The sequence below is a fragment of the Anguilla anguilla genome, chromosome 11 (assembly GCF_013347855.1).
Source record: "Anguilla anguilla isolate fAngAng1 chromosome 11, fAngAng1.pri, whole genome shotgun sequence".
In the NCBI taxonomy this organism is placed as follows: domain Eukaryota; kingdom Metazoa; phylum Chordata; class Actinopteri; order Anguilliformes; family Anguillidae; genus Anguilla; species Anguilla anguilla.
The window spans coordinates 20,288,604-20,430,280 of NC_049211.1; the positions used below are offsets into that span (position 1 = coordinate 20,288,604).

General features: G+C 42.1%; 7 protein-coding genes across 16 annotated transcripts; 6 read left to right on the forward strand and 1 right to left on the reverse strand.

Moving 5' to 3' along the window:
- The first annotated feature begins 1,916 nt into the window (after nt 1–1,916).
- ncoa6 (nuclear receptor coactivator 6) lies at nt 1,917–15,766 on the forward strand. Of its 3 annotated transcripts, none has more exons than XM_035381832.1 (15): nt 1,917–2,154; nt 3,683–3,986; nt 4,325–4,480; nt 5,070–5,192; nt 6,483–6,611; nt 6,725–7,561; nt 7,679–7,825; nt 8,487–9,762; nt 9,854–9,975; nt 10,110–13,370; nt 13,592–13,648; nt 13,949–13,979; nt 14,562–14,603; nt 14,893–15,056; nt 15,399–15,766. In XM_035381832.1, exons 2-15 carry the CDS (start codon nt 3,731–3,733, stop codon nt 15,446–15,448), a joined length of 6,651 nt encoding a protein of 2,216 aa, XP_035237723.1. In that variant the 5' UTR covers nt 1,917–2,154; nt 3,683–3,730; the 3' UTR covers nt 15,449–15,766. The 3 variants fall into 3 exon arrangements, with proteins under 3 accessions (XP_035237723.1, XP_035237724.1, XP_035237722.1); XM_035381833.1 differs by having other exon boundaries at nt 3,686–3,986; nt 7,679–7,720; XM_035381831.1 differs by having other exon boundaries at nt 1,918–2,154; nt 3,686–3,986.
- Nucleotides 15,767–16,855: 1,089 nt separating this feature from the next.
- Nucleotides 16,856–24,545, forward strand: zgc:114123 (uncharacterized protein LOC569174 homolog). Of its 2 annotated transcripts, XM_035381029.1 has the most exons (16): nt 16,861–17,643; nt 17,816–17,844; nt 17,969–18,148; nt 18,604–18,729; nt 19,039–19,101; nt 19,186–19,347; nt 19,661–19,741; nt 19,904–20,033; nt 20,155–20,273; nt 20,486–20,531; nt 20,787–20,908; nt 22,751–22,867; nt 22,958–23,025; nt 23,463–23,490; nt 23,607–23,734; nt 24,005–24,545. In XM_035381029.1, the coding sequence occupies exons 1-16, from the start codon at nt 17,388–17,390 to the stop codon at nt 24,171–24,173; spliced, it is 1,824 nt and encodes a 607-aa protein (XP_035236920.1). In that variant the 5' UTR covers nt 16,861–17,387; the 3' UTR covers nt 24,174–24,545. The 2 variants fall into 2 exon arrangements, with proteins under 2 accessions (XP_035236922.1, XP_035236920.1); XM_035381031.1 differs by lacking the exon at nt 23,607–23,734 and having other exon boundaries at nt 16,856–17,643.
- A 1,948-nt stretch (nt 24,546–26,493) lies between these two features.
- top1 (DNA topoisomerase I) lies at nt 26,494–53,202 on the forward strand. 3 transcript variants are annotated; one of them, XM_035382674.1, is made up of 21 exons: nt 26,494–26,639; nt 27,000–27,024; nt 35,901–35,997; nt 37,459–37,573; nt 37,958–38,016; nt 38,505–38,597; nt 39,459–39,540; nt 39,661–39,755; nt 40,215–40,330; nt 40,632–40,753; nt 41,048–41,170; nt 41,308–41,495; nt 45,729–45,873; nt 47,353–47,496; nt 48,892–49,077; nt 49,733–49,801; nt 49,939–50,053; nt 50,461–50,588; nt 50,722–50,816; nt 50,912–51,061; nt 51,825–53,202. In XM_035382674.1, exons 1-21 carry the CDS (start codon nt 26,607–26,609, stop codon nt 51,925–51,927), a joined length of 2,283 nt encoding a protein of 760 aa, XP_035238565.1. In that variant the 5' UTR covers nt 26,494–26,606; the 3' UTR covers nt 51,928–53,202. The 3 variants fall into 3 exon arrangements, with proteins under 3 accessions (XP_035238565.1, XP_035238566.1, XP_035238567.1); XM_035382675.1 differs by lacking the exon at nt 51,825–53,202 and having other exon boundaries at nt 50,726–50,816; nt 50,912–51,009; XM_035382676.1 differs by lacking the exons at nt 26,494–26,639; nt 27,000–27,024; nt 35,901–35,997; ... (2 more) ...; nt 38,505–38,597; nt 39,459–39,540 and adding an exon at nt 39,890–39,927 and having other exon boundaries at nt 39,670–39,755.
- Nucleotides 53,203–55,620: 2,418 nt separating this feature from the next.
- On the forward strand, nt 55,621–94,341 carry plcg1 (phospholipase C, gamma 1). Of its 3 annotated transcripts, none has more exons than XM_035383355.1 (33): nt 55,621–55,735; nt 57,221–57,506; nt 69,369–69,521; nt 69,731–69,824; nt 70,092–70,139; nt 71,723–71,807; nt 73,138–73,221; nt 74,095–74,117; nt 74,227–74,299; nt 74,645–74,746; nt 76,957–77,075; nt 77,374–77,459; nt 77,791–77,911; nt 78,657–78,825; nt 79,041–79,163; nt 79,523–79,624; nt 80,020–80,207; nt 81,355–81,555; nt 81,873–81,992; nt 82,942–83,122; nt 83,612–83,689; nt 83,959–84,062; nt 84,313–84,406; nt 84,694–84,763; nt 85,263–85,426; nt 85,605–85,701; nt 85,887–86,111; nt 87,673–87,821; nt 88,587–88,701; nt 88,994–89,155; nt 89,482–89,570; nt 90,100–90,356; nt 90,685–94,341. In XM_035383355.1, exons 2-33 carry the CDS (start codon nt 57,284–57,286, stop codon nt 90,725–90,727), a joined length of 3,942 nt encoding a protein of 1,313 aa, XP_035239246.1. In that variant the 5' UTR covers nt 55,621–55,735; nt 57,221–57,283; the 3' UTR covers nt 90,728–94,341. The 3 variants fall into 3 exon arrangements, with proteins under 3 accessions (XP_035239246.1, XP_035239245.1, XP_035239244.1); XM_035383354.1 differs by lacking the exon at nt 55,621–55,735 and adding an exon at nt 56,205–56,401; XM_035383353.1 differs by lacking the exon at nt 55,621–55,735 and adding an exon at nt 56,205–56,491 and having other exon boundaries at nt 90,685–94,338.
- A 79-nt stretch (nt 94,342–94,420) lies between these two features.
- Nucleotides 94,421–106,113, reverse strand: zhx3 (zinc fingers and homeoboxes 3). 2 transcript variants are annotated; one of them, XM_035383357.1, is made up of 3 exons: nt 106,093–106,113; nt 95,637–98,944; nt 94,421–95,038 (listed from the first exon to the last, which is right to left on the reverse strand). In XM_035383357.1, exons 2-3 carry the CDS (start codon nt 98,755–98,757, stop codon nt 95,028–95,030), a joined length of 3,132 nt encoding a protein of 1,043 aa, XP_035239248.1. In that variant the 5' UTR covers nt 98,758–98,944; nt 106,093–106,113; the 3' UTR covers nt 94,421–95,027. The 2 variants fall into 2 exon arrangements, with proteins under 2 accessions (XP_035239248.1, XP_035239247.1); XM_035383356.1 differs by lacking the exon at nt 106,093–106,113 and adding an exon at nt 105,829–106,086.
- A 3,397-nt stretch (nt 106,114–109,510) lies between these two features.
- rab5if (RAB5 interacting factor) lies at nt 109,511–113,360 on the forward strand. The gene is made up of 4 exons (XM_035380532.1): nt 109,511–109,880; nt 110,648–110,751; nt 111,400–111,529; nt 112,696–113,360. The coding sequence occupies exons 1-4, from the start codon at nt 109,773–109,775 to the stop codon at nt 112,735–112,737; spliced, it is 384 nt and encodes a 127-aa protein (XP_035236423.1). The 5' UTR covers nt 109,511–109,772; the 3' UTR covers nt 112,738–113,360.
- A 1,711-nt stretch (nt 113,361–115,071) lies between these two features.
- Nucleotides 115,072–127,697, forward strand: zgc:158828 (probable ATP-dependent RNA helicase DHX35). 2 transcript variants are annotated; one of them, XM_035383412.1, is made up of 21 exons: nt 115,072–115,222; nt 118,227–118,354; nt 118,584–118,676; nt 118,900–118,977; nt 119,130–119,234; nt 119,343–119,404; nt 119,729–119,798; nt 119,930–119,989; nt 120,405–120,517; nt 120,804–120,900; nt 121,108–121,266; nt 121,492–121,702; nt 121,800–121,924; nt 122,338–122,392; nt 122,568–122,758; nt 124,775–124,852; nt 124,978–125,107; nt 125,205–125,286; nt 125,476–125,547; nt 125,915–126,026; nt 126,191–127,697. In XM_035383412.1, the coding sequence occupies exons 1-21, from the start codon at nt 115,147–115,149 to the stop codon at nt 126,230–126,232; spliced, it is 2,139 nt and encodes a 712-aa protein (XP_035239303.1). In that variant the 5' UTR covers nt 115,072–115,146; the 3' UTR covers nt 126,233–127,697. The 2 variants fall into 2 exon arrangements, with proteins under 2 accessions (XP_035239303.1, XP_035239304.1); XM_035383413.1 differs by lacking the exons at nt 124,775–124,852; nt 124,978–125,107; nt 125,205–125,286; ... (1 more) ...; nt 125,915–126,026; nt 126,191–127,697 and adding an exon at nt 124,039–124,768.
- The last annotated feature ends 13,980 nt before the right edge of the window (nt 127,698–141,677 follow it).

Below are 141,677 nucleotides of genomic sequence, written 5' to 3' on the forward strand. Positions count from 1 at the left end.
TAAAGACTGATAAAGCACTTGAGCAGTGATGTAGAGCAGACCTGCTTATAGGAGCTGCACAATCTGGAACAGGAAGACAACTTCCATTCTATCTTTGGACAGTTTTTCTGATGACAGTATAACTGCAGCAGCGGATATGAGCAGTGCGTCTCATCAATTTAAACTCAAACATATGGATATTATTACCCTCTGCCTGAGCTAATGAATTAATGAATTTGCTAATCTACCTAGAAGGATGGTGAACAAACGTATAGTTATTGACAAACACAAGAAAGAACACTAACAGCAAACCGAACAAATAATTAATGACTTTTTACAATAAAACATTTTCACTTTGAACGAATACCATTGTCTATCATGAAAATAGCATCACTGTGGAAAGTTAATTGCATTTTTCAGCACTGAAAAACTGTATTATTTCATACACCAGCAATGAAAGAAATCCAGTACATACAAGCTTGTCTTGTTTATTTTTCTCCAGCATAAAACAGAAATATGTCCCGGACCAATACAAATAAACAATCCAAATCATTTATTCATGACACTTCAAGGTTGGATGGTGACACAATTTTAAATAAATGGGAACTTATCACAACCTGTGATTTATTAGAAGAATATGCAGAGACTGGCTCTTAAAATCTCATCAGACCTCCTGCCATCAAACTGACATTTTAGGGTCCCTAGCTGCAAATTAAATAGGTACAAAAATAAATTTGTTCAATCCTCAGCTCAACAACTGAGTAATTAAAATTCTGTCTATAGCCCCAGTATACTCTGTTAAAGTATTAAACTTTTGTTTATTGACTGTTATGCACAAGAGCTTAAGGATTTTCAGGGTTGAATAAGAGCACCAGGTGCATACTTTTTAAAAATATATTTTTGGGTCAGTGGGTTAAACTGATTTTTTTAATAATATTTTTGATAGTAGGGGCAAGCCACTTTCAATTTTGAAGAAAACTGTATTTGCAGTAAGTTCCAGAGTATTTGCAGTTATCTGGAATGGCATTGCTTTTTTAAATGTATGTAAACTCTGCATCTTATACCTCATCATGAATTTTACATTGATCAGATTGACTTTATGTCTCCACAACATTCTCTTGAAGAATCATTTCACAGAATCGGTGCAATGACATGGACATGTCTTTTTTATACATGATTTCTTTAGCAGCATTAATGGAAGGACAGTCTGGACAATGGGAAATAAATACATTGTTATGTTGTGTTTTTGTGATTACCCCTGAAACATGAAAAAGCACAACTTGCAAGAACAATTTGTGAGGATTTCTGAGTTTTCGAGGGATATCCTCGCAAAACAACTGCAGCTAAATCTACCAATTGTACAAACAACCAGACTAAATTACTGTACCGGGGAAATATTTTATCCCAAAAGGTTAACGGTTTTATGCACGTCCCTCCTTTTTACGCTACCTTTTGGACGTCGGATGGTGGTTACTGGTTCACATCATGAAATCCTAAGGCAAATGAAACACTACTTTAAAAAATTCACTGTATTATCCATGTTGGCTTTTGTATACCGTTTTTCCTTTTCTTTCTTTGCAAACTAGGATTCAAGTCTTGTTATAAAAAAGTAAGCTGCTGAATTTTACCTGTATCCCTAACTGGTTATAAGTCTAAATACAAAAGGAATATAGCATAGAAGTGTCCTACTCAAACAAAATAGCACCCTGTGGAAACTGATCTTTCCTGCGCCGATAATTATTTCACTGCGTTGAAAATCATCTTAACGATTGGCCGAGTTGTCTTCGACAAGTTTCGTCTTACTCAATTTTTAGGCAGCTGCCAGCCAATAGAATTCACTTTTGTTGAAATGCTAGGCGTTTCCGCTTTAGGGTTACGCAAATTGAGCAGCATGTAGCGTAAAGTGGAGACTTTATATGATTATGAAAAAAAATCTATAAAAATGTAAAATAGTGCTATTTGGCTCCACCATTTCTCTTGCATACTTTCACGCTTGTCATGATAATGGATGTTGCCAAAGCTTTCTGAGAAATTGGAGAAAAAGAAAGGGGTTCAAATTTATTCCGACTGGAACCCTCCCTTCTTCCAACCCCCCGCCCCCCTCCGTGTTGTCACAGTTGCTTGATCCGTGTTTTGTTAATGAACAGGAGGGGTTATTTCCAATGGAGTGATCTGGTAAGGGTTAATTTATTTATTTGTAGGATCAATTTTATTCAAATAAATCAAAAAGATGCAACGTTACTAACGTTACTTAAACCCCGCTATCCATCCACCGGCAACTGTACTTTCGATGTTTTACTTGATCACTATTTAGCGATCTAGCCAGTTGAGGAGCCGGTGTGTAGGCTAGCAAGCAAGCTAACCCTGGGCCTGCGGTGGATGGCTACTTAGCTATACCTCGGAAGTCTGGCCAGTTTTGAGTTTTAAAATTAAGCTAGGAAGATATGCATTGCAGAGGCAAACATACGGGATAGTTGAGGAACTGTAGATATGTACATACCTAAGTTAACTATCTCCATACTCATAATACAGCTGGTTGAGTGGATTGTCAACGTTAGCTTACTGGCTAGCTAGCTACTCAGCTAAGGTTTAAGCGAGGAAATGCGCGTTCGCCATCCAAGTCGCTAAATGTCATTTAGGGGGTTTCGCTGCATCGCCTTCATCCGAAGTGCATCATGAAAAAGACACTGTAGTGGTCTTTTAATAGTCATTGTACTTAAATACATGTTCGTTCTTGATTTAGCCTTTAAGAATAGTATTATTCATTCGATTTCTCATAATTATAATACATTTCAGATGGTCTGTGCTTTTGAGATGGGTAGCTAACGTTAGCTACCTAGCTGTAACGTTGCTTCGAAATAACGTCACTTAGTTGACTATAAGCAAATTGAGAATGTGAGAAGGTATTTTTGTTGATAATATAAGGCTATAGATGTGGCTAGCTAGTTGACTAAATTCTGCAGTAATTTATTGGGAATTGAATTACAGCTGATCAGACAGCCAACAATCTGGTTTGGGACCATAGATCACGATTTGTTATCGTTGAGATCAGCAAGCTGTCTATCGACGTTAAGTAATCCATTTGCAGCAACTTCGCTATTATTGCATTGTAGTCAGCTTGGTAACTGATGCTGTAGACTGTACCGTTTACGTAACTTGACATTTACCGATTACAGCTTTTAAGTTCAAATGTAATTGGTAAACATTTTAGTTTCCCATGCTTGACCTTTGCCTGATATTGAATTGTGTGAATTGTGAAATACTCATGTCTAATGTTCATAATCCGAAGCTTTGTAATTTATAGTTAACTTTGAAAATTAGGCTACTTGGCTCAGGTTTGTTATTTTATGGATAGTTTGTTGCCTGCTGGTGTCTATTGCTGTGTGTTGCTTTTATGTAGAAAATGGGTTTAACCAAAAAAAGTACATCATAACCACTGGTCAGTGATGCCAGGCAAGGAATCAAACGGATAACAAAATACACTAGAACAGCCCAACGGTGTTTTATATGGTACAATAGCTAGTTACTGTGTAGTCGTGTCTTGCCCTAAAATGTTAAGTGTTGTTTATGATGGTTGGATTGCGTGTGCGCCCTGATTCAACCTGTGAAAATTATGCGTCCTGAAAGTGGTTCTTATTGGCCTATTGGATGTTTTATTTTTTCAGTCGTACACACATCTCTAGCTAACTGGTTTTGTGCCCAGCAGGGTCAACAGTGTCATACCATACTTCACTGCCCTTGACAAGGAGCCATGGTGCACCGACAGGGACTGGCTAAGACTGAGGCTTTGATGGGGAAAGTCGCCCTCACGGGTGATCCCAAAGCAGAGCAGGACTCTGGAGTGGAGGATGAGGATAGTAACCATGGCAACGACTTTCCATATGGATCCCTTGCCCGGATGAAAGACTCTACCGTGTTCATTGCCTTCCAGGGAAATATGGAGGATGATGATTTCAAAGAGAAATTGGACAACATTTTAAATAATGTGCCTGATATGTTGCAACTAGGTAAGGATGAATGGGTGGCCTTTTGAGAATTGAGGTTGAATGTTTGTCAGTAACTTATCCTTTTATGTGCACATTTAGTGGATTCAGAACCCCCCTTGTCACATGTTTTTACAGCAAAACTGTTTGGGGAATACTACATAATATGGTGATGTAGAGATTATACCAGTTGCATTTTTCAATTCCAGTAAAAGTAGCCAGCCATCAAGGATCTCAAATGGACATACTTACCCTACAACCAGTAATCAAGCTGGTCTGACCAGTAATTATGTAAACTCGTGCACTCGCACCGATTTGAATGTCCACGTATTCACACCTTCTGTCTGCGCACCGTCTCCCAGACTCAGAGAGGCTGCAGCCCGAACGCGTGGAGCCCTGGAACAGTGTGCGTGTCACTTTCAACATCCCACGAGATGCGGCAGACCGCTTGCGCCTCCTGGCACAGAACAACCACCAGCAACTGCGTGATCTGGGAATCCTGTCTGTCCAGATTGAGGGTACAAACCACATATGTGATCCATTAATACTGTACTCAAATTGGAAGGTTTAGCTCATACCAACCAACGTATAATTAGACATTGTATTGTGCTGAAGAAATTTTGTTTTTTATTATGGATGTTTGAACATTTTATGCTGTTTCAGGTATTCCTGTTACTACTAGACTGTCAAGAGTTGTACTCTACAATATATAAAATAAGCCATGATTTAAAAAATGTACTGTGCTGACTGCTCAGAAGCTGAAGATTTTATATATATTTTAAATAGTAAAGTGGTCATGCGGATAGTCAGGAGCTGACCATGTACTTTTATAGAATGGGAAAATGGCCACCCTGCCAACCTTAGTTGATGGAAACAAAAGACCAGAACAGGCGACATAATTAGATTTGATTGTTTCGTTTGATTTATCAAAGTGGTTGCATGGTAATGATTTTCAAAATAGTAGTAGTAATTAAACTATTATACAGGCTAATACCCGTTTTGTATGTTCAGATAGAAGTTAACAAAATGAGTAAATGCTACCAGAAAATCAACCGATTGACTAACAAAAAGAGACTAATCTCTCTCTGCATGCTCTTTTATGTTCAGGGGAAGGTGTTATAAATGTGGCCATGGGGCAAAACCGAGGTCAGGAGGTCAGGGTGAATGGACCACTTGCTGCAGCCAATCCGATGAGGATGGATGTGGGTTTCCCAATGCAACAAGGCCCTGGTAAGGAATTGTATTAAGATGGTGAAAATGTGCACTTCATATTATTCTTTATTAGAGGATTAGCCTTAATTTTGTATTTGGGTCAATTCAGTTTTATTTATATAGCTTGCTTTACAGAAAAAATCAAAACGGAAAAATTTGAAAATGCTGAGCCTGAACCCCCAAAAAACAGCGAGTGATGACATAACTCCCTATTGGGGGAGAAAAAAAAACACGCAAACAGTAGCAAGAAAAAAACCTTAGTGGGAGGAAATCTGTGGTGGTACTTGGCTATAGAAGGCAAGCCTTTCCTCCACTGGCTGGCCCTATATCAGGAGTTAAGGTAGACTTAACAGTTATAGGAAGCTAGTGAGAATCTGTTGAAGCAATTTATCAAAGCGGAAGGGCAGGCTGACTTAATACATTCGCTGGTAAATTAGACAGTCCAAATCTGGCAGAAGAACATTTAAGTAAATGGACATAGGACATATTAATATGGAAAATAAGACAGGTAGTCTGTGCTTATTATTGAAAAAGTCTCAGGCAAATTATTTATGTCTAGGACTAGTAAGTAAAAGCACTGTTTAAATGATCACCTTTTGAATGTGCAAGCACCATCTATCACTTAACTAATGCACAATGTTTCAAATATCTGCTTTGTGACATCTTGTGGTTGTATTCCATTAGTTGTATGCAGTGTGTTCTATTGAAACACAATATCATGTTGTGAAAAGGCATGCTAATTTTAAGAATAGTGTGTTCTTTGAAAACAGGTTGTATGTCATGGTGCTGTAGTTCTTTACCCTGCTATACTGGCAAGCTCATACATGCAAAGCTTTATTAAGCTATTTATTACAATGTGCTGTTTCGTTGTAATCTATAAGGAAGTTGCATCAATCCACCACCCTCTTGTGGTGCTTCCTTTATTTTTAGCAACACCTATTTTTTTATTTTATTGTTTGCCACTCTGCTGGTATTTTGCCTCCAGTTTTTTTAATGTAGAGTAATGCAAACTCCTCACCTTAACCTAGTGCAGTTACAAGTAAGCTTATTTTCTTATTTGGCAAGTGAATGCCAAAAGGTCGTAATTCCCAGTTGAGAGATGCAAGGTCTTTTTTGGCTTTATAACCACACATTTGAAAATAAGTGATCTCAGATTTTTTTATTATTTAAGAATTTCCCACGTGTTTCCATTTCTTGTGAGCAGTGACCTTTTTGAGATAAATTTTAGCCCAGTGAAATCATTGCAAACTGATGATACCCCTCCATTTTGGAAAATTGAAATTTTATGGAAGTTTTATTGACTCATAGGAGGCTTGCGGATGAACAACCCCTCAGTTCCAATGGGGCCCCAAGGGCCAGGCATGTCGGGTCAGGTTATGGTTGCGGGGGGCAGCGGGCAGATGCAGACGAGGGCTCCCCGACCTCCTTCCCAGACTGGTAAGAGGAAAGGAAGCAATGAGCACTTCTGAAACGCAGTACAGTATCAAATGTGTATTAGTACAGTTGCAGTGTGCAGTTCATTTTGTTTTCTCCCTGTGATTTGCACTCAGACTCATTGGACCCTATGCTGTCAGGCCTGGCCATGCAGCAACAGCAACAGCAAGTTCAACACCCACAGCCTCCCCATGGCCCAACCTCCATACCTCCACAGGGTCACCACATGCAAGCCATGCAGGCCAGCCGCCAGCTCAACCCAGCCACACTGCAGCAGCTCCAGCAACAGCACCAGCAGCAGCAGGCTCAGCTTGCGCAGTTAGGCGGTGCTCGCCCCCCATTCACCCAAAATCAGATGCCTGTCCCAACTGGCTGGAACCAGCTGCCATCTGGGGTCCTGCAGCCCCCTCCAGCCCAAGGCCCCATGGGTACAGCCTGGAGGAAGGGCCCCCCACATGGTCAGATGGGACCACGTCCTTCTCTCGCAACAGTCCAGACACCAAGCCATCCTCCACCTCCATACCCTTTTGGCAGCCAGCAAGCTGGCCAGGTCTTCAACACCATGGGGCAGCAGCAGCAGCAACAACAGCAGCAGCAGCAACCAGGAAATCCTCAGTTTGCCTCACCCCAGCCAAAGGCGCTCCAGGGACCACAAGGGTTAGGTGGGCCAAGGGGGCCACCTCCACCTTCGCCCCAGTCTGCAACTCCACAGGGCCACCTCACTGCTAAGTCCCCTGTTTCCTCCCCTTCTCCCTTCCAACAAGGCTCTCCTGGAACTCCCCCAATGATGGGTCAGAACCAAGGCCAACTGGGCCCTCGTTCCAGCACGCCTCAGGGTTTTCCTCAGGCTGTAAGCTCTCCAGGTAGGGCGGTGCTGGGACAGCAGGGGAATGTGCAATCTGGGTTCATGGTTATGTCCCAGCAGGGTCAAGTACCCCACCCTGGAATGGGAGGTAGGTGTTTCAGTACAGGATACAAAAAAAATATTACATTTGATTTATATAGTGCTTTCATATTCATCCCATTTTGGAATATGTAACACAGAAACTAAACCAGCTCTTTAATTGCAGGCATGTCCAAACGTCTCCCCTTGGGGTACCCAAATGCACAAGGTAATCAGAACTTCATACAAGGCCAGTTGACACCCAGCTCAGCAGGGACTCCTGTGTCAAGCACCAATTCCCAGTTGCAGAGTAGTCAGAACATTCAACATACAGGTACAGTAAGCAGTCCCTTACAAGTGTGAATGCAGTGGCTTTGTAAATTATTACAGACAAGATGGTCCTATTACAGCCCTGACACAGCTGCCTCAAAAGCCTATGGCCTTATTTACATTTAAAGCCTGCATTTATTAATCAGGAAGTTTTCATTTCTGTTGCTTGAGCAATGTGTCAGGTGTGTCTCCAGAAAAGAGCATTGTCAGCAAACGTAGTACAGCAGTGCAAGACCTTTCATGCTAATCTGATACCATAAATGCACCATGTAATACCATGGGTACTCACATCATGATGAGAAACTACACAATTTTCATGGTATTTCTAATACACAATCACTTGCTTGTCCGGAGAAAACATCTGGGTTAATCTGTCAAATGATTGGGCCATGCTGCTCATGCACAAGTTTAGCTGAAGATGAGGGTTTTATTGAAGTCTTCACATTCCAATAATTTTTCTGCAGATGTTTAGTTTAATTTATTAGTTTATTTAACAGGGACCTTGCACAAGATAGTAGTTGCATCAGAGTTAGCCAAGTAGCTAATTTGCATCAGTAGTCCCTGGGCAGGAACAGATGTGTTTATCCCTATAGTTTAGTTTACTTTACAGGGCTACCACCAATCAGTCCTTCTCAGTTTGTTGTTATACTGTAATTGTATTTCAGGTGTTCAAGCCACTACTTCAGGACCAAACCACATGCAGGGGTCCCATAGTCAGCCTAATGCTATTCAGAGCAACATGATGGGCATTCACAGTGGTGTGGCTAACCAACCTCCAGGAACCACTGCTGCAGGAAACATGGGGCCGTCCTCACAGGGTGTCCAGCCTCAGATGATGGGAATGCAGCACCAGCCCATCTCCTCTTCACCTAGTCAGATGGTACAAGGCCAAGGTGGGGGTCAGACAGTTCTATCCAGGCCACAGCTTGTCAACCAGGGACAAATGCTGATGGGTGGCCAGAACATGGGCCCGCAGCGAGGGATGACCCCTCCCAAGCAGATGATGCCCCAGCAGGGTCAGGCAATGATGCAGGGACATGGCCAGCTTGGTGGAACACAGGGGCACCAAGCAATGTTGCAGCAGCAGCAGAATGCTATGATGGAGCAGATGATGGCCAGTCAGATGCAAGGAAACAAGCAGTCCTTTGGGGCTAAAGGTCAGGCTGCTGTCATGCAGGGTCAGATGATGCGGGGCCCTTCGCCAAATGTGCAGGGTAATCTGTCCCAGTTCCAGACTCAGGTTACCCAGCAACAGCCACAGCAGCAGCAGCAACAACAGCAGCAGCAACCGCAGCATCTGCAACAGCAACATCAGCAACAGCAGCAACCCCAGCAAGTTCCAATGAATGGCAATCCTAACCAAGCCATGGGCCTCCATGGACAACAGATGAGGCTTCCAGGAGGCCACCATTTGGTTCAGCAGCAGCAGCAGCAACTTCAGCAGCAGCAGCAGCAGCAACAGCAGCAGCAGCAACAAAAACAACAGCAACAAGTTGTTCAGCAGCTGCAGCAACAACAGCAGCAGCACTCCCAGCAGCTTGGAGATGCCAGCGGAGGCACAGGAGAAATGGCCCTACAGCAAATGCTACCTGAAATACAGGCCCAGCAGCAACAGATGATGGTGGGTGGTCAGCACGTGCAGGTGGGCAACGGTCACTTCCCTGCCCACGGGATGCCCTTCAACCCCCAGTTTGGTGGACAGATGGGTATGGGAGGCCCATGTCCTCAAGGAGGCAATTTCCCAGGAAACAAAGATGTTACCCTCACAAGCCCCTTGCTGGTCAACCTGCTGCAGAGCGACATTTCGGCTAGTCAGTTTGGTCCTGGTGGAAAGCAGGGAGGTGCTAACCAGGCCAAGCCCAAGAAAAAGAAGCCCCCGCGTAAGAAGAAGGCCAAAGGAAATGGTGGACTGGTGGGAGAGCAACCCGACCACATTATGAGGTAAGAATAATATTTGTTTTGCATTTCGTCAGTAATTCTTGTTGTTGTTGATTGGACTGAAGGCATTCTGGGGTTTTGGCTTTTCCCACAGTGGTCTTGACGTGCAGCCACCTGGGATGGAGGATCCTGAAGCACAGGGCTTGAGTGGGGATCAGAGCACTGGAATGGACCCAATTGGCCAAAAACTCTCGGACTTCAACAACAGGCCATCAGGTGGTTATCAAGTTAAATAATAAAATAAAATTAATAATTTCCCTGCAGTTAGGGTGGAAAGTGGGTGTGGCTTTTATTCTCCTGGCTCATTTAGGGATGGAATTGTTCTTACCTTCAACTTTGCTGTCTTTTAGGGTTTCCAGGTCAACCAGGAGACCAAAGGACCCTGCAGCAAATGCCAGTTCAGTTCATACAGCAGCAGCAGCAGCAGCAACAACAACAGCAACAACAACAACAACAGCAGCAGCAGCAACAACAACAACAGCAGCAGCAGCAACTGCAGCAGCAACAGATGCAGACCATGCAGGTACCACCCGGTCAGGGAGGGATGATTCCCCAAGGTCAGCCCCAGATCCATCAACATCAATTACAGCTACAGCAGCAACAACAACAGCAACACCACCACCAGCAACAACAACCACTACAACATCAACAGCAGCAGCAGCAACAACAGCAGCAACAGCAGCAGCAGCAGCAACTGCAGCAGCAGCTGCAGCAGCAGCAGCAGCAGCAGCAACAGCAACAGCAACAGCAGCAGCATATGATGATGATGCTCATGATGCAGGAAGCTAAGAACAGGATGCCTGTGCCACAGGGTGGGCAAACACCCAGGGGCCTCTTAAATCCAACAGATGGGCAGAAAATGCCTGTTTCTCAGCAAGGCAGCATGCCAGTGATGATCAATCTCCAGGGGCATGGTGTCCCACCTTCCCCAGAAAAGGTCAGGGGAGGGTCCCTCATGGTCAACCCTCAGTTAGCTGGCAGTGCTCGGAGGATGCCAGTCCCTGAGGGACTCCAGGGAGGTCCACCACTCAGCTCAGAGGAAGTTGCTGGCATGCACGCCATGCAGGAAAGATCAGCCCATGAAATGGTTCAACAGACTGGCAGCAGTGCTCCTCAGATGGTCCTTAACCAAGGCCCTAACCCGCACCTGATAAAGTCGGGGCCTTCACCTGTCCCGCAACATCAGGGGGCGAGCCCTCAGCAGCAGCAGCAGATGCAGCCCCAGCAAGCAGGTCCTATGCCAGTCTCACATGGCCTCCATTTTCCTAGCGTGCCCACCACTTCACAAAGCTCCCGACCTAAGACCCCCAATCGAGCCAGCCCCAAGGCATACCACCACCCACTCACTCCCACGAATCGCCCTCCCAGTACAGAACCCTCTGAGATCAGCCTGTCCCCTGAGAGATTAAATGCATCCATTGCTGGGCTCTTTCCACCCAAGATAAACATCCCCCTACCTCCCAGGCAGCCTAATCTGAATCGTGGTTTTGACCAGCAGGGTCTCAATCCCACAACCCTGAAAGCTATTGGACAGGCACCACCTAATCTGACTTCTTTAACAAATAATAACAACAGTGGCCAGCAGACATTCTCTACAGGCAACAGCACAGCTGCTGTAAGTGGGAAAATTGATAAGCACCCCACTGGTGGCCCAACAAAAAGAACCAGTCCAGGCAACAGTCGGCGACCCAGTCCAGCCTTGAACCGTAAAACTACACCCAGTCCAGGGAGGCAGAAAGGACCCAAGATTGCCCTCACCTCTCCCCCACACCAGCAAACCATCGTTAACCCTCAAAACGTCATGGTTAATCCATCTCATGTCCTCTCTAGCCCAGCTGCTATTTCACCAGCTCAGCTGGACCTACAGCAGGCTCAGATACCTTTACAAGGTATCCATTGTAATACCCCTGAAATTAATCAAGTAACCTCCGTAGAGCAGCGTCAATTGGTCCAGCCTCAAAGAGATTCTCCGCTGTCAAAGCTGACTAGCTTGCATGTCTCCCAGGAGCTTAAAGTTGTGATGGAAGAACCAGCAAGGGATGCATCTGTGACAGAGAAGCTCCAGGCCCAGGTGCCAACCCAACAGGAACCTAAATGTAATTCTTCACTTGTACTCAGGGAGGCCCCAACCTCTCTGAATCAATTGCTGGATAGTTCCTGTGCCTCTACAACTCCCCTGAAGCATACCCAGGACAGTTTCCCTGAAGGAAATCAGAGCCAGGGAGAGAGCCCTCGTCTCTCCATGGACCCAGAGACTCAAAGAAATTCAAGCACTTCTCAGAGCTCTGAAATTGGTGCTCCCCCTATGCCAAACGACCCAAATGACCCGAAATCTAAGCTTAGTCCAATGCCAAGTCCCAAATTCAACCCAAATGCCAGTCCCAACATTAAGATTAACGTCAGTCCTAATACAACCTTTAGTTCTAGTCCCAACTCAAATGTCAGTTCCAGTCCCAATCCAAACCCCACCATGAACCCAAACTCTGGCCCTAACTCCTTGGCAAATGTTTCTGCTGTCTTGCAGAGGGCTTCTTCATCTGCCACCATCTCTCCCAACCAGATCACTGTCTTTGTTACTTCCAACGCTCTCAGTTCAGCCACCACAACCTCCCACGTAGCCCCTGCTTTGGTTTCAACTGTAGTTACTCTTCCTAATAAAAATATTAGGTCTCAGGAGGGGCGGCAAACATCGACTCCAGCTGGTGCTAACACTCGCCCCGCCCAGTTCCTCACCACCCCTGTGTTCATCAATTCCATCTTTCAAGTCCCTGCCTCTTCCATGCCTCCCAACACAAATGTAATGTCCCAGCCAGGAAACATGGTGGGACCAATTCAGATGTCAACAAACATACCAGTCGCACCAGCAGTGACTACAGCCCAGCCCTCCCCAGGTAACACGGCCAGCAGCCAAGCCGGTCGTGCAGTTGTTGGACAGGTTCAGAGACCCTCGAGCCAGACAACCACCATGAGTTCACTGCCCCAGCCTCCTCAACAGCTACTCTCTGGGACCATTAAGCAGGATAGCAGCTCTACCGAGACATCTGTGCTGAAGTCAAGCCCTGTCGGTCAGCCATCTCCCCGCCCCAACCCCCCCTTCTCCCAACCCCTAGCATCACCTCCTATCTGCTCCAGCCCAGGAACTGCTGTTAGTACCCGGGGGAGCCCTCTGTCTCCAACAGCTGCTTCTGCCAAGGGCAAACCAGGGCAAGATATTGTCTCTAAGAGAGGCACAACTGGGTCTGACCCTCTGCAGAAAGCTAGTGGCCCGCTGACTCAGCCCCTCGAGGCCAGAGCACAGCCAGAGCAAGCTTCCGGGAGCACAGCCCCTCTGGAGGCTGCGGATGGAAATGTGGCCACGGCCCCTGTAAAACCCCCCACTTCTTCCGTCTCCACCCCCACCCCTGTCCATGTCCCCACTCCTTCCGTTTACTCTCCAGCTGCCCCAACAAAACCTGGGCCTCCTAACGCATCAGATGGCTCTCCAGCAACAGCAACACCACCTGACCCCAAGGGGGGACAGAACCCTACCACAGTGATGGAGATCAGCCAGCCAGCTCCACAGAATGATGCACCTGAAGTCGTGGGACTGCCTGAGAGTAGCCAGAGTGCTGGTAAAGATGAATTCACATTGTTAACATAAATATCCTCAGGTTCCATACCATTGGATTAAGTCTTTGGCCAATGGACATGTTTCTCAATTAAATGCAGAGTTTGTGTACAGGTGATGGGTTGTTTAAGGTACAGTATAGCTGATGAGCATCATATGGTAATTTTATTTTTGCTAAACAACCTTGCTTCTGTAATGTTTTTTTTTAAACCATTTTCCATTCAGTGTCGGTTCAGTCTGAACCTCCACAGCAAGAAGGAGGACCTACTTGTGAGAAAACTGGTAAGTTATTGAGAGCAACTCAAAAGCATGATTCATATTCAAATAAAAAAGTGGCTAAAACAATGCTATGGATTTTTACAGCTGTGTTTACTGTGGAATAGCAGAGAAAAAATATTAAATATACTTTTATCACATTAAAATTATTTTTGATTCATTTTCATTCTATGTAAATATGATATGGAACAGAGTCTTGTTGCAAAGTGCTGGAAAACATAAACCTGGAGAGCTGTTAGTTTGAGGTCTGGATATAAATACTTTATTTAAAGTAGTGGTTCATATTATTTTATTTTTTCTACACAGGAGATGAAGCGGCTACTGTAACTGAGCAGGGGTAAGATGTCCTGAATTTATTTCAAAATGAATGAGCTTCAGCTTAAATTAATCAAAGTAATGTTGGTGTTGTGTACTGTTAACCTTTCCTCCTTGTTTTGTTGATTGTATCTGGTATGTATGCAGTTTTGTACATGGAGGGAGGAACATGGAAACATGGGGGACACAAGATTTTAGACAGGCTACACACAATAACAAAAGACATCACACATCAGAATGATATTATGCATCTTATACAACACATATAGTCATTTTAATTATATATTCCTTCAGAAGATTTAAGCTTTTGAGAAGTTGAAATGGATAAACTTAATTAATTCAAGCCGATTTAGTGAAATGTGGGACTTATTGAGCTTGTGTTTTACACTGCTTGTTTTAATCAAAACAGAAGTCAACAGAACTTCTAGAGAAATGGTCTTTCATAAAAGTTACTTCTCAACTATAACTTCGACTTTATTTTCAGTGGCATTTCCAGAGTCTAGGAGGCATTTTGGGAACTTTGATCAGACTGTCATCCTCTCACTTGAATCTGTCATTAAAAACATCACAGTATTTTACTGCTGTTTTTCCACTTCTATAACAGATTGGTAAAGAAAAGAAAGACGCCCGTCAGCCTTGTCTCAAGGTATGTATGTGTGTTGCTTGGACGTACACACATGATGTCAGCTATTTCCAATACTGTTGAGTGAAGACGGACGTAATCTGTGCTAGGCGGGGAAAAACAGCTAAAAGACGTCCCAGTCAGCACAAGCTGGAGAGCCATTGAAAAGCAGAATGACATTTCAAACTGATTCATAAAATGACTAAATAAATGCCTGGCAACACCAAGGAAGGCACAGGTAATGACTTCAAAATGCCCCTGAGATCACTGCACTCTTGCTGTTCTTAATGACCCTCCTGGCCCTGCTCTTCAGGGGAGCCCCAGAGAAGGTGAAGGGCCCAAGCCGGCGCAGTTCACGAGCGGAGAAGGAGTCCGAAGAAGGGGCCACGGTTGCACTGGAAGCATCTGACAATGGGCAGAGGAAAAGGACAGCAAGGCCAGGATCCGCCTCCTCCACCGTTGCCACCACTGTCAAAGGTACTTATGCACGGAGTCTCACTCTCACTAGCATATGCTCACTACTGGAGAAGGGCTTCAGAAATCTTAGAAACTCATCAGCTCATACAAGCCTTCATCTAAGACTAAGATGCTCAGATCAGTTTGTGCTATCAGTCTGTGAATCTTTTGCTTTGAGCCAAAGACTTAGTGCTTTGTATAAGGTGCTCTGTTAATGTATTGCTAATTTTATGATAAATTGCATTATGTATTGTTACACAGGCCTAGAAAAAAATGCGTATTTTGCTAAGGATATATGAAATGCAACAAATTGGATTTTATTGAACTGGTGCTTTGATACCTCTCTCTCTCTCTTTCTCTCAGATGCAAACACCCCCAGTCCTACACAGGCCAAGCGAAGGAAATCAAAATGACACCTGTACTATTAACCTGTGAATTGTAAATGTTTGTGAATTATTTTATTGCCTTTTCCATGTGTTTTTTAATGGATTAACCATGTACAGATAATTGTTTTAATAAGAATTATGATATTGGTGTTTGTCTCCCGCTGCAATGTGAGGTTTTATTTAGACAGTTTTTTTGATTTTTTGTTTATGTTTCAAATGCTGGATTAATTATGTTTAGGTGCCTGGTAATGAAAAATGTCACGTCTGTATTGTATAATTTTGTCGCAAAGCTGAATTAAATTTTCTACTACTTTACTCCTGTGAATAAATGGATGAAGCCGGTTATGATTTGTTCAACATCTTTACCATGATTCAGATTCTGGGGAAGAATTCAAGGGTTTGGCAGTGGAGGGATTAGAATGCACATCACAATAATCAATTCGGTGTCAACACATTTGCTGCAATTAATTGGAAAAGTAAAACTTGTCTTGTATTTATTAGCCTTGTTGCATTATAGTCTGAACAGTACTTTCTTGTACTGTCTTTCTGGTTAGGGCAACTTTTCAAAATCTGCTAGGCACAATGGGGTGGACGACTGAAAATGTCATTGCTCACTCTGGCCTCATGGTGTCAGTGAGGTTTAAGTTTTTTCACTTACATTCATTCAAACATACATATCCAGTTTAAGGGCACTTTCTATTCAATCAAAGCTCAACTAATGGAAATAATACTTGTTTCATCATAAATGTATTCAGAAACATCTTAATTTATATCGTCGTGGTTATCATTTTTCATTCATTTGAATGGAAAAACGACAATTTGAATATTTTTGCTTTAGTCTGATCTATTTTTCCACTGAAAATGATTTTACATCATAAATGTCTTCAAACATATTTTCATTCACTAATTTCAGTGATTGTTTTCCATTTTGTTGACATAAAACCCAAATCATAGCCTGTGTTTTGCTTTCCCCCCACTTGAACAGATCCGAAGGTTCTCACAGAAGAACTGCGTAGCGTTGGTTTTATTTCTCAACCACAAAGACGGCGACTATGTTTTTTTTAATGAAACCTACTTTTCTTTTCTACACAGGAAACAAGCAAACATGGTACAGGATGGAAACACATTTAGTGTTTAGTTAATGTGTTCTAATTAAGAGAAGTAATAGGTTTAAATGAGCCTAGTCATGATGGAATAGGCCTTCATGCATTTATTCTGATCGTTGTTTTCATTTCTAGAAAAATATTAAATAATTAGAATAAATAATTTAAAAAATAAATATCCTTAATGACCTTAACCTTAAATTCAAATAGTGAGTTTATTCAATAGTGTTATAATTGTCGTGTAGTTTAATCCAATACATTCTTTAACACAATATTTATCTCAATTGCTCGTAGTTTCAAATTCCCGGTAACATCTGAAACCGTTCGGACTGTAGCCCATGGGTTTCCATAGGATACAGCCTACTTCCCAGGAATTAGGCTGCGTGGACAATTGCAACTGAAAATACAAATATATGCACGCAAGAATTACTGGGCGTTGTTTCCACTTCACCCTTTTAAAGCCAATTTATTTATGTAGCTAGCTTTATTTCGATTTCCCTACGTTAATAAGAAATAAATGTAGCTGCATCGCCAAGAGATAGGCCTGTCTTTGATTGCCAGCTCCTTGACTCTTTCAGCCCTCGCTATGCTGAACAGGTGTTTGATATTCGGCTAATCAGAGGTTACTGGGCCCATCTGTATTCGCCGTAAATTTTAATTCACGTAAAAAAACGTTCCAGATCTACAGAAGCTTTAGCTGGTTACACGGAACTTGAAAAATTAATGTTCGAATAGGAGCGCTCTTAAGATCCTGATTGTATTTTAAAATTTGAAAGCAAGCTTGGCCTATCAAAGGCAATACTTGGAAAACAAGACAAAACAATTTCACCAAGATACATTCTAAAGAATCTACGCCATTGTTAATGGAATACCCCGTACATGTCACTGCTGCCGGTCAAATTTCTTTCAACAAAATATTGGAGCTGCAGGCCCAGCCTATAAGCGAAGAACAGGCCTGGGCACTCTGTTACCAGCTGTGTACCCTATTATCTGTAGATCAATATGGGAGAAGATGCGAGTACTACACGTCCGGTAGAATGTTGCAACTCCCTGGAATAAATAACATTTTACTGATGAATGACGGGAATGTTTGTCTCAGAATGGATGACAGCAGCACAGGTAAGATTACCTTTATTTCAGTATTTCAAATCAGAACTCATGGCCTTTGCACTTGCTGTGATAATTCACTGTAAAAATGAAATGTTGGCGGATATAATAAGCTTAAATTTGGACACTAACTCTTGTTTTCTAATTTAAAATTTTTGAAGTGATTGTGTTTTTCATCTTTTAGACTACTTTGCCTTTGAGACTGAAGATGAGGTAAATTATGTTCATATTTATTCCTGTTATATTGGAGAGAAATTCAACTGATTTATGTGGAACATTATTCCTTTTCTCATGTCCTCCTGTTCTTTCATGCCTGTGATTGCATTTTCCCCTGCAGATGGTGGATTACCTGGGAAGGCTGATCTACTCCTGCCTAGATTGGGGTCTGGATAGCAGTGTGGAGAGGGAGCTAAATGAGACCCTCGAGGTTCTACTGTGCCAGATGACCAAGGTGAAGCTCAGCCAGAGTATGCAGGAGTCCTTCCAGCCCTTGTGTACATTCTCTGAGGTCATCCAGGTATGTGCCCTTGAGTTTTTTTTATCTACCATGGGGTTGACCTGTCTTAGGTTGTGCCATGAAAGCAGTCTTCCTGACTACCTCTTTGTGAATCAACAGAGGGCATTTTCTTGCCATCCTTTTATTATAACGACAGTGTAACATACTGCCTTTTGAACGATTTCCTGACTGTGATTCCCTGACTGTGGGTAAAATTATCTTGATTTTATTAAATTTATACCCCTTGTGGTACTGCATGTTGTAGCACACATTGAAATCCATGAATACATATGGAATTACATTATGATAAAACACATGCCTAATGCATATATGGCCAGTGGAGAAGTGAATGTGTGAAGAGAAGCTCTTAAAGGGGATGAGTTAGAACTGTATTTACTACTGTAGTTACTGCTGTATTTACATTTTCCCATTACACAATGTTGCCTGTGAGATTCAAACCATGGTTTCTCCATCAGGTCTGTGAGAACCGTCTGTATGAACCGGCTCAAGCTGCACGTCACTACAGAGCCACCTGTTCAGCACTCTTCTCAGAGACTTTGGAACTGTGCCTGTACTTCCACAACGTTCAGCGTAACAAAGATGTAAGCTATAATGGGAGGGGTCTCCAGCAAGAAAGTGTATGGGGTGATCTGACTGTAGGGCAGTATGCTGTGGTTAGATTAATTGCACCAATCAGTGATGAAAGTTACATTGGCTGTGTTGTTGCTTGTCCATAATTTGTGGACCCAGCAGAACCCAAATGGACTCTATTGATTTATGGACTTATACTTGAAGCCAAACACTTGCTAATTGATGATATAAGGCCTGCATGAAGTAACTTTCAAACAGCTAAACCCTTTGCAAATGTATTCAGTTTTATCACTGGTTTATGTCATGTTAAATATTACTAGGTTTTGCAGAAGCTCATCATTGAACCAGAAACAAGAACTGTTTCTCAGGATGCAGCACGCTGGGTAAGCACAATACATGAGATGAGACAAAGCAGTAGATTACTTATTGCCTTGTGGGTGGTCAGTGCAGCTCCTTTCCTCCCCTAGGTGTTTTCATGGAAGCACTTGATAGAGGACTTAATCAGAGGGGTAGCACTCAGGCCAGTGGAATGGTTAAACATAACTGCTCCCCTTCCTGTTAAGCGCTCTCCTTTCCAGCAGCTCTTGGATGACATAAAGCTCAAGAGGTACACGCTCCGCAAAATCCAGGTGAGGCACCTATTGGCTTTCCTCATGTTTCAGGGCAGTGGATTCATTGTCTCACGTGGATCTCTGTTGGAATTTTGATTTACAAGGCCAGCTGTCTGAACACAAATTCAGACTGTCCCAAGTCCCCTTCACATAATATCCCTAATGGAGCATGTCAGTTTTCTCTTCATCCTGAGCTCATTATGCACATAAGGCTGTGCGTTAGTGTGATTTTTATTGACGAAAGGCACGACATTGCTAGCTTGATGCATATGTGCTTGAATGCTGCCTTCTTGTATCGCCTCATATTGCTCTCTCACTATTTTACACATAGAGAATTGGAAAAACATATATGGCGTCTGGACATCACGAGGCTCTCCTGATGGCCATCTCCTCAAGGCCAAAGTTGAAACCTGTGAGTTTTAAAGGATGTCAAAGTCTCCTCCTATGTGAGTAGGAGGGGACTTGTTCACTTCACCTGCCACCTTGTTGTGCAGGACGTTATACTGCGTGATAACTTGAAGTGATCCATGACTTGGTTAGAGATTGGTCGTGTTTGCTTGTTAATCTTCTGCAGGTTTCGGAACGGAAACTAAAGACACGGCCCAAAGCAGAATCCAGTCTCCATGAGCTGCTGATGGGGGAAATCCGAACAGCTAACCAACAGACACTCTTATCTTCACACAAAAAGCGGTTTTCTTATAAAGGTACCTTATGTGCTATATCTTTACCCCCATCATCTTTGTTTCATCCTATTCTACAGATGTTGATGCCAGGAGTGATATTGATTTTGGGTACCCCCCATCTTATGTTTGCTTATCAACGTAGATGATTGTTTCTCACCCCTGAGCTGTCCAATTCCCTATGGTGAGGACACCACAACTAAAGACAACTCCTACCTGTTAAGCCCCATTCCAACACTTGACCTTCAGGAGGCAGAGATTGAGGTGGAGTCTGGCATGAGTTCTACTGACTTCACTGTTCTTTGAGCCTGCTAAATGTGGACACTATATTGGAAAGGGAGTAGCAAGTTCTTTGAAGCTCCACTGAAACTGAAACTAAATATTGAGCTCTAACCCCCTTCTGTGATGACATCAAACTTTGAATTGAATATTTTTTTATGGAATTGTATGTAAAGGATGACCTCTCTTTATGGTAGGAGGAGGCATGCAAAGAGAGAGTATTCCAGCAAGTCAACACTAGAGGTATAAGGTTGCCAAAATGACCTCTGCCACACTTTGTTGTTTTACATTATTGCTTGATTTGTGAATGCCCTTTGCTGGTCTATGTAGTATAGATTTTATTCTCTAGAAATAATCATAGAAGGATATTTACTAACGCACTTCAAACTTTGAATGTGCAACCATCAGATTTCACACACTGTTCCCACTACAACATTATGTTGTTTCTAATGTCAAGGAACTGGGAAAATCACACCTGTCTTGGATTTTTTTCCACAGTGGATCCAGAGTTGAAATTCCTTCCTTCTCTCTCATCTTCGCCACTGGACCCCTTCTGTGGCTCATCAAGAAGAAAATCTAGATCCTGTTCACTTGGCAGCCACCTTGAAGTCTCCAAGCCAGTGTGTTACTTTTAATATCTATTTTTAGACATTAGGGTGTTTACAGGGCAACTAATCCTTTGTGGGTTTTTATGCCCCCAGCCTTCGTAGGAGGCAGGAGGGGCATTATGTCAAGGCCCCGTCTGCCCATCCGTCGTTTGTCAACAATTAGGTTTCTGCTCATTTAACAGAAAACACCTTTGCCGATCGGGCTGATTTTTTGGTGGTGAATTGGACTTGACCACACAAAGGCTGGCTTCGATCGGTGATGCCACCGCTCATTCAATATGGCTGCCACGGCCGCCATCTTGAATTTGGTTTCCGCTTATTTAACAGAAAACTCCTTTGTCGATCGGGCTGATTTTTTGGTGGTGAATCAGACTTGACCACACGAAGGCTGGTTTTGATCGGTGACGCCACCGCTCATTCAATATGGCCGCCACGGCCGCCATCTTGAATTTGGTTTTCATAATGGGACTGGAAATAGAATAACCACAAATGATCACAGGGATGTATCCACTGTACCATCCATCAAATATCTATTCAAAGTAATGTAAAGAACTATAACACCACACATTTCAATTCACACCTAAAATCTGCATTGAAAAAACACCTGAGGATTGTATGGGCGTGGTCGGGACTGCCCTGCCACCTCCTCCCTCAACTCTTCCCAGAACATACCACACACAAGTAAACAAACACATCTTAGCGTGGCTACATCTATCTATCGAGAATGGCAGAGGACGTCATGGCTGCAATTGCAATCGGTCAAATGTATGTATGAGAGGAGCCTCAACCGGGAACAGCCACAGCGAAAAGTTTTAGGAATTTGGCCACACTAAGAAGGCTGGTTATAATTTTGGAGTCTGTCCAGTTTTCTGAAATGGTCACTGCACAAGTGGATGCGTGCACTGGTCATGCTAGTGTAGCCATAGCTTTCCAAAAATGCCACCCATTTCTTTTGAATTGTGTCATTTTTAGGAAGTTGAAAAACATGACACCATAGTGTTACCCTTTTCCTCATCCTCTTTGTTTGTGCATCCAGGGAGGACACATTCATGGGGTAAAAAACAATGCTTGCAATGCAAAATGAGGCTTGATGACGAAATGAAAATAACGACACAAAAACTATAGTTCTAGGGGTAATACAACTAGCCTAACTAGCCAACCAGCTAGGTACCACCACCACAAAGGGATGGAGAAGGAGAAAGACTGGGAGAGCGATAAGGTTGGTAGAATGATTAAGAGTGGAAATGCAGTGAAATAACTACAGCTAACCATTACAAAGATCTATTGTTAATATAAACAACGATTCTCTATGGCAGGGGTCCCCAATCCTATCAAAAAAGGGCCGGTGTGAGTGCAAGTTTGTGATTTAACCTAGCTCTAAGACTCCTGATTCTACTCATAACAGTTTTCATTGAAGACCATGATTATGTAATTAGTTGAATAGGGTGTCTTGGTACTGAGCTGAAACAAAAACCTGCACCCACACTGGCCCTTTTTGGATAAGATTGGGGACCCCTGTTCTAAGGCAAAGAAGTATTTTTCTCAGACAGAATACATTTATTTGCCTCAAACTATGGGAGGAGATGTGCAATGAAATGAAGATGATGTCATGAAGGACCTGGACCCAATAAGTCAGACTTTGGTAATAAATTGAACTCCACCCATTTAATCTCAACCAAAGGAATAGATGGAAATGTTTAGACCAGTATAAGTTGACGTTTCAATAAAATTGGTTCCTTGTAATTCACAGATTCAAGGTTACTTAAGGAAATTATTTGCTGGCTCCATAAAGTTCAGAGATGCAAATGTTCCCATGCCAATGTATTTTAATGGAAGCCATTGTTTTTTTTTAAGGAAAGGAGCTGTGCCAAGGTTAATGTTCCCCTTACTATTTCTGATGTCATCAAGAGGCGCCAGACTGAAATGAAGACCTTGAAAACTGTATACTGTGACAGTCTCAGAAAATGGAGGGTGAGGAAGTATCTAAGTTGTCATTGTGGCTCCCTGACATCTCTGATAGTTAACATAAATTTAACTTATGTTTTCATTGTCATTCTGCAGGTATGTTCAAGTTGTTCAAAGAGAAGCCTTTATTTCACCTGGCATAACTGTTGTTTCCTTTGCAACCGGTAAAGTACTCCCTCCACAATGCACATTCCAGCTTATAGGGATACCTAGTTGTTTTTCAACACACATTATACTTTAATAATAATATTTAATATTGCACACACACATTACTTTAACATAATTGACAGTCCATTTAAAATATATTCTTGCCTTTTCACTGAAGTTTTTCCTTTATTAAAAAAAGGTATAATTTATTGACTGTAGACCACTGGAGAATAATTCTCTATTTTACGATTTACAATTTAGTCATTTTGCTTTTAGCCAAACAAGGAACAGGACATTTACATGGTAAGGCCTACAGATGAGCAAAAATTATATCATCCTTAATGTTGCAGCATCATCTGGTACAGTACACATTAGTATATGGGATGGGCTGTCTGAGAACCTTCTGTTTATGTGCCTTTTAATGAATTTGAGCTCAATTCTGATTGTCCCACAGGGTTGTGTGCCCTGAATGTTGCATGAAGGTAAGTGCAGTTCATTCTTCTTTCATACTGGGATGAGTTAAATGCTATTCTGTTCTCACACTGTTGCTTTCTGGAATGGCTGTCTTTACACAACCCAACCCCGGAACATGTCACAGATGAACCTGCCCTATAAGTGGTGTGTGAACTTGCCAGTGAGCTTTTTCAAGAAGATTGTGTTGAACAAGGACTGCGAACAGGATGTGTCTAACTTCTGGAGAGAGCGCTTGATTTGGGAACATACCAGGTTATTTCAGGTTATATTGTTTCACCTAACCTATTGGCATCAGACAGTACTTGTGCATTATTGCAGGGTAATGCTTGAATATTTGCAAGGCAACATTTAATAAAAATTATTGCCATTTAACAGGAAGGCCAATGTTGGAACACATTGCAGAATTTTGATGCTTATAGTGGGGACCTCACATTGTGCAGAAGAAAAATAGATCTTAATTTGTTTATATATCCATGTTGGATTCAGTCTTGATTTTGTGTCTCCGGGTTTTTGTTTTTGAAGGGTTCCTCTTGTCCTGGAGTCTCCTATCAGAAATGCATCCCCCCTGCCTGGTTTAGCCATGAGAGACTGGTACAGCCAAGACATATGTACAGAATGCAAGGGCTTTCTGCTGGAGGCCTGCGATTCTGTGTTCCGCCTGAGGCCTATACCTAGCTCCAAGGAAATTTGACCAACGCTCTCCCAGGATGTCTGAATGTTCCCCTCGACCGCTGCACCACCCAAACACCTTTTGCTTTGCCGTCAGGCTAGTTTTTCCCACTTTTGTGTAGACTTTTGTCACCACCTGCACCATCAGCACTGTTCCTAAACCAAAGCAATATTTCCATTCACCAAGGTGATCTAGGGTTTGTTTCCACCATTTGTTTAAGTATGTTGTTCAACTGTGTGTATTTATTTAAATGTGATTTGCACAACAAACTTAAAAGCCCAAAATCCTCCTCATTGTTCCACAAAGTTCTCAGTTCTATGTGTTTTGCATTTTATAACATTTAATGTGATTTTAAAGACATTTCTATAATCAAATAAATATTCCTAATATAAAGTTTTGGGAATTTGTCATTTTTCTGTTTTAATGAAGCACAGTGCCCATATAATTAGTGATTTAGTGTTGACCTGACATATTGGGGAAACACACACCATTCTGGTCCTTGGTTGTGAAAGTGAGTGATGCATGCATACCAACCTAACCTAGCCTATAATCTTCCAGAAGTCTTGAGGAAGGATTGTAGGCCAGAGATTTGAAATGGTAACATTAGTTGCTTAGCAATTCAGAAATGCAATAACACTTTATGTAACAGCCTTAAATGAAAATAAATTAGATCTAGTTTTTCCACCTTAATTTGCTCATGCTGAAAAAATAGTCAATTTCTAAGAACTGGAAATATAAATCTTTAATACCTGGGTTGTATAAATGTGTACATGCCTCTGAATCAGTACATGGCGGAAGCTCCTTTTGCTCAAATCAGTTTGGGTAGCTCTACCAACCTAGACTTAGTTTGGGCAATACTTGCCCATTCTGAGATCCTGGAACCACCATAGTATATGTATATCTTTTTGACTCAATCTTGGCATACTACAATTTGCTCTTTTATATCTGCTCTTTTATACATATCCAAAAAAAGATCTATACAGTAGCTATGCAAATCTTCCACATATTTTTGCTTTTTAAAGGAGAAATTGATGAGGATTTGTGTGTGAAAATTGTTATTCTTATCCTTGTTGAATCAGCCCCTCAGGAGCATACATAAGGATATGCACAAGCTTTCAGCTTTTGCTTGAACTGCAAAATGTTTGCACCTGGGACACATTCTACATTCAAAAGTACTCCTGTATACATGCTGTTCTTCAGTGAGCCTGCAGTGACCCGCTAGTTCAGAAGAATTTAATGGGATGTTGTTCAGATGGATGCATGACCCATGGGTGCACCTAATTATCTGATTGTCCGGAGCCTACTTGTATAGAATCTAACAACTTTGACTATGAAGGATGCAATGTCTGCCAAGCACCCATTACCTGTTATTTTGTCTTTACCTTTCAGGTTTATTTTGGGTATCAGATCAAATTAATCCTCATGCAGGTATTATGAATGCATGTGTGTGTAATCTCTTTGATGTCAATTTCCAATTAATTGAAAAAGCAAACTTCTAAAATACACTGCTGTGGAAGAGTAGGCATGATTTTTAGGTTTTAAGATTTCTGGAATAGGACCTTCAAATTACTTGATTTACCTTTTCACTGATGTCAAATTCAACATAAAGAAAACAAAGATACAATAACAAACAGTTATTACCAAACAAACATTGAAAAATGGTTTGTGCAAATCCTCCAGGAGCACAAATGAAATCAGCCTATAAATAAAGAAATCATACATAATTGTAGACAAATGTGAGCGCCTCACACCATAATGAACTGAAGCAATATAATAGCACGCATTCATTTTCTTCATATTCCTGTACAATATTTTCTGTGGAAAAAAAAACAAAAACAAAAAAAAAAAAAAACACACAGGCTTGTTCCTTTCCCTGGGACTGTTTCACACGTTAACGGCCACACAAATTTTTTAAATAATTTTTTGATATTTGATAATGATATTTTAATGATTGCCTTCAATCAGAATTTCCTCACAAAATTTGCTAAACCTATTGGTTACGCGAAATAAATTATTTAAGGAGACTAAATGATATCCGGTAATGCGCTACAGTTTAATTTTCATCCAACGATAATTCTCGTGGAAGCTGGTTGCAGTACTTCTGCCCTTGACATTGCAGCCAAACACTACCCACACAGGCATCCAGGTCGGATTCCAGATGAAATGCTGGTAGTTATAGTGTTTTTCATCGCCACATGACTAGCGGTTCCTACCTCAGTAAAATGTAGACTAGTAAAGTCACAGACTAGTAAAGACCCCTAGTGTCTTCGAAAGGGGAGGTTCTTACATGATCACTTTTTTTAAATTTAAACGAACTGGAGCATGCGCAGTTCATGAAAATTCGGACTTAGTCTGTTACACAACTATTTCAATCTCCATTCTGTGCACCGCTGCACGCCGGCATTTCCTCCCAGACATTTCTTATTTTATTTTTTTAAATAAATCAAACGGACAATGAGTGGGGATCATGGACACAAGGACTCCCAGGTATATATCTAATTTCAGAAATATTTCGTTGTGTCATGGTCGATAAAGCTTTGCTTAGTCGTATCACAACTGCAGACAATTATGCTAACTGACAACAGTGAAAAAATGTACACAGCAAAACAGACTGCCCAGTGGTCATGATGATAATTAGCTAACGAGCAAGCCACATGTAGTCAGTAATGCATAGCTATTATGTTCATAAGTTTAACAGTAATATTCAAATATTGTGTTTTTAAAAATACATTTTCTTACCTAATTGTACTTGGCATGCTATCCAGCTAGTTGAAACTTAGTCTAGTGTCCTTTGAACAATTAACGTTACTGCCTAGTGACTTGTATAAATATTCTTATTTTTTGCAGAGCGATTGTGGGTATCGGCTTAATGGTAAGTTTGATATACCACCCCAATAAGCTGTGAATGTTTCTTAATACTGACCCATTAGTTTAAAAAAAAAAAAAAAAAAAACGTTTTATCTATAGCTTGGTACGTTAGCTAGTCGCCAGCTAGCTAGTTTTAAGGACAGAAATGGCGTCCCAGAGACTAAGTCCCTTCTGCTCTGCTCACAAGCGCCTATTGTTCAAATGAAGGGCTTATAAATCGCACTTATTACATTTTATATTTACATCTGAACACGGATTCTGGTAGAGCCGTACATTGTTTTTAAAGAAATGACCTTATTTGTTCTCAGTGACTGCGTTAAAGGGTCGTATTATGGTGCCGAAAGTAGTGGTTTGGGGGTTGAGGACTTAGTCTCTGCGCCATTTTCTTTTCCTCTGCTCAGTCTGCTGAGCTGTCTGAGTACCGAGAACACGAAGAGCAGATCGCCGTGATATGGAGGCTGAGCATGGAGGGGCGAGGGGATGCTATGTGTTCAGTTGCAGGTTGTGCGCTACGCACCTTTTAATACAAGTTTAATTTGTGTCATTTTCAAGAAGAAAAATCACATTTGTTTATTTGAGTTTACGATTCAAACTTTTATCATTCCAAATGTTTACATCTGGCCAAGTCATCTTGGATTTGCAGGATAAATACCAGCAGGGTTTCTGGCAAGCCATCTTAATTATTATGATTGAATCCAACTTAACAAATAAAGGATTACTAATTAAGTGTTTAATTCAATTAGAATAGTTTTATGGAAACCATAGTGTACAGTTATTCTGATGCCAGTTTGTTTTGGAGAACTTTTTGGCATCAAATTATTATGGTAATTTGCATGGTAAATTGTATTTTTAAAAATATGATATGAAATGTTGCTCAAGCTTTGTTATGTACAGTAGCTCAATTTAACTGTTATGATGAATCTTACAGTACCACTAATTGCATTTAATTGCAAAGTTATTGAGGAACACAGTGGAATGAGTCAAAGGGGCAGAGAACCTCTGAGCTTTATTTTAGTGTCAGCACTTTATTTGGGTGAACAATTTACTTTGCCTTTAACACATTCAACTAGCATTCTAAAAAGACGTTTCAATAAGATTGTATCTGGTAGCCATATACTTGTTTTATTATTCATTTCAGAAATTCAGATGATATTTAAAGTGTACTTCAGTTTTATAAAACGGCCAAATCTATTGGTTATATGACAGTGGTTTTTGATTGCAATGAGCGAGGTACTTAATGTTGTCCATTTAAAAACATAATTAAAGCAGGCCTGGTATGCTTTTGGTTGACATTTATAAACTATATAGGCCTATTTAAAATTAAGCTTAGTCATATTTTTTGTTCATGTTGATTATTTGTACTTTTTTAAGTACAAAATTATCTCTGTTTCAAAAATTGCTATGTATATTTCCCTTTAGGCCGTATTTGAAGCTATTGACATCTTGCCATGGGCTAGTTTGCCCCAATACTAATTATTTTTATTACAATACATAACCGTGCAAGTTTAACAGTTAGCCACACTCACTTGACTTAGTCTGTCCTACAGGATGCAGTGTTGGGCCCTTCCCTTTGGTGGTGCAGTTGTGCATTCTATATCTCAAGTGCATGCACACAGGTGTCCCTTGTGTGTGTTCACACTGGATACCATCTGCAAGAATGCCTATTCACTGGTAACAGGGATAGATAGCCACTGGAATATGCTGATACTATGTCAAGAGTCATGGAACTCCACTGGGACCAAGAGATAAAGGGGCAACATTCCCAAAGAACACAATTAAAATTTTAGAATAGAATGAGCAGATATTACTCAATTAGGGCCAGTCATTTTTAACTTTATATGATACCAATTTTGGCACACTGTCAGAACTAACATGCAGTGCCAAAATATGCCATTTTAACAGTGCCTAATGTCCTTAATGTTAGGCTTTCAAGCAATACATTGACATCCCCAAGCTTCTGCATCACATCTGTTGTGAACTACATCATCAAATTCATGTAGTTTATAAGCTAAATATTGTTACCCAGCACTCTGTTTGGGTAGCTAGCCAGAACCTCGGTGGCACATAGGCTAAGTTTCTGAAAAATGATGAGGCTAAATATTCTTCCAATTGACCATTGATTTTTCACAAGATAGCTATGGAATAAGGATATGATTCCCCTTTAACTTCACATACTGAAAATACATTTTCAGTAACATGCACATATGTTTTATTTATGACCTAAGTAAATAATAATGTGTCTGTCTGGCTTGTTTCATTCCTGAAAATTAGGCCTATGCTTAAGGTGATTGTTTTTTTTGCCCTGCCTTTGCTTAACATTTGATGTTGATGTTCAGACAGGTGCTGGGTTGTAGGTGATCCAGTGCCTATTGTCTTGCTACTGTGGTGTGTTTGTTTATCAAACTTGATTTTTTAAAGATGTTAAGCTTTGAAAGTAAAGTGTGTAAAAAAGCTTTACCTTTGGGCCTAGTGATTTTAAGGGCTTTGCCCAATTTTGGATACTTACAGTGAAGTATATATGGCAACGCGGAGTTAGCTATACCTTTGACATGACAAGTTTGGCAAGTTTATGTTCCCTTTAGGTGTAGGCTGCCTTGGCCTGAGCGGGAGCCAGTCTCTTACTGTATAACTCTGAAATGTCTACAGTAACATACCTATTGTGTTGAGTGTAACTTTATTGCTGCCAGGGTGCTGTAAATATTTTGAATACAGCAGGTGTAAAAGATAAAACTGTGGTCTATACAAATAATTTAGATGAACAGTAATATTTTGTTCTCCTTGGGTTCTATATTTCATCATTCTAGTTGATTTCCACATGGAAAAACCCTAAATGGAAAAAAACGCCATTTTTATGCTATGTGATGCTCTTTGAAATCATCAAGCACCACTTGCTTCAACCACCATCTTTAGCAGCTTGCATACAGGGGGGTGGAGTGATGGGAGGTGTACCTCTGTTCCAGGGCCCATTTGACTGCAGATCCGCTGTGGATATGCAGTCAAGTATACATGCAAAAAATGAGCAAAAATGCAAGTAACTGTTTTGAATGGCCTCTACAAAGCATGACAGTGCTCTGCCTATCCTTGTTTCTGGCCAAGGAGTAAAAGGAATATACATATGTTCACACACTGAGAACAGGTGAAGTTCAGGTCAAATTTACACCTTGTTTGTTGACAACTTTGTCCAGCAGTATAGCATGAGACCCTGTTTGAGTTTCTCCTTTGTAGTAAAAGTATTGCTTACCCTTGGAAACACAGCTTTGCTTTGTAACCTGATCTAACGCTCAAGTGCCTATAATGGTGTTGTACCTAATACAGTTGAAGATGCACAAGTCTAAACTGAGCAAGGATGTGACATGCGAATAACTTCTCTGATGCCTTCTTAACATTATTGTCTACAGATGTTTGTTTTTTTGATGCTACTCTATCATTGTCATAATCATTTACAAACTAGTGACCACAGTATCCATGTCATAAAAACACAGATTTTAATCATCATAGTGAATTTTTATTGCTCTCTTTCACATAGGTGTTGCAGAAACTATATTCGTGGGTCTGTTGAGTGCCAGTATTATTTTAAAATGAGTAATGCAGTATTCTACTCTGCAAACACATGTACTGTATGGTACCAAGATAGCAGTTGTGAATGATTATAAAGTCATTCATCCTGAGATTTTGATTGTATGTCAGAAATTAATTATGATATGTTGGGTACGGACACTTGATCTTTGCATTTATTAATTGTATTTTTTATGCCTTCACTGCATCATTATTATTAGAATAATTATTTACAATAATCTTAATAATACTTTTCATCTGGTGCCTTTCATACTCAAGGTTACCTTACATGATATTGAAAACCGTTACAAATAACACGTATATATGCACATGCATAGGATCTTGTTTGCCTAGATGTTTTTGTCATATTTTTTCCTTGAGTGGTACTTTTACTTGGAAATCCCAGGTCTGTTTTCAGAAAGTGCCATCAGAGAGTAATTTTCTCATCGGAATGGTGTTTCCTCACATAGGCTAGGCTGTATGCTTGAAACGTCCCATCACAAACTGCATTCCAACCCAGTTTTCCTAAGTCTGAGGAACAGACTTGTTTATTACTTTTTTCATTACTGGATCTTGAGCAATTCTAGTTTGCATATAATTCCTGGGGGTTTCCTCAGGCAACATTACTCACAACACTGGTCAGTTCTCGTGGACTTCTCTTTTGTTAGAGCACCCTTTTGTCCCTGTTTGTCAGAAATATGCCACTGAATGCGGATACAAAATGCATTATTAGGTCCCCTTCTTTTAAATGATGAGACATTTATGTGTGTTTTTAGTTTATATGTTGTGTTGTGCTACATGATTTCTGAGGATGTGTCCTACTTACTCACCAGACCTGCATAATTACATTAAAAAATTCTGTTTACATTTTTACATAATGATCAATATGTCCAGAAAAAAAATCAGTTGTCAGTTTTCATACGGTTTTTTTAAAATTTTGTTTTCCAGTCCTCCAGTGTATTAAGACTTTTCAGTCTTTTCATGGTCCTTCTGTTCCTTTTTGTACATCCTTCCCACATCTTTAGCAGGCCTGAGAGGCCTTGGTGAAGAAGATATTTTAGCGTGACTTCTGTGGTGGAGCAGTACAATACAGAACATCTTGTCTCTAGATGTCACCTTCCTAATAACGTAACATTACAAATAGAAAGTGCGCACGAGGCCAATGCATTGCATATGTTTTTTTGGCTTATTTGTTTGCATTTTGCAAACACCTGAGGTACAGTATGTTCTCTGGTGAATTTGCCTGTGAGCCAGCTGAACTGAAAATGGGCAAAATGAATTGCACATCACCAGGGTGCTCTGCCATTCTTTCTTTTAAGAATTTATTTCTTTTTTTTCACCTTAGAGATGTCAGTACAGTATTTAATATTTATTTTATTTATTATGAAAGCATATACCCCAGATATTGCAGAAGCTGCCCTTGCTTGGTTGTCATTTGTTGAGTTGGCCATGCAGTCATAAAGGATTGTGATGCGATAAGAACTATTACAAACCATTTGACAGGGTCACACTTCTATTTTGAGATTTGACAGTGGCATGCCAATTAATGGCACTCAGTGCTCTGAAATTATTTGAATAATCATTGCAGCTGTTCCTCTGGTCCAACTTTCTGCTCGGTGTTGTACAGCCCACTAGGATGCAGACAGTGACATAGTGAATATTGATTATTGGACGTCTTGAATAAGCAAAATGCTCACTATGGAAATTCAGAGCAGAATAAATACCTGTCTGGAATCAAGAAAAGAGACAATTAGTCTAATGGAACTTAATCTGAAATACAGTTTTTATTTTTTCTGTATTGATGGACTGCAGTGGCTAGCCATTCATTTTTATCCTGCGGTAGTTTGGCAGAAACCTCTTAAACCAAACAATGCCAGCTGGAAAAGCTGGGGTTGATTTTGACAATTTCCCTTGAGTGAATTCCTTCAGCAGAAACAAAAGACCGTATTTCGGTTTTCCTGTTAATTTAGTCTTTTTTTTAGTTCGCTTTCTAGAAATTCTCAAGCAAATCTCATTCCATTGAATGCCTTCTTTCTGCCATTGCATGGTGACAACCTCATAACCTGAATTTAATCTTATCAACGCTTTATGCTGCACGGTCATTACACCAATGAGAATTAATGCACACTATAAAGGTTTTTTTCTTACTCATTACCAAGTGATACCACAATGTGCTCTGTGATGAGGTTGCTGTGATAACCTTGTTTTTGAGTAAAAAAGTAAATCATCCTAAATTCTCATCTGTTTATACCTTTGGCAGACTTTGCCTCATAAATTTACCTTATAAAGTAGCTAAATAAATTCCAAATGAGGTTTGAGTTAGATGAAGTGTGTTTTCAGATGGAAGATTGAATCAATCCTGAGAAGTGGGGAGAATGCTTAAGTAGACTTTCAGTTTAGGAAGAACAGTGCTGGAAGGAGTGAATTCTCAGAATAAGCCTCCTAAAAAAATAGGTGAACAAACTTTTATGTGGTTAGCTGAATAAATTGGCATTTCTACTGCTTTGGACATTGATGATATGACCTGGAACCTACATGCTAATATTTCTAGCTTGGACGTTGCTATGTGTAATTGTATATCTAAACTGTGGTTAACTGTGGTTGTGTGTGTGACTCTTGGTGTTGTGATTGTAGATTTCTGATACCACTATTTTGCATTTCAGGGACAGGCAAACACAACGTATGCTGGTGATTTTAATGCTGTTGCATAAAAATAAAAAATAAAAAATAAAAAAAATATATATAGGATATATATATATAGCTATATATTTGTGCACAAGCACACAAAAGTCCAAAGAGGTGTTTTAAGTGACTGGTAAAGGCTTAGTACCAGTGATTAAAGACAGACTATTGCTGCAGATTTGGCACTGCGTCTGTCCTTATTGGTCTGGTTGAATAGCGTAAAAACTGTTTTGAGATTTGGTTGTGCTTTGTGCAGTTATGAGGGACTTTGGGAAACGCTGCTCAGATACTGGTGTTGCTGTTTTTTTCCTTTGATTTTGACTTGCATGCCGAACAAAGCCATGATGGAAACCGGATTGAGGTCATAGAGTGAATTGGTTTGCACTTGCCCTTGTGAAGGACTGAGTAGGGGAGCAGGAGGAGCTAGGCCTTAATACTGACAGAGGAGGTTTCTGATTTTCCAGAGCACAAACATCATTTCGCAAGACTGGAGTGTTATCCTAAGTCACTACTGGTATCAGTTATTAGATAATTAAACCCCGCCTTTCCTGGGGTGAGATGGTACAGCCAGCCCTCTGACACCAATACTAAGGCTACTGTCTGACATGGATCATGTTACTATGATGGTATAGTCTCACATGTACCGACAAGTGAGAATTTGGCAATATTCCATGCACACAGGTGCAGCATTAAAGATGGGCTGATAATTAACGGGCAATATGCCAAGTGGAGCATTCACTTCAGCCTTTGTTAGCATTTATGACATCACTTTACCATATGAAAAAGTGATGCAGCATGGTGTTTGACAGAGGGTTTAAAAAATACTAATATACAACTTTTTTTTCCTCCAACTTTACCAAGTTGTTTTAAATTCTGATAAAACAGACACATATGTACTATTAACTGATATAGAGCTAGTCCTCTAAGAAAAGTAAATTATTAGTTAAGTTAGTGTATGTTGCATGTGCATGCTAATTGCTAATTATATTAGCTGATTTTAGCGAACACTGTATACACTGTGCTCAATAAAAAAGCAGCTGAAAAATATCCTGTACATTTCTGATTTTACCCACATGTCTACTCGGGCGTTATGTATCATAATCCATTTTTTTCGGTGCCAGAATCAAAGCATTGTGATCCTCAATCTCACGATGGGTCATCTCAGCACTTGTACTCACTCTTGTTCATTCTGTTATTTTAATCATTTTGCTTCAAAGAGAATGTATTTTTGCCCTGCTTCCTCCCCACCGTTTAAGGTGATTGCACAGTGGCTGAGAATAGTTGAAATAACCATACATTATCACAGAGGGATGTATCCACTACACATCCACCAAATATCTATTAAAAGTAATGTCAATAACTATAATGACACACATTTCAAACCCGGCATAAAATCTGTATTTGAAAAAACCTGAAGATTGTATTGGTGTGGACTGACATGTGGCTACTGTGGCTACATCTAGCCTATATTGAGAATGGCAGAAGGCTTCATGGCTGTGAGTGCAATGATACTGACAGCAAGCATATCAGATAACAAAACAAAGATATTCTGATCACTAAAAATAGCTAGCTTGCACAGAAAAATATCTAGAAATTCTACTAATGCTGTTAGTAACCAACCCGTAATTTCACTTCACTCAGCGTGACAGGGCACTCAGTATCAGCCTATCATCAAGCGCTGCTGACCAACCTCAGATCCGCACTACACCAGCCTAAACCCATATACCCGCCTGCCAAAACTAAGACTGCTAGCTAGATTAGGCATTTCAGGTTGCCCATAGACATCTGATGAAGATATACAGGTCATTGCCTGCTACTTCAAACATATACAGTAGAATCCACTTAATTGCATAACAAATTATCGCAATTATAATGTAGTCTGAAACCATTCACGGATTTACCTCTATGGTCACTTTAAATTTTCTCTCAACACCTACTAGCTTGTGCCTTCATGCATGCAGTAGACCATTACAATACAGTTCAGTCCCTTAGGAGGATCTGTGTTTTTAGGCCAACACTGTGCACTGTATCGCATGCTCGGGGCAGCTGCCTCTGCAGTTGGAGGGATGTCAGTGTGAGTTTCACACCCCAGTGTGGATGCAGAGTTCTGTGTCAGACCCTGGGTGTTGTTGTGTCAATGTCTCCTGCCAGTCAGCCAGTCAGTCTTTCCTAGCCAGAGAGCGGGGATGTTATGAAGAACTGGTATTGAACCCAGATGTTTTCAGTTTAATAGGGATGTTAAAATTTATGAGAGTGGAAGGTGGCAACCTGATTGGTTCTAAAAAATGATCTGACCCATCATGCACACTCTCTCCGATGCGTTGGTCCTGGCTCTGCCTTGCAGATTTTGTGTCCATTTGGCCTGCCTTGAGAAAACCAATGTTTCAGGAAATGGACTGAATTTAAATTCTAGAACTTTCCTGACTGTAATCTTGCAAAGTGGAGTTGTAGTTGGAGAACACAGATTGGTGGAAGCCTGCAGGATGCCATTCTCTGCTGTGCCACCTCTCACCTTGTTTCCGAGTTGTATCCTTGTCAACTGTGACATTGTCAAGGTTTTCTTGTCTTGCCAGACAGAGCTCCAGTTAAATTGTCTTTCTTATTGTGGGCAAAACTCTTTAACGTGGGTTTCTCCTTGCACAGATTCTCACAAACACAAAGACAAGCATAAGGACAAAGAACGCAAACACAAAGACCACAAGAAAGACAAGGAGAGGGAGAAGTCCAAGTGTACTAACAGGTATGCCACCCCCCTCCCTTCTCTGTTTTCTGTCTCATTCATCACCCACACTAACAGTTAGCCTTTACGACTGTCACTCTTCTGCCTGTCACTCTGTCACACCATCATCTCGCTTTTGTTCTGCGAGTTCTGAGTTGTTTTCTGTCCTGAAGGGCAGTGATTGACAGTGTCATATTGCCCGACAGGAAGTGCTTCCTAGACAGGGCTGTAAACTTCACAAGTACCTGAAGCCAATTCTCTCACAGCTGTCATCCCCTTAAGTCCACTCTGTGCTTTCTCCTGACCTCCCTTTGAACCCACCCCCCCTTTTCCCCATACATGAAGGGGGTGGATCAGTGTTGTGGAGTGGAGGCCTGTCTTGATGAAAGCTGGTCCTCTCTGCAGTCAAGTGCATGTGAATGCATATATGGTGAAGAACCACACCATATTTCAATAAACAAAGGCATGATTGTGTGAATATATTATTTGGTGAGATCACCCTGAGCAGCAATGTCAAGCAGTTTCATTAAAGCATGAAATTGTCCTTTAGTGGATTACATGGCTACAGCAGTCCAGGCTGTACTCTAGAACGTGTAATGTGTAGTGCCTGGCTCAGCCCATCCATCATCCCTCCCTCTTGTACACACTGCTGATGGGTGGGGAAGTGACCGGGTACACATAGGTGCTTGATGCTATCAGTGTCCCCCCAGCTAAGTGCGTGCGCACATGCACACGCGCATGTACGCATGTTCTCCTTGTTTCTTTCTCCTGTTGCAACTCTGAATAGTAGTTATTTTAATATTGTGTGGATTCCAGGAGGTCACTAATCCAAGGGGGCTTGCTTTTAAATCATACCCTTTAGCAGTCATGTCATAATTAAAGCATTTTTAAAATAACTTTGCTACACATTGAGTACAAGCTAGTGTACATATTGTAATGTGGTCCTCTCTGTTGGCACACTCGGTCACAGGGTTGTTCAAGAATGGAACGCACTTCAATGACATCTGCAAATGATTTGCCGTCTTGTTTTTGAAATGGTGTGGTCTATGTATTTTGGCTGGGTTCGGATTAGCGCTTACGAAACCGAATATTTGAAATATCAGGCAATGGGCTCCAAGGGCTCTTGTGCTTTTTTTTGTGTGTGTTCTTGAAATCATTTTAATCTGCTTTGGAAGGCACGCTGTTAACCATTGGTCCTCTTCACTCTGCAGTACAGCAGCTGCACTGCGCAGTTGCTGCTGTAGTGGACTCAGCCAGCAGAGTTTCCATTCAGTGGTGAGATGGGGATACCCTGCTGACTGAGGCCGTCCCACCCTGGGGCAGCTCTATGGCCTTGTGGCACAGTCAGGATCCCATGCCAGATTCTGGGGTGCATCTCTGCATGGCTTTAGCTGGATAGTCCACCTGGATTTCCCTTAATCTGTGTGCTCTAGCACATCTGACTAATCTCTGCCGCATTTTGTTTTTGATTACAATTTCCAGCGAATACAAGGATTTCTCCGAAAAGAAACACAAAGACAAAGTGAAGCACAAAGATGGAAGTTTGGAGAGACACAAGGACAAGCACAAGGACAAGGAGAAGAGAAGAGAGGAAAAGGTAAGCTCACTGGAAGAAGAATTTGTCATTACCCACAACACCCTAGGGCATATTGTTGGTCTCAAGTGGCATTGCTCAGTTATCAATCTTAATGAAATTTGAACAGCCTGAACAGAGTGGATGTAGTCTTTCTGAGGGTTGCCTGCTGCATTTCATGAGGGTGTGGCATTTTCTCTATATAATGTTTTGTTCCGTAAAGTTCTTTAAGTACCATTTTTTCAGTTATACAGATCCCAACTTTAGTGCTAAGAAGTATGAATTTGTTTGAGGATTACATAATATATATTTTTTGAAAGGTTGTGATGGCATGCAAGAGACAGAGGTTTTGGAAGGGCTGTTTTGATTTCATTATGATCTATCAAAGTCTCTTCACTTTCCCCCCAGATCAAGTTCTCAAGTGTCGATGGCAAACCCAAGAAAGAAAAGGAAAACGGGTTTGCCAGGTAGTTGTATGACCTTGTTGCCGTTTTAAGTGAACACATTGAATACCTATGGAGACTCCAGTGTCATTTGACATGTTTTATGGATTGTTTTTCTCAAACAAACAAATGCACACACATGCATACTCAAACACACACACAGTCGTTATAATTGGTATTACAACTTCAAATTCATGTTGATTGTTTTGCAGGATTGCATTTGGTCTAAAAACATACAGGATGATCTATACTGTATAGTTTTCACCAATAATCACAGTGCCTTTCATAATTTTCATAGCATAGTCACACTATTGCGTGACTCATGATGTCAAACCTACATGCAAATATAGACTTTTAAAGATGATCTCTTCATAAGATTTGCTGTAAGATTAATTGCTGGTGTAAACTCCATATCTCTCTCTGATTCTGTGCATTTCTCAGAAACATGGTGCCATTAGTTGCACAGCTTGGGTTACATTTGCCTAAATGACTAAAATGTCGTGTTCCCTCAGTCCCCCTCGCTTCAAGTCTGAACCTGAAAATGATGACTTCTACCACTCTCCCAAACACGAGAAGTCTCTGAAGCGGGATCGGGATGACGATGAGTGAGTTTGTCTGCTGTTGTCACTTTGTGGACGTCCGTCTGAGGAGATATCTCTCTACTTATGTTAACTGAAGTATTTTATGTTTTTGGGGAGGTCATTTGGAGGTTACCTCTCTTATGATTTCTAAATGCTTTTCACTCTTCTACTATTATGAAAATGTCACATTTCATACTGTACCAGATATGGTATTTGACTAAATTAATTTAATTTTTAGATTTGGCAGTCGAATACTTATCAGTTGTCTGCTGATGTGTCATGCAATTGGAAAAGATCTGGAATGTTTCTCGCAGTCTCTTCACTGAAGACGGCTGCATTATTTTGTTTTAAATGGGACCACAAAAACAAAATGGAGGAATCACAGCCAACAAGACATTTGTTCATATAATACTCTGTGAATTTGAACCAGTGTTTAATTACTCTTAATCCCCTTAACAACTCGGCATATTCTCTTCAGAACTTGACAGTCAAGGCAGTTCAGTACAGTGTAATTTAAGCAAGTTGCAAATTGACCTTCTTAGTAATCATTGAATGCTGTAAGATACTCCACTGTATACTATCAAATATGCAAGCACTTGCATACATTTAGTGAATCAAAGCTTCATGTTTTTTTCTGAATCATTGTTACCAGGGAACTGAAGGCTTTGAAAAAATGTTGCCAAATCTCTTGGCTGTCACGTAAGTCCAAGTTACTGCATTCTGGGGCTGCACAGATACCCATTGGAATGTTATGAGTATATGTGAAACTCAGGTGTTCAAGTCAAGGTAATGAACTGTTTTGGACTGAAAAAGTTGTGCAAAGAACTGTAATTTCATCAGTATTCATTTAGAAGGTAATGCTATCTGGTTGTGTGTCCCATACAGTTATGATTTCAAGCCTAAAAAAATTAAGATTGAAAATGAAAAGAAGGCAAAAAAGAGGAAACAAGAGGAGGATGAGGAGGAGGTAAGCGCCATGGTGCCGTCTCCTGTTCTCTTTTTCCTCCTCTCATCAGTTATTTTACCTTTGCAGAGATAAGGGAATTCTTTCCCCAGTTAACTGCTCATTTCATTTTGGATGTGTCAGGATATAAAACCCAAAAAGAAGACAAAAGATAAAAAAGGAGGAGAAGGCGATGGCAAAAAGAAGGCCAAGAAGGAGCCAGAGGAGAAGTGGAAATGGTACGACTGCAAGGGGAAGTTGGGACTTTGACTGTGACAGTGAAGCTTAGCTCTGGCCCAGGTCTAATGTGATTCAGGAGACAAAAGATGAACAACTCACTAAAATCTATACTTTATGTATTTGACTTGCTTAGTTTCGACATTGACTGATGAGTGGACCTTTGGATTACCAGTAAGTATAAGTGTTACTGCATCAATCAAGGTTATAGAGAAAGAGAGATCTCAATTTAGCGCTCGAAGTGGGGAAGAAAAAGCAAGTTATCAAATTCGAGAGAAATCGGCAGCAGTATTTTATTTTCCGTTTACCATTTTGAGTTTGAGTGCAGTATATGTGGAAAAATATCAAAAATTCCTCCATGGAAATTGTAAAAAGGCCTCCAATCAATATACAACAATGTGTGTCAGTTAACACCCTTTCCTGATACATCGATGTCTTATCACTTTCACCATGGTCTGTAGGTGGGAGGAAGAGAGGTACACCGATGGCTCAAAATGGAGGTTTCTGGAACACAAGGGACCTGTCTTTGCACCTCCATATGAACCACTTCCCAGCAAAGTAAAGTTTTACTATGATGGTACGTTACTTAAAAAATATATATTATTAACTGGTCTGGAAAAAAATAACCATAGCATGCTTTTGTATTTTTGATATTTTAATGTGTAAGGTAAAACACAAACAAGAATTTTGGTGAAATGGGCATTTATGCTTTGAATGTTCTCACAGAATCCGTAGCTTTGTTATGTTGAAAGAATGGTCTATATAGTTTGTGATATAGTTGGTTCTCTTGAACTGTCTTGAGGAGTCATGCATTGTAATCTGGGTGAGCCGTCTGTTTAAAGTGCCTCTTCTCCTACCCCATTGTGGGTTCTCTACAGGGAAGCCAATGAAGCTGAGTGCACCAGCTGAGGAAGTTGCCACCTTCTTCGCCAAAATGCTGGACCATGAGTACACTACCAAGGACATCTTCCGTAAAAACTTCTTCAAAGACTGGAGGAAGGTAAGGGGTTTTGTTTTTCCGGTGTCCCTGTTCTCAGAAAATTGTGATGCATGGCCAGGAAAACGTGTTTGGTTTAACAAGCGATGACAGGTTCGTTTTTCTTTTATTTAATACATTTCCAGATTGAACTTGGTTGTGGAAATTTACGCCCTCACACATTTGAGAACTTTCTTGCATTCATGAAGTCCCAAAGGGAAAGGGATCTTTCAGTGAAATTTTAGTGAGTCTCTTACAATTAAATTGACTAATAATCATTTGGTTTGTTTTGTTTGTTACTTTGGCACCCATCCCCAGGAAATGACATCTGAGGAGAAATCAAAGATCACCGACTTGAACAAGTGCGATTTCACTGAGATGAGTGATTACTTCAAAGTACAGTCTGAGGCCAGAAAGCAGATGTCAAAAGAGGAGAAGCAGGTGAATAGTTTAAATCCAGGAGGTTAGCCTCTCCTGGCCTATGTGGAGTGTGGCGCCATCAAAACGCAAAGAACAACTGCACTTGGGCCGATTTTAAATGAATCATTTGTTTTTTTATTTGTCTTTGTGGCCTGTAGAAAATCAAGGAGGAGAACGAGCGTATCCTGCAGGAATATGGCTTCTGCGTGATGGACAACCACAGGGAGCGAATCGGAAACTTCCGTATTGAGCCCCCAGGTCTATTCCGTGGGCGAGGGGACCACCCCAAGATGGGCATGCTGAAACGCCGCATCCGGCCGGAGGACATCATCATCAACTGCAGCAAGTGAGTGAGCCCAGGAGAGGGCGTTCAGATTGTGCTTTTATTCCCCAGAAGTGACAACTGATGCTCTTATTTACATTTCTTTCACATTTCTAACCCAGTTACACCTTTCCTTGTTGCTACATAATTTATGGGAGGTTGTTCAATGCAGTTACATTAGACTACCAGACAACATGAAAGAAAGCAACGTAAGCTAGACAACATATATACAACATATATAACATAACAATCACCTATAACATAACATCATTTGTTAATTCTTGCTGGAACTAATTCAATTGCAATAAAGCAGTTCGTAAAAACTGCCTTCATAGAGAACAGCTGGGCTCTAGACCCACACGGGTTCATGGGAGGTCTGCCGCAAACTACATATCAAAAAAGTAACTGTAGGTAATATACTTTCCTCCAACACACCAGTGAAATTTAACACTGCACTGCTTACGTACAATGTTCTGATGACAGTATACACACAGTTGACTTTGTTTATGTTGAAAACATATTAATTCCGTATTTGGGCATATGTCTGGGTAAACTTTAATAAGGGGTGAGGTCGCTGAATCTGTTTGCTCATTTGAGAGTTGTGGGCTCAAAGTTTGAGAACCACTGGTCTGGAGCCGAGAACTGAGGGGAGAACGCCCCTCAAATGTGCTCATAAATAAGGTAATGTATTTCCACTGAATGGGTTTTATAGATTATAAAGCAGTTCTCTAGTGGCAAGGTGCCGATAAGCCCTCCTCTTGGAGCCTCCTGTTGGACAATTAACAACATCCCATTATGGCTCCTGAATCATTCCAGCAAGCTATTTTAATTACAACTAATTACACTAATTTGCATCCTGATTCAGAGTGGTGCCCATGGCGATTGACACACATTTATTTGTTTTGTTCAGCAGTACTCATGTTGACCTGTCAGTAATACACTAGTGTTTACCAGTGGCAGAATATAATTTGTCGACTGTTGATTTTGGGATGTTTTACTGGAGAGAGAATAGAGATGGCTTTTGAATCAGTTGCAGAATAATAAAATATAAATATTTTGCTTTTGTGCTATTCATGTTTCTCAGTATTTCCACACTTACAGTTAAATCAGCTTTGTTGATACTTCATTGTAAAATGCCACTAGACAATTTTAAAGAATTTGAATAAAAACATTCAGTGTGGTCATGTGTCAGAACATTTCAGTACATTGTAATTGGCTCATAAAAAATGGTTGTCATTTCCATAATATTTCAGTATTGCACTTGTGTAAGTTGGTCTGGATAAGACTATCTGCTAAATGACTAAACGTGTGTAAATATTATATAATATCCTAATACTGTCTATTCCTAGCAATGTTGATACTTTCTATTTACATGATCACCTATGTAAACTAGTTAAGTAATTGCCACTTAATCATGGCCAGTTGTGTTTTACTAGACATGGGGGCATTTTGCCAAACCTATTTCAGTTGAATTACAGGCTTTTTTTATGGGGCCCTACTCATAAAATGAAATCTTAGACAGTTTACTGTATTGAAGAATAAATGTAAATGTAAACACATTAACATTCCCTTTCACATCACACATGAATGGATTATAGTTATTTTGTGAAATGCATTGAAATTGTTTCAAGTGAAACCTGGGAAGACAAAAATTTTTTTGAGAGTTCTAGTTTGAAGAAATTGTAGAAGAAAAGTGCATCTATATAGCTATCATGTTTTTATGCGTATGTTCTTTTTTTAATGGTAAGTTGCGTGCTGTGGATGTGAGTAACTTGGAATTTAAATGAATTTTTTAAAAACATTTTCATTGAGATGGGAATACAGGGACAATTAAGAAAAGTAAGTGTTACACCGTTTGCAAATATTGGAATGGTGTCTCTTTCAGTGGTTATCTGTGGTCTATATTGTGTTGGTAAAAAGGTCTGGCAGCACTACCACGGCTTCATCTTCGTCATGCATGCATTTGCTTTTTTCAACCACAAGAGGCCTCTATGTGCCTTTGAATGATATCAAGAACAAATTATTTTGGAGCAGTTTTTTTGCAGCAACTTGCATTTTAATGAATATTGCAAAGATGACTTGAATAGTGTTAGGTACCTCGGTCAAGGATACAATGAAGTGGACTACAAAGTGTTAAAACTGGCAAACCTCTGTACCATGCTTCTTCTTACAACACCGTTGACCTGTCACGTTTAGAATTTACAATTACAATTAGGTATTTAGCAGATGCTCTTATCCCGAGTGACTTATGAAGTAGTACTTCATCAGGAGTGAACATTTGACACTGGCAGGGTCAATAATTAACTTCCGAGTACCATGAAAACAAGAATGTGCACTGACAGTAACGAATAGACCACAGAAGCATACAGATATGTCTAGTACAAAGCAAAGTGCAGAGCATACAGCTAACTCTAGCAAGCAAGGAGTGCATTGCAATAACTTGACACGAGAGTCCAAGTGCCAGTGCACAGTGAGCAAGCGTTGTAAGTCTAGGTTAGGATGGATCATGTAAGGTGCTGTGGCTAGAGCTGGAAGTGAGGTGTTGCTTGAGACGAGTTTTCAGTTTGCGACGGAAACTGGGGCATGCCTCCGCAGTGCTGAATGAAGGGGGGAGGTCGTTCCACCGCCTGGGGCCTGGGAGTCTGGACCAGGCCAAGCGATGGCCAGGCTGTCACAGGGAGGGAAGCGTGGTGTGAGTGAACCGTGGCCTGGAGGTACTGTAGTCAGGAGCTGCGCCTTTGAGGGCCTTGTATGTCATCACCAGTGTTTTGAACTGGATGTGAGCAGCAACTGGGAGTCAGTGGAGTGAGTGCAGCAGGAGTGAGGTGTAAAAAACTGGGCAGGTTAAAGACCTGCCGGGCTACAGCATTCTGAATGAGTTGAAGGGGTTTTCCAGAAGAAACAGGTAGACCTGCAAGGAGGGAGTTGCAGTGGTCCAGTTCATACAAACGCCCTTTGATAGCTGAACTGGACTACTGCAACTGGACTACGTTATACAGCTTCTATAATAATTTCCAGTACTTGGTAAACAGTATTTAAGCATACTTGTCTGTTTACTGTGACTGCAGTAGGTGGTCGGGAACACTGTGTCGATTATGTGATCTTTATCAGCGCTTATTGTGGCTGATGTCATTCTCTCTTGGGTGTGGGGGTCTCTGCATCCTTTGACCAGAAGGGAGTTGTGTGTGAAAGAGCCCCCCTCCTCTCCATATGCATTGTCCTGCCCTCCGCTTCCCAAGAAACCATTGTTCCTCTGCTAGTTAACCTCCTCCCCAGCTCCGCCCCAGAGTATTTCTGTCATAGTTTTTGTCATCATCATCATCATCATCGTGGTAGTGGGGCTTGATGTTTTGCTGTTGGCGGTGGTGCTATTTTTAACCAGAGGATTTAAACTCTGCATACCATCCTGTATGCTTCTTGCGGTGTCGTGGGGGGCCACATGGTGCCGTTGTGTTTACCCCAGTGTTCGCCTGTGACAGTGTGTCAAAGGCCGTTTCCTGCACATGTTGCCACTAGCCTTGCATGTGCTAACAATAACATGGCTCTGAGGACCTCTGAGGTCCAGATGGAGGCCTGGTGGACAAAGTGTTCTTGATTTCCAGATGAAGTTTTTCAGCTGGACAAACTAAGACCAGTAAATACATATTTAGTTAATTGAAACAAATCAGTGGAATTTGTTTATGTTTCATGCATTGGTTTCCAAGGAATAGTTTTTTCCCCCTTTCAGGTGTACAGACTCGACCAAACGAGCAGACTGATTGGGCCACTCCCATTGTGGTTTAATGGTACCTGAACAAAAGGAGGAAAATGGAAGGCCATGTAATATTGTTTCCTCGTCCCTACATGAAACATTTCCCATTTCCCACTGATAAATACGGTCAGTTTGACTAGGTGAAATACAGGTTTTATGTATAATCTTAAATAATGTTTTCACAAGCTCCATAGTACACTTAACCATACCCACTTTCAGTGGAGCGGTGTCAGGGTGAGTTATGGAAGTCAGAAAACAAGAACAATAAAGAGGTTTGTTGTTTAAATCTCTGCAGGTTTGAAAGTCTCATATGCCCTTAGTAGATCCTGGAAGAACTCGCTCTTGTGCCTGCTGTGGCACTTGATGGTTGTTCTAGGCTTGTGTACTGACACCTAACCCTGTGTATGTAACTGTATCTTATAGCTGTGTACCTCCTGCAGTGGGACATAGATTGCGTGATCTGCATGTTGTAATAATTTGTGTCCAAAATGCTGTGCTATTTCCAGGGACTCCAAACACCCCAAGCCTCCTCCAGGCACCAAGTGGAAGGAGGTGCGACATGACAACAAGGTGACATGGCTGGTGTCCTGGACAGAGAACATCCAGGGCTCCATCAAGTACATCATGCTGAACCCCAGCTCCAGGATCAAGGTCAACAAAGTTATATTCACTTCCTCATTTGCTAATCTGCTAATCTGATCTAATCTATCTAATGTCTGTTCAAATATAAAATATGTTAACATATGGACAGTCCCATGAAATGTATGCCCCCTCGTGATTTCCTCTGTTATTGCAAATTTCTAGATCATTATACAATGTAATTGGCCATAATTTAATGCAAATATCCAAAATATGTTTTATGCTTCATAATAGTTTATGCAAATATGTAATTTCTTAACAATGAAATGAATTGAAAATGGTTTGGGATTTGGTGATTCTGTGCAAGTGCCTGAATTATGTGATAATCTGTTATGCAATTAAGTGGATTCTACTGTATTTGTTTGATGTGGCTGGCACTGTACTGTGTCTCTTGTTGTCAGATCTTGCTGCCCGTTTCAATGCACTCGCAACCATGAAGCCCTCTGCCATTCTCAATAGATGTAGCTACACTAACCATATGTGGTTGTTTCCTTGTGGGTGGTATGTTTTTAGAACATGTGTGCAGTTGAGGGGAGGAGGTGGGGTGGCGGGGACGTCCCGACCACGGCCATAAAATACTCAGGGTTCTTTCATTACAGATTTTATGTCTGACTTGAAATGTACTATGTGTTATTATAGTTATTGGCATTACTTTCAATAGATATTTGGTGGATGTGTTGTGGATACATCCCTCTGTAATCATTTATGGTTATTTTAACCATTTTCAGCTCCTGTACAATCACGTTCAGTATGATAATAGTGAGTTGCATAGCAAAGGCAGAGAATTGGGGGTAAATGGGGACTTGTGGCTTAAACAGAAAGAGTGCTGTTTCTGCATATGCACGTCTTCATAAACTGCAGATTATTGACTGAAGCCTGTGTCCAGCTGGGTTGCTGATGCCCCTTATTCACTGGGTTGAATGATTCTCCTGGGGTGTAAATTTTCCCCATCAGCTGCCACACCCCCTGCTCTGCACATCAACATGAGCACTCTAGGAGATGGCCAGTGCTGTTGCTGTTGCAGTTTTCTGAAGTTTTCAAAGTACCTTTGTAATAAAGGGCATACGTAATTCATCTCAATATCTAGTCATTTCAGCAGAGTGTAGCAGAATACTATCTCTATGCTGTGTTATGGCAAGTATTTTTTCCAGAAACAGTCCAAACCAAAATAAAACCATAAATCCAGGCAACTGTCTTTATTACTGCTGACACAAAGACATGATGTTCCCTGGCTAGAAAACGAGTGTTATTCTTATAAATTCCATGACTCAGTGTTGAATTTAGAAGTTCAGCTTACTTGAAAACCAAAGGTTTCACATTAGTATGTTTTTGAGAGAGACAAAGAGAGAGAGATATAAAAATACCATAGAGATTCACGAACACTCAGGAATATGAAACGATGAATAAAAAAAGTTGATAAAGGTTTGTGTATCTGAGGCCCTGAAAGTAACCGCTTCTTGCATGTCCTTGCATTTCCACTCCCACCTATAGGGAGAGAAGGACTGGCAGAAGTACGAGACGGCCCGCAGACTAAAGAAGTGCGTGGACCGACTCCGGTCTCAGTACCGGGATGACTGGAAGTCCAAAGAGATGAGGATCCGCCAGAGAGCAGTAGCCCTGTATTTCATCGACAAGGTGAAGAACAAAAATCCGGGGAAAACAGCGGCACTCTGTGGATGCATCAGAAATGACATCTAAGTCCACACTGAAAAGGGTTTCTTTTATTCTGAAAAGATGGTGGTGATGTTGTTTTAGCAACATTGATTTTCTTTTTTAAATTGCCACTACAAAGTAGTCTCAACCCATAAGTCAGCCATTTTTAGGTCAAATGGAACAAGGTGCCAGTAAAATATGCATTCTTTAGAACAGTAAGCAAACCTTCCTGTGCATCACCCACTTAGTGACTGCAGAGTAATGATACACATGCAGTACAACACTGGCATTTTTCCCATGTAAATTAATGGGTTATGTTTTTGCTGTGTCAGATGAGATCTCCTTTTGCCTTTTTTAAAAGAGTAGTTTGGCAGCCATTTTAACATCCTTGACTCTTTGACCCCATATAAGCATAGCGTTCATCGTTGGAACAAGAAATAGAGCTGAGTACAGCTGTGGATTGTTTGTCAACTGGATGCTTGTACTTGCTGATGTTCACTTCACTGATGCGTTCCTTCAGAAATGTGGTTAAAGGAATACTATGCAGGATTTTCACCTTGAAAATATTCTAAAATTATCATGCTTAGTCATCTATATGATGTGCTGACAATCTCAGGCTTTGCTCATATTTGCCAAATCTCTGCTCTTTTTTTATTCTAAAATGTGTTTGGGACATTTCTGGGTGTGATGGTCTTTTCTGCATGGGGATGGGTGGGTGTGGCTACAGAGTCTGTGCAGTGTTATCGGGTTTCAAAGAAGAATTTGTCACTAGCTAGCTACTGCAAGGTGAAGAAGCACAAATATAGTGAAGTGAAACGAAAAGCCACCATGGCTCGTTCAAAAACCAGAATCAGCCTCGGAACTGCTTTTCCTCAATGGCAACAGCCAAAGTTCACCAAGGGGATGAAAAGCAACATGGAGTTGTTTTCTGTTGTACCTGTAAGTAACCTTACCTCTAGCTATCCAGGTAGCCAGGCTGCCTGCACTCAAGCATGTTTCTTGATTTTAAAGGTGGTGAATGGGTGGGCTTGAGGATAGAGGAGAATTCTTTAATTGAAAACACAGGACCACAGCAGGGTTAAAAATCCTGCATAGCACAATTTTAAATCAGGGGTGTTTTTATATGTTCACACTTTTTTCCCTTGTTTACATTGTAAAATACCCAGCCTGTTGTGTACACCTCTTATTATAGTGTAACCTAACAAGTAAAAACAATTGCATGTCCACTGTTGTATTTTGTAAAGTGTATTATATATATATATATATATATATATATATATATTATATAGTGTATTCCATATGGTAAGTTGCTTTTGGTTTGTGTGCCTCATAACGCTGCCATAAGTGAGTGAGTGCCTTCTGTCCTTCCAAACACAGCTAGCCCTGCGAGCAGGGAACGAGAAGGAGGAGGGGGAGACGGCGGACACGGTGGGCTGCTGCTCCCTGCGTGTGGAACACATCAAACTTTACCCTGAGATAGACGGGCAGGAGTTTGTCGTGGAGTTTGATTTCCTGGGAAAAGACTCCATCCGTTACTACAATAAAATTCCTGTGGAAAAGAGGGTAAGAGGAGGAGGTGGAGGCAAAAACCACTCGGTTTGTCTGTGCCTTTAATTCTAACGCTCCTACATTAAGCAGTGTGGACTGCAACAGGTCTGGGTCCTGTACGGTTCGAATGAACTCCTGTCAAACTGTCAATAGAAAAAATGTCAATAGAAAATGAAATGAATGTGTGCGAGCAAGGCTGTTGGCAGCTCACTATTTTTGTGTTTTTGGGAACTCCAATTTTAAATGTTTATATGTTTGCATCAATGCAGCAGTGGAAAGGTTCTGTAGAGGTAGTGTATGTGTGCGTGTGCGCGTGTGTGTGTGTGTGAGATTATCTGGGAGGATGTTTGTACAGACAGGTGATCTAGGCTCTAAAGGGTTTCCGTCAGCACTGCCTCACAGGGAGGTCTGTTTCCTGCTATTACTGGCACAGAAACGGGGTAGATCCTGAGAGGGAGGGGAAGAAAGCGGCAGAAATGTACATTCAACACACATTGAATGCGCTTTATATAGCGCTTTGGATAAAAGCGCTATATAAATGCAGTCCATTTACCATTTACCATGGCACACATGCGCACATAAATACACACTTAAATACATTTTGAGACAGTTTTGACATTTTAGGAAGGTTCTTGGTCAGAGCTAATGGAGGTATTTGTGCTGTCTCCAGGTCTTCAAGAATCTTCAGCTCTTCTTGGAAAACAAGCAGCCGGAAGATGACCTCTTTGACCGCCTTAATGTAAGCGAGGCTGTTTCGCCTTCCTCTACAAAGCTGTACCTTGGTGCTTAAGCGTGGGTCCACACGTGACATGCTTTTACCTCACAGTAATAAATGCTGTAATCAGACCTGACTTGATTTTTGTTCCCTGCCCCCAGACCTCAATTCTGAACAAGCACCTTCAGGAGCTGATGGACGGACTGACGGCCAAAGTGTTCCGTACCTACAACGCCTCCATCACCCTGCAGCAGCAGCTGAAAGAGCTGACCAGCCGTGAGTGAGCCCAGTCTGAAGACACTGAGCAGCAGCTCCACACAGAGCTCAGAGTTGAGCTCAGCACACCGAGTACTGCAACTGTAATAAAGATTTAGTTTAAATTTTAAGATGATTTATGACCTTGAATAGTTCTTCTCTGTGTATCTTTACGTATCACTGTGCATTATTTTGATATAAAAATATATATTATCCAGGTGATCTCAATGAACACAGCATAAATTAATGAATGTTCACATGATGTGATCTTGGATATTTTTCCAGGACTCCCTAAAATATTAGTGTGATATAGGATCTGAGGACAGACAACAGCTCATTGGGTTTATGGACAGTGTGATGGTAATGGTGAGAGTGGGGCACATCAATGAATCACTGCAGACTCTCCACTGTAACTGCTCTCTCTCCAGCTGAGGAGAACATCCCTGCCAAGATCCTGTCCTACAACCGGGCCAACCGAGCCGTGGCCATTCTGTGTAATCATCAGAGAGCCCCGCCCAAGACTTTTGAGAAGTCCATGCAGAACCTACAGACCAAGGTAAGAGGTGTTCCCACCACCATCGTCATGGCAACAGGAATCCCAACCCCCTGCCATCTCCTTCAGCCTGTTTTCCTGTTTTTTTTTTTTTTGCTTTCTTGTCTGTCTGTCTCATGATTGCGCATCGTCTCAGATAGATGCCAAGAAGGACCAGCTCTCTGATGCCAGGAGAGAGCTGAAGAGCGCCAAGGCAGATGCCAAAGTGCGGAAAGACGAGAAGACCAAAAAGTACGTGCGGGGTGGGGTGCGGAGCACTGCCTTGTATGTCGCGCATCGGCAGGAGGACAGAGGTTCTGAGCGGTTCTCTCACCCTGTCTTCTCAGAGCCGTGGAGACCAAGAAGAAGGCTGTGCAGAGAATAGAGGAGCAGCTCATGAAACTTGAAGTGCAGGCAACAGACCGTGAGGAGAACAAGCAGATCGCTTTGGGCACCTCCAAACTCAACTACCTGGACCCACGCATCTCGGTAGCCTGGTAAGTGCTCATCCACCATTCAGAGGAGTAGCAGCAGTAATCAAAGATTATACCACTGTCCAGTATAGCTATTACCATGACACAGACTCTTTGTGCAGTGGTGCACAACAAACATGCAGTGGTGGTGGTTTATAAATAATTATATATAATCAAATCATTTGAATAAAATAAGGGGTAGAAGAGCTAGTAAAAGCTACATTTCCAAGAAACGTTGACGATTGAAATATGAATGTGTTGTTTGGTCATGGAGACTGTGCCTCAGATGCCCGCTTTATTGATGCTCACAGCATTAAATTAATCTTTGAAAGCCTAAGCTCAGAAGTAATTTTATGTAGCCCTGATTGGGAGTTTGAGGACGGAAGTGCACTTGCAATGTGGTGCAACAATAGCAGCTGCAAAAGGGGAAAAAAATGCAAGCGGGAACAATGGGGTTGCACAAGCGCCAAACAGCGTCCCAGCCCGTACTTTCCTTACTAACGGGGAGAGGATTGCAGAGGTGCCAAATGTTCCAGCTGAATGGATGTTTTTCCTCCAGCACCCCTGCTCCTCTGGAATTGTAGGAACCTGCCTGGGCATTTGGTAGCTGACCTGCATAGTTCTGAAGAATTCACCTTACTCCATGCAGCAGTCTCCTCCATGCCTCACACCGTGCCAGCGTGCACTAAGGCTTTCTGCTGATAAGTTCATAACAAACAACCTTGTTTCTCTCTCTCTCTCTCTCTTTCTCTCCCCTTTCATTCCCTTCCCTTCCTCTTTCCTCTAGGTGCAAGAAGTGGAACGTGCCCATTGAGAAAATCTATAACAAAACCCAGCGGGAGAAGTTTGCCTGGGCCATTGACATGGCGGACGAAGACTTTGAATTTTAATCCCATTTTAAAGTTCCAAATGTTTCCTTCCCTTGTAATTTAAAAGACATTTTTAAAGTATGTTTGTAGCATCACTGATTCCACCATGTGGTCAACCTGACCAAGGAGAAAGAAGGGGTCAGAGGAAAAGGCTATTACAGGAGGTGGGCATAAGGGCTCGGGATGGGGGATGGGCGAGGGGGGTCAGGGGTAGTTGCAGAGGGAGTATGGGAAGGAAGTTCTTTTAGGTAGTTGGATTGATGTGACTTCAGGTGTCCACACTGGAAGACTGTGCAAAGTGACTGCCCTTAACAACCACATAGCAGTAATCCCCCTGGACTGGGGAATGACAGATGCTCGGCCCAAACAGGCTTAACCCTGCGTCAGCGAGGCACCTGACTTTACAAACTCTGTGGCTTATAGCTGCTGTATTCAAGAGAACTGCTTGTGTTTTTATCATTTCATGTTTTGTTTTTTTGCTCTCTTGGTCCATTTCTGCCCCTAAGATTTATTGATGAATTCTATATTTTAATAGAAAAAGATAAATCAAAGAGTTCCTTAACGTACACCCACGCCTTGTAAGAAAGTGAAATGCAAGACCAGCTGGGAATTAACTGACTGAAGAAGCTGTGTGTTTGGGTGAGCGTGTGACGTGGTAAATGTGCATTTTAGCTCAGCTTTGAATTGTGTGTAATTCTGAACATGAATGAGGGTGTATAGATAAACATCCTATTACTGTTAATATAACTTTAGCAGACAGAATGTGAATTTTTTTGTTTTACAGTTTCTATCAGGGATTTTTTTCTTCAGTGTATTTGTGAACCAATGCTTTTAAATCCTATGAAACTCTTTCTACATGGTTCTGAATCACCATTTGGTTTTAACTTAATTTTACTGCCTGTTTTTAACAGAGGAACAACAGTCATGTCTTTGTTACTTGAAGCAATGGCTATGTTTTAATGTACTAGTTTGGGCAAGTTTTCTTCCCAAAGGTCAGATGGAAAAATGTGAGGGATATCAATTTTGCCAAAAAAAAACCCTACAATCAACCATTAAGCTGCAATTAGGGCGTTTATTTTTTTGCAGTTGTGTAAAGAATGAAGGAGGACAGTCTAACATGAATTAATGTGAATTCTCACAGGTAACTCTGGACTTACTTTTGTTTTGTTCTAGGAAGCATTAGCATTAATATAAGCAGCCAATGTTAATTCTTTACCAGCTTATTCCACCTCTTGTCCAAGCCTTCATTTTTGCCCTTGTAGGTTATTTAAAAATAAAAAATACAATTCAAATACATGATGTTCTCTGCTGTGTGTGTGTGTGTGTGTGCACGCACAATGCTGTCCCCGCATAACGCAACTGGATGTAATTTGAGTTTACAATAGAAATTGATTTTAAAAATTTGGGATTGTTTGCATTTTTTATAAACAGATTACAATGGCTGAACTGAGACAGGCTACACCACATTAATTTAAGTGCAAATGAACCTTAGTAGGACATAAGAACTCTAGCAGCATGCATTAATATGCCCCTCTCTATACACACAGGTTATCAGATGCATTAATGAGGGCAGGAAGCATGCCCAACAGCAGCTGCTCTAAAGTGGACAGTTGGAAATATAATTGTATTTGGGTGGGGGTAAACTTAATTTCCACTGATCTCCTTGACTTTGGCCTTTTAGGTCCATATTAAATTTTAAATATGAAGTCACTGTTATGCAAAAGTAGTTCCACTACGGCAAGTCGTTTTAGCTTTAATTCATTTCTAGAGGATATCGCAAATACAATTCTAACTAGTTGGAATGCAAATTCTTTATCAGAAATTCAATTGTAACTAGTTATAATTCAAGCGTTTTCCCCATTCATTTCAATGGGACCTTTCATTTTTGATATCAAGAATTGTATTTTAACTAGTTAAAATTGGATATTCTAATTAAAACTAGTTAAAATTCTATTATTGATATCAGAAATAGGTATTTTAACTAGTTGAAATTATATTGTTGATATCAGTAATTGGATTTTCTGATATCAGAAATTGGCATTTTAACTAGGTCAAATTCCCATTGAAATGAATGAGAAAAATGATTTAAATCTGACTAGTTAAAATAGAATTTCTGATATCAGAAATACACATAACTAGTTATAATTGAATTTCTGATATCAACAATTTGCATTCTAACTAGTTAGAATTTGAATTTGCGATATCCTCTAGAAATGAATTAAAGCTAAAATGGCTTGCCATATTCCACAGAACGTTAGAGGTTCTTGCATCATAAGATGCAACAGTTAAAATAAATATTTATTACAAGCCTAAAAACAAAACTTTGAAACTTTCACCTACTTTCATGGGGTCCACTTCGTAGTACAAAGTACCTATTTTAGAGATATGGTCACCATGATTGTCATTAGTTCATTTTTCCATTGACCATAGGAGGGTGCTACAGTTCCTTTAAGGTTTACATGCCGTGTAATGCAGGGACTACAGCGGCACATAAATGTATGAAATGTATTGGATTTTAAGTATTTCTGGTGGATTCATGATCATGCTGTTTTATGGGAATTATACATGTATCTCATTTAATACAGGATCACTAGCTACAGAGAGATCTGGTGTGCACTGTAATCGTTCTTTGGGGGCTCTAACAAAAAGTGTAGAGGGTTGTCATTTTTCTGACTGCAGATTTCCACAGGATGTTAAAATTGACACACTGGGAAAACATATTTTCTGAATTTTTTTCCCACTACAGCCTACCAACTATACGATTTGTCATTTCTGTTTGCTATCAAACAGAGATGATGTGCTTTATTTTTCAAATTTATTTTATGCCCGGTCCCCCCATAGCTGGCCGTTGGCATAAACCCTCTATACAGTTGCTTAGGCCCACACATACTTCTGGGCCACACAATTTAAGTTTTTTTTTGGAGCACTTGGACACAACAACATTCTAGTTTGGGGCCGCCAAAACCGTAGGTTTGGCTCTGGGTACCATTTGAAAACGGATTTCCATCTCAATCAATTTTTTCTCAGGTAAAATAAAACTGATTAATAAAAATGGTAATGATGGCAGTTGATTTCTTAATATCTGGATCAATTTGAGTCAGTTCCACGAGCTTCTTGATAGGATAAAGCCACATAGCCTACGTTAAGTATGCAATGGATGCCTTCATTCTGGTTTTGGTATGTCAGAATTTATGCACTGGGTTGGAAATGCTATAGTCAAATAATACAGCCTACCCTGTATGCATGTACCTTTATACAGTTTGAAGTCTGTCGTTGTCATGAAATTGCCTACATTTAGAGCGCTGAGCTCATCAATCAAATGTGAAACGCGACCTCACAGATCAATTAAAATGGCAGCGTTCAGTTTGGCATTCGTGATGATTAGGCTGTGGGAAAAAGTAATCAGCGTCGCGTATGGTCACAGAGAAACAATATTTACACACATACCCTGTTCCACTCTCAAGGTAATTTTTGTCTTTTGTATTTTTAATGATTGATCCCCCTTATCAAATAATTGCCTAATGAAAATAGAGAGAGAGAAAACGATTCGTGTGCTCTGATGTATGGAGGAAAATAGGTATCTTATATGCTACTTCGTCAAGCGATGAGATATGGTTGATACTGTATGACTCCGGAGAGACGCTTAGCAATATGCATGCATTTGCAAAAAAAAATGTGCACTGCGGTTTTGTTGAAGTGTTCAAGCTTGCAATCCGAAATGTGAAGGCTGTCTTTTGTGAAGTCGTGAGACTAACTTCTGAAATGAGAATTATTTTACATGCCTGTCTGACCTGTCTTCGATATATGATATAGTATGCGGCTGATCTGGGTATGTCTTACTGTCCATTTGTTTTTCCCACAGCACCGAGGAGAACTTTTATTTATTTATTTATTTATCTATCTATCTATCTATCAGAGCGCTGGGTAGCCTAAGTGTACCACTTGTCTCCAAGACGCATAATTTCTCCGAAGAATACTGCGTGTAAGAAACTCACTTGTAGTCTTTTAAATCGAATTTCATAAGATGTAAACGCGTAAATTAGCATGAAAAATGTTCTGTTTGTCATAACACGCTGGTATCCAAACTTTAACGCGTAATTTTATTATAAATTGGTTAAAGAACAAGGCATGGAGTGCATGCACCTATCATTTTGATTGATTTTTCGCCTGAACATATATAGTTTTCACAAAACAGCTGAGTAGTGAGCTTGTTGCATGGCTTAAGTTGATTTAAAGGTAACTGGAAGAACAATTGCAGAAAGTCAAACCTGTGTCTTTAAGAGGCAGATCTATCCCATGCTTTGTTGTACAGAGGGGGTCGGATGGGGGAAGGGCCGCTACTGTGTCTGAAACGGACAGGCTTGCATATGGCTAACTCGATGGAGGCTCACAGGACGCTGAGGGGAAAACCACAAGGCTTTTCTCGGGACTAAAAAGCATAGCTAGCCTAACGATGATATAATAACCAAACGAGGAAGACAAGAACACCACCAAGGTTGGCACAACGATGTGCGGGACCGAGATTGCAGCGAGACGACGTGTTGTTCTGCTTTTGTTGAGCTAGTGGCAATTAAATTCTGATTAGGTAAGGAGAAGGGTACAAGAAAGACGACAAAAAATACTGCAGCTAGCTACCTGAAATGATTGCACTGAGACCAGCCATACTTCTCCTTGGTCACATCTGCTTCTTCCTTAGCCTTGTAGAAAAATCTGGATTTTCCAACATTACGTGTTCCAAATGTGGTATTATTAGTAACCGTAGCATTGTATGTCTGCTGAGAGTTACAAAAAGGCATAAGACCGAAGCAACGAAGGAAACTTTGTAGCTAGCTTGCTAAATTGTTAGCGAGACAGGAAACACGAATTCTCATTAATATAATTTGCTATCTCGGCAGCTAGTGACTGCAGTGCGATAAACTGTGTTAACTGTTTTACTGATTAGACTGCCATAAAACCTGTGGCTTTTCTCCTTAGTAGCCCGTCATTGTGGGGAATTTGTGTCGGTTTGCTAATCCAGCTCACAGAAATTGAAGGCTTTTATTTGGCTCGTCTCGGTAATAAATAGAAATGTCTTGCCGTTAAAGTTTCTTCTCCGCTCATTCCCACTCGATAGACAAAACGTTGTTAATTTCAAATCTCAATATCTAACGCTAATTTCTAAACTGCTGTATCTGGATTAGTTGTTGGTGGGCTCCTGTGCAGCTAATTACCTATCGATAAAACGTATTAGCCTATTAACAAATTCTGCCCACAACTCAATTATACAGGTCTCTGGCAAACCTTTGTTGACCGGCTTCTGTTTTTCTTACCTTAGGCATCTTCGTCTTAGACTCACAGGTCGAAAATTGTGCTGAAGAAAAAGGACAACAAAAGGGAAATGATCATGGCTGGAACGACAGGATTCTTTTCAAATGGACCGGTATCCTGGACTGAAAATGACACTGAGATTAACAATCTTTACCGAGACCTGGAGCTGGGCACCGTTTTGACACTATTTTATTCAAAAAAGTCCCAGCGGCCAGAGAGGAGAACATTTCAAGTCAAACTCGAGACTAGGCAAATTATATGGACCAGAGGCACGGATAAAATAGAAGGAGAAAGTGAGTATTCGGGAAACCCCTTGACTATCGTGTTGACCATTAATATTGTATAAACTTTGCAGAACATTTTAAAGTTTAATCCTTTGACGCACCCAGTAGTGTAGGCTAAGTGTTCTCGGAATCGTGCGGTGCAGATACAGTACACAGTGATAGAAACAAGGTCTTAGAATATGTGATAACTGCATGATCGAGAAGATGAACACCGAGTTTGCCACAGTAGGACTGCTAAGAGATTAACAGCTGATAGAGGCTCCATGCATTCAGATGCACATAGGTTACTACTGTATACGAGCTAATATAGCCTAGTAAATTGCCCTGTTATTTTGTGGTGACTACAGTACAGAGAATGAACTTCACAAAACGTGTAACGACGCTAAACAGGTCTTCACCTTTCAGAAATTGAACGTTATGACGGGCGAACCCAACAGAAACACATTTGCCGTGATAAATAATATTTGGTATGGTCTACCGTTTTCATTGAAAATGTTGCACTATTTTTAATGAACACTTAAAAAGAATGGGCGATTCCTATGCCTATGCACACGTTGGCTGCCGTATTGCCTTGTGCGAGGCGGAGTTGGCTGGAGCAAGACGCAACCATTGGCCCAGTCTTTCAAAACAAAGATTATAATTTCATGTTAATGAAATATTGATAGCTGTAATTACAGTATTTGTGTTTGGGGTAGGCTATGTTTCTGCTTGTATAGTAGGCCAATTGCTTGTACCCGAAGCCGAAGGCCGAAGCGTAGGCTATTAAAATAGCCAATCTACAATGTCAAGTGAAGCTGAATCCAGTATCGCGTCGTTCCCTCAGTTTTTTGGCGATGCAGGATGTCTGGCGCACAGCTGCACTCTGCTCCGGATGCAGCAGAGGGGGGAAAAGGCTTAAACGATTAAAAAAAAAAAAAAAAAAAAAAAAAAAAATCTCTCTGTAGATGGTTGTCATACATGTGAGCCACAGCCACCACTTGATACTCGAAGTGGGGTGTTATCGGCGAATACCGCCTAATAATGTAGCAACAGAAATAGCAATGCTTGCTTCTACGGGAAATGTAGTGACTACTGGAGCGTTCGTAAATGTTTTCCGTTTTCATGGTGACAGGGTTTGGTAGAAATGTCTCCTTCCCTCCTGGTACACGGCAGTTACCCAGGATATTATTGTGCAACAGGTAATGTGTATATTGGATTTAAAAAAATTGAATTAGAAAAATATTCAGTTAGTATAATTCCACGGACAGTTTTATAGTGCATTTTGTTTTCTCATCCGTCACAATGCACAACAAAATGGGCTGTAATGACTATGTGGTTGAACAAAGTGGTAACTAGGGGAAAAATTAGGCTGACTGAAAATTCCACACAAGCCTGATTATATTTTGTGGATGGATTTCTTTAAATTTGCCTTCAATCATTATTGTTTTTCACCATACCCAAATTCAAACATCGGAACCATAAAATAATTATGCAGAAATGAGAAAAATGCATACATTCAGCCAGTACGAGTTGTGGCATAATAATAGCAATTCAAACCGTAGTAGGACTTTATGGCACAGATTCATATAATGTAGGCCTTGGTATGAGTGAGAGATCTCTGTGAGAGATCAGTCAGTGCTGTTTGAATCCTGGAAAGGAGGGGTTTTGACAGCATCACAAATCAATCTGGGATGAGGCAGGCGGTGACACTGATTGTTAAAAGGGGGAAGGTCATGTCTCGTAAGACTGACTAGTCCTTCAATTTGAGATCAAACATGCAATGCTGCGCCATAATTTTGCCACCGCTTTATATTTCCATCACCTGTAAGATTCCTATCATTGCACTCACACCTACAACAATCTGAAGAATCTGCTTCTTCACGCTTTTCAGTTAACAACTCTTTAAAAGGTACAAAGGTGTAATTAAAGACAACGCACACAATTCGGATTAAATGCTATCCATAATCTGTGACTTTACAAACGCGCTGTCCCTTTGTATGATATCTCACTAGCATCAGCTGCGTGTTGGACTTGGATAGCAATCTCTGGTTTTACTAGCCTATACCATACCATAGTAGGTCTAAATTGCACAAAGGTGTTGGGAGAAAAATTGAAGACATTTTTGGTAAAATTGGTATAGTGTGCATTGCATTCTGTCCCCCCATTGCATTTAGTGTTCATTTTTTGTTGGATTTAAAGATGGCACACCATCTCAAAGAAACTCCTCTCTCCAACTCTTGTCAGTGCCAGAATCTGAATGACTAGTTGGCATTTCTACTTCAGGTCTATAAATTTAATCAGTGTTGTCATTCAGTGCAATTTTAGACTTGAGGAAGGAGAAATTCACTTCTGGTAAATGGAAAAACGTGATATCAAGTATTTTTCTTGGGGGAAATTCTTGAATTTTGATTGGATACATGTGACTTTTTTGCCATAATTTCTGTAATGTCGGAGATGTTTTGTTTGAACTTTTACCTTTGTTGATCGTATTATGTTCACAATAGGAATCTTCTGATTAAATGGTTCCACACTCCAGAATACCACAAATATTGCTGTCAGCTATGCATCTTCTGTAAACAGAATTACAGCAAAGAAAGACTTCAGTATTTGGGTGAAAATTACTTGAGCCTAGCCTTGTTTTATGCATGCTTGGAATTGTTGAAGATTCCATGTGGTCATTTTATTGATATTGTCTCTGCTGTAGCCAAGGAAAACATAGTTTAAGGGAGAGAGATTTGACTTTGTCATTGGAATTGCTTGCTGAATGGAAACTAGATGGAACAGTTGATTGCATAATTCACTGTTCAACATGGAATTTTTACATTTTCTGGGCATGTGACATGGCTGCATTTATTTTCCAACCACCTTTTAAAGTCTGCATCAATAATACTATATGTGATGTACTTGAATATAAAAATGAGAAATGTTCACACTAAACAAACATTGCTGTTGAATATTACAATACATTACAGGCATTTAGCATATAGCTAAATGAGATGATCATGCTGCTTCTGTGAGATTAGGGCTCCTCGTGAGGTAAGACATGACCACATTCTGCAATTTCAGCAAGATTTATACAAAAGAGTGCGGCTGCCTTTGATATGAAGTGTGGTCTTTACTGAAGATTGCGAAAGTTTGTGTGGGTCAGCTTCCTACTGGGGTTGATCCGGCCGGTAGAACACACCCAGATTATGGGGTTTTGCTGCAGAAGATAGCGTTGTAGCTCTCATTCACTTTCAGACCAGCAGAACACAAGTTTGGCACAGCCATATTTTGCTTAAAAAGTTATGTCATTTGCTGTTGTATGAAGTTTGTATGCGCTGCTGCAACAGGAATTCATACAGCGTACATGAAATGATGAATGCATACTTGTGGGAAGTTGATCAGCGCGGTACACATTTGCTGTTTTCGTCTAACTGCTTTGTCTGTCTTCGGTGAGCTGCCGTGGTCATGGTCAGTGTCCTCACTTGGACTTATGGAGGACTGTCCAGCTCGCATCTGAGGTGTCCCTGGAGTCCTGGCCCATTATGGCCACTGTTGTGTAATTTAAATTTAAATGGTCGAGTTATATACCAGGGGCCATATTTACAAAATGTTTTGTCTTGCATCTTAAGAGTTGTCCTAAGTGTCACTAAAGGTTGCCAGCTAAGAGTTTACTGTTATAACCTATTCTCAAAGCTGCTGAAACCAACTTTTATTAAGAAATGGGATGAACTCTTAAGTTGAGAGAAAGGGCAGGGTTGACCTTGTTGCTATGAATAATATTGTGGTTCAAGAGCAAGCTTATTGGTATGCTCCCAGTGGTTGATTGGCAAGGGTCTGTGTTGGCAAACCATCATAGAAAACTGTAGCTGGAGGTACAGATCATGTTGCTATATTCAAATTAAGATTTTAAAATTCAAATGAAATCATGAAACCCAAAATAATACACTGACTAGTCAAGTGTGTGTGTATATGTGTATATATATATATATATATATCAGCCTCTTGCTTGTCTGGCAGCTTGTAAAACTGCCTTTTAATTTTTTGGCTAGAATCACCATGGCTGACAGCAACAAGTGACGCTACATTGCCCTGCAAAGGAAAACAACAAAAACAAATTATGAGGCGGGAGCAGCCATTTTTAGGACTGTTTGTGGTTTGGTCTTAGGACTTAGGAGTCTAACCCTAACATTTAGCTGATTTAGGAGCTGTTTGTATGGGTAAAATGCTTTGTGAGTTGCTCTTAGACAAAAAACCAAAAGCGAAGACTGATTTGTCCATTGTGTTTTCCTAAATCGACAAGTTAGGAGCTACTTTTAGCTTAAGGATGTTTTGTGAATATGGCCCCAGAATTTCGTGAAGTTATCTTTTAATGAAATGAAATGAGCTATAGGCCGTCAGGGCTGCCCAGCCCTGCTCCTGGGGATCTACTGTCCTGTAGCTTTTACCCCAGCCCTAACAAAGCACACCTCAGTCAACAGCTAGAGATCTCATTGAGCTGCTGATTAGTAGAATCAGTTGTGCCAAATTAGGGTTGAAATGAAAACCTAAGGGATGGTAGATCTCCAGGAACAGGATTGGGCAGCCCTGGGCTACAGTGTATTGTGCATTTGGATACAAGGATTAATATAGCCGAGCCTAAGGCAACATTCTTAATATGTTTCTGAACTTATAAAAGTTATATTTGCATTGGCCTTTGTCTTAGATGAAGTGAATGTTTTCAGGCAATCCTCGAAAGTGATTCTTGAATGCTACTAACTAAGTCTAAAGCCTACTTCTAGTCGGATAAGGCTCCATTAATTGCAGAATGATGCTGCTTTGAGAATGGTGGAAATATAGTCACCTGGATTTAAGTAGGGTTGAGTAAAGTCATATTGTAAAATTTCCTGGGCATTTTTAATAAGAGGGTTAAGCCATGTGCAGTATTTTTTTAAATATTGTTTATTTTATAAGGGACAAGCACAGAAAACAATTGAAAATGCACTGTCTAATGTACTGTACGGGTGTTTCTACTAAGCTCATTTCTAACACTGGTCCCTATATTTGACTGGGAGCCAGGAATGTTATGTACAGTAATATAGGCTACTTCAAAGGTACAGCTACTTCACACACCCCCTCAAGAGAAAAATGTGTACATACTAGGATTTGAGCAGGTGAATACTACTTAATACTACTGCCCTATTTAATTGTACAAAATGTATGGAGGGAATAGTGTAATTGTTTCCATGTAGGGTGTGTGAGCTTCATTGCCTCACAGCTGTTGAACACATTTACTGACAGTATAAAAAAAAAAATTTGCGCGCACACACAATGAGTGTTTGTGTGCGAACTTCCGTGGGTTTTGAAATTGCAGTTTTCATCCTTCACTATGTTCAGTGCACACAGAGAAATGTCAGAGTTTCAATGCAGTTGCCTTGGATGTGGGCTGGGGGAAGTATTTGTAAGCTATAACACTATAGCGCTTCTGTGGAAACTGATGGCCTTGTTGTGAGGTACTCAACCGCAAACTGTGGATGTTTTTCAGTTGCTTTCCATTCCCATATGCTTAGAATATGTGTAGGTTGTATTTAGAATTTTATCTGTTTTTAAAAGTTGTACAAGTGGTACCGTACATGAACTAATGTGTTCATGCTGGTCTGTATATTTTCAGTTGACATGCATAAAGCCTTATTTAAATATAGGTGTTTTTAACAAATTGTAGTCTTTTTTTGCCTGGCAGCAAGGTTGGGCGTAACTTGATTGCAGTGCTGAACCCAGTGTCTCTTAAAAGATAAAAAGGGGAAAAAACCTAGGTGAACACATGCAGCATGGACCTGCGCAAAGGCCAATGTTTCACTAAAGTGTTTCAGCACTTGAGAAATGCTTTCTGGGAATATAAGACTGTGTGGTCCATTAAGCAAATTATTTTTTAAACTGGATGTTATTTTCCCCTTCCCACAGGACTTACTTTTACTTACTTAGTTTTGCACAAATTATTTTTCTTGTGAATTCTATTCTACCTGTACCTACTCAAGGATTGCTGCTGAAGTGCTTCCAATTCTCTGATAGACTTGAGCCTCCCTGATCCAGTGCACACTCTCGGACACCCAGTACTACAGGAGTGCTGTCCCTTCAGTATAGTGGTGTACCGCTTGCTGATGTGGACTTGTACCCTCAAGGTGCATTCTTGAGGTGTTAATACAGGGGTACCTTGAGGAACCTGTAGTGACTTAAACCCAGTCTGCCCCTGGGTAGGGCAAGCAGCTGTGTCTCGTGGGTATGGACACCTGGTCATAGACTGCTTGCGATGTAGCCCTAGTTCAAATGTGTTACCTAGCATATGGGGTCTAGTCTTGTTTTGTGGGTAGTTTCTGTACCAACTGAGTCATTTGGGAGAAAATACTGTCTATTTATTTACTGGTATAGTCATGTGATTTCTGTGACATATCCTATTGGTTTCCAAACAAAAGCCTGAGGACAGCTGGGGGAGAAAGCAACAATGGCGGAATTTTTTGGTTTGTTATTTAGTAGTAGAGAGCTTAGAGACCGTAGTGTCCTGCACTGGCTGAAAGACCTTACTTTGCTTTACTTATAGGTATGAAAAAAGATGCTATTGTACTGGGGGAGTGTCTCTCGTGTCCCTGTGCTGGTAATAGTACTGCACTCAAATGAGGTACAAAGTGATCACCTCACTGCAGCTCTCTGTGCTATGCTATGCAACACTCTTTATTGGAAATGTAGGTGTATTTTGTGCTCAATTTTATTTTAGTACTTATTGAACAAATTTTGTGTAATCTCTTGCCAAAGTGCGTGCGTGCGTGCGTGTTTTAAACACAACGTTGGATAAAGGGAGCCCACGCCCAAAAGGGAATTTTTATTTTTTATTTTTGTTTGAAGACATGACGTTCATGTTCGTGGTGTTGTTTAAAGCTTATTTTAAGGTATTTGTTTTATATTTTCACATTTACTGTGCACGCACTGAAAATATTATTTTTTAACACTGGAATGAGATCAGACTTCACAGTTTAGGCTACTACATGAAAACATTTTTTTACTGTGTGACTGTTTTTGGTGATTGAAGTCACTGAGAAGGACAGTTATTTTCTTGTGTCTGGACATTTGGGGAAGTGGTGTGTGCATTTTTTCTTTTATATTTTACCTTGAACTTATTTGGCTTGATTTGGCTGTTTGTTAATTGTCATTGGTCTGAATTTTATCCCTCTTAAAGGTTATCTATCATAAATTATTTGTAAAAGAAAAGCTTGGAAATTGAAGTGGAAAATTAAGCATTTTGGTGACCAACTGTAAAATTTGGCCTCTTGATAATATAAAGTAGCTGTCTCTAGTAATTAAGCTAATTTAGATGTTTTCTTTATTATTTCTAATATTGATTAGGCTAAAGTTGAATTTTATCCATGATTAACCCATGCCAAAGTTATGTTAAGTTCAATTGAGCTTTAATTGTATATTTCACGTGTCATATAACACTTTACATTCTTGACCCAGGGCCCAAATGTAATTATTTCACTTAGTTAAACTAAGCAACAACATCAACTGTTAAACATCTTTACTGTAATGTAGCTGTAATCTGTTTGTTAGCATGGGCACATCGAACAGTGCTTTATAAAAAGATTTTTGATAAACACAAAGACATTTCCTGTAGAGAACAGTAGTCAATGTGTTGTTCAGTCAAACTTGATTGACTGAGAACAGTGAGTGAAAACGTAACCTGCGTTATGGTTCAGAGTTTCAGGGCTGGGAGACACTGGCATTGGCATGAGTGCTGGGGACCCTGAGTCTTATGGCTGTTGATTTGAGTTTTGGGGAGATAGGGGCAAGAAGAGAGGGAGATAATGGTCTACTACTCCTGAGTGAATATTAATAAATTGAGCTAATCTTGAACGTTCCATTTCGGCAAATGATGATCTGTTTTATCAAATTTAAGTAACTTAAGTAAGTAATTTATTAATGTGAAATAAAAAGCCCTTAGCATTACAGTTCATGTAATGTGCTAGTTCTGTTGAGTTTGGGCCAGGAGGTGGGTGCAGTCCTGTAATAGGCTATAGCTTGGGGAACTATGTGTGTACAAGAAAAATGTATTGTCGTTGTTAAGCTTCACGTCAAGTACCCTTTGCTTGAATTGGTGCAGGTCGTCACCGAGGCCAGAATCCAGGAGTATTTTAACAATGCTTTGTCACAAAGCAGCTTTACACAGAACCGGCCCCCAAAGAGCCTAGGGCAACAGTGGCAAGGAAAAAGTCCCTGACTGATAGCAGGATGAAACCTTGAGCAGAACCGGACTCAGAGGGGGAACCCATCTGCCGCGGGCAGCCACCGGTTTGTTATGGAAAGTCAATAGTGGCAGGAGGCGGGAGTGTCCAGCTGGTCTAGCTGGTCTAGGGCTGGAGCTTCGGGCCGGGGGGGGGGGGGGGGGGGGCTCCGCAAACTTGGGCTAGAGCTCCGGGCAGGTGCCCAGAGCCGAGGAAAACGAAAAAGGAAAAAAAACCCCCATTGTTAGGGGGTTCAAAAGGTAGATTAGCAAGCAGAGCAGAAGAGACAGAGGTGCCTGCGTGCAATAAGGAAAACCCCGGCAGAATAAGGCTATAGCAGCATAGCTAAGGGAAACAGAGGCAGGGGCCAACACAGCCATGACGGCAGGCTTGAGACCGTCATCACCAGACCATGACTGGTTCAGCTTAACACAGCACTACCAATGATGATCCAGTGACAGCACTAACCGCTCAGTCCACCAGAGACTCTATAGCTATGCCCGACACCCACTCCTGCCCCTCAAATATAGGAGAGACTAAAAAGATATGTTTTGAGCCTAGCTTTAAATAAGGTGATAGTGTCTGTGCCCCGAACGTGGGCAGGCAACCGTGTGTGTGTGTGTGTGCAGTATGTGGCTGTGTGTCTGTTTCTGTGTGTGCCTGAGAAGGTATGGAGCTGAGCTGCACTTCTTGCAGGGTGATGTAAGTAGCGGAGCAGCACAGGAAGTGCGGTTAGGGCAGGAAGATCCAGCGGCAGCTGCCTCGCAGTGCTGACTGCTGCAGCCTGCGGCCCCTGATCACCACTCCGGTGTGGCACTCAAACTTCCAGTGGGCACGAAAGTTAAATCTGAAGAAAAATGCATTATCAACATAGGCTACCAACATTCCAAGTTACTCACACATACGAAGCACTGTCTGTAAGTTTCAAGAAACTATTTTGGCTATCTTGGCTCACACAAATTAAACAAGCTGAATTCCAAAGTAATGTTACCCAACGTTTCTGAAATTATTTATTTGGCCCTATGTTCCACCATACAGTACATTAATGGGGCAAACATAAGCCCCCCCCCCCCCCCCCCAAACCTTTCTGTAGTGTGAATCATTGTATGTTTTTTGGTATAAATGTCTGTTTGTAAACGTGAATGTTATATGCTGCAAGGGATAATTAAGTTGTGTGTGTGTGTGTGTGTGTGTGTGTGTGTGTGTGTGTGTGTGTGTGTGTGTGTGTGTGTGTGTGTGTGTGTGTGTGTGTGTGTGTGTGTGTGTGTGTGTGTGTGTGTGTGTGTGTGTGTGTGTGTGTGTGTGTGTGTGTGTGTGTGTGTGTGTGTGTGTGTGTGTACAGTATTCATTTTACAATCAGTATTTATTTTAAGTTGTATAGTTAGTTCTTGTATAATAGCAAGTACATTTTGTAAAATGAACTTGACAAGTATAAACATATTCATCAGGTATTCATCAGTGGTTTCATACATTAATTTAAATGTCTTGTTGGAAGCAATTTGTTATTTGACACTTTGTTGTGACACAAAGTTTGAATGAGCACATTGTCTTGAGATTGTAAGATTAAAAAACACACGGCCAAGTTACTTGAAAAAATTTAGGAAACATTGCGTAGCATTGCTTTCGAATACAGCTTGTTTAATTTGGTTTCTTGTAACTTGGCCTAATTTTGATATAAATGCTTTTATTGGCAGGTCTAGATTTTTGAAGTTTGAATTAATGCCTTGCAGACAGTGCTTTGTATGTGTGAGTCTTTCTCCAGATATAATTTTTTTGTACTGTGTTAAAAGAAAGTGATGGTGGTAATGTATATAAATGAAGGCTATAAGAGACATGCATATACACATAAATGCATGCAAAGAGACATGCATTCTAGCTGAAAGAAATTCATATGCGTGGATTCAGTAATTTTAACTGTGAATGTCAAATAAATGAAAGTGTTTGTCATGTTTTTAAATTAAAGTGTTTTTAATGGGGTATTGTGTACATGACAGACCTACTAATTGTTTGTATGTTGATAGAGGATCTGTATGGCTAGAAGTGTGGCTTGCAGGGTAGCTACAGTAGCGTAGTTGAAAAATAGTTGAGTAGGGGCACAGCGGTGAATTTGACTGTTCTGACTAAGAAAATCTATATACCTGCCGTGAAGAAGTCATTTGCTTGCACCGGTTTCTATACGTCTGGTAAGGTTACCTACTGGAATGAATCTCAATGCAACTTTTGGTGCTTAACTTTGAAGCCGTCTGTACTAACGTTATACACTTGGTCTGTCGTTTTGTTAGCAAGGTAGCTAACGTTAAACTCAGTCAAAATACCGAAAGTGAAAGAGTGGGTGTATTTTCTTTGGATTTCAGATATATTAATAAATTTCCTTCAAACATTTACAGATGGCAACACCAATTGTTTACATTTTTTTGACAAATGTTTGTTAGGTAGAAAGCCAGTATAATGCGTTAAGAGATTTGATAAGATATAAGATATGAGTCCAAGGGGCATTTGAACCCAGGCCTGTCACTCGTCCAGTGGTCCCATAGGCAAATGCACTACCCAGTGACCTACTAGTGAAGAAGGCATTTACACCTCTATATGTGTCCTTTTTCATGTGCATCCAATGGCTGATGTACCTAAATGTCCAATGGGGAGACATATTCTTTGTGGGCCTGGAATATTTGTGATGATTTATTCCGCAGGAAGAAGAAGAAAAAAAAAGAAAAAATAAAAAGCATGAAATGCTCTAAGTTTATCTTGTTGACATGTGAAGTTACTTGTGAATTGACATGAGGTCAGAAGGTACAGAAATAAGTGCTGAGAGTCTGTGGTCAACTCTGTCGGTGCTGTACAGGTATGGGGCGTGCCAAGGTGTAACTGCCGTCCCATTTCAATTCACTTTGGCCATTTTCAAAAAATTCCTTTGGAAATGTGTCTTAAAATAGAGTTTAAACATAACTAGTGTACTCTGTCAGTTGGGTTTCACAAAACTGCGGTTATTCTTACAAATGCTGACCAGTGTCACCGGTGGTAAATGAACACACACGGGCACACACACAACCAAAAAAAAAAACGAGTGTGCTGATTGTCATTTGTACCCATGGGGAGACCCTTAAATGGCACTACTGTGCGGGATGGGTGGTCCACGCCAATTTCATCCTCAGCATTGGACAGTGCTCCTTTGTCCTGCTCAGACTGGGGTCTATTTAAATTCGCACACCACTCAGTGAGGCACGTTGGTGTCCTGGGACTGGTCCTCCTGCTGACTCTTCCCCCAATCAAAGGGACTGAGTGAACTGCAGCTCCACCCCCCTGTTACCCTTGTGTTCTAGCTTTGAGACTGGCATCAGCGATCTGCAGTGTGATATCATGTCCGCAGAGGCGTGTCTGTCTCCTGCTAAAAAGGCCCTAAAGTGGTCAGTGGGTCTTTGCATTCTCTCAGGCATGGTGCAGGGAAGCTGGAGCGGTCTGTTAGGCTGTACCCTCCTGTATTCTAATTTGAGATTTTATGCAAGTGTTTTCCCTGCTGCTAACGCTCTTGAGCCTGCTGTGTTCCTGTAACTGTGTGAAGTGCTGAAGGAGCCTGGGCCAGAGAGTTTCAGTACCTGTGCCCAGGAAGTGGTGTCATTTGCACTGACCATCTGCCTGCCCCCCCCCCCCCTTTCCTGTCCAGTTGACATCCGGGAGATTAAGGAGATCCGGGCGGGGCAGAAGTCCAGGGACTTTGAGCGCTATGTGGAGGACTCTGCTGCCCGGCCTGACCAGGCCCACTGCTTCGTCATCCTGTACGGCACCGAGTTTCGCCTCAAGGCCCTCAGCCTGGCAGGTATCCTTCCGCACCATGCGCGCATACACACACACAGACATGCACGCATACACACACACACACCCCACACACGCACACACACCACACACAGAGACGCAGACACGCAGACGCACAGACACACGTAGATTTTGCTAATTGACCAGATTCATGTGTCCTCAGAGTGCATAAGGGTGAAGCTGAATGTGTGTTGTGCCCTGTCTGTGTTCCAGCCACGTCGGATGAGGAGATGTCCATGTGGGTGAAGGGTCTGACCTCCCTGGTAACGGACACACTGCAGTCCCCCACCCCGCTGCAGGTCGAGAGGTCAGTGTGCTCAGCCCTCTGCCCTTCAGCCCTTTAAATTTCACATTCACCGTGGGGGAGGTCAGGTTCAGCGCCAGCGTCTGCGCTGCATGTGTTCTAGTCTCCGAATGGCAAAGGCTTTCTCATGAACAAATTCTGTTTGTTACTGAATTTTACTCTCAGTTCACTGCACTTTTCTACTGAAAAATTCAGTAAAAGTAACTGCATTTTATAGTAAATGCTGAATGATTAAAAATTTCACTTGGGATTTCTCTTTGTTACATTTAGGTGGTTACGGAAACAATTCTATGCAGTTGATCGCAACCGAGAAGACAAGTAAGTATAATTTGTTTTCAGAAATCCTTTTAGTCCCACTTTTTTGTGGGGAAAAAACACTATTTAACACCTATCGAGAAATAAAGATAGATTTTATTTGTGTCTTTAAACCCATTATGTGGAAGAAATGAGGCTATACTTTATCACGGTTAGCTTGAGCAGTGTTGGCATTCCTGCTGCCTTCTGGGTAGCAGAAGAAAGGCGTTGTTCATCTGCAATGCCCCTTTTCCAGAAGCTCCGGATTCCTCGCAGTCTTTTGTTATCTTCAGGGGTTTATTGTCTTCTCTGAATGGGATATAGGTGTGCGATTGGTGTAATTACATTTCACAGTAAGAATGGGTTGCTGTGTTCTTATCAATTGCTCCTGTTGTAGATATTTTATCTGATAGGGATTCTGGCTAACATTCCAAGTATCGCGCCTGTGCAGACTTGTGAGACAGCATGGATTGCATCCCACGCACTGTAATGAGAATCCAAGCCTTTGTTTTGCAGGAGATTTTTAGTGGATATTCTTGGCCAGTATTGGGAATGAAAAGTTCCATAAGGAATAAATGTTCAGATCTAATCAAATAACACAAAGAAATTCATAATATCGTGTCTCATGCACAAATCTAACATTATTGGCAGATGGACTACACCTGTAGAGTAGACCTTGTTAGATCATTGCATGATGCGTACTGGTATTTAAACTGAGGTGAATGTGCTATGACTGAGATATTAGGCTCAATTTTCAGGCTCTCCTGTCCTGTCTCCCCATTGGTTGAAAGGCCCTTGACAGCTTTTATGAATGAAAGTGCTAAGACTGGCACTTTTTAAATTGGCCTGTATATACACACACACACACACACACACACACACACACACACAGTGTTTGTATGTTTGTTTGCGGATGGCCTGTCTATGGCTGTCTTTGAGTTTGTGTGCTTGAACCACGGAAGCATTCAATTAGCCAGCCAATTTATTTGACAATATTTAAAAATTCAACTGAAAACTTTTCCTTTTTATTGAGGTGTTAATGGGGGATTTTACCTACTACTGTTACTATGACTTCTTTGTTTAATGATGTGTAATTATTAATTACATTTAATTAATAGGATGTGAATTGGTAATTATCCATTGTATTTTGGCCATTATAGCTATATTCACTGAGTGCTGGGTGGGAGGTGTGACGGGGCTGGTATTGGCTCAGGCTGGAGCATGCAGGGCTGCTGTCCCAGGCCCTTACTCGACACTCTCCCTTTCAGGACAGGAAGGCTTGAGCTGACCTCACTTCAGGTCACTGGCCATCATGGCAACCTGAGAACATGCCCTCACTGCCAGGGTAGAGAGAGGCTAGGCCAGGCCAGACTCCTCAGCACTTGAGACCTCACTTCCATTGTTGCTGTGTAACCGCACACGTAACCGTGTCTTCCACCGAGTATGAATTGAGGTGGATGCGTTAGATTAACGGAAAGCGTTTGTATTCTGTTCTCGGGCAGTTTCCTCACGATTGTCCCGCAGCAGTGTCATAACATGGCATGCATCCAGTGCTCAGCCCTCTAGATTTTATTTTAATACCTGTGTTTGTCTCTGCTTTATTTTAGGATTTCCTGCAAGGATCTGAAAAGCATGCTGTGTCAGGTCAACTACAGAGTCCCCAACATGAAATTCCTCCGTGAGAAGTTTCCGGTAACATACTCAGCTTTATAAGATTCCCTGTGCCTAACCCCTGTCGCCTCTTGCGTGCCCTTTGGATCAGGAAGTGGATGTGAATGTCAAAGCATTTATAAAAGAGTGGTTGTGTGCAAACCGCCTAATCACCTGTGTCAGCTGTGGCAGCAGTTGTGTATCTGGCTGGATTTATGTAAACTGGACCTGTTTGGAGTGGTGTAGCGTGATGTTCTGAAAGGCTAGAGCACTTTCGGAAGTGAAGCCTCTTCGCTTCCTCAGGATATCAACAAACATACTGTATTTGCATTATTGCTGTTGCCACTGTAGCTCAGACCTGCCTAGCCCTGCCCAAACTCTGTTTACTGTGTAATGGCTCAGACTTTCTATGTTGACCAGGTGGTCAGCTTCTGTGTTCCTTCTGTCCTCCACTTCTGTCCTTCACTATAACGGCTTCTGGTGTCATGTTTGCTTGTGTATATTCATGAAGTGCTCTGCCCAAGGACATATCATCTGTTGTTACTCATGCTTTCTTTGGTCATGGCCCTTAATGGATATTCATAAAATGTGTTGAATTAGGAAGTTTCAGCTTTGACAATGGAGGCTGAATTTAGTTTGTAGTGTGGTGACTATGCAATAGCTAACACCACATGTTCTTAATGATGTCAGATTTCCTGTTTGGGTTAACATCTTTATTGCTTGGATGTTCTCATTCACACTTCATGCCATATACCTCCTGTAAATAAACATTTTGACCCCTTCTATTGCATTACTGCAAGACACCTGGGGGGAAAAGGTGACAATCTGTTGACATTCATTACAAGTCATAATAAGTCATGCTATGCAAGGCTTCATAGACCAGATCCCAAATATATAGTTGTGTTGGCATAGGTGGAGGTGCAGTTTTAATGGGCTAGGCTGCTGCTGTGGGCTCTGAACATGGTGCAGCTGAATGCTTAGCAGGGCCCTTCTTGCTTTGGGGAAACCTCATCTCTTCACAAATGCTTGCAGCATACAATTATTTACCCTGCTATGCTGTAGGGTGTTGGGAAGGGCAGTTCCACTACTGCTGCCAGAAGCGTTCTAAGGTTATGCATTTCTGCTGACATTGGATATAAAAACACACGGCCAGTTTGAGTGTCTTTCGGGTTTCCCGGTGTGGGCCAGGTGCATGTGACCATGAGTGCAGGCGTGGGTTTATTGAACTTGCAATACAGCACCTGAAAAGCAGCCAATGGAAGTGCAGTTGAGGTCTGCCTTACTCCAGCATTTTGCAACCTCAGTAGTTTATCAAAGCTTGTGCACCTGTAAGTTTTGTTTGACACGTCTATCATTTTCATACTGCTCTCAGGATGTGGAGCTGAGGAACGGGGACGTCAGCTACAGCCAGTTCGCCCAGCTGTATCGAAGTCTGATGTTCGACGCGCAGAAGTCTGTGAGTACATGTGTGATGGCTGGCGTGGGGAGGGCAAACCGGAACGTGGGGCTCCTACAAATGCTTCTGGAAAAAAACTGTAGGGAGTTCTCGGTGCATCACAGCAGAAGTCGGGTGTTGAGAAATTTTGCCCCTTTCCCATTTATATCCACCCATGTCTTGTGATCAAATTGGGGCTGTGCACACACCTGTTTAATTGTAATTGTTCATCATGAATTTTAGCTCCCAGACACTGCCTACCCCCCATCAACGGAATATCTTTATCCTGTCTAAATCAGCCACGTGCGTTTGCTCTCAAATGGCTTGAAAATCAATACGTCCCAGTTTAGCTCCCCGACAGATTTTTCTGGTAAAAGCCATTAGGCCCACGGCTGCTCTGCGGTTGAAGAGTGAACCTTTAATATTTTTTTATTAATCCCCTAAACATGTTGCTTGCGTGCATTCGTCTGTCTCATTTCTGATGTATGATTGTTTATAGTATTGTGAAAACTATGAATGTTGCCCAATGTAAACGCCTTGTATTTCTCCTGCCTTTCCATTCTATTTTTCATTGGCTATGAATGCCTTGTTGGTTTAAAGAAATGTGCAATGTGAGTGTAAAGAAATGTGCAATATTTACAGTGAACACACAATCTTGGAAGGGCTTGGATTATTGTTTATTAATACGGTATTTAATGAATGTGCTATTTCAGTATTATATGGACTATGAGATTACTTCTCCACATCAGGAGGTCAATTTTGCCTCTTGCATCCTTCCTGTGATTATGTAAGCAATGTTGATTCTAAAGCTTGTCATAAAAAGGCATAATTATGTGCACAAAGCATATATATATTGTATTCATGCCAAATTATTTTCCCATATTTCTTTTCCAGATGGAAATTCCTTTCCTCCAGAGGCAAGTCATTACTTTATGATCAAATATTTCTAGAATATTCTGTGTCCTTACCCGCTTTCTTACTGTGCAGCTGTGACATAATGCAGCCCTGCTCGGTTGTATCCTGCAGATTCACAGAGAGACCTGACCAGGCCAGAGTCACGCTGGAGAACTTCCAGAGCTTTCTTTTGGAGTATCAGAAGGTGAGGAGCAGTACCCGCTAATCTAGGCAACATGTTCAGCTATTAGATTATTATGTGATACTTGTACAGCCTTGGGTTTTGTAGCATGCCAGTGTAGGTTGTTGGCCGTTATCCATATATCAATATCAATAGGTCAGGAAGGGCATTGCTAGTGCTAGCGTCCCAGGAGTGGAGCAGAAGCCGGAGGTTTTACAAGGTATTGAATGTCAGGAAGGGGGGAATGGATGCCCCTGGAGACTGGAAAGTGGATGGGGGGTGGGGGGGGGGTGCATCTGGTTCAGAGTGGCTTGTTCTGTGACGTTTGTGTGTGTGTGTGTGTGTGTGTGTGTGTGTGTGTGTGTTTAGGAGCTTTGGGCCACAGACAATAACCAGGTGCAGGAGTACATGTTCAAGTACCTGAAGGATCCACTGAGGGAGATTGAGCAGCCTTTCTTCTACCCAGAGGAGGTGAGTTCTCCCTACAGGCACTATGAGGAACGTGAGGAGACACCAAGTTTTCATCTTCACTTCAGCGTTCACACTGTGACTGTGGTGCTTTCACGACTCATCAGTAAGGAAAGACTTTGTTCCTGAGATATACACTGCCTGGCCAAGAAAAAAGTCATTGTTTGGATTTTTTTGGACAGTGCCCACTGTACAAGCCTCTGGAGGCAGTGTTATGATCTGGGGTTGCTTCAATTGGTCAGGTCTAGGCTCAGCAACGTTATGCGGCAATAAAATGAAGTCAGCTGAGTACCTGAATTTACTGAATGACCAGGTTATCCCATCAATGGATTTTTTCTTCCCTGACGGCACGGGCATATTCCAGGACGACAATGCCAAGATTCATCGGGCTAAAATTGTGAAAGAGTGGTTCTGGGAGCATGAGGAATCCTTTTCACACATGAATTGGCCACCACAAAGTCCTGACCTTTATCCCATTGAAAGTTTTTGGGATGTGCTGGAGAAGACTTTACGGAGTGGTTCGACTCTCCCGTCAATGCAAGATCTCGGCCAAAAATGAATGCAATTCTGGACGGAAATACATGTTGTGACGTTGCATAAGGTTGTTGAAACAATGCCACGACAAATGCGCGCCGTAATAAAAGCTAAAGGTGGTCCAACGAAATATTATAGAGACTTTTTTTTTGGCCTGGCAGTGTATGTAGCGATTCACTTTTTCCACAAATTACCCTTTACAGCGGTTGAAATACTGATCTCATTTTGATGGTGTAATTTTCAGAGGAAGGAATGTGCTGAATTTTCCTGAATGGTTGATGTTGTTCCATCATTCTGGGCAGCGTGGGTAGCATGTCTGTACACACAAATGGGGGAAAAAACAGCCCCCCCTACACACAGACACAGTCATTTTCAGAAATAGCTGAACAAACAGTGACTCGTACTGGAGAATGTTCTAGAAACTGAGAAATATCTTTACCATCAGTGATATAAACTCACAGCCCAGTAGTTTCCTGCTACCCATTGAGCATTTGTTAGCTAATGCAGTAAATTAATGAAAAAAACTGCCATAGAGGAAGTCATGAAGAAATATACAGAGCTGGAAAGAGGAAGTTATTGGTGGCACCATCAAGGTGGTGGTTTGACTTTGAACACCGGGCTTGATTCGGCTCAGGGAAACTTGTCATTGAACACTGGAAAAAGTTTCCCCTTTAACTGCCCAAACTCATCCAATCCTTTAGAAATAGGGGCAATGGCAAGAGAGACTAGATCTAGAACAGAGTTGTTCTATAAGTAGAGCTGAGTGAAAACAATCGATGATGTTGGGGCTCAGAATGATCTATTTTTCAGTGTTCAAAGGTGATCTGAACTACACCACAAAGTACAGTTGAGTATGTTTCTGGGGCTTAAATGTACTGCCTGTGCACTAAATTATGGAATCAGGTTAGACCAGAAGTTCACCATCTCCAGTTCTGGCTCTGTTTCACTGGCGGTCATCACATCAAAGTCCTGTATTAAAAGACTCCTTTGCTTTAGCCCTCCCCCAAGCACACATGCAGAACCTCTGGTTTTGTGGTCATATTTCAGACCTGTGCTTGTGCTAATCTGAATTCAGCCTCTGTGCTTGCTGTGAGCCCCAGTTCTTTAGATTTGATCTCCTGATGTAGGCACTGTAGGCTCCTTTTTAGTGGCACAAAGACTGCTAAGATTATCGTCAGCTATTAAAAGAACTCCAGGTCCTTTGAGATGCATTTACGGAAAGCGTAAAGATTATTTATCAAAAACAAACCCAAAGTACGGAGGTAGGCTGTGACTCAGCGGCTCTGGAGGCTGAAGTGTCTCTACCTCCCACTCTGTCCCTCAAGGTAATGACGGCACCATTGCTTTGTATGTATGTGGCGAATTATCCGTGAGGGGATCCTCCAAACCAGCCTCACCACCTGAGTCACGGCAAGCCTTTTATGCACAGCACAACAGAGAAAGTGTGTTTATGGGGAGAGGCATGCTGGTGAATGACAGTGAACAGACGTTTGAGGACCCCAGACATATGTGAACATTTTACTCCTTTGGTGGACTGCTGATCCTAAATCCCATTCTGGCCTCTTTGAGGCAGTTAGGTGACTGCTATACGGCCTGAACCGTACCTACCTGTCATAGACTTTCACCCTCTCTGCACGCAGCCCATAATTTGTATCCCCCAACCCCCTTTCTGTCCACAGTTTCTTACCTACTTGTTCTCCAAAGAAAACACCATCTGGGACTGGAAGCTGGACCAGGTGTGCCCTGAGGACATGAACAACCCTTTGTCACACTATTGGATTTCCTCCTCTCACAACACGTAAGAAAATCAGGGGACAACAATCCCAAACAACTCTACTGTTTCTGTTCATTTTTTTCTGTTTAAAATTATGATTCATGTAACTCCAGCAGGAATACAATTAACAGCTTAGTGTTGCTTTTTGTTAGAAGTGGAATGTTCTAGATTGTGACGATAAATGGAAGAGCACCTATGTCCTTTCTTGTGTACAGAACTGCAGTGTAACAGTGCATGTGTACAGTGTATTCTGAAAGATGCTGCCGTGTCTGTCACGTATGTCCCAATACCCCGGGACCCTGAAATGCGTGTCTATTTTTAGCTACCTGACAGGTGACCAGTTTTCCAGCGAGTCCTCTCTGGAGGCGTACTCTCGCTGTCTAAGGATGGGCTGCCGCTGCATAGAATGTGAGTGGCCCCTCCCCCAGCATTTCTTCACCTACACACACATACACACACACACACACACCCTGCCCACCTGTCAGTCAGATCTCAAGACACCTCATGGCTTTTCCTCCACTCATAGACCACTTGAACTAATATGCTATAAAGACCTGCTACAAATCAGCAATATATAACATTTGTCAATCAGTGTTCGTCTCCCAAATGAATGCAAACTGAACAATATGATTGGCTTGTTTTCTAGCTAAAATACTGTATGGTTTTTCTGGATCTGCCCAACACCACGAGGATGTTTCTGAGGTGTGTATGTGTGTATTCATTGTTGTGTGTGTTTCAGTGGACTGCTGGGATGGACCTGACGGAATGCCGGTGATTTATCACGGACACACCCTCACCACCAAGATCAAGTTCTGCGATGTCCTGACTACCATAAAGGAGCACGCCTTCGTAACGTCCGAGTGAGTCTGCATGGGGTCCATCGCTAACGCCCACAGGCTGTACGATTCTGTCCCTCCCTCCAGCGCCATTAACCTGCGTGTGGGCGCTGCTCAAACTTATTGCATAGCTCCCATCCTGTTTGTGTCCAGGGCCTCAACACAAAGGCAGGAAAATGGCCTCAACTGCTCTTTGCATCAGAGCACATTCCAGCAGACGCCATGCTGTACTTTACATTTTTTTCTTTACCGGTAGATATTTGCTGAAACGATTCCCTTTAAGTTCCTTGCTAATGGGTACAGAAATGGTGGCTAGGTCAGGATTTGAAATTGTCTGCTGGTATTCGAACATTTAGTAGTTTCCCAAGAGGGGGACAAGGTGCATTCTATTGGAACTGTTGAGTACTGTCATGCATTTCGGATGTGGACAAACACAAAGTTGACCATTCAGAGCTGGCATTCACTCTAGCCCCTGGAGAGACAGAGGATGTGTAGGTTTTCAGTGTCACTCCACACTTAATTGTTCAGTAGAACCGCTTGATTACGCACACACAAAACACAGCCACTGTGCAGGAAAGGGTGACCACCACTGATTGAGAATATTTACTAAATTATGCTGTTCGGAGTATTCCTCAACCTTTTGTTTCTGTGTGGCCCAGTTCTAATTCTCCTTTACATATTTTTGTACCTGGGAGGGAGAAAATGGCATGGCAAATATTAGTAGGGGAATGTGAATTTGTCTGACCCTCCCCCAACGTACCACGTTTAGGTACCCCGTCATCCTCTCCATTGAGGACCACTGCAGCATCGTTCAGCAGCGGAACATGGCTACCTTCTTTAAGAAGGTGTTTGGAGACATGCTGCTAACCAAGGCTGTGGACATCTCCGCTGACGGGCTCCCCTCGCCCAATCAGCTGAAGAGAAAGATCCTCATCAAGGTGAGCCTCTGAGAGCGTGCCCAGTGTTCATACCTGCAGAGCAATGGCTGTTTATGGGGTTGAAATATTACATGCTTGGTCTGTGGGACCAGTTCTCTGTCCCAGCACCTGCTGTAGCTGGAGCAAAGGGTGCATAAGTTTTAGCATGAACCTTTGAGGAGATTGTTTTGCTGAGCTGTTTGCGGTCTTGTCTCATTTTTCATCCTTGCGTGCAGCACAAGAAGCTGGCAGAGGGAAGTGCATATGAAGAAGTCTCCACTTCCACGCCATATTCTGAGAACGACATCAGCAACTCCATCAAGAACGGCATTCTCTACCTGGAGGACCCCATCAACCATGTGAGCAACACCGATCACCTTGCTGATCACTAAACCTCCTCACTCAGTCACTGGTCATGCCATTCACGGGCTGTCAAGTCTCTGCTGCCGATCACTCCCTCAATCAACCGTCGCATTCTTGATCAAGAGTATAAAGTAAAATCATTTAGTCTTGATCATTAAAAACTGATGCTTAAATAGGTGGCAGCCACCATTGGGATCGGCTACGGGCTAGATCAGAACCCTTTGCCATGTTGCCATATCAGAACTTAAAATTGCTTGAATATGATTAGGCGATGATATAATGTGACTGTGTATTATTTTTGTCTGAACCTCCTCTCCTGTGGTGGCATGGTTGATCGCTCTTGTCCCTTTTTTAGGAGTGGTACCCTCACTTCTTCGTCTTGACGAGCAGCAAGATTTACTACTCTGAGGAGACGTCCAACAATCAGGGCAACGATGACGAAGAGGAACACAGAGAGGTGAGGAAGACCCATCTGCTGTTTTTGGTTTGGTGATGCAATCTACTCTACTGCTGCAGGAAGTGACATGCCACACCATGTGGCACACTGTAGAACACTGACTGAAAGAATTCTATGGGGTTGGATGTGCATGTCCTCATGATTTAAAGGATCTGAAGGTCCACCTAACCAGCCCGTAGAATCCCTGTTCGGCTTTGACCTCTGCCTCTAAATGACGGCCTAGCAGTCGCCCCAAGTTGTAGCATTAATGGCGGTGGCTTCTTGGTTATTTGTGTGCTGGGCACTTTTCTGAGTGATATCCTGCGCAGGACTCCAAATGAGAGACCTGCTTAATGCCTGAGGTGTCTCACTGCGGCCGGGCTCTGTTTGTCCATCCGTCTGTCTGTCTGTCCCAGGTGTCCAATGGCATGGACCAGCACGTGACGGAGAAGTGGTTCCACGGGAAGCTGGGCGCGGGCCGGGACGGGAGGCAGATCGCCGAGCGGCTGCTGACGGAGTACTGCCTCGAGACGGGCGCTCCCGACGGCTCCTTCCTGGTGCGCGAGAGCGAGACCTTCGTGGGGGACTACACCCTGTCCTTCTGGTAAAGCCTGTTTGCCCTGCTGGAGGCCTTCCCTCTCAAACCTCCCTCATTTTGAATTAGTCTATTGGCTCATTAAGGATGACTTTGTAGTTCTGATTGTGGTTTTCACTTGTGTTTTCAATTGCACATTTGTGGTTTGCACATTTTAGTTGTAATTGCAAATTTATGGGCGAATGAAGGATTGTATACTTTTAGAGAAAATGGGCCAAATACTTTTGTCTGCTACAGCTCTAAATTAAGCCTTTCTCCTCAAGATTAGCCCAACCATATCAAATGCTGATCTAATCAGTGCTGTTACAAGCGTAAATGTGCTACTTCGTGTAGTAGTTCATAATGTATTGCTCTGAAGGTGTTGTCTTAAGCCTGAAATTAAGGCTCTTTTGTGTTTTCTTTGGCCTGTAAATGAAGGCCGTTGCGGGCCTAGTGCCCATGCTGAATGTGTACATTTGCAGCATTCCCAGGACTTGAGCTAAACCAATCACCCACAACTATAGATCAGCCATTGATTAAATACGGTTGTCGCAGTGTGTGCTGGTATTTCATTTTCAAATCCTGTGTTGACCATGCAGGGCTATGCCTATGTGTTCCATCACATTGCAGTTACAGTATTTCTGTTGAATTTAACTGCTATGAATGAAACAAGGTTAGGTTCAATTAGCAGAATTTATTTCCTTTTTAGACTACTTGTTCCAGTTTGCACTCTTACCTGTAAGTTGTCTGTCTGTACATGCAATATGTGATGCTGTTTTACACCTGTGTCACAAATTATTTGTGGTAACCAGATGGTAAGCACTTGCATTAGGGCTGCATGATATATATATATATATATATATATATATATATATATATATATCAGATCCCTATCTTTTTAAGCATAATAAAAATAAGCGTCGCCATGGGTGAATGGGCGATCTTTTGTCCTTTTTTTCCCTCTCTTTAAAGGTCCAGATTTAAATTGGTTATATTCCCCTGAAGTGACAACCTTTCAATTGTTATCTGTTCAGCAGACAGGGACTGGGTATCCTGTGCTCATTAACATTCATATTCGTAATACATGTCATATGTGAACCATTCCTCATCGCTAGCTAGGTTAGTTTACCCACGCTGACCTCATTGAGGCTCTTCCCAAACCCCCCCTCCCCCCCAGGCGCTCCGGGAGGGTCCAGCACTGCCGCATCCACTCCCGCCAGGAGGCCGGCAGCCCCAAGTTCTACCTGACGGACAACCTGGTGTTCGACACGCTCTTCGCCCTCATCACACACTACCAGCAAGTTGCGCTACGCTGCAACGAGTTTGAGATGAAGCTTACGGAGCCCGTCCCCCAGACGAACGCCCACGAGAGCAAGGAGTGAGTCTCCCCACTTCACCTTTCACCTTCTCCTCTCTCCCTGCTTGACCATCCCCTTCCTTCTCCTCTTCCTCTCTCTATCCCCACTTTCATCCAGTGCTCCTCACTCTCCTTTGTGTTCCAGTCATTCTGTCAGTTTAGCTGTGTGATACACAGGTCTGTTAGGGCTATCAGTGATAGTGTTAATAGTCGAGTTCCACCAGGCTTGATGGATGAAGGAACGGGGAAGAATGATAATGCTGTCTCCTGCACCAGTGACAGAATGTGGCGCTGATCTGTTGTATGTGTGTGTCTGTGTCTCTGTGCAATCCTGTAAGGTGGTATCATGCAAACCTGACGAGGAGCCAGGCAGAGAACATGCTAATGAGGGTTCCTCGGGATGGGGCCTTCCTTGTGAGGAAGAGGACGGAGCCCAACTCCTTCGCCATTTCCTTTAGGTAACCCAAATCCTGCTTCCCCTGTCCCACTCCTCTGTGCCTTGTATTCACTCAGTTTTTACCACCATCTTGAGAATAGTTACTCTTCATACTATGCCTTTAGTCATACTTTAATACTTACAACGAACTATTCCTGTAGTTTTCCTCTAGTACTTGGTACTGCTATTCCTGTAGTTATATTGTATTTAGAACTTCTACACAACATTAGTCTGCTGCGCTTGCTACAGAGACTAATTCTGAGCTGTATGTGCTCTCCCTGGTTAGTGTTGCCAGAGGATGCTGCCTGTCTTTCTCAGTCATTTCTGAGGGAGGATGTGACCTATTTCCTTTCTGCTCAAACTGACAATGTGGTTAATATCTTCACCTAAGTTGCTGATATCTTACTGCTCGAAACTGATCAGTATCAGTTGTGCCCTGCCGGAACTGTTGGCTGGGAGACATGTTGCCTGTGTTTGTTGTCTCTCTCAGTACTGATGAATAATATGTTGTGTGTGTTGTCTCTCAGTCCTGATGTAGAATGTTGTCAGTGCTGAAGAATGGTATGTTGTCCTCTGTCAGTACTGATGGAGAATGTTATGTGTGTTCATTGTCTCTCAGTACTGATGGAAAATGTGTGTTCGTTGTCTCTGTCAGTACTGATGGAGAATGTTATGTGTGTTCATTGTCTCTGTCAGTACTGATGGAGAATGTTATGTGTGTCTGTTGCCTCTGTCAGTATTGATGGAGAATGTTATGTGTGTTCATTGTCTCTCAGTACTGATGGAAAATGTGTGTTCGTTGTCTCTGTCAGTATTGATGGAGATTGTTGTGTGTGTTCGCTGTCTCTGTCAGTACTGATGGAGAATGTTATGTGTGTTCGTTGTCTCTGTCAGTACTGATGGAGAATGTTATGTATGTCTGTTGCCTCTGTCAGTACTGACTGAGAACCTTTTCCCTTTTGATCCCTCAGGGCGGAGGGGAAGATCAAGCACTGCCGTGTCCAGCAGGAGGGTCAGACAGTGGTACTGGGGACCTCCGAGTTTGACAGCCTGGTGGACCTCATCAGCTACTATGAGAAGCACCCCCTGTACAGGAAGATGAAGCTGCGCTACCCCATCAATGAGGAGACACTGGAGAAGATCGGCACTGCGGTGAGTCCCAGCACACATACTGCCTGGCGCTTAAACATGAGCTCCGCCGACTCCTCCTCCTCTCCAGTCACCACACCCTAACCAGTCTAAGCAATGCCATACCATACAGGGCAGTTCAGTCTCGTGAGTTTCACTGTTCCCTTCAGCTTCTCACTCTGAGCTCGCTTCCCACCGGCACTTGCAGAAGTGCCTGTTGACCTTGCACTTGTGGCCACACCCTTTTACTGTGGCTTATCCCATAACCACCTCTACTTAAGGCCAAAGCTGCTCCGTACCCTTGTGCCAGCAGTCGCTGTCTGAAGCCCCTCTCTTTATCACGGCTGTTTTTTCACATCCCCTATTCCAGCCAGATTCAGCAGAAAATGGTGCAGTAAAGACATTTAATCCTCATCTCAGTACTATTTTGTGTATTGCCTCATAGGTGCAATCCTCTCAGAAAGGGTTGGGTATTAAAGAACATTTTGGAAATTGTTTTATTTTTCTCCACAGGAGCCAGACTATGGGTCTTTGTATGAGGGACGCAATCCTGGATTCTACGTAGAGGCCAATCAGATGCCCACATTTAAGGTGTGTATGCTCCAGAGTAATGCTTGATATGTGTGAGTGGATGTTTGCGTCTGCGTGTAACCGATAACCACAGTGGATGCACATTACAGTTTTTGTAAATGCAAATGTGTGCATGTACATGTGTGGCGTTGTGTGTGTGTGTGTGCGTGTGTGAGAGTGCGTGTGTGTGTGTGTGGATAATGGGAGCCTTTCTGAGACCCCTCCCTCCTGGTTTGATCTGTGTTTGTGTGGCTGTGCGGTGCGCTCCTAACGCCTCTGCCTCCCCACAGTGCACTGTGAAAGCCATGTACGAGTACAAGGCCCAGCGCGACGACGAGCTCTCCTTCAGCAAGAACGCCCTCATCCAGAACGTGGAAAAACAGGAAGGGGGCTGGTGAGTGACGCCAACAGAGGCAGGAAGTGGAGAGGCGCGTGACTACAGAGCGTCACGTAGCCCCACTGGCACCGCCAACTGCGCCGCACGGTGCTCGATGGAAACCACGTGTAAATGTCAGGTTTCATTTCCATTTACCTCAGAGCCTTTTTAACAGAAGGACATTGTGTCGGCATAGGCAGCTTAGGTGAGCTTTGATGTGTGTTTAGGAGGCCAGTGAACAGTGTGTACGTGTTCGCTCTCTCACCAGGTGGAAGGGAGACTGTGGCGGCAAGAAGCAGCTCTGGTTTCCGGCCAACTATGTGGAGGAGATCAGCCCCACAGCCGTGGAGCCTGACAGATCTGTACGCCTCTTTCCCGCTCGTTCAGAATGCATGTCTGAAGTTCTGCACTTTGCCCTGCACGTAAAGATTCAGCACGCCGGGCTTAGTGGTGTTAAAACCTGCCTGCCATGCGCTGTAACGCCCCCCACGCACACGTGCTCGGGCCATATTGACTGAGCAAGGGGCCTGGAGCTGTACAGCAGGCACATGGTTTGTTGTGCACCACTGTGAGGCAGGGACAGCAGAGTGAGGCTTTACAGTGCTAACAACACCCCCTCCCCTCCCCTCCCCCATCTGTTCAAACACAGCCGCTGACAGAGAACAGCCCTCTGGGAGATCTCCTCAGAGGAAGTGTGGACGTGTCTTCCTGTCAGATAGGTGAGTGGTGCCCCCCCCCTTCCCCTACTCTTCACAGTGCAGCACGGGGAACATATAACATCCCCCCCCCCCCCCCCCACGGGGTCACCTTGCCCCGGGCCCCGCTGTAGAAGTCTTTGCTGTTGGATCTAATCTGCACTGACATGCACTAAAGATTCAATAAACGAACATCTAAATGTGCGCGTGACATATTCATTCACTCACACTGTGCCTGCCTAACATTAACTTGTGTTCTCTGTGGGATAAGAGGGAAAGGTTGCATGTTTAAAAGTGTAATCGGTTGTAGTGTTCTCATTGCAGCACTGCCAGTCTGATATCAGAGTCCTCTCTTTTATTATGTTTATCACAAACATGCTTTTTTATGGTAGTATAATAATGGCTGAAAGTGCTGTCTAAGTAAATAGCAGCCTTCCTGGCTGGGATGGTCAGGCCCACTAACTGGGTTGTGCTGTGCTGCTCTTTTTATTTTTTTAATTTTGGAAACCTTCCCTCCCGATAGTGGTGAGGCCCGAAGGGAAGGGCAGCCGGCCCTACGTCTTCTCCCTGTACACGGCGGCCTCGACCCGACCCAACCAGACCCTGGACATCGCCGCCAACACGCAGGAGGAGCTCAAGGTCTGGGTGCTGAAGATCCGAGAGGTCACCATGACCTCGGAGGCCAAGGTCAGTCGCTGACGTGGACGTGTGTCCAGGAGGCAAAGCACAGGTCTCAGGCCCTGGGCACAGTGCTAGTAAAGATCAGGAAAACAACTAAAGCCTGCTGTTGTGACTGTGCTGGCTTTGTACCTTTATGATCAGTGTGTATACAGTATTCTACAAAGGCTCATATTCTCTCTGATAGCTGGAAGAGGGGAAGATGATGGAGAGGAGGAAGAAGATTGCCCTGGAACTGTCTGATCTGGTCATCTATTGCCGGCCTGTGCCTTTTGATGAGGACAGTAAGGCTGCTTTATATTTTCCGCCCTAAAATACTCTGTCTTTGCGTAGATAATCTGAGCCTTCTTCCATAAAACTGAATGAATTCAGGTGCATCCAGCTTCATGGTTAGAAGTGTCTCTTGGGTTGACCTGTACAGGAAGTGTTTCCTAATGGCTCTGTCCTGCTTGCCCCCTCTCCCTGATAGAGATAGGGACAGAGCGAGCCTGCTACCGGGACATGTCCTCCTTCCCTGAAACCAAAGCGGAGAAGTACGTCAACAAGATCAAGGGCAAAAAGTTCCTGCAGTACAACCGCCTGCAGCTGTCCCGGATCTACCCCAAAGGCCAGCGCCTCGACTCCTCCAACTACGACCCTCTGCCCATGTGGCTCTGTGGCAGCCAGCTGGTGGCGCTCAACTTCCAGACCGCAGGTGAGAGTGTGGAGTGTGGAGTGTGGAGTGTGGAGTGTGGAGTGTGGAGTGTGGAGTGTGGAGTGTGGAGTGTGGAGTGTGGAGTGTGGAGTGTGGAGTGTGGAGTGTGGAGTGTGGAGTGTGGAGTGTGGAGTGTGGAGTGTGGAGTGTGGAGTGTGGAGTGTGGAGTGTGGAGTGTGGAGGACGCTGAATGTATTGTATCTTTTTATCAGCTGTTACATTTTAAAGTGCACCTTGGGCAGTTTCCTGTTTGTACTATGGCCCTTTTAAAGGGGTAATAAACATGAAATCAGGTTTTTTGAGTTAGGGTTAGTATCGATTTGATATCATTATCACATTAGTACTATTGTACATTAGTACTATTGTTTAAAAAAAAAAAAAAAAAAAAAAAAATCTAATTGGCATTTGTGTGCCGTGCACGTGCACCCAAAAGAAAGATGTTTTGTTTGCTTTTGCCTGGAGCCCAGCCCACATTTGTGATGTAGAAGTAGGTAAAGCATCTACATTAGCAAGTTAATGCCCCATCTCCGCCCTCTTCTTGATTTTGTGGGGTAAGTGTTATGTATTCAAATCAACTGCACAAATTAGACTGCTCAGAGCTTTTTTCTCATTAGATTAGTTTAGCAAGAAATCCTTTTTAGTCTTTACTTGTTCCATTCCAGTTCCATTTTCTATATCATTTTTATCTGTATATTTGGTATTTTAGTAGTTTGTTAGTAGTAGTAGCTAATAGTTTGTTTGCTGTTAAGAGGTAGGTAGACTTGTTTTTTTTATTTTTTATAACTGTACTGTTTGTCTTTTCAAATTGCAGTATTTTTCCTTTTTTTTTCCCCTATTGCAGTCAGTTGGCTAGGTCTGGGTGTTTTCTATTTTTAGCTGAGCTATCGAGCTAGCAGGGGTTCACTTGTGCATCTGTGGCAGCCAGAGCACCTCAAAGTTACTCTCAAAATGATATTGTTGAAGGGTCAAAGTGAAACCGCTCGATTACGGTCAGCTAGCTGACGTTAGTCTGCTTTTCATGGTCAAGGATCATTGACGTGGTTCCTTGCCGGGGAGTAAATAAGGGAGAAGATGTCAGGGAATGATGCCAGCGAGTGCATATAGTCATTACAGTGATGAGATGGTTGGATCGTTTGTCTGCTCTGCCACCGCATCAGAACAGCACTCGAAATCCTATTCTGAGACAGGCCAAAAGCTGGTTTTGCTGTACACTCTAATATGTATCAGTAATTAGAACATGAAATTCACTGTACAGGCACGTATTTGAAATGAAGTCGATGGTAAAAGGTCAAGCAAATCACTTACCAAGTCGCCGGGCTTTTCACATGACACCATCACAAGTTCTAATTAATGTTTTGTTGAGTAGATTTACAGCTGATGTTGGAGACCATGGGAAAAACATGTTTCATTTAATGGTAGAGAATTGTGCTGAAAAGTGTTGTGCATTTCCTCTGCGTACGCAAACACACACACACACACACACGTACACTCACTCATGCTCTCTCACTCTCATTCTTTTTCACTGACTCGCTGTCACGTCTCTGTTTCTCTCTCTGTCCAGATAAGCCCATGCAGATGAATCAGGCTCTGTTCATGCTGAACGGTCGGAGCGGTTATGTGCTGCAGCCTGCCATCATGAGGGATGAGAACTTTGACCCTTTTGACCGACACTCTCTACGGGGCCTGGAGCCAATCACCCTGCAAATAGAGGTACCCTCACCGTCACCCTCATTTCCATTGACTGACTGCCCCAATCAAGACTGCACACACACTGAATGTTTCTGCAAGCTACAAAATTATGCATCAACCAGAGTGTGGGGAAACGGCTTAATGGTATCTGCCAACATCTGTTCATGAGGTGATGGCTAGAGCAAAAGTTAAATTAAAGTTATTATTATAATTAAAAGTTTAAATATTCTGTACTTAAATGTTATCAACATGAGAACAATATTTATGCAAAAAAAGCCTTTTGCCTTTCTGAATTTGCACCAGCCTTCTGTAGAAATGTGGTCCTGTGTCTGGCCGTAGGCACAGCAGCCCTGTAAAAATGCTATTTACAGAAATATTTTGAACTTTGGCACACTCATTCACTCTGCTCTGCCTTGCTGCCTCCAGCTCTCCAGTCAGTTTGGCCTTGTATTATGCAATGTTGTGATGCCTCTGGCCAGTGTGAACCCTGCCTTTCTTTCTTTGTTTCACTTGGTCTCTGTCATCTGGATGCTGATGACCGCAATACTCCGTACTCCCCTCCCCTCATTTGCTCCCTTTAAGACAAAAATCGCTCCACTAACTGAAGTCAGAGAGGATATGTTTACTTGCCACAACGCCCAGTGTCGCAGCTTGGAGAAGAATATAAATTGGCGTGGGTGGAGCTTTGTAGTGTGGCTTGGCTGTGTCTGCCAGACTGGCTGCCATCTTCAGGAGAGGAGTGATACAGGCCAGGCTTCTGAATGTGCCTTCTCTGCTTGGGTGCAGGTTCTGGGGGCTCGCCACCTGCCCAAACACGGGCGTGGTATTGTGTGCCCGCTGATCGAGGTGGAGGTGTGTGGGGCGGAGTATGACAATGCCAAACAGAAGACCGACTCTGAAGGTGAGAAAAGACCTTTCCTCCAGAGAGAAATGACATTCTTTAGTGTCCTGTGTGTATGTGGCCCAATCCACTGTGTAGCCTGTAACGGCTCATTTCTGTCTAACGGACTGTTATGGAAACAGGATGAGGTAGTCAGTGGTCTGAAACCTTGAGTGCAAAATGAGTTGTTCTGCACATTTGAGTTAATTGCAGGAAAAAAAATTTTCAGTTTTTAAAGTATGTAACAAGTGTGCTGTGTTAAGTCTGTCAAAAGTCTCATTGTTTTCTCTGCTTTCTCTGCCTTTCCATTCAGCTGACAATGGTCTGAACCCCATATGGCCAAGGAAGCCATTCCGCTTCACGGTCTGCAACTCTGAGTTTGCCTTCCTGCGATTTGTGGTGTATGAGATCGACATGTTCAGTGATCAGAACTTCCTGGCCCAGGCCACCTTCCCCGTCGCCGGCCTCAAAACAGGTACTGACCTCAGGCCCTGCCCAAGTAGCAGTCCGTCAGTAGCACGCTCTTGTGTGACAGTACAGACGAGCCACTGACCCCCGGTCATTCTCCAGTCAGTCATGTTCCAGTGCTGTAATTCAATGCCCCAGCTTGGTTCAAATATAATTTGCAGTGAACGCTAAGTGCTACACTGTAAAGTTGTGTGTGTGTCAATACTTTTCAGCTGAGAAATGCAAGCATTAACTTGAGTAAAGTTACTCAGATTACATTTAAAATATATTAAAAGCATCTTCAATATATTGCATATATAAATGGAATGCATAATTCATAATTGTCTTGCGCAGGCTACAGGTCTGTCCTTTTGAAGAACAGCTACAATGAGGACCTGGAGCTGGCTTCCCTTCTGGTGCACATGGACATCCTCAGCGGCAGGGTAGATGACATCACTCCTATCTCTGTATCCCATCATGCATCTCTCCACTCACTTTAGGTCCAAGTGGTAGGAGTTTGGACCACAGCTTCTCTGACTCGAGAGGGTCTGGAATGAGAATTACATTTTCTGTGCGAGTTTGGTTTCCTGCAATCTGATAGGTTTTACCAAGTTTTGGCTAGTATATTATGGTTCCGTTGGATTAAACCGTCACCTCTCATTGGCCCTCCACTGATATAATGACAACATCTAGTAGGATGCTGAATGAATGGTTTTTAATCAGTTACTAAATGGTCATATTGACCCAAGTGATGTTTTCAACCTTGAGGTGAAATGGTGTGTGACTTTACTCAGAGTCTTAAAGCAACTCGATGGCACTGGCAATTTCTGTTAAAGCGAGATTTACCACGTACTCTTGCCATCACTGGGGTTTTGAATGAGGAGCGCTCAAACTCGTAGCAGCTCATGTCTTTGGGCTTTTGTCTATCAAACTCGTGTGGAGCGAGCTCTCACTCCTTCTCCTCTCGCACAGCTCGAGAACGGGGAGGTGATGACGCCTCCTCTGGGGGCTTCCGTGGCGGCGGTGGCCCACGTCGGCAGGGACAGGCTGGGCGACGCGGGGTCCACGTCCTCCACCGGGTCGGTCTCCTCCCTGCCCGCCTCCCCAGGACAGGCCATGGGCTACCGCGGGCGCGAGGGCTCCTTCGAAGCGCGCTACCAGTCGCCCCCGGATGACTTCAGGGTGTCCCAGGAGACGCTCCTGGACCCCGTGGATCCTCAGAACAGGAGGTGGGTCCAGCGGTCGGTGTTTGGGCACGGCTGTGTATGCGTGTCGCCCTGAGCAACGACCAATTACGGCAGTGTGTGTCAGTGTGGTATCAATTCAGCTCTGAATCTGTCACCCATGCACTTGAAATATTAAATTTACTTGTGCGTAGAGACTTACTGTGTCTAATGATGTCCAACAGCAATGAACCAAAGGATAGTCCAGCCCAGCCCTGTGATTTGCTTCACAGGAAGCCTCTGTTGAAGCACCTCAGGGATGTTTGTTGCCAGTGCCTGTAGAAGAGTGTGACTGGAGCAGTGATACCCGGGCTTCTGTTTTGCTCTCCTCTAGGTTGATTCGCAGGACCAGGGTTGGCGGAGAGAACCGAGTGTAGACCGAGTGAGGCCCAAATAAAGGTCCTCCGGTAGTGATGATGTCACTGACTGCTGTGAAAGCTGTTTCTATGGAAACGTCACTGCTTTGGCCTACATTTCAGGCAGCTCTTCCTCTACTCTCTCCTTGGCCTCCCCAGAAAACTGCTCTTGAGTGAGTGTGGGTAGGGGAAAAGCCATCAGTCACGGAAAGTTTAAAAAAAGAAAAGAAACTAAAGCTAAGACGTACAGCCTTTTCATCTGAGTTGTTGTGAGGGAACACTGTGTTGTGCTAGACACAAACACAGCAGGATACTATAGGTTGTGTTGGCATCAGTTTGACACGGATTCCAGGTTATTTTTTCCCTTTTTTCCAGCATATATATATATATAATAAATATATAAATATATTTATTCCAGCTTGCTGTGTCTGCCATGGAACGGCAACAGCAACAGCTGACCTGCTCTCAAAGAGCTTCTTTTTTCATGTTTTTTATTTAAACTTCAATTTTAACTTTCACAATGTGATTTTTATTTTTAATCTACATGCGGGCATTTTGTTTTTCCACAAGAGGTGGTCTTGGTGACCGTTTTCACGCTCTGCGCTGAGCAGAGATGAGCGTCCTGAGATGACGCCGACCGCTGATGGTGTCAGGCTGAAATACAACAATCGTGAAAAGACCTGGGGAAGAAAGCTCTGTGTCTGTCTTTCAGCAGCCATCATTGGACCAATCAGACCGATCATCTCACATTTGTTTTTAATTATTCACCTCGGGTCAGATGCATGGTTGACTGGCCGCTTGCTGTAATCTTGCACGCCTGGTAGATGCCCAATATCCGGGGTGATTTGAAAGGTAAAGTAGAAAAAACCGATTACATGCATACAGTTTCAGTGCAAAGCGATTTATTCATAAGATACTGCATTCGGTTCATCATCAATCAGTTGATATTAAATGCTGTGTTGAACTGCTAAAACAGAAGAATACAGAGCAGAATACAAAAACAGGAGGCCTGGAAATGACATGAATACCTTGTTGGTTTAAAGAGATGTGAACTGAGGAAATTATGACAGACTGCTCGTTTGTACATGCAAACTACCTTGTCTCGCACGTTAGCGAAATTAATTTTTTGAACAGCGATGACTGATTTTAATGAAAAAGTCCAGATTTCAGACACACACAGAGCATGATATGTTCAGTACTCTGATGGGCCGAACACTGGTGGTGTGGGGATTTGAACAGGGCTACATTGAGTCAGCCCCTGCTGAGCACTGGGTAAGAGGAATCTGCTTCATTTCCTCTTTTTAATTTTGAATATAATTGACATTTCTCAGTTATAGATCAGTGATTGATTTGTTTCAATTCCAAGACTAACTGCTGAGTTTGTGTTGATTCCATTTACTATTTTGTTCTTTTCTCTTGAGGGAGAACTGAATCAAGATAAAAATGCAAATCTGTCATTCTTGTCCAACCTTCCGCAATCCTCTCTGTACGTTACCCCAGTGATAGCCAAAGCCATTTTATTACCACTTGATTTTTGACTTGGGAATATTAAGTCTATGCTTGAGGGGGATTATTATTATTATTTTTAACTTCAGAAAAAAAGATTGTGAAGGGACGCAGTTTTAGCCGTGACATTGTGTTCCACATGTTGCTTGTAGGTGCCTTGGAGTATGCCTTTTTATTTGTTTTTTAGCATTTAGATTGAAGGCTTTTAATTTTTGACAAAATGCAACTGTTTAAGTCTGACACCCTGCTCATTCTGTGTAGTTTGTACAGAATGAGTGAGCTGTCTCTAGTCACACACAGTATGCTAAAATGAGTACCAAGCTGAACAAAGTGTTTCATTTAACAATAAAGGCAATTTGTGTCCTTAAAGGGATAGTTTACTGTGGAGTAAAAAATAGTCATTTCAGTTTTATTGTATGTTTTCAATTTGCCCAGACAGTTTTTAAGGATATTTTAGATTCAGAGGTTTATGATTACCTGCCAGCTTTGCAATGGCTATTATGGGGGCATTTGCAGGTTGGTGGTTTATAGCAAAATACACTTCAAGTACTCCAAAGAATCATGTAGACTGACAGTATGCCTCCAGGGATTGTACCAGGGTAATTACCTGATTCCCCCCCCCCCCCCCATACACTAAAACTGAATTTTTTTGTAACTTTAAAAAGTGAACTATTTCTTTAATACTGCAAATAGGGGACCAATATCTATCTTAGTGCTTGTCCATGTATCTGTGGCAATGCGTGTGCATTTAAAAAACAAAAAAAACAAAACCATTATGCAATGATATACTTGATGGCTGTGGGATGATTTATTTGTGTTCACAATTTATGTGCTGCACATGAAAAGCCACCCTGGGGTGGGGTTTAAGTTGCAGTATATTGCAGTGACAACCTTCTGCCAGCAGATGTCACACCATATCATGCTTTTAGTCCCAGGAATTTGCATCTAGTTCAGTCTCATACTGTAAATGAACAGTGTTTTTGCTCCATTACTGTCTTTTATTGTTTTGTTTTTTTTACATTTTTATTTTTAATTTATCCATTAGTGGATGGATAAATTAAATCCTTGTCTTAGGCAGCATTCTGCGATCTGTGTGCATTTCCCGTCTCCACAGTGTGGAATGAAATGGGATTGTCTGTTTCAAGACTTTTTTTTACCTGTGATAGAGATCAGAGGAAGCTTCTTGCCAGAGGAACTTATTTGTTAAATAATCTTTTGAGATTACTGCTCTAGTACTGAAAAGGCAGGTGAGAAGAAATGGTAAGGGGTGGGGTGATTGTGGAGAAAGCAAAGACGTTTGAAAGTCAGCCATACAGCTATATACATTTGTATTGTATGTAAAATGTTACTCTGCTGCAGAGCTGCACTGGTCTAGCAACTGCAAATTAAAGTGTGTCAAATATTACGACTGAATTTCCATGAAAGCCATATGGTTTGGGTTTAGTGAAAACCAGTTTGTGGGCTGTTAGCTTGAGAGATTCGTGCCCTCTGTGGGATTTAAAAAACAATCCTAAACCCTAAAATTTTTGGCCATCCCATCATGCAACAGTTCTGATTTTACAGCCAGTAACAACCCAGATTATTCTGCTGTCTTTGGTCCTTTGACCTGCGAAGAAATGGACTGAATAATGAAAACCATACTTTTGAGACATGAGAGAAAGCACAGGCTTATTACACTGTATGTTCATTAGACATTATGCTATATGGAATTAACCCTCTTTCAGACTTCCTACCACTGTCCAAACATTCCATTCCGTGTGCAGGCAGCAGGGAGGCGCCTCAACACCCCCTCCCCCCCGGTGCCAACTCTGGCTTCCTGCCTCGCGGTTCTCTTTCGGTTGAATACATGTCTGTCTGTGATGTAGGAGTCGGTGCATGTGAACGGAAACAGGCTTTTCCCCCAACGCTGCCGTCGCTGACCTGTGTCTGCTTTCTCGTGCCTCTGTACATACGACTGAGATTTCCTGTTCAAATGTCTTTTTTTTGTTACTGATGTTCTATTTACAAACAAAGCCTTTCTGTAATGTGCCTAAGCTATGGGGGAAAATGTTACAAGTATAAGTTAATTTTCCCTTTCATATGATACATATTCAAGCCTGAGAATTAAAGTACTTATTCAACAATTACTATGTTTTTGTCCGGTTCATTTTCATTTTGCAACGGCTAATTACATTGGCTGATTATGGAGACATAAGAAAAAACACTCACTCAGTTCATGTCATTTTATTCTGCAAATAGTGAGATCTGTAAAAATGGAAACAAGCCTTGTTAAGTTTCAAATCTGGCAAAACTGACGATTTTTTTAACTTCAAAAATCCAAGATAAGAGTACAGCTGTGCTGAAGTACTGGTTGCTAAAAATGTAAAATACAATAAACGTATCCAAGACATACTTTGTGTCAGTCGTGAACAAAACCCCTCCACTCTGTTATTCCTATCATATACTCCAGTTTCCTGGCAAACTGTTCTTTCTGCAATGCCACAGTTCTCTCCGTTGGATTGACTTGGTCAATATCCATCCCATTTTTGTGCTCCACGTTGGCAGTTGCCCCTCCCTCTCCCCATCAAGAACTTTCTCTGCGGTTGAGTGGCCGGCCGTGCAGGAGGAGGTGGGCTAGGTGTCTCCTAACAGTTGCTGAGACAGATGCCCTGTTGGTACTCTTTCACAAAGAGACTTGAGAAGGGGCTAGGGATTATCTTTGGGAAGTCTGTCTCCAGTGATACTGTTACAGTCACATCTGATGTCATTTTGAATGCTCCCAAAAAAAAAGCCATCTTCTAATCCCAGATCTCATCCTTCTGCCACAGTCTACTCCTCAATCTGTCCCTGAAATGCACACATTAATAGTCAAGTCATCACAGTTGGAGAAATCAGTACTCTGACAGCTCCACTTGGGACAATCCCAGTGGTGTCCTCTTCACATCTGAGGAGTGGATAATATAAAACTGAATCCAGCACAGTAAAATAGCCCAGACCCCAAAACTGTTCATGCGGAATGGTGCCGACAGTGATGCGTGCCTGTCTGGACATGCTGTGCACAATATCTGTTGTCTGTTTTCTACAACATGCTCTCACATATAGGCAATATAAAACTAAAAAATGGCACAAACTCTTTTTCCCCCCACAATTTCAGAGTGGAGTGTTCTTACTGGGCTGACAAAGAGCTCTTGGATGGGCAGCACTTGTAATATTTTAGTCATTTTCATTGATATGGTGAAAGTGTTTAAGCAAGGTCTGGCTGAGAACACCATCACCATCCCAGCCTACGTATCATCTGTTCCACTAGGAAAATGGCACTGGCACACAATGACCATAACACCAAACTAAATTAATTGTATCCTAAATATTGTGAAATTGTCAGAAAATGTAGTAAGCCATTATTTCACGCACACAAAAACTCCCCTAAAACACCCCACACACTCACCTTGCTTGGGATTCACAGACTGGGAACTGGTGGCCAGCGTACAGTCATTGTTCAAGACCGCAGCATCAGCTGTTCGTTCATTCTGCTGCTCCTTCACAACCCTTTGGTCCTGCGGTACTGGCTCTGCTGTTGCTGCCACCTCGCTCTCCAGCAGCGAGGGCACTTGTGTGGCAAACCACCGGCGGACCTGCTCCTCGCTCAGCCCGCTGGACTCCACCAGCCCCTTCACGTGCTCCTCGTCCAGCTTCCCGTGGAGAGACAGGTGAGCCTTCAGTACCTTGGTTTCATCCTTTTTGTGGTCCTCCCTCTCCTCTCCCATCTGCTGGTAGCTCTCCAGCCACTTGAGCTGCCCGTTCTTGTGGCCATAGCGGGCATCCCCAAACCAGCGCACCACCTCTGCCCGTGGCAGCCCGGTTTTGGCAGCCAGATCATCATGCTGGGCGCTGGTGGGCCAGCGGGCACGTACAAAAAACTTCTTGAGCAGATGGAATGGGTCGGGTGAGTTCTTTTCCTGGCTGGAGGAGGTGGATGGAGGTGGAGTAATTGGGCTCTCCACCTGTGCTGGCTGGGTGCTCTCAGATTCAGTCTTTCCATTGGACTCTGTCACCTTGAGCATCTTCAGGTTAATTTTTATGGGGCTGACTTTAGGTGTGGTGCAGGAGGCCTCATCCTTGTGTTTCTCATCCTTGATGTCTTGCTGTGATGATGTCTGTGAAGGATCCTCCACACTGTGTTTTTCCTCTACATCCTTCTCGACGAGGTCGTCTTCCTCTGCCTTCTCCGCCTCTTCCTTCTTTTTCTCGGCTGCCGCCTTTTTCCGGCGCTCCGAAAACCAGCCGTCGATCTCGCGTCGGGTCATCTTTGTCTCGGCGCGCAGCCGGCCCACCTCGTCCTCAGAGGGCGAGGGGTCCTGGACAAAGCTGGCCTCCAGGGCACGCACCTGCTGAGGGTCTCGTTCCTTGTAACGGATGGCGGTGAAATCTGGGGTCTGTTGCCGTGGAGCTCGACGGGAGGGCGTAGGCGGGGACATCTGCTGCTGCTGTTGCCGTGGAGGGCTTTGTGCAGCCTGATTGGGTTTGGAGCTTTCGGAGGAGCTAGGGCTGTCAGCAAGGTCAAGCAAAGAGTTCCCACTGAAAAGGCCACCTACGCCAGAGCGTGAGCCCTTCAGGTTCCGGTAGTGGTAGCGTCGGTCACTGAACCACTTGCGCACTTCGCGCACGGTAAGTCCAGTGATCTTGGTGAGCCTCTCAACCTCCTCCTGCCCGGGGAACTGGCAACGGATGAAGCTCTGCTTGAGGGCGCTCAGCTGCTCCTGTGACTTCTTGTTCTTGTAGAAACTGGGGTCCAAGAAACTGTTGGGGAGCGTCCGAGAGCTGTGGCTAACGCCAAGGGCTGGTGGCTGCAAGTCAGTGACCTTGCTGATGCTGCTGCTGCTGCTGTTGCTGATGCTAATGCTGCTGTTGCTGTTACTGATGCTGCTGCTGCTGCTGCTGTTGCTACTGCTACTGTTGTTGCTTGTACTGCTGGTGCTGCTGTTATTAGTGCTGCTGTTAATGTTGCCACTGCTATTGCTTTTGCTGTTGTTGTTACAATTGTTGTTGAAGTTGTTGCTGCTGCTGCCTCCGCTAATGCTAATAACACTGGTGTTTCTGGTGATGCTGTTACTGCTAATGACACTGCTGGCAGAGCTGCTTGTAATGACAGTGCTGCCACTGCTACTGCTTCCAACTGTACTCACAACCATGCTGGCGCCCTTGTCAGCAACCAGAGCAGCGGCGGGCCTGGCTTGCATCAGAGGCTTAGCTGCTGCTTGGGGCTTTGGGGTGACCGCCAAGGCAACGGGGGCACTGCTGACTTGAATCCCGTTTGCCATCACTGGTTGGGTGACGATCACCCCTCCCTGACCCACCAGACTGCCCTGAAGTATTTGTGGGATGCCGCTGGGGCCCAGGGAGGCAGGCAGAACAGTGATGGTGTGTTGGGAGGGGTTGTGATGGCTGTGACGCTGCTGCTGCTGAGGCGTGGGGGGAGCCGTCTGTATGATGGTGTTGAACATCTTCCTGCGAGCGTCTTCAATCTCCTCCGGTGACCAGCTGATGCCCTGCTTGAGCCGCTGCGCTGTGAACCAGATCTTAATCTGCTCCTCCGGGTACTTGGTGACCACAGTGAGATAGCAGAGCTCAGCCTTGGTGGGGTAGGGGAACTTGCTGAAGGACGTCTTGAGGAAGCTGTTGGTATCCATGGCAGCGTTGTAGGTTGGGATGCTGCTCAGAGGGATCATCACCTTTGGTAGGTTTCTAGAACTGCTGGTGGAGGTTGACGTGGAGGCTGTGATGGGGGCTTGCTGATGAAGCGTCCGGTTCTGTACCATGGATACAACCTGCGTGATGGCTGTCTTCAGCACAGGCAGTGTTCCCGAGCTATTCACAATCTGTATAGCTGATGGGACAGTGACCTTACCGGGTGCTCCGTTGTGGACAATGGTGGGCACATGTGTCACTGCAGGCATGTCTTTCTTCTCCGCCTCCCTGTTGGTGGCAGAGTCCAAGGTCGGCTCATCTGCTGTATGGGACACAACAATTCTCTTGGGCTCAGACTTGCCCTTGAGCATCTTCATGATGGGTGTCTTGGTGATGGAGATCTCAGACTCCTTGGACCCTTCACCAACAACCAAGCTCTGCTCCACTGTGATCCTCCGGTCTCGCCTCCTGACTTGCAGGGTGGTGGCCGCTGTGCTCGGGTGCGCTCGGGCGTTGTGCAGGGCCAGTCCTTCGAATTTTGGAGTGGACACCCCGCAGTCCATGCAGTAGAAGCTGGGCTCAGCCCGGAAGTCAGGGTGTCCACTGTAGACATGGTCCAGGAAGAGATTTAAGTCTTGGGATTCAAAACCACATGGGCGGCAGATGTAAGTGCCTAAATCCTCTAGTGCATTGCCCCTGTCTGGCCTGGAGGGGTCAACTACCTCCTGTTCACATGTCTCTTCCCCAGAGAGAGAGCTGCTGTCCCTGCCTGGATGCAACAGACAGTCTGGTGGATCACCCTCCGGCTCCACCTCCTCTTGCAAGTGCATGGATTTCAGTGGGATCATGCAGGGGGTGGTGGATTTCCTCTTGCTGGCCATGGCTTTGAAAGACGCAAAGGGATGTGAAATGGCAAAGGGCTAAGACGTTTAATGCAGTCTGATGTTGTGCAGTTGGGTTTCCGTCAAGCACCAGCCATGGATAACAGATGCTGTGGGTGCATGACCTTCGACGATCTTTGCAGCTGGGTCCACAGTTCAGGTGTATTTTAAACGGCAGAAAAGACACCTATAGGGTGAGAAGGGAGAAAAAGGTTTATGAGAATTCCACATAAATATTTCAGAAAAAATGATTTGCAGTAAATGAAAGCTTTCATCTGTTGTCTGTTTGGTTTCAAATGGTTTACTAGCTGTGCCCATGATAACCCACTTCCTTTCAGGGATAGTTTGAAGTAAACCCCATCTATATGTTCTGATGATTTTAATCTTGTATTCACACCCTTCTCCAGGCAGGATGCAGGCTAGGGCAATAAGCTTCATCTCTCAAAGCTCCATCTAGGGAGAGCACTAAAGCTCTAACACTGATGGCTCCAGGCACGTGGCCTAGCCCCTGCTTCACTGCAGTGCAGATAGTATTCTGCCGTCTCTGCTATGGTGGGCAAAAGCATGCGGATCAGCCAAGCACACCTGCAGCTCCCGGAGGAAATAAGGTGATGGGGCATGCTGAGTGGTCTAGACAGAGGCACCCTTCTAAATAAGGGGTTTGCCGATGGGGCAGCCACTTGAGCATCATCTGGGCCCACTCTGGCTAGGGCAGCATAGTGGGTATACAGTTGAGGCCAAAAGTTTACATACACCTAGGCAAAGACATTCAAACTCAATTTTTCACAAAAAGATCGAGTAGACTCTTATCTGACGAGGAATAAATCAATCCATTTGTAGTACCCTTCGCTACAGCTCACCCATCTTTACACAGTTGTAATAAATATAGGTTCACAAATGTGATTGTGCCTTTGCGTTTTAACCGTGAGCTGAAATGTCATGATATGTCGGTGACAGAGCTGAATGTGCAAGCTCTGAGTCAGAATTTCCGCCTTCCAGGGTGATGTCTGCTCCAACCCACAGCCTTCTGTGGGCTGCATGTTTTTTCATGTTGAAGAATCTACCAGTAATTTTTTTTACAAAGAGGGCAGAGTGAAAGCCAACCATCTCAAAGAACAATGGAAATATTCAGTTAGAAATGGTGCATGACTGAAAATACTGTATTTACAATCATTTTTTAATCATCTCTGACAATTTGGCTGATGTGCATACTGAAGAAAACTCAGCTGTGAAGCCAAGAGAAAGACCAAAACAAAAACTGTTGATGAACAAAACTCCCGCATTAAACTTCTTTGTTGTCCTTTAGTAAGCAATAAACATAAATCATTTTAGCAGTCAGGAGACTGCTAAATCTTCAGTACAAGTTTCCTTGACAGAAATGTTCTTTTGCGTTGTTGCATTATATATATATATATATATATATATATATATAAAGTTTTCAAACACAGAACACAGAAACAGGACGTGTGGATCTGTCAGGGGAGGTTGGGTCTCTGTGTCGGCGCCTTTCTCTCTCCAGTGTTGTCTATTGTCTTTTCCCATGAGAGAGCCCGCCCAGTGACAGAGCGTCATCCATTCATCCCAAACACAGTTCTGCAATTTAAGTGCTGATCTAAGCTTCACTGCATGACATATTTGCAAAACATGGCTTAGCATGGATTTTTATTCGGTTTTTATCTTTGTTGAGACAAATGCTAGAACAGGGCCCAATCAAAGATCACCCTCTCACCGCTATCCTTAATTTTTCACTCCACCGCTGGCAATAAAAATAATCGCGGTCCTGGATCACCAGACTCTGTGAAGTCTTGCCTCACGACTGCCTTCCTGGCAAAGATCTAGGTCAGCGCCATCTTACTCTAATCCCAGTTTGCCACATCCACTGCACTCATTCATTCTGCCAGAAAGGTCGTGGTAAATTTAATCAGCCTGCCATTAACCCGCAGAGAGCAGTCGACGCAAACGGAGTAAAGGACCACGCAGGTCTGCTTTTTGCTGTTGCACAGTACAGGGTTGCTAGCCACCCACTCCTCCCCAACCTCTTTAACGCAAAACTCACTGATGATCAGCAATAGGCCTTTAAATAAAAAGCCAAATCAACTGATTTCATACAGTTTTGTATTCGCTAAATGAATAGTAGCAAATGGGCCTAAGTACATAGATTCACTGTAGTTAGCTAAGTGTTTCTCAATCTTGCTCCTGGGGACCCATCGTGTATGCTGGTTTTTGTTGTAAACATAGTAACAAGCTCTGTACTGCAATGAGCTGTTAAATGTTCTTTAGACACTAATTGTTCTTATTTAGACTTTCTTTTTTTCTATTTTTTTTACATCTATTGAAGGACAATTTACTCTCATAAAGCCACATTATGCCAGAAACGTATGGCCCAAAAAATAAATGTCTCAGAGTTCAGCACTCCAGTCACAGAAACTCAAGCTGTCACACGTCTAGTGAGCAGGCAATAAATCAGTTTCAAACTCCTCAAACCAGGAGTCAAGAGATTGTGACAGGCCCATAATACCCAGACAGGTTCATCTGAACCTACATAAGCATTTATCGAACAGCAGACCTACACAAACGCTCTACCCACAAGCTCTGACAACAGTCAAGTCTGAATGGCTTTGAATAACAATAGTTAAATGAAGCCAGGAAGTTAAATTAGGTTGCGTATTAAACGCGACATGAGTCCAGTCTGGAACCACACTGTGTAGACACAGAAAACTCATCTTTACCGCTGACTGATATACTGGGCTGGCTCATTTAAATGCTCTCTCACCAGGTGGCTCACAGTGAGTGCTGATATTGCTCTGTCTGAAGACTGCAAACTGCACTTCACCTGACACCCATCACTGCAGACAGCTTTTATCACAATATTAGGGACATAAAACCTTTTTTAAGTAAGACAGCCGCTATTGATTTTCAGGATCATGCTGATCTTTTGGAAGTACTTAATTCTCATAAATAACATTCAAATATATATGCTTATCATACCAGGGGATCATTAAGAGATGTAGGACAGAGTGAGAGTCTGCCTCAGTCAAGGGAACACAATGTTCTATTGTGGCCACCGTAAGGCAGCCAAAACAAAGATCAGCTGTGATGTTCACAGCAGCCGAGACTGGAGCATTGTTGTCATTTAGGTACAGGTCAGAGGTTTGGTCTGCAAGGCTACCGGCAGATAACTTGAATGAGTAGAAATCAACAATGGACTGAACAGAGACTAATCTGGATGACAGCACAGAAAACAGAAAGGCATATGACAATATCAGTGATGGTGAGGTAGACCCTACTGACTACTGATTAATGCGACTGGGGTTTTTTTTCTCCTCCTTCAAATCAGAAAAAATTGGCCATTGGTGTGGAAGACATGTTATTGCCCAGCGCTCCTCAGATGTGCATCAGGAGGTGTGGTCTTACCAAGATGCAAGGGTCACGTGACTAGCACAAAATGTTTTTGGGTGGGTGGCGTGTACCAACCATCACGTTTCTGAGCCTGAGGGAAGGGGGAAAGTCTGTGGGGGTTGGGCAGTAGTATTGTGGTTGTGGTGGTGGTGGGGGGGGAGTGAGGGGGGTGAGCTGTTGCAGAGGAAGCAGCGAGGTGTTTCAGCAAAGAATGTTCTACCCCAATAACCCCCTCCCCACCGCGATTGCACACAATCACTCCATCCCCTCCTCCTAGGCTCACTCAAAAACCTCTGGAATGTTCCACTCTGAACTGAACTGGAAATGGTCAGCCAGGGAAAGGCTACAGCTCCAGTCATGTCTGGGCTCCAAAATATTTCCTTTGCAACAAACCAGTATTCATTTTATAGCCATTATAACCATTTTTAGGTGTGCATTTCCTACCTCATGCTAATTCACTCACTCGTCCTTGTATTCAGTCAACAGCACCAGCAGCTGATCAGGGGTAAGGGTTCTGGGCATTGCAGCTGAGGGTTAGAAGTCTGAATATTTATTATCTTTAATAAAGGAATGGCATCCATATTGAGAAACCTACTATACAGCAATACAGATGTTTTGCAACAACAACAGACTATGTAGGCAACCTCTGTATATATTTCTTTGAAGAGTGTAAATTATTTTAATAGTCTTTTAGAACGAAAATCCTACGTAATGCAGAATATGTCTTGTCCTGGCAGTGAGCTCAAAAACATATCATGTTCTTTATGCCTCCATATTTACCCCAATCTGCCTGTACAAGCATGTGTTTGTGTGTCAATTATAGCAGCTGAACACTACAGAGAAGTGATCTGCCTATCTGCCTTCCTGACTAATTCTGAGAATGCTGAGACGCTAGCTTTTCTCTGAGATGCAGCTTGAATCCGAGTCATGCACTGTGCTCACGGTCTGTCTTTCTGAGCATCTGCACAGCATTCTTGGTGCAGCACGGAGCGCTTTTCTCTCTTTCTCCCTCCCTCCCCGCCCCCCTCCCTTCCCTGAGTAAGTTTGTCCTGGCCCGCTGGGAGACAGGTTGGTGTCAGCACTGGCGTGTTACGGTCTCCATGGCAACCACCACCCCCAACCCCCAGTTCCACCAACCTACAACACTCCCTCACTCACACCCATAAGTGCAGAAGTCAACTCCACACCGACGGGTTTCCTGACTCTCCCAGCCCTGTTTGTGCACGGTCCGCTGGGAGTGACGACTCCGAGCCCGAGCACTGGCCTGTTTGGCTCATGCGCCGTACGTGCCTCTTAGGTGTGGCTGACAGCGGGAGAGCGAGCTCGCGAGCGGTCAGCCTCCTCTCTCTGGCTGCCCGGAGCCCTGCCCTGCGCGTTCTATTTGTGTGACTGACTGGTTCGGCTCACTGGGGAGACGGACTGTTCTCTCTTTCACTTGGTAATTGGTGTAAACAAGCTCTGACTCTGCAGAATGGCCGCCCGCTGGAGCACAGGACAGTCCTGTGGCTACCGCAGACCAATACCGATACTCTCTCTCTCACTCCAACAGACTGCCTTTCCAAACACTGATTTTGTGTTCTATATTTCATATTCAAGATAGCTAAATGTCTCGGCCTATGACTTGCAGGTATTTATTTAGGCCAATACATATTTCAAAATCATTCTGACCCTTAATGTATTGTTTTTGATTGCACACTTAAATTTGTATTAAAGCCGAACTATACATTTGAGCTGTATGCGTTTTTTTTTGGTGAGGGGAATGACAGAATTCTGTAGCCAGCACTTCAAGCGTTAACATCGGTTGTTAAAAAGAAAAAATGGCGCAGCACCGTGCACTGTGCTGTCCAACCTAAAATGGCTGACATCACAGCCTCCTAACCAACGAGGAGCCACAATGTCGGCTCTTGCAGACCAAACCCTTTTGGCTCACAGCAGAGGGACTCTCTCTTTAAGCTGTTCTTTAAAAATATTTTGTAATGAATTTCACTTCACATTGACTTCACTAGGCTAGTCAGAGACATAGTGTATAACCACTAAAGGTCCAGAACACACAAAAAAGACAAAAAAAATAAACGTGAAAACATATAATGAGACCCTCGTAAGCTCTCATCATGCAAAGATCCATTTTAAAATATTTTATTTTAATTTCTCACTTCCATATAGCCTAGCTGTTTTGTGGACTGCTTTGAGGAAAAGATCTTTGGCTCACTGGTATCATTTTACCATAGAATCCATAGATAAAGTGCTACCCATGCCACTGTTTCTGAAGAGGCAAAGGGAGAACTGAGATGCCCAAAAGTATGAATAAACCCAAAGTCTCAGCCTCTGACTGGGGGCGAGAGACCTCTTTTCCCACCTTCCCACATTCAAAGGCAAACAGTGGCAGATTAGCAGAAGTACTACACTGGAAGGGGGGGGGTCTCAAACAATTACTGTGTACAAAGTGCAGTGCACCCCAAAATCACTCACCTTACTTTTTTAAAAACTGTGCAGGGACCACTGACATGTCGGTGAAGACAGCATGTCAGTCTCATCGCAGAACAAACTGGTTGATGTATGACTGGAGTGCTTATGTTATGTAGAGATCAAACAAGCTTTAGGCACAAGAAGGCTTTTCAAAACTACTGACATGTGAGGGAAAGCCAGATAAGTAAGGTTTAAAACCAGAACTATAAGTTAATCCAGAGGATCACAATAATGAATTGAAATGAAAAATAAATATTGCTCACAGCTCATAACCTGAAACATCCCTTCAAAACGATTTGATTAATGTAGCTTACATTAGATCAACCTTTATAGATGGATCTTGGCTGCAAACAACTTCCCACTTCAGATTTATAGGTGTTCCATATAATCTTATTACTAGCACTACTAATCTTTTACTAGACTAAGCTCTTCACACAGTTTAGCCTATATCGCAAAAAATAAATAAATAAAAAACACGCCCCTTTAAACACAACTGGAAAAACTAAATCGGAGTATGTCACGTTACGTATGTGATATTGAAAAAAGAGACCATAGGATATGGTAGTTAAATTAGCTATGGCAGCAGGACTGTTGGCTTGCTAACTTACATGTTGAAGCAATTAGTTAAAACAGGGAGCAAGTTGGCGAACATTAATGGTCAAGATTCCAAAGTTATCGAATTATTATATTAACAATGTGAAACAAATAACTATTTATTATTATCTCTGAGCAAGCTGGCAGCATAGGTTAGCTTGCTACAGTGCAATGGGACGTTATAAGAGACTGGTAAGGTACCTTTGTCTCAGGTGATACACCGACATTCAGAAACTACAGAAGAATCAGTGTGAATGAGCATCGGAAATATGACCGATGATTGTCGAAAATGTAGTTTCACAACGTTAACAAGCTTGCCTTTGCTGCTGAAGTTTCGATTAGTCATGGACTTGGCAACGGGACTATCTAGCTAGTTATCAACAATCTTGGCATGATGGGTTAGCTACATATCCCAAGGGGGGGCTATGTCTCCCAAAAAATAGAGTCTCGCCCCCCCTCTTACTGTCGCCATTTTACTCAGGCGACTCCATGTAGCTACGCTAGCCGCACTGCCCTGCACATTGGAGCAAATACATTTAGCAAGCTAGCACAACTTTGTAAAGGTAAAACTCTGTAACTGTGAACATAAGTTAACACTGGAAGTAAACTTACCTTGCAGTTGCTCCGGGAAAGATGAAATTGAAACAATAAATATGTGGCTAGGCATATAAATAAATAAATAACATACGATTGGGCTCCCGTAAATGCCAGTTGCGATGAGGGGGAGGACCCTCTCCCTTGAACTGCTTTGGGTACAATCTAGCACTAAACCCTACAGCGGCCACAGCGACAAGGTAGAATGGGCTCGCTGATCTTGTTTATTTCGAATCGATCCAGCCAGAAAGAGACGGGGAAAAGAAAATACGACGTACGTACCCAGGATAAGAACACGTGATCAAAAGCGTCACCCACCAGCAAAGCCCTCTCATCTGCGAGAGGTCTGTACGTTCTGACTGAAGAGGATAAAGTTTTGTTTTGGAGAAATAGAATAGACCCCGAAGTCATCACTAGGTTCCTGAAGTAAAAGTTGCCTTTGCCTATGCCATGTTGCAGTCAAAAGACGCAAGGTGCTATCATTTTGCATAACTTGTTAGATAATTACATCTATACATCTAACTTACTTGGCTGGGACAGTGTTGCAGTCTCAGTATTACTGCAGAAATGTAGAATAGTTTATGTTTTGTTTGTGAAATAGTGTATATATTTTTTTAAACAGTCACATTTATACATTTAGTGTATATATGTATATTTACACTAAATGTATTATTATGAGGCCATAATTATTTAGATATTGACACAATTTTTGTTTAGGCTCTATACACCAGCACATTGGATTTGAAATGAAACAATGAATATGAGTGCAGACTGTCAGCTTGGGAAGGAATTTACATCGATATTTGGTGATCCGTGTAGGAATTACAGCCTTTTTAAAATACATAATACCCCATTTACTGGGACCAAAAGTGACTGTAAAAATTAACATAATCTTAAATAATCGTATTTAGTACTTGCTTGCAAATCCTTTGCATTTGATGACTTCCTAAAGTCTGAAACTCATAGACGTCACCAGATTCTGGATGTGTTCCCATCATGCTCTGCCAGCCGTATATGGCAGCCATGTTAAATTCCTGTTTGTTTCAGGGGATATTTGCCTTCAGTCTTGTCTTCAGCAAGTGAAACGCATGTTCAGTTGGATTCATGTCAGGTGATTGACTTGGCCAGTCAAGAGCATTCCACTTTTTGGCCCCGATAAACTCCTTGGTTGGATTAGCAGCATGTTTGGGGTCATTGTCCTGCTGCAAGGTTAAACCCAGTCCAATGAATTTTGAGGCATTTGGTTGGACCTGAGTGGAAAAGCTGTTTCTGTACACTTCAGAATTCATCCTGCTGCTGCCATCAGCAATCACATCATTAATTAAGAAAAGTGAGCCAGTTCCAATGGCAGCCGTATATGCCCAAGCAATAACACAACCTCCACCATGTTTTAATGATGGAGGGTGGATGCTTTGGATCATGAGCAGTTCCTTTCTTTTCCACACTTTTCTCTTTCCATCACTTTGGTACAGGCTAATACTCTGCCCATAAGAATTTGTTCCAGTTTTTAAAAATGCGCTTTTTTCAAACTATAGCCTCGCTGTTCTGTTCTTGAAGCTGACCAGTGTTTTCCATCTTACAGTGAACCCTCTGAGGTAATGCTGATGTAGTCCTCTCTTTTAGTCTTTGACACCTCTATACCTACATCCTAGAATGTGATCTGTTCAACAGTTGAAAAGGGGTTTTACTCCACTATTGAAAATGTTCTTGGGTAATCCACTACGGTAGTATTCTGTGTTCTACCAGGTTGTTTGTTGCTATTGCTGAGGTCACTAATGGGTTCTTGCTCCTTAACATTGTACCAAAGTTGATCTTAACACATCCATGTTTTGGCTACATATTTGAGTCATTTATTCAGATTTTTCCACTCCACAATGGCCTGCTTTACTGGCATTGCCACTTCTTTGATCATGTTGACAACAGCAACAGACTCCAAATGCAAATGCCACACCTAGAATGAACTCAAGACCTTTTGTCAGTTTTCTTGTGCTTGAACTATATATATATATATATATATATATATATATATATACAGTCCCCTCCAAAAGTATTGGAACAGCAAGGCCAATTCCTTTGTTTTTGCAATACATTCAATACATTTGGGGTTGAGATAAAAAGATGAACATGAGACAGGAGTTCAGAATTTCAGCTTTTATTTCCTGGTATTTACACCTAGATGTGTTAAAGTACTTAGAACATAGCACCTTTTGGTATCAGACAACCCAATTTTTAGGTGAGCAAAAGTATTGGTACAGATAGTATTTAAGTAAATGAAAATAAGTAACACTTAATATTTGGTAGCATATCCCTTGCTTGCAATAACTGCGTCGACCTGTTCGATATCTGTTGCTCAGTACGCCAGCAGTTTCTTTCTTTTTCAGGACATTCCAAGTTGTCTTACAAGCTATCCCCAATGCTTGTGCAATGGCTCTGATCTAGCTCTCTGGTCTTCATGTTAGTTTATCTTTTATAACACAAATGCAGTTTTCACAGGCAAAACCCAATGTGTGTGTGTGTGTGTGTGTGTGCGTGTGTGTGTGTACATACAAAGATTCTTAATTCTGGAACAGGACACAAGAATAGTTAAACAGATATTAAAAGCTAGTTAGAGTGATTCCTGTGTGCAGGAGGTCATTGCCTATGCCTGTTTTTAGGTATTCATTACTAGCAGTATTTGTAATCGATCATATTAGATTAAAATAATTTATTATTATATAAATTATTTATATGAAATAGTTTAGCATTAAATGCATTTCAGTCTCTGTTTCCAACATGAGAGGGATGACAGAGATCTTCTTAATTATTGCATTTTCCTAATTTTTACGGTTGTTACAGTGAGTAAACATTTCCTTCCCTTTCCACAAATAAAAAAAAAAATGTTTTTAAAGTAATTGGCACTAACTCCAGGGTCTGTGTATGATGTAAACAGAAGCCACTCCAATCAGTAGTTCAGAACTTTTCCAGAGGACTGTGATGGTAGAATATCTATAATGCTTCAAGTAGAGCAACCTTAATTTACAAGTTCTCCATCAGATCTGATTACCTATATTAACCTGGATCTCACTACGTTACATTTGACAAAAAACTAAGCCAAGCATACACTGTGATGTCAGCGTATATGTAACAAATATAAAATTCAGCTCAGATATTGTCTTCATAATCTGCATTATCTAGATTCTGTGGATGCTTTTATTACTGTTGCTTCATTCTGTTTGTTGCACCAGTTCTTTTTATTTTACAATGATCATTGTTTTTATTATTATTATTTTTACTATTTACCATTGCTTTTCTGTAATGCATCAAATTCATCGCAGTGGAGAAGCATGGTCCTGTAACATTGGCCGCAGGAAACAAAAATCGTTATTTTGACAGGTTATCGTTTTTTGGTCACTGGAACAGAACATGTGATTTTTGAATTATGATGAGAACACCAAAATAATTCTGTGCCTCCTCGATGGCACTGAACAGGGAGACGTACATGTGTTACGATTCCCCGCAGACAGCGATGACTGGTGAGGTATGGGGTTATTGTCTGGGTACTCCAACTGTAGATGTCGCTGTTGTATTTGTGTGACTTTATCATTGCAGACCAAATGCCCTTAAAGTCTATGCCTAAAGCATCAGAACCTTGGCTAGGTGAACAATTATTGGTTTAGCGCTTTAACGTCGCACATTCTTATTGGCTTTTAGTGTAAGGTCAAACTAGGTTGCACATGCGTCGACGCTACACACAATCCGACATCAATCTGTAGAGTCAGCAGTGCTAGTATTTCGCGAAATTAGTTTTCGAGTGGTTTTGAGTGGTGGCAATTCGTTGAAGTATAAAGAAACGAGACGGAGCAAGAGACATTTTGCCACAGAGGGGTGAACCATTGTGGTTATCTGAAGGATTTAATTTTTAGTAAATTTTTTTAGTGAAGCATTTCACAAACGTGTCTTAGATTCGATTGTCGTCGCGGAGAATGACGAGCAGCTCAAAAAGGAAAGAAGAAGTTCATTTGGCCAATGGGGCCGTAAAACAGTCCACATGGAGTAAAGTGTTCAATAGTAGCGCCGTATGGGAAGAGAAGGTTTGTATTTATTGTTAACGTTGATTCTTCAAATCGGATTCACGCGCGATACATAAGTCGACAACGTGGCTTTGGTAGCTGATTTACCAGTTCAGTGAGGATTAAGTGGCTACCTAGACAGATTAAATCAGGGAACTCCGGGGGATCGGGTAACAGGGTTTTCTCACAGACCCCGTATGGCGAACTATTTGGGGACATTGTCAGACGTATACTTTGATGTATGTAAGCTGTATGTTGTCCTTTCCAGTCAGCTACAATGGGACAAAAGGTTTGAAGTTAAGCTAAAGTGAAAGACACTCTTTAAATGTCACTTTTAGCGTATTTGGTAGAAAGTTCAGTGGAGCGGGTCTGAAGTATTTCAGTTTTTGACGTCTGTCATACGATATTAGCGTTGCCTTCTTAAGGACAAAATCGGCGGATAGGGAAGCTAGTCTTCCATTTACTGCAAGGGTATACAATGACGAATTTCATGCAATATTGATTAAATTTAATTGCCCGGATCCTTTGTAAAACATGACATTTTGAAGTCCTGCGCCACAGACCCTAAATGCATCATTTATAAATCGTTTTTCTGTTATCCAATATACAAGTAGGCTAATCAACAAAAAAATGGAAACGCCAAGGTTAATACTGTTAATGTAGTTTAGGACCACCACGGATTTGGACCTACCTGATGTGTGGCATAGGTTTCCTTCCATTTACTCCAGTGCAAGTAAAACGTAAATTTAAACCACAATTTTCCCTTTTATTTTATTATTTTTCTTCAGGATGAATTTTTAGATGTAATTTACTGGTTTCGGCAAATCATTGCTGTTATCCTTGGAGTGATCTGGGGAATTGCACCACTGAAAGGATTTTTGGGAATAGCCATGTAAGTATTACCCTTTGATGTCATCACACTTGCCTCTTAGATGGACAGCAAACTGATTGTGAATCCCATGTAAATCTTGAATTAAACTGCACAAATCAATTTTCTTTGCCTGGTCTTGCTGGTGGCTGTGGTTGCTTTAGCTTATATATTGTTTTGTTTTTTAGTCTTCGTAAACATGCTTTCCCACAGTATGTGCCTTAGTCAGTTACTATCTTTTGCTATCTTTGAATCATAGCTGAATAAAGAATTTTGTTACCCAGGAAAGAGTGAGACCAGCTGTGTTGCAAAAACTGGAACTTTCAAAATGTAACTATTTATATTCATTCATTAAAGTCGTCTGTTAAAAAGAATGATAATAATAATCATAAAATAAATGGAAAAAAACAAACAAACTAGATGAGGCCATGAATACAGTCACATTATCAGTGTATGAATCCATGCTTTGCTCTCATTTTTAATGTCAGGACAGCATGCAGTCTTTTGTTCAATGACCTATTCCAATGCTGTGTACTGCTGTTGCACCATTGAGAAAAATTTTCAGTTCCTTTTGCACCAGTGAAAATGATTTCTTTAGACACAGGAATCACCTTGTATAAGGGGTGAAAGTGTGGCATAATAGAGTGATGAACACTGCCTTTATTCCACCAGATTCTGCGTCATCAACGCTGGCCTCCTGTATGTCTACTTCAGCAGTTTCCAACAGGTGGATGAGGAGGAATATGGAGGGACATGGGAGCTCACCAAAGAGGGCTTCATGACCTCCTTTGCTTTATTCCTGGTACCTCCACTTCCTATGTACTATTGCTACCTTGCCACTTGAATAGAGTTCATTGCTAAGAGTGATTTAACCAGGGCTGGGACATAATTTGCACATTGATATATAAAATGATTTATGCATTGAGATATGAAACATTTGAGGTTTACTGTTTGAGGCTCCAGTAACCGGTGGGTAAAGTTTTGACCACCATGCATTTAATGGTGCAGATTTTCCCCCCCCCCAATTGGTAGGTCCTTTTTAAAATTATTATATTTTTGTTTTTTTGTATAATTCAGTGCATTATCTACTGATGAATTTGTGCTATTCATAGATTTTTTCGATGCTTTAATTTATTATTATGTAATGACTTCTGTCCATCCGTTTGTCCGTCTTCCCCAAACTGGAAAAGTAATGGCTGGAGTGCACATTAATGTTTCAAAGAAGACACAACTTATTGGGTGTGTCCCATTACTTTTAATCTCCAAAAAGTAATGGCCCCAAGCGGAAGAAACCTTTTGATTTTGGTGGCCCCATGACTTTTCCTCTTGCCACAGGCCCATTGTATCTCAAAAAGTAATGACTGGATTTGCCAAGACATTTTCTGTCCATGTTCATGCAAGGGGAGGTTGTTGTGCCTTGGCAGATGTTTGGACTCTACTGGGTGAATCTGGTCCTTGAACAGATGGCTTCCCTATGACAAAAATGGTGTAGTGTATGTTAAGCTGTACGTACATGTTCTTACAAATTTGTGCTTGAAACTTTGATGGGGAGAAAACAAAAAAGATTACTTTCTAATTGAAACTTACAAATAACATGTTTCAAAATGAAGTAATGTTCAAAAAAAGAAGTTGGTAAATATTCAGTACAATCGAAAATATATTGCAAAATTTACTTCATTACTTGTTATAAAAATAGATAGGACACTTTAAGGCACCTCCTGTTATGCATGGTATGTGAACAATGGGATTCAAATAAGGGTATGAAGACAAGGCAAAGTAATGTTTTAATGTTTTAACAGCTCAGTTTTTCATTTCCTACTCCAAGAATATTGAAATTTAAAATCTATATCTGACGACCCTAACCCTTACCTTGCTTTGTGGTTCCATTAAAACAAGTGCTTGTTTTTCTGTTCTAAGTAATAAAAGAACACCTTGGGATCTAATCTTTATTGTCCCTTTTCCCCCCAGGTGGTATGGATAATATTTTACACGGCACTACATTATGACTGAAGAGCTGTGAAGAATGCATTTCGCCAGCAAGAGTATGGAAAATTTTAGTTGCTATAAGATGTAAAGATGAGAACTTTGAAATCCAAGTTGTGTGTTCTGTTGTCAGTAGCACACATGGTCTTTGGAGGAGAGCATCATGGGTACTTGAGGAGTGACCTTCCAGACTGGTTGTGCATCAGATTTTTAAGCTAAAACTGTCCTGTGCACTGCCATGGATTTTTTTGTATCTTATAAATAGCATTGTATTAAACAGGAGACTCTAACTATTTAATACATTTTTTTGTTTTGTCTCAAGTAGCTTCCAGATCAAATCTTACCATATGTTCAGAGCTTAATTTAAAAATGTAAATTATCTGTGGAATTTCCATTTTATCAAATCCAAAATGTATTAAACAATTTATTTGTATTTTTTCTCATGTCTTGTTTAATTAGACATAAAGTATTTTGTAGTGGATAAACTGATAGAAAATGTACTTGAGGGCTAATTGTTATGATTCTGTGTGATACTAGGGAGAGTAATATGAAATGAATGAGGCTGTGAGGGTATTTGAGGGATTGTGCTTTGTGATTGACATCTTTTGGGAATTCAATTAAAGGTGGGCTTTATTTGGCCTTTTTCCTAATATGTTTTGTGGCTGTGCAGTGCAATTAAATATGCTATTTGTAGCACATTAGCTTACCTATAGGCCTACAAGTGTTTATATATTTATTTAATTTTTTTGAGGATACATTGTTTGACACTTGACAATTTTTTTATTATTATTTTTTTAACCAAGTACTTCTCTGGGTGATACATTTATTGACAATCCTCTAAAATGGGTAGGCAGTGCTGTTCCTGAGGGTGGTGGAAGCAGCCCCCCCCCCCCCCAGCTAATTACCATGATAGCAGTACATGCGCTGGTTCACTTGTAAATTATGCAACAAAAATGGTCATATTAAAGACTACTATTGCTTATAAAAAGCTTAGAAATTATCTAAAATTGGAGCAATTAACTTTGAGCAGAAATGCATGTAGCTCTTTGTAGCTATCCACCCACACCAAAAGCGTTCAGAATGAGGAAGTTCATTACATTACATTACAGGCATTTGGCAGACGCTCTTATCCAGAGCGACGTACAACGAAGTGTATAACCATAACCAGGAACAAGTATGTCGAAAACCCTAGAGAGAAGTACCGGTCCAAGTGCAGGGAACAACCGCATAGTTCAACTTGGACCCTGAAGGTTAAACTGATTAACACTAACACAAACGAGAACAGCAACAACGCAGTCTATGCAAAAATACAAGCAGTAGTTAAGACAGGTGCATTAACTAAGTCACCTATGAAACAGCTACCTAGTTACAACCCTAAGCTTAGTCATTTAAGAGATTACAGGGAGGTAGGGAGGGGTGGGGAGAGGTGCAGCCTGAAGAGGTGAGTCTTCAGTCGTCGCTTGAAGTGGGTCAGTGTCTCAGCTGTTCTGACCACGGGGAGGTCATTCCACCATCGTGGGGCCAGAACAGACGTGTTCGGGAAGCGCATGTGTGAGGAGGGGGAGGTGCCAGGCGTCCTGAGGTAGCAGAACGGAGGGGTCTGGCTGGCATGTAGGGTTTGAATATCTTGTGGAGATATGCTGGGGCTGATCCCTTGACTGCCTGGTATGCTAGGACCAATGTTTTAAATTTGATGCGAGCTATAACAGGCAGCCAGTGGAGGGTAGTGAGCAGGGGAGTGACGTGGGAGTGTCTGGGGAGGTTGAAGACCAGACGAGCTGCAGCATTCTGAATGAGTTGCAGGGGTCTGATGGCAGATGCCGGTAGTCCAGCCAGAAGAGAGTTGCAGTAGTCCAAGCGGGATAGTACCATTGCATGGACCAGGACCAAGTTCACTGCAGACTCATAATGATTGTAGTTTTGTAACATAGGTCACTTCTCTTGGCTATTACCAGGCATCTCACCATTAAAGGCCAATAATGCCTTTTGTTGGAGACCGTCAGAGTGAGCATTTACTGTAACGGGAGCTGAGAAAATAAGTGCGCATTCATACAAGTGACTTGGCAAATAATTGTGGTTTTATGTAAGCGTGCCAATGTTCAACTACAAAGGAATTTGGCACCCAACATAATATAACGAATGCAGTTAAGCTGTTAATTCTGCAACATACTAATTTGAACACTTCTGTTTTCTTTAGCTTTCTTCAGTAGTACTGAATTACGTTATACAATCCACTAATCACGTTCAACGTGTCCATGAATTGAACTTATCACATACATCTTTGCTAAAACAATAATAAAAACGTTTTAAATTCATTTTTAGGATCTACTGGATTTAGGCCGACTGCGATCTAGTCCTGGCTTTTTAAAAGCAAGTTTCGGAATAAAAACATCTAACCTCACCTGCTCCTTTTGTGATTGTCTTGGGGGATCACGAATGAATAAAGTTTTGAAATATGACGTTTGTGTCAAGATGGCGGCGCCCCTTTCCACGATGAAATTCTGGAAACCCGGTAAGTGTAATCGATATACCTAGATTTAGCTTACTTTCTTGCCACGGAGGTAACTGCTTTTCTGTGTACGACCGCATTTCAATGTGCATGGACACTTAAGTGTATCGGAAAATGTGAAATGTTTATCGCAAAATTTCAACCGAGCTGGGTAGCTAGCTATGCTGCAATATACCAGCTTCTGCCTCTGCTAACAGCAAGCTTGCCGAACAGGCAGAAAAGAGCTAGTTAGCCGTATAGTTGCTTGCTAACTCATTTACTGGCGTTGTCGTCTATATTATCCGCTACGATCTGCTCGAAAATACAAAAATAAAAGCATAATATTTATTAGGATTCGCTAAGGGGAATTGTTTCGTCGGCCCAAACGGCAGAGCGTTTATCTTGGTGGCTGTGTATCTGTGCATCATCATACCCATTTACCTAGTTGGGCAAGCAGGATGCATTAAGCAGTTGCTATTATAATGATCTGCAGCGTGCTTACTAGATAGCCTGCAAGGGGAAATGCTTTTTCAACGATTTGTTTTCGTCTGTATCGTACAGATGGGTCTAAGACGACTGTACATGAAAACGCCACCGTGGTTGATAGTTGTTGTAACGCAACACAAACCTACAGACTAGAAACTTCAAGGACCACTGTGGCGAAAATATAACGAGCGTGTACAATTGTAGCCTGACTGCGATTTGTCCTAACCATTTATTAAAGAAGTTATGTGTTCCAAGGTATAACGTTAACCCAGTAAAGCAAGTTTCAAATATTTGAGGAATACACATGCCCGGATGGGACCTTCGGAGAACTCTACATGTTTTATTTTTTGTTTAAGTTTTTTATTGTTTCACAAATGAAATGAGACATACTGTAAATGTCAGGTGATGTAAATAAAACCCTCCCGAGAGGACCTTGAGAAAGTATATTATGCTTAACATTTTACTTCTCACTATACGCTAACATTTCTGCAGAAACCCTAGCATTAACATTTGCCAATTAGATCCATGAATACGTACAGTTGATTGCAACGTGCACAATAACGAAGGAAACTTTGAATCAACGCACAATACGAGAAGGATAACAATTTGATTGGATGAGAGATTTAGATTAGTAAAGCCAATATAAAGTAGCACTCTTGGTCCACCCTTTGTCCAACATGGATAGTAAATGTCGGAGAAAATCTTCCCAACAATTTCAGCCCTTGAAACATTCCGTATGTAGAAAGCTACCCATGGTGTGAAGAGACTGTTAGGAGCAGGGTGAACTGGGAATAATTTTCATATGAGAGTTTTATGTGCAGTAGAGGCAATGAATACGTTTACTATTAATTAGCTGGGGACCTAAGCTTGAGAGGGGAGTAAATGTTTTTCCTTAAATGTGTGGGAATGTTAGGGAGTGTTGCTCTAGTGGCAAAAAAACAGTGGGTGATGCTCATTGGGTGGTCCCAAGAGGGTAAATAATACTATGTGGCATAAATATTTCATTTTATATGCATTTATTATAAAACCATTTAAGTTTATATTTTCATAAATACAAGGTTTATAAAAAGTCATTTCCTCTCCAGCTGATTTATAAATAAAACTCAGATGCTGTAGTATATTGATCTCTCTAACAGGTTTTGTGGCAGAATTGGGAAGAATTTCCCCAGCTAGATCTGATAACCTGACAAAGGACTGAAGCAACTGAATTTGTTAAAGGCATATAGAAGTATTTCTGTGATTCATTTTCAAAAAACATGAAGGCACCATCTGTGTATAGTGGCATGAGTAGCAATACAATTTTGAGATTGCCGAGTACATAGTCCACATCTTCCAGAGAGAGTAGCTACAAGCCTTAGGGGAGTGGCTTTTTCATTAAGTTTCATTGATACTGATTGACTGAGGATGGAGGCTATGTGGCTTTCTCTCCCTAGTCTTTTTATTTTAGATTTTAGTTTTAAAACATGGATCTGATCTGTTTTTTCCATGACTACAATTTTGTTTTAAATATGCATTTTAACAAACTCTAACCTGGCTGTTCTGTTCTTGAGGCTCACAAGTGGTTTGAATCCTCCAGGGAACCATCCGAGGTTCTGCTGGTGAAGCCTTCTCTTTGTTTTAATCTTCAACACATCTACGCCTACATCCTGGAGAGTAGAAAGTATTCTTTGGTTGTCCACTACAGTGGTTTTCCGTGATCTATCAGGTTGTTTGCTATTGCTGAGCTCACCAGTTCTTGCTTCTTAATGTACCAATTAGTTGATTTTGATACTCCCAATGTTTTGCTATATCTCTGATCTGTTTATTCTGTTTTCTCCACCACATGATGGCCTGCTTTACTGGCATTGGCACTTCTTTGGTACTCATGTTGAGGGACAATAGCAACAGAATCCAAATGCAAATGTCACATGTAGAATCAACTCTAGACCTTTGTCTGCTTTCTTGTGCATGAACTAATGATGCAAAGACACACAGCTGGCTTAGCAACAGCTGAGCAGCCAGCTGTCCAGTTACATTTGGTCCCTTGAAATGGGGGGATCGCATTAAAAGGGCTGCAATTCCTACATGGTTCACTCAGTATGGATGTAAATACCCTCAAATGAAAGTTGATCGTCTGCACTTTAACCTCATGTTCATTGTTTCATTTCAAATCCAATGTGCTGGTGTACAGCGCTAAAATAAGAAAAAATGTGTCACTGTCAAAATACTTACAGACTGTGCTGTACAAAGGTAAAGGAAAGAGAATGAGAGTACTTTTTGCATGTCCAAAGAGAGCTGTATAGGTGTTTTGGCTTTGTGGGTATAAAGGGAATTTTGGATGAATATGTGTAAATATACAAGGGTGACTGATCTGAAAGTTTAAAAATGTATTTAATCATAAATATATATGTATGTACATATGAAAGGATGATATACATTTTTAAACTTTCAGATCAGGCACCCATACGAATGCGTATGATTTATATATTGCTTAAACTCCTTGGAAAAATAAAGAATAAAAAAAAATCAATAAAGTGACTCTTTCCTCCCCCCACCCCACCAGGATCAGAAGGCCCTGGGGTTTCAGAAGAACGAGAGCTCACAACAGAGACTACTGGCTCCCCCGTTATTTATAACCCCTTCACCGCGCTGTCCATTGAGAAACAGCGGCAGAAACTTCCAGTGTTTAAGGTAGGTACAGTACTCCTCTGTTTTGGGATGCAGGGGGGATGAGGCAGGTTTTTGCTCAAAGTATCAGTTATGCACATTTAGGAATTGCATTTTGTAATAAAATTTTCACTCCAGCATTTAACATTGTTGTTGTTATATATTGTACTGTATGTGTTCTAGGTTATGACAATGACATATTATGAGGGTTGAAAGTATCCATCAGTATTTGGTCTTGCTGTTCTGATTTCAGCACAGAAATCATATCCTGTACCTGGTGGAGAGCTACCAGACAGTTGTGATTGTAGGCGAGACAGGCTGTGGGAAGAGCACTCAAATCCCTCAGGTCAGTCTAGCATCAGTTTCTGTGAAACACATCACATGAATGCAGCTTGCTGCAGTACTTTTTTTTTTCTTCACTGTCAGTGCTGTGACTCATTTGTTCCCTTTGGCTTGTCTTCGATTTTGGTTCAGTGTTGAAATGGGGACTTTAAAATTCACTGTGTTCCGTCCTCCCCCCTCACCATCTTTCTCCTAATCGGTTTTCCTCTCTGTCTCTCTCCACCAAGTACCTGCTGGAGGCTGGATGGGCTGCGGAGGGCAAGGTTATTGGGGTGACGCAGCCTCGGAGGGTGGCTGCCATTTCAGTAAGTCTGCTGCTACTGTTTGTCCTGCCATCAGGACTCTTGCCAGTCCCTGTCTCACCCCAGAGTCCGAAAGGGTGGGTGCTGGCTTCATTAATATTCGTAGTTCACAGTGCAGTTTGTTACAGCATGTGGACCCATTCTGTTCATCCCAGGTTGCCAATAGGGTGGCTGAAGAACGCGGTGCCCTGCTGGGCCATGAGGTTGGCTACACCATTCGGTTTGATGACTGCTCAGACCCCCATGCCACCCGTATCAAGGTGCTGCAACCTCTTGCCATCATATGTGCTTTTGAAATGAATGTGACTTATTGAATGAGTGTGGTTCAAAACATCCAACAAATTACCAATGTTCTGATTCTATTTCAGTTCCTGACAGATGGCATGCTGGTGCGAGAAATGATGGCTGACCCCCTGTTGAAGAAATATAGGTAAAGGCTTCTTTGTGCAGACCCCAGCTGCTCATAGAACCTAGCTCACCATATTGAAGTATGAGTAATTCTGCCACATAGCTGTTGTCTCAGGGTTCATACCTTGCAGTTATAAAGTATAAATGCACTTTATTGGCATGACCTTGCATCGTCATAGTATTTCCAAAGCTATTGTTTACTAAAATGTAATCCCATACTCACCAATAACTCCACAAGAGATGCAGGCAAAAAAATGTTTTATTTAAACGAATAATTCTTAAATAAATCATGTGTCCCTTCACCTGAACGGATAAATGTTTACTTCAACACTGGTTCTATCTGCAGTGTCCTGATGCTGGACGAGGCGCATGAGAGGACTCTGTACACAGACATCGCCATCGGACTGCTGAAGAAGGTCCGTCTCCTTTTGTACTGGATTTGTTTTCGGGTCTGACCTGCACAAGAATGGGACTAAAGATGCTGGGCTGATGACACTGCAGTGTGCTTACTTGTAAATTGAAACGTCTCCTGTCTGTCCTTCCACAGATTCAGAAAAAACGGAGAGACCTTCGTCTAATAGTGGCTTCTGCCACCCTGGATGCCAAGGTGATTTCTCCATTCAGATAAGGGATTACAGCGAGGGATAAAGTGAGATGATGAATTGATTATGACTGTCCATTCAAAGTTTAGCTGGTTTTATTGCCTGCAGCTCAATTTCATTAACTCTGAAGAACAATTAAATGAGGCTCTTTTTATTGCATTCTGCCTAGCAAAGATTTGCATAGTGGCTAGCAAACAAGTAGGGTGTGCTAAGAGTTTTTTTAATTCAATTCTTACATGTTTCATTAAGATGTCCGGCAATTTTGTGGTAATTGGGGTACTTGGCAATGCTCAGATTTATTGAAATGGATGTTTCTTCTTGACCATTGATGTGGGATTCAAAATCAGTTCATGAAAAACAAACTCGTTATGCCATTGCACCGGATGGGATTAGCAAGTTATATTCTCCCTTTTCATGCAGAAATTTCAAGAGTTCTTCAACCTGAATGAATCTGGAGACCCCAGCAAGGACACCTGTGGTATTCTGACTGTGGAAGGACGCACCTTCCCTGTGGACATCTTTTACACAGTCAGGTATGCTGCTACACCCATGCAATCCTTCTTGAGCAGCATGTCTTTCAACAACAAGAGAGAGCACTTTGCATTTCTCCTGGATTCAGGAGTCAATGCCTTGTGTTCCTATTGCATAAAACTAGTTGGTTCATCTCTAGGGGTGAGACTTTCATACAAGTATAAGGACACACGGTTAAGGGAAATGAACATGTTCACAGCTCACTCTCAGGCACATGTGATGGGTTTGCATGCACATGAAACCCTGCTTGAATTTGGCTTCATGCTAGTTCATTACCACTCCTTCCAGCCCTGTTCCGGACTATGTGAAAGCCACCGTGGAGACGGTGCTGAAGATCCATGAGACAGAGGATGATGGAGATGTTCTAGCCTTTCTCACTGGACAGGTATGATTATGGGATGGATGGCAGCTAGAGATGTGCTCTGCTTCTATGAGGATCTCCAGTGGTCAGGGGGAATCTTATTTGAATACAGGGATTACTGTATCGTATGTTGTGTCGTATCTTGTGTCGCATGTCATATTGAGGGTCACTGAGATGCTACCTTAGTTGCCTTGTGAACAATCTTGTTGCCATGTAACAACCTTTCTGCAGGAAGAAGTAGAGAAGGTGGTGAGTATGCTTGTGGAGCAGGCTCGGGCTCTCTCCCGGTTTGGCATGAAGAAGCACCTTCGTGTTCTTCCCATGTACGCTGGTCTGCCCTATGCTGAACAGATGAAGGTTTTTGAGAGGGTGCCCCCTACTGTGCGAAAGGTAAATTCTCGATTGTCATGGGGTTGATTACTATAACTTTCAGGCTATGTTAAAATAATCATTTAGACAATTTGGGATATAAATGTATTCTTATTGTCTCATGGCTACATTAACAAACTCTTTTGAAGCCATGACCTTTGTCACAGCTGCATCTTGATAAAATAGAACATTGAAAAATATTTATGACCTTGGCAGATTTTTGAGGGTTTCCTTTTTCTGATCCAGGTGGTTGTGGCCACCAACATTGCAGAGACCTCCATCACCATCAATGGAATTGTGTTTGTTATCGACTGTGCATTTGTCAAGCTGCGAGCCTATAATCCCAGAACAGCGATTGAGTCTCTGGTGGTGACCCCCATCTCTAAGGCCTCTGCCAGCCAGAGGGCAGGCCGAGGGGGGCGAAACCGTTCCGGGAAGTGTTTTCGCCTGTACACTGGTACGTGGGTTCTTCAAATTGGGCCAGTCCATTTGCTGTCTGTCACACTGGTGTTGCCTGTGCATTGATATTCCCGTCCTCTCCTGTCATGTCTCAGAGGAGGACTTTGAAAAGCTGCCTGCTGCCACAGTTCCAGAGATGCAGCGAACCAACCTTGCTCCAGTCATCCTGCAGCTGAAAGCCCTGGGAATCGACAATGTGCTTCGTTTCAACTTCCTCTCAGTGAGTACCTGGGCCTGACCCCACCCTGGCCTCGGCCCCCTCTGCCCTGGCTTCACCCAGGCTAACCCTCTTCTGCACCAGAATTCTAAACTGGCGCTTGCATCCCCACAATCCCAATATTCTCCTCAGGTCATTTTTTTCTCTCTTAAAACCATCTAAAGATCTTGTAGGACTGCAGTTTTAAGGAATGTTTGATTAAACATTCTGTTTGATTCTCTTCAGCCCTGTTTGCAAAAGAGATGGCTTTAGCAATTCAGATCCAGAGCAGATATTTCGAACTGGAAGGGTATGCTGTTTGCTGCCTTTATGGTTTGAAATATGGTGAACTGTTTGACAGACCCTTAATGGCTTCATCACAACTGATTTGTTGGAATGCTGCTCTTTGATCTTAATGCCGACCCCCTGTGTTGCAGCCTCCACCTGCTCAGTCCATGGTCCAGGCTCTGGAGCTGCTTTATGCCCTGGGTGGTAAGAACTTATGTTGGGATCTTTGTCCTTAGCCATAACATCTTTTGATAACTGAGTTGCATGCGATGACAATAACTAAGAGCTCTTGCGGTTGAAAATCATCCTTGCCAGGACGTGTTTGGCCAGAGGAGCACCTGCCTCATTGTGGATGAGGCTTTGTTTGCTCCCTTCTTAGGCTTGGATCAGTATGGGCGTCTGACTGACCCCATGGGTGTACGCATGGCTGAATTTCCTCTTAGTCCCATGTTTGCCAAGATGCTCCTGGAGTCGGGAAACTTCGGCTGCTCCAAGGAGGTTGTGACCATTGCGGCCATGATGCAGATCCAGAATATCTTTGTGGTGCCGCCCAACCAGAAGAAGGCAGCTGTGAGTCATGTGGTTTGCAATGCCAGGGGGCCCCTGTTGTACTGCAAATGACAGTGATCTTGTGTGTGTTTGATAGAGGGTTGAAAGTCCTAGAGAGTTTCACCTCTCTGTACACCTGCCTGGTTCCTTATAGTGATGCTGCTCCCACACTTGAATGTGGGGTGTAATGTAGCAGAATACACTGGCAACCAATCAGTGAGCAGCATGTGACCACTGGCATCACAGAGTGTCACGTGTTCCGTGAACCACAAAGTCCTGAAGGCTGTCTTGATAATGGCATGTTCTGGAACTGTTATTTTGGAAGTTCATTTTGGCCAGGTGTTTTTGCTGGCTGGGTTTGTAACCTGTGATTCAGTTGAAAACCCATCGTCTGTCTCTAGTCACACTCAATACATACACAAGATAACTGGCTGTAGTTGAGGTGGTTTATTAGTGAAGTGAGACAAGGCATTATATTCAAATTATTTGTTAATGTAATGGATTGACCTGGAGAATTCTGCCTATGGAAGAAACATTTTTTAAAAACTAACTTGAATGCAGCAGTATACAGATGCTGTACTGAGTGTAAAATATTAGCACAGTTTTCATGTAATGGCTCTCTGTGACAGAATTCAATGTTAACCACTTAACTGTATTTTGTTTTGATAGGCATATTGCAAAACATGTAATGTTTTTACAAGTCTTATTATTGCATATTTGTCAGACTGGATGGTTTCAGGTCTTTAGATAAAATGTAATATTTGACAAACGGAACCTGAGTAAACAGGTAAAAGTTTAAAAAAAGTAAAAAGATGTGTTTTGTGTTTACTCTGTTTCACTTTGTCTAATGTTTTGTATCTGAAACCAATCAGTGTGACAAGTATGCAATAACAGAGGAAATCAGGAAAGGGGAAATACTTCTTTACGGCACTGTATGTTGACATATAATTGTTAACACTGCAGAATAAAATGAGGATAAGAGTCTTGAGTTCTGCTCCATGAATCTGCATGCATCAGCACGTTCAGTGGGATGAAGGCTGCTCGAAAGGTGGCTCCTTTAGGAGGTTGTATTGGCAGCTGACTGTGGGAAGACTGAATTGCATTTTATAAAATCCAGCTACCAAAGGTGTACTGCCCGAGATGAGTCACGGCACATCTGACTTAAATTAATTTCATATTTTATTTATTCTTAAGTGGGCTTGCTGAATCTGTGCTGTGTCCTTTTAAAAATGTCACACGCTCAGGCACAGTTTTACATTACCAATGTTTTCTTTTTGTTGGGAATCGCCATTATAATCAAGCCATCTGACCACCAGTGTAGACTGTGCGTCCCCACAAAGCAGGCGGATGTCTACCCTGTAGTTCACTCTTCTGCACTTCCTGTCTCTGAACTAAAAGAAGGCAAGTCCCATATCCTTTGTCTCACCATTCACCTCACCCATGCCTTGCCTGTCCAGCCAGCAAAGTTTAAACAGTCTGCATTGACTCATCCTGTTCTGTCTCCTGCTTGTTGGTTATCACGATTTGAAATGCATCCTTCGGAAATCATGTCTGACATTGAAATCAGCAGTGTTTGAATGTTTCATCCAAGGACAATATAATCCAAAAAGTGTGTGAAGCATATTAGACTGGAACACCACTCAGCCTAAAGTGATGGTCTTCCTCGTGGAGACTGAATAGCGCTTAGCATTTCCTGGCTGCGACTCGTGAACTTTCATGCTGAGATATTTTTCACAAGGTGGTGACAGAAGGTGAAGCTGCACTACTGCTTGTACTCTAACATACTTCTGCCCTCTATAAGCTCAAACATGGTCACTGTCATCATACCCCATGGCACATAGAATATCTGCTTGTCTGGGGTTCTGTCTTGGACACAATCGCCATTGCTGTCTGCCTCCGTTACCCATGGCATAGAGTGTTTGAGTCTGTCTTTGCTCCAAGGCAAAAGTCCCAGTGAATCCATTGTTCTGTTATTGAAGACCATTGCAGTTCAGCCTCTACCAGTGTAGGTACGTCTGTTTGTCTCCACTCCCCCAGGCTAAGGAGCACAGGAAGTTTGCCGTGGCCGAAGGGGACCACCTCACTATGCTGAACGTATATGAAGCTTTCATCAAGGTAAGGGCTGCTATGCATTGGAAGTGTGATGCCATAATATGTGTTTGTGTGTGTGTGTGTGTGGATCTGTGGTATTGTGTTTTACGCTGTCCTTCCTGTCCCTTCCCTCTGGCTCTTGCCTGCAGCACCAGAAGAGCTCCCAGTGGTGCCAGGAACACTTCCTCAACTACAAGGGGCTCTTGCGCGCGGTGACAGTCAGGGAGCAACTCCGTCGTCTTATGAACAAGTTCAAGGTGCCCCGCACGTCCAGTGAAGGTGAGTCCTCTGAATCAAAGATGCCTGTCTGCCTGGGATTTTGTAGAATCCTTGTCTTTGTTGTTGACCCACCCCTACATCCTGTGTGGCCCTCCAGGTGACCCCGATGTGATCCTCAGGTGCATCGTCTCTGGGTTCTTTGCAAACGCAGCCCGGATGCACCATTCAGGCTCCTACAGGTGAGCACTCTCGTTCCTACTCGGGGTATGTGGGGTCTCTGCCTTTCCGATGACATGACAGTTTGTTTGACACCGTTGCTGTAAATATCTGACCTTTTTTATGCTGTTTGATTAAGTGCGTAGACCTCGAGGATAACAGGCGTGCTCTGTGGATGATCATGTGTTCTGACACTGGGCTCTTTGTATCAGGACTCTTAAAGATGATCGAGAGCTGCACATCCATCCTAACTCAGTCCTGTTTGGTGAGAAGCCCCCAAAATGGTGAGAGTACTGGTCAGTGTGTGGTCATGGGAGTAGTGTCACTCTGTAGTCTGTAGCTTCAGACAATGTAATACTGACACTCATGGCGGTGAATTCAACCATATCTTATATCAGCAACCTCACAACAGAACTCCCAATAAGTTTCCAGCATTATTCCTTACCCCACTGATTTGGAAACAGTTGTATGTCCAATGTTATTATATCTTGTTATTCATTATTAAAACATCAGTAAGTACAAGAGAGGCCTAGAATGGAATTCACCTCGAGTTTGTATCTCCAACGAATGATACTAATGCTGAAAGTGTATCATTGATCTCGTATTTACAGCCAGTTCTGTGTTGTGCTGAACTGCTCCTCTCTTCCTCAGGGTGGTCTTTAATGAGGTGGTTCAAACGTCTCAGTACTTCATGCGTGATGTGACTGCGGTGGAGTCGTCTTGGCTGGTAGAACTGGCGCCACACTTCTACAAGCAGGCTAAGGTAGGAAAGTCCTCAGGGGTGAAGACTAGTGTTTGCCAGTTTATGAGGGTAAGTAACTGAATGCACGTACAGCGGGCATTCTGAGTTGAATTGCACAGAAAGCCAAATGTCTATGTCTGTTTAAGTCAAGCACCACTCATTTGCCCCTTCTTCTGTCTTCTCAGCATGGGTCTCTGAGCAGCAGCAAGAGGGCCAAAGTCATCTGAACCGGACGCCCTGTCCCACTGTCCCCTACACAGCCGCTTGCCCTGGGCCGCCCCTGCAGGAGCTAGGATGGTCATAGCTTTAGCCAGCAGTGCTCTAACAAGAAAGGCAATGAGAGGTAGAAACCAGTGTGTAGGGGGAGTGGGACATGCGAACCAAAGAGGAGAACCAACACTGTGTCCACCTGTCATGTACATAGGGATGTATTATATATTTATTTTCTCACATCCTCTCACATCTGTACATAGAAACGGAAGCTCATGTCTGGCTGACTCCCATTCCCGTCTGTTAGCCAGACGTAGGCTGAATTTATTTTTTTATCTTTTTAAGTTACGGCATGACACGGAACAGTATCAATAGAGGGAATATGACAGTGTGACATTTTTGACAGGCTCAGAGGTTATTTCTGAAAGCAGACTTTATTGACAGAATGAGAATCCAAGCTTTGTGGTATCAGATTTGGTAATGTATGCCATAATCTGTCAAGCAGTGAGAAGCGTTTATGGCCTGTGATTCAGTGATGTTGCCACAGTTGGCTTTATGTCTAGGTATACTGTATACTAAAAGCCAGGTGTGCATCTTCGCAAAGCTTGAACTGATCGAATGGGTTTTTTGCTCCACACTTTCATAAAGCTCATTTGTTTTATGACTGTTCTCCTGTGAAGTTCTTGGTCCATTTTCTCTAGCTCAGATTTAGTGGGCTTGTATTATTCTGTGCCAAATCCAGCTATAATGGGCATTTTAATATGTGAAATGTGCTAGTGCCAAGTGTTGCGTGGAGATTGAGAAGCAACGTGCCCATTTTTGCACAAACAAGTTCATTCAGGTACATGTGAAATCAAAGTAAAATTCCAGTTGGAAACCATTAATCATTTTTGTCTTGTTGATTGCAGTAAAATCAAACATGATTTATGTAATTAGCACAGAAGTATTGCAGTACACTAAAAGGGGAAACACTTAAAATCTGTATTTCATTTTATTATCTGTACCTGTTATTCTGGAAGACCCCACCTCCTAATGTAGCCTTCTGAAAAGCTTTTGGGAAGAATTGTTCCTTTACTACCAAGTTTCTGAGAGTGAGATAAAAAGATAAAGTCATTACTCCACTGAAACCTGCTTTCATTTCAGTAAGGTTACCTGTATAACTTTATTGGTTAATGTCTGCATGGTTATATTGATTTAGGTTTCACTGTTGCTGACCACCACAGAAGTACTATGGTTATGTGCAAACTCACAAGTAAATATACAGTTGAATATTCTTGCATGTTAAATACTCAAATAACACCCGAAGGTCACCTCTAGTCTTACATTTAAGTAGTTGACTGCAAGAAGATGTACACTCCTATCTACATAAACCTGTACTCAGCCTTACTGTAGTCTAAGAACTGAAGTTCCCCATTGGTTAAACACATCTCCTAAGGTCTGTCCAGGACATTTCAAAATAAAACCGGACGATCATTCATTCAACAGTTCTTTTGGCGTCATCTTTTCTCTCAACCTGGTATGTACACCTGTACCAACATATTTAGAGTGTGGTGTAAATGTACATTGTGGTAAAATATACTACTACTACATCAAAATTTTACAGAACAGGGGTCTTAAGAAAAAAGGCCATATATTGATTAGCTAGATATAAATAGTGTCAAGATTGAAAGGAATACAGGGTGCAGACTGACAATTCTTTAGTTTTTTCATTTTTTTCTTGTACCTTGGACATCATTTATAATATGTGATCAAGGCATCCAAATCCAATATCAGGTGATTGAATATAAAAATGCAAAGAACTACCTCACGTGGTCCAGCAAAGGACTTACAAAGGACTTGCGAAGATGTTGTCAGTCCTGTTTATTCCATACGTATTTGTGATTTTCTGGCCTCTGGATCCTAAAACACGAACAGTCCAAAGAGTGTTCATTATACCTTTTTGGTGTGAATATCTGGGAATTATAAATTGGTGAAATTATGTCTAGTCATAATGTGATACAGATGTTTCATAGTAATTCATATAAACTCAGTTAATATGAACATAAAATTCACATTATTGTTTATCAAATGTCTAATGATCAGCAGTATGAAAACATTGTATAATCTAATTGTGAACCCATTGCTCAGAGGAAAAAAGATTCTTTAACACAAAATTATTTTTATTCTGAAAAAGATCACTAAAAAGCATGTCGTAATTAGCACCACAGCATTTCCTACTTACTGCACTCTCCCTTTGCCGAGATAAAGAGCACCAAGTCTGGGAGAACTCATTGGAAAAGTGCCTTCTCTTTTGCACTTGAACTTGAGGTAAGATAAGGTTCCTTTGAATTAATTTATATTTGCAGTATCTTACATTTAGCAGAACAGTAGTCACTATATTCCTGTCATGACTTACTGCATAAAGGTGTTAAAACGGCAGATTCTGGATTGAATAATATTTAAAGTTTAGCCATTTTATTTTTAAACATCTTGCATATAAGTGCAGTAGGGCTACTCATACTATTGCTTTTAAACTATAGGCTAATATTTGATTTGAAAGGTAGGTCTACAGGTATTATTATTTTTATTGTATACTTAAACCGAGTAGATAATATTCTGAACTTGCTAGTTTTGGCCTACATGAAGTAAAATTGTGTACTCAATTGTTTTTTTTTTCTTTTATCTAAATGCGTATCAGGAAGACACAAATCTGTAATACAAACATTTTAGGGTCATGACATCAAAATTATCCTGCAGGGACGTCTTTTTAAATGCGTGTTTGATATCAGACACTATATATCCTGTAATACTTTGAGTATTATAATCCTCTGAAATGATCATTAATGACTGCTTTGAGGACTTGAGGATTGTCAGCCTTGTTGTTAGTCCATGAAAGGTTTGATTACATAAAAGTTCCAGGAAATGGCAATATCTTACAGAATCTGTGATGCTCCAGGCCCCTGGCCCGGCTCCCTGCCGTTCTGTGCCAGACCGTTGCGTAACAGTGTAGTACGTTAAATTGCCAAATGGTGTCAGTCTTGTCATATCCGTTCGTTTGCTTGCCATGTGTAGGGAGGAAATCTTTTACACCTAATTATTTTTCCTTGAAAACTTGAAACTTGAAAATTTTTGAAATGGTTTTGAAAGGTCAACTATATATATAATATGTAATATATATAATATAAGATTTTATGTTGTAGGTAAACTAGGTTGTGCTGTAGTCCTCTATGCTGGTTTGCGCATATTGTTGGGATGTGTTGAATCTTTGTGTTCAGTGTCTTCTTAAACTGTAGTTTTACAAACATTTTTCTCAATATCTTATTCTCTCTTCGCTGTTGGGTATTCTACATGTTCCCTGGCCTTTATCTTAATGTAGTGCACTTTGTTTACTGCTCACTATTTAGTTTTATGGTACAGGAGTCTTTCAGGGCTGTAACTCTCAGAAGCATTCACTGAAAGCCTTTCAGGCCATTTCCCTAGGCTTGCATTTAATGCATGCAAGATGAATGTGTCTTCTCATTTTTTCTGCTTAGGATCTGAGTTTGTATTTAAGTACCATTTCTTTGTGTTTTGTTTAATTTTTTATATTAAGTCAGGGGAGCTGGTTGGAACAACAACAACAATCATAATAAAAAAATACATATATAGGTCTGTGAATACATGAGCACAGGTTAGGGTGAGGCCCATTCTGAAGTGTATGAGCCTAAGTTGGTTAGTCACTGAAGTATGTACTTACTGCAAAGAGTCTAATTTCAAATAGATAATTTCCTCATCATCAGTTAAAAAACATAATAATAATACATGTACTTAAAAGAAGATATCTTTAGTAAAGCATACATTTTCAGCAAGTTCATGTAAAAGACTAATATTTGTTATTTCAGTTCATTTCAATGCACCTATTATTATGATACTCGTAATACTGGATAAAATATTCTGTTATCTGGCATGGGCCTACTTGTCCATGTGTATCACAACTAAATACACTACACTGTGGCTGCATATGTCTTGCTCTGTTCCAGCTGTAGCTTTCAATGTCTGTTGAATGCATCTTATCTGGTAGCAGTGTTGACAAATGCCGATGGTAATGAAAGAAGTAAAGTCATTAAAAGACATTTTAAAAGTGTAATTTTTTCTCCAGTGTGCGGTAGGTGTCGGGTTCCGGGAATCCCATCGATCGGTGCGGGGAGAGGAAATGTAAATACACTTCCCCCCCAGCAGTTTGAGAGAGTGGGGCTGACTTCCTTGCTTAGTCCTCCAATCGGTCTGAAGCGGCAGAAAGCGCATCTTCATGGTTCCCCAGGGAAACGGAGGCGAAGGAGGACTTTGCTTTGCCGTGGAGAGTGTATCAGAGTTTCAATTACCTCCGCGGAGTTGTAGCGAAACACCGTGGGCTGGGCAGGGCCTTCCTCAGCACCAGCGTTCACAGATTAAATCCATCCTTCCTAGTTCTCTCCTGTCCTTTACCAAATGCAAACATGCGCCCAGTCCTATCTCATGGGAAATCATGATGATAATAGCAGCAATGCAAAGAATAATTCAGTCACTCGAAGGGAGAATTATCACATGCAGTAATAATCTTGCTTTTTTATTTTTAGAATTATACATTACATTGAGCTTTTTGTGTCTTCATTACTAGTCCTTAGTCCACCTTGTCCAAGGCTTTCTACTCTGTGGTTGTGTTGAATATTTTGTACAATTGGAGAATATTTAACTGTGCTTATAAAACTTGAAGGGACTCTTGGACTTTCACAATTCATGATTAGCTTTGTTCAAAGTTTAGCTTTTCTATCGCCCTGTCTTTAATCGTGTTGGTGTACACTTTGCACGGTAGTGGCACTAACTGTTCCATCCTGCTGGAGACACATTAACCATGTTCAGTGATGGAAATCTGCTAACAACACTGGAACAGGGAAGATGTTATTGTAGAGTAATAATTACATCCTTCTGAAGTGTCCATTTCATTAAGGCGATGTTGCACATCTTACTTAAATGTTCCATCATAAACTTAATGACTTGGGTTGTCTCAGTTTTGCTTATAAATAGTGTGTGAATGGAAAGTGTCCCACTATAGCTTTTGGAGCTATTGCATACCACATGGAAAAGTGAGCAGGAAAGTGGAGAATTGTTTATTATTCTCATATCTGATTTTTTAGTTATACAATCTAAATAGGCAAACATTTCTCTGATTTTCGAAGAGTTATACATGAAACATGCCATAGATTTAAACAGCACCACAGAGGAGTGCTTTGTGATGGAACACATTTATAATACAGTTGTGCCTTTTATACTTAATATAGACAATTATGGTTAGTGAAGTCTATAAAATTTTGGTATCCATCTGCCATTGGAGTGCTGTTATATGCCATGTTATTACATCATTGAATGATTTAAATTGTTAACATGAAGGGGCATGAAATAGTGATCAGCAATAAATGGTGTTATCATGAATACTTCCATCTTTAGAGTATTGTAAGCCTACTTTTATGAAAATACAGTAGTGATGGAAGAAGTTGATGTGACAATAAAGGGGAAAAATAATAATTAAGCGCTAACATTTTTCCACGTATCTGTGTGAAAGTTTTCTCTACGTAAGCAACATGTTACTGGCAGGAAAATTAATATCCAAGAATGGTGTATTTATATATCTACTTGGATTATATTTTCTTGCAAGAACACACCTTTTTGTGAAATGTTTGTAGTCTGCTGCATGTATTTTTCACTTTCTGGTCCGTCAGCTCAGCAGCACAGTGAACGATAGGACTTCACCATGTGCAGGCAGTCTGCAGTTGCCTGATTGACCAGAGAAGCTGTTATTGTGTGCTGAGGTGGAAATAGCCAGCCAGCTGAAAAGGTCCCTACCAACCGGCTGCAGTGTCACCCTGCATGCCGTCTTGCCACACTTCCTGCCACACTCACCTGCAAAGCCAATCCGACCATGCGGTGAATCACTGCACTGGGAGCCCATGCTTTAGCTAGGCATGCCACCTGAGAACCCCACTTACACATAATTAACTTCTAAGGCAGAACTGAATCGTTTCTAAACATTTGTGTCTGTCAAAAGACCGAAAGTCTAAAAAGCAGTTATACAATAAATATATATATACAGTATACACAATAAATAGTATATACAGTAAGCTCCATAATATTTGGGACAAAGCCATAGTTTTTCTTGATTTGGTTGTACTCCATAATTTTAGATTTGTAATCAAACAATTCATATTTAGTTAAAAGCATATTGCGTATAATAGGGTGTCTTAATACATTTTGGTTTTCCCATGTAGAAATAACACCACTTTTTATACATAGCCCCCCCCCCCATTTCAGGGTGCCATAATGTTTCGGACAAATGGCTTCACAGGTGTTTCCGATTAGTCAGGTGTGTTCAGTTGCTTCTTTCGTGCAGGTGTAAGAGACCTTTAAGTATCTAGTCTTGATTTGAGGCATTTGATTGCCATTGGAGTCTGTTATTGCTGTTTGTCAAGGACCAGAGTTGTGCCAAAAAAAACAAACAGTCAGAGACAAAGGCCAAACCTTAGGCTTACCAAAATCGACTGTTTGGAACATCGTAAAGAATAAAGAGAGCACTGGTGAGCTCAGTAATTCCAAAGGGCCTGATAGACCACTTGGTGACCAAAGAATTCTCACCATAACAAAATATTACAGAGCCAAATCAAGAAGGAGAAAAAAAGTCTTTGTCCCAAACATTATGGAGCTCACTGTATGTCTTGTTTTAAACCTATTTCGGAGTCATTTAAGAAATATCATGATACATTGATGACTACAACATATGCTTTTTTATATTTAGTACTTACATAATGGATATAATATTCTATTTGAAAAGCTGTTCTTGCAAAAAAAGAAGCTAGACATTAGGTAAAAACAGATTTAAGCTGGTGTCAAAATGGAAAAAGATGGAATTGGCTGTATCCGTTTTGTTTTCTGAAGGATTTAGGATGTGCTGCCTTGCTAGCAGGCATGGTATTGTGTGTGAATTATATTTAGACAGCATGAGTAAATGGTTTCATATGGATTTAAATATTCTGTTGTACTCTGTTGTGTATTCTGTTTCAGATATTTTCTTGTACTCTTGTTTGAATTCCCTGACTTTCAGCCTTTGCTTTTTTTTAAAAGCACAGTGATTTTCATTTGATATTCTACTCACATTTTAGAGCAAGGAATACTGTAAATTTAAAGACACGTCCATTCCTCATTGGTAAGACTATAATAAATCCTCAGTAGATGGGCCAGAGCTATTGCAAAGCATTGGGGGAAGCTGGGGAAAAGATTTTGCTAGGAATGCTAAGCAGTTGGGAAAAAATGGCTGAAAAAATAAAAAAGGAATTTCAAGCAGGTGGAATTTTTACATTTGGAGATGCAATCAGTTGTTGAAGCTCCCTGCTCAGGTGACAAATTGAAAGTGTCTCAGTCTAGTTTATAGCCCTGATCAGGTCAAACGAAAAATATTGGAGGTCTAGGCAAAGAGACAGCCGGCCTGCTGCAGATAAATGGACTGATCATTTCTTATTGAGAAACAATTCCTAAAAGGTAGTTTACTGCGTGACTGGGAAGCACTGGGTACTCAATGTAGCTAGGTGCTCCTACCCTGACCCTTCCACTGCTTCTGGAATTAAATGGATAGAGAGAACGCTGCTTTCTGATGGCAGAACTCCATGAGAAAGACACTCCATTTGTTATGAAGTAGGGGTCCTGATGAAGTGTAGGGAGGTTTTTTCAGGCACACAAGGCCGGCCTTCAGACGGCAACTCGAAATGGATGGAAGGAGCCGATTGAATTTTACACTCCCCTGGTCATGATTAATGCGCTCGGCTTTGTGATGGGAAGATGCTGCCACAAGGTGGTGCTAGCGATCCACTAGTCTGCTTGAATGTCGCGGGAGGAGGCAGTGGGAACAGAAAGTCGCTCTCTCTGAAATGCCTCTCTCCCGTGTTAATAGAAAACCCTGCCTCTGCCTCTCTTGTTACGGCTTTACGGCTGGTTTCTCAAAACGTGTCGCTGTGTAACTTGGCAAGCTGGCAATGAATGTCAGTTTATCACTTAACCCATTGTAAAAGGTTGAAAGGCCTAATAAAAACCAAGCAGCCAGCCTTAGCAGACTATATAACAGAGTTTTATGGATGTTTTTTACTTATTCACAACTATCTTGTAAATTAGATTTTCAGAAGTTATTGAACATTTTTTTAAAACCCCACAGCCCATTTTTTCTTTTTTGAAAAGTCCTGATAGACTTCAAGAGTTACAAATAATTTTGTTTTTAAACTGTGGATTTGTGGAAAAGTATGATCTTCACACACATGTACACACACACAAACACATGCGAAAACAAATAAACTACAGTGAGAAGACCTATAGTATGCAGTGTGGTAACTTGGAGTTCCAATCCCAGCGATTTACAGTGTGTGTCCCTAAATCACGCAATGATAAGGCCCTGCATGCTGTGCCATTAAGGTTGGGATGGAGAAATTTATGGAAGCACTTCCAGAATGGGATCAATAAGGGATGCGGTGTTCCAGAGGGGAAGCAGCAACTGCTTTAATTTTGCATAAATAATGCAATGAGCCATTGAGTTGTGTAGCATGTTGTATTTCGACTGAAGGCTGTGGCCAGACAGAATCCTCTCTCTTTGAAGGGGAAATTGAGAAGATGGTCCATTAACTGGGATTTCACAACAAAGCCTTCTCATACCATAGACAGCAGTTATGGGGTAGGATCACAATGTTATTTAGGACATGTCCGTAGTCTGTAGAACTATTGACAATATTGACAGAAGCTCTGAAGTGACGTGTCCTTCCCTAACCTTTTTTTTTTGGCTGCTACAATCTGTCTGTCCTGAACCCCATCAAGCTACACTACAAGTTTTGCATGCTTTAATAAATTTGATGGCTGTCTTACAGACTAACCTATAGCTGCTTTTTGACTTTGCTCCACACATTTACTGTTACCACAACTTTCGACTTGAGTGGCAGAGATGATGAATATAACTTTTCTTAAAACTGTCTTGCTATCTGTTGTAAGGCCCAGATTCTGCTTCTGTAGAAGCTGAATGCTGTTTGAGTTGATACTAACTCTCCTGCTGCAGGCTTCTAGTAGTGACCAGGTCCATACGTGACTGACGTTCAGTCATTCTGATTAGTGGCATCTGAGCAAATGGGCAGGACAGAGAACATTTTGGTCTGCTTAGAGGAAGGGTAGATGCAGGCATTCTGACTGGTGGAGTACCTTTACAAAATGTCCTGCAGACAGGTCCTGCCACCTGTTTTTTTTAGAGGCAGACTGCACTTATATTTCAGTCTTTAGGTGAAAAGATGGAGGTGCATAGATCTAAATAATTCACCATCTACATTCTTGAACAATCTGCTACAATTTCGATTAAAGATAGGCCATGAAGGTAGGGTTAAAGATTCAGATATCCAGCAGGACTGGAAAACTTGAATCTTTAGCTTGTTCTTCTTCAAAAAATGTTGAGTGTGAATGGTTTATAAATGCAGATGCTGAAAAGTCTTTTGTAAACATATACCCAAGCGATTGCTGCACTGAGCTGGTGTGTGGTGGAATATTTTTGTAGTAGTGCTCATAGACTCATAGACATGGCTTCAGTGCGACCGTCCTCCACTGGAAATGTGACGGGGCCTCCGTGGCCCTGCCGAGGCAATGGGCCCTGTGGCTCTTTAAGGCGGAGGGATTGAGGAGATAACTGGAGATAAAAACAATGCGAGACTGACGGGGCGAGAGATGGCGGAGTGAGGGAGAAATCAATAGGAAATCAGCGTTTCGGGAGGGCCCGCCGTTTATCAGGTGACACGGTTAAACAGCGTTAAGGCACTAAAAGTGAGAAAAATACGGCCCGTCCCAGCCGCAGTATTGATCACACTGGAATGGGGCTGCAGAAGGCCGAAGCCACTAATAAAATAAGACGTATCTGAGAGAGAATCAGCCCGAATCGATCCGCCCAGTGATCAAGGCCAAAAACATCTTCACTGGAATTTAAACTTGTTCCGCTGACCCGTGCCCCCCAACACACCTCTTCTCAGCCTGCCACCTCTCTCCACCGGCTTGCTCTTGTCCACCTGCCAGAGTCCTGGGCCCGAGATGGGAATTGCTGCAGGCAGGGCTCTCTAGCCAAACGCCCTGATTATGAACCAGTAAGGCTGTGTTTGAGTGGGGTTTTATAATTGGTCATTCTGCCTGTTGATGTGTCTCGTTTGGTGGGTAGAAGTCTCTGCTGTGGGAAGTCTGCCAGGCAACCATGTCTAGGATTGTGTTCAGGCTGTAGGACCGGTCAACTTTATCTCAGCATATTTCCAACGTAAAAAAGCCGAGTTACTCATGCATAAGGAGCACTGTCTATTAGTCATTAATTCAAACTTACAAAATCTAGGCCTGCTGTTAAAAGTATTGACAATCAAAATGAGGCCAAGTTACAACAAACAATATTGGCTATCTTCACAAATTAAACAAGCTTTATTCCAAAGCAATGCAAGCCAATGTTTCCTAAATAATTTAATATAACTTGGCCCTGTGCTTTTTCATCTTACCATCTGAAGAGCATGTGGTCATTAAAACTTTGTATCACATCAAAGTGTCAAATAAGAAAAAATGCCTCATGGAAGAACACATCATTTAATTAAATGCTTTAAACTACTGATGAAAAATTACACTCCAGAAAGGATATGTTTATACTTGGTTGTCAAATAAATTTTTTGTAAAATAGATACTGTAGATAGATAGCTAAATACATGGATACTTTATTATCCCCACAGAGAAATTTATCTTGATGCATATAAAATTCATAACGGACATTGACAAAGAGACATTTATACCTGCAAGAAACGTACAACCATTTACACTAGAGAAGGGGGGGGGGTGTCGGTGGATATATAAATACAGACAGAAATTTCAAATATGTAGGCCTATTAAATATATATTAAGTTTTACAAACCTATCCAGACATACTGTATGTTTGCCAAATTAATGTACTGTATGTTTGTGGGTCAGATAAAGTTTAGCCAAATAAGTTAAATAGTATAATTTACTTTAAAATTTAAAATAATAAAAAATCTTATTTGTGAACACTATTTTCTGAAGAATATATAATAAATATAATGTTCCAACTATCAAGGAATCACACTCCTCAGCCTCCCTGGGAAGGTGTATGCCAAAGTGCTGGAAAGGAGGCCACGGCTGATAGGTGAACCTCAGTTTCAGGAGGAACAATGCAGGTTTTGTACATGCCGCGAAACAGCAGACCAGATTTTTTCCCTTTGGTCCCCATATACTCGGAGCAAGAGCTGTGTTTGCATTCTCGGTATTGAGTCAAGCTTGTTCAAAGTTGGTGTTGGACTACGCCAAGGGTGTGCTTTATCTGCCCTCCAGTTCTTGGTATTCATGGACAGTATCTCAAGGTGCTGGTATGGAGTGTGCCCAGTTTGGGGACATAGGAGTGGCATCTCTGCTGTTCACAGAGGATGTCGTCTTCTTAGCCTCATCGTACTGTGACCTTTTGATGCGCACTAGAAAGGTTTGCAGCTGATTGTGATGCGGACACGATGAGGATCAGCTCCTCCAAGTCTGTGGCAATGGTTCTCTCCTGGAAATAGATGGTTTGTCCCCTTAATGTGAGGGGGAGCAACTGCCCCTGGTGGAGGAGTTCAAGTATCTCGGGGTCTTATTCACGTGTGAGGGAAAAAGGGATTCAGAAATCAACTGCCGTCTAGGAGCAGCGGCCGCAGTAATGCGGGTATTGTATCAGACGGTGGTGGTGAATAATAAGCTAAGCCGAAAGGCAAAGCTCTCAATTTACCAGTCGATCTTTATCCCTACTCTCACCCATGGTCATGAGCTATGGGTAGTGACCAAAAGAGAGAGATCGCAAATACAAGCGGCCGAAGTAGGGTTTCTCCATCGGGTGGCAGGGCTTACTCTCCTTGATAGGGTGAGGAGCACTGCTGTCTGGGGGGACCTCGAAGTAGAGGGTCCTCTGCTCCTCTGCATTGAAGAGGGGGAGACCCAGAGGCAGACCTTGGGCATGCTGGAGAGCTTATATTCACTGGCTGGCCTGGGATCTCCTTGGGATCCCCCGGTATTATCTGGTGGAATTTGCTGGGGAGAGGGACGTCTGGGCTGCTCTGCTTGCCCTGTTGCCACCGCGACGTTAATGTTATTAAGGGCTGAGACTCTGTGGCCATTGTGATTGTTTACGTTAGAAAACCCTGAAGATGCCAAACACTTGGTGCTGTGTAGATACGGGGCATGCCTCGCCAAGTATGGGGCTGAATTCCTCTAAATCTCGGTCTAGGTCTAGGGTTTGGTCTTGTCAGAAGTATTCAAGCACCATTGTCTTGGATAAAATCCAATGGCTGTAAAAAGTTAACTGTACATTCAAAATTAGGCTGGGAATTGGATATGCCAAATTTAAAAATAAATGGAAAAAGTGTCAAATTTTGTCTGCCCACAAGGTTTTTTTTTACACCCAATTTGGGATTTGGAATTTCCATTTCTGCCTCATAATTCAATGCTGTTCTACCTGCTGGCAACTATGTTAGGAGATTTTCAGCTGAAGTAATCACTATACAGGCATACTCACCTGCCAGCCAGTGACTTTTTTCTACGCTATAAGCCACAAAGTACTACAAGTTATAGTCCTCTAATGGCATAGCTCTAGGGCCCAGCCTGCACTTTTATTTTCAGTGTTACGTATTCTCAGTCATCTTTTCTTTATCATAATATTTCACTTATTACAAACACTGAAGGAGTGAAGTGTAGTATAAGAAATGAACAGTAGTTGCACTTATATGTCACTCAAAGTTAAGGATAAATCAATTTGCAGTTGGGTTGAATTCGTACATCGGCTTTCATAACTGCCTTATAATCAACTGGACTTGATCTCCGTTCTTATTTCTTCAGTTCCAAACAACTCACCCTTTGGTTTTGTCTCAGAGGCAGTGGATAAAATCATTGACTGTGCTTTTCGACTTGGAAAAATGGGTTCCAACAGGCATAAGCCATAGCACCTGTACACTACTATTTAAACCTGACCAATTGTAATGAAGTTGTCCAGTGGCAACTCTTGAGAACTGAGTAAGTCTTGCTTGTGGCACACAGACATGGGAGCTCCACCATTGCAGTACCAATGGCTGCTCTGTGGGATTCATCTGCAGGGTCAAGCCATGCTGCCGTCGGGCCACTCTCCTGTCCCCTGCTTCTGTTTCCCTCACGCCCTCATTACTTAAGTGCTCTCATTGCGTGATTTAATGGATTAATTTACCACCCCTGTACCAAGTTTTAAAAATGCTTTATGGGCATTGTACCTTGTTTCAAGTGCGCATTTTAAATCATGAAATATAAAAGGCCAGTCGGAAAGTGGGAAAAAGGCAGAACATTTAACATGTGTCAATGAGCAAATAATGAGATCGGTTAGGCTGATTGAGTGGATCACTTGAAGCAAGTACTGACAGCAAATTGAGGTTTGCACCCTGTTTGGTGGCACATCGAGTCTCCTTTGTTGCAGGTGCTTAACGCTTAGCTGTACAATTAGTCGCCTTTAATTAGGATTTCCCTATTACGATTGTTTTAGATGGCACAAACGTGGTAGCGCAATTGTGCTACACGCTGAAACACACATCCAAATGACTACCAGCAAAAATGCTAAATTAAACAAACTACAAAAAACCTATCCTTTGATACACCAAAAGTTAGTTGATGCAAAAAGCGTAGCTGATCTACGACTTTAATTCTTTGAAACAGATGGGGGGATTGGAAATATCATCAAGGCAGTGTAGAGGAGAGGCTTGCATGTTACACTCAAAGTAATTACACGGGGGGAATAGGTTTCAAGACTCCTCTGAGCATAGCCAAACTTTTTCTCTGATATAGAAGCTTGCTTGGTCCTCCTAGTCATGCTGAGGTTCACTTGGATGAGTCTTCTCTGCTTGTTGTCCACCACTTCTCTTACTCTTCTTGTGGGTATTCCCCCCCCCCCACTCTCCTTCTCTCCCTCTCTCTGCTCATGACTGCTATCTTTCATAGGCAGTCAGCCCTTTAAAGATGTGTAAGCTTGTTCCACTCTCCTGGCTGCTAAGCTTTAGTGCCTTAATGGTCCACTGCTCTGTCTTTCTCCTTGAGCTGACGGCTAATTTGCTGCAACCAAACTTTGATCCCCAGTACGCGCGTGCCCACATGCACAGACACAGTCTCTCATTATCGTTTTTTTTACACAGAAGGTAATAAAACATATACACTTTATATATACATACATATTATATATACATGTGCGCGCGCACACACACGGTGTGTGTGTATATATATATATATATATATATATATATATACATTTTTTGGGAGAATTGGGAGTCTTCACAGAGGGAAGCTGCAGCTTGGTGTTTCCAGTTCTCATCATATCAGTTACCCCCACACATACAGGTGCAGAAATACACACAGACTGCCAGTAATAATCTCTTGCTCCTCAAAATGTATTTGTGCAATACATGTTTTCTACAACCTGTAATAGAGTTTAATTGCAGATTGTTCTGAGACTATTTCCTGTCATGGAAAATCATGGAAAGTTTCCGAAAGGTTTCTGGAAAGTTGGCTCTATACACCTGCAGTCCATCTCCTAGGCCAGTTCATATTACAACGCTGATGATCTGTGGAGGGCTTGACTACTAGGTCTTCTATAGAATGTTCTGTTCTTCTCCATAGTTTTCCGTCTGGTCAGAGGGGAGCAGACACTTATTTCCATGTGTTTCTTACTAATCAACAAAGTTCTAAGTGTTGCAAATAAATTGCAGGAGTTGGGAGGGAGGGTGTGATAGATCTGACTAAATCATGCAGCAAATTTGCGATGCTAAACAACATTCGCATGGGAAACAGTCAGCACGAGATCTTTGGCATTTTCTTAAAAACACGTCTGCGTTCGCGCTATCAAAGGAATTCTTCACAATGGTTGAGCAGCCGTGGACGTGAATTAAATAAGCAGCTTCATTTTCCGATTTAAAATGTGATTACTGGGGTGAAATTCCTGCTTCGTTCTGACTTTTTTTTTCCTAATGATGATTATGAAATCCAATAAAAATAATTAGGAAAAGACAGAATCAATAGAGGCCCGCTCTGTTGCCCCCCCGCTCTCCGTATGGCGTTCCTGCTGTCCACCAGGCCCCTCCGATCCCAAAGCTCTTCTCTGTACGGGGCACTGGGCCCGTCTAAACAATCGTTAAATCCCGTTCCTCTGTGAATTCGGTCTACGCTCTTTTCATAGACTGGCAATTTACATTTTGTCGACTGCCTTGTGTAATCTGATTCACCGGCTACTTGTTTTTGCTAATTCCGCCCTCTAATGTTACGCTTAATGTACTCTGAAAACCTTTTATTGCCCTCGTATTATTTATTTATTTTCTGTTTGACCTTCCGCAAACGAATTACAGAGCAGGATTTTCTCTCTGCCTGAACGTGCGATGGGAAGCGGTTTCA

Excerpts from the sequence above, each read along its gene's own strand:
- ncoa6 (XM_035381832.1), top strand. The coding sequence starts at position 3,731 with ATGGTGCACCGACAGGGACTGGCTAAGACTGAGGCTTTGATGGGGAAA. Across the intron at positions 13,649-13,948 it reads ACCTACTTGTGAGAAAACTG|GAGATGAAGCGGCTACTGTA; the intron begins GTAAGTTATTGA and ends TTTTCTACACAG. Across the intron at positions 13,980-14,561 it reads GCTACTGTAACTGAGCAGGG|ATTGGTAAAGAAAAGAAAGA; the intron begins GTAAGATGTCCT and ends CTTCTATAACAG.
- zgc:114123 (XM_035381029.1), top strand. The coding sequence starts at position 17,388 with ATGGAATACCCCGTACATGTCACTGCTGCCGGTCAAATTTCTTTCAAC. Across the intron at positions 18,730-19,038 it reads ACGTTCAGCGTAACAAAGAT|GTTTTGCAGAAGCTCATCAT; the intron begins GTAAGCTATAAT and ends AAATATTACTAG. Across the intron at positions 23,026-23,462 it reads TGTTGTTTCCTTTGCAACCG|GGTTGTGTGCCCTGAATGTT; the intron begins GTAAAGTACTCC and ends ATTGTCCCACAG.
- top1 (XM_035382674.1), top strand. The coding sequence starts at position 26,607 with ATGAGTGGGGATCATGGACACAAGGACTCCCAG. Across the intron at positions 50,054-50,460 it reads GCTGAAAGAGCTGACCAGCC|CTGAGGAGAACATCCCTGCC; the intron begins GTGAGTGAGCCC and ends CTCTCTCTCCAG. Across the intron at positions 50,817-50,911 it reads AAAGACGAGAAGACCAAAAA|AGCCGTGGAGACCAAGAAGA; the intron begins GTACGTGCGGGG and ends CTGTCTTCTCAG.
- plcg1 (XM_035383355.1), top strand. The coding sequence starts at position 57,284 with ATGATCATGGCTGGAACGACAGGATTCTTTTCAAATGGACCGGTATCC. Across the intron at positions 70,140-71,722 it reads GATCGCAACCGAGAAGACAA|GATTTCCTGCAAGGATCTGA; the intron begins GTAAGTATAATT and ends GCTTTATTTTAG. Across the intron at positions 84,063-84,312 it reads GAAAAACAGGAAGGGGGCTG|GTGGAAGGGAGACTGTGGCG; the intron begins GTGAGTGACGCC and ends CTCTCTCACCAG.
- zhx3 (XM_035383357.1), bottom strand. The coding sequence starts at position 98,757 with ATGGCCAGCAAGAGGAAATCCACCACCCCCTGCATGATCCCACTGAAA.
- rab5if (XM_035380532.1), top strand. The coding sequence starts at position 109,773 with ATGACGAGCAGCTCAAAAAGGAAAGAAGAAGTTCATTTGGCCAATGGG. Across the intron at positions 109,881-110,647 it reads GCGCCGTATGGGAAGAGAAG|GATGAATTTTTAGATGTAAT; the intron begins GTTTGTATTTAT and ends ATTTTTCTTCAG. Across the intron at positions 110,752-111,399 it reads GGATTTTTGGGAATAGCCAT|ATTCTGCGTCATCAACGCTG; the intron begins GTAAGTATTACC and ends TTATTCCACCAG.
- zgc:158828 (XM_035383412.1), top strand. The coding sequence starts at position 115,147 with ATGAATAAAGTTTTGAAATATGACGTTTGTGTCAAGATGGCGGCGCCC. Across the intron at positions 115,223-118,226 it reads GATGAAATTCTGGAAACCCG|GATCAGAAGGCCCTGGGGTT; the intron begins GTAAGTGTAATC and ends CCACCCCACCAG. Across the intron at positions 125,287-125,475 it reads CACCATTCAGGCTCCTACAG|GACTCTTAAAGATGATCGAG; the intron begins GTGAGCACTCTC and ends TCTTTGTATCAG.